Source organism: Elgaria multicarinata, chromosome 5, assembly GCF_023053635.1.
Source record: "Elgaria multicarinata webbii isolate HBS135686 ecotype San Diego chromosome 5, rElgMul1.1.pri, whole genome shotgun sequence".
Lineage (NCBI taxonomy): Eukaryota > Metazoa > Chordata > Lepidosauria > Squamata > Anguidae > Elgaria > Elgaria multicarinata.
The window spans coordinates 137,832,449-137,966,836 of NC_086175.1; the positions used below are offsets into that span (position 1 = coordinate 137,832,449).

General features: G+C 51.0%; 5 protein-coding genes across 5 annotated transcripts; 2 read left to right on the top strand and 3 right to left on the bottom strand.

The window, feature by feature from the left end:
• The first annotated feature begins 8,300 nt into the window (after positions 1 to 8,300).
• Positions 8,301 to 15,903, top strand: CHRNA10 (cholinergic receptor nicotinic alpha 10 subunit). Its single transcript, XM_063127806.1, has 5 exons — positions 8,301 to 8,820; positions 9,821 to 9,966; positions 10,741 to 10,895; positions 13,072 to 13,604; positions 15,211 to 15,903. Exons 1-5 carry the CDS (start codon positions 8,301 to 8,303, stop codon positions 15,831 to 15,833), a joined length of 1,977 nt encoding a protein of 658 aa, XP_062983876.1. The 3' UTR covers positions 15,834 to 15,903.
• Positions 15,904 to 32,307: 16,404 nt separating this feature from the next.
• ART1 (ADP-ribosyltransferase 1) lies at positions 32,308 to 36,623 on the bottom strand. The gene is made up of 4 exons (XM_063127897.1): positions 36,498 to 36,623; positions 34,170 to 34,911; positions 32,609 to 32,647; positions 32,308 to 32,515 (listed from the first exon to the last, which is right to left on the bottom strand). The coding sequence occupies exons 1-4, from the start codon at positions 36,567 to 36,569 to the stop codon at positions 32,415 to 32,417; spliced, it is 954 nt and encodes a 317-aa protein (XP_062983967.1). The 5' UTR covers positions 36,570 to 36,623; the 3' UTR covers positions 32,308 to 32,414.
• A 4,307-nt stretch (positions 36,624 to 40,930) lies between these two features.
• Positions 40,931 to 60,189, bottom strand: LOC134399721 (short transient receptor potential channel 2-like). Its single transcript, XM_063127807.1, has 12 exons — positions 59,458 to 60,189; positions 54,676 to 54,888; positions 54,270 to 54,434; positions 51,509 to 51,683; positions 48,968 to 49,168; positions 47,928 to 48,090; positions 47,120 to 47,212; positions 44,748 to 44,940; positions 44,179 to 44,306; positions 43,686 to 43,755; positions 42,524 to 42,662; positions 40,931 to 41,325 (listed from the first exon to the last, which is right to left on the bottom strand). The coding sequence occupies exons 1-12, from the start codon at positions 60,187 to 60,189 to the stop codon at positions 40,931 to 40,933; spliced, it is 2,667 nt and encodes an 888-aa protein (XP_062983877.1).
• Positions 60,190 to 67,580: 7,391 nt separating this feature from the next.
• Positions 67,581 to 80,966, bottom strand: XNDC1N (XRCC1 N-terminal domain containing 1, N-terminal like). The gene is made up of 9 exons (XM_063127898.1): positions 80,849 to 80,966; positions 79,333 to 79,471; positions 78,344 to 78,499; positions 78,087 to 78,250; positions 77,021 to 77,097; positions 76,549 to 76,778; positions 74,405 to 74,480; positions 71,330 to 71,493; positions 67,581 to 67,975 (listed from the first exon to the last, which is right to left on the bottom strand). The coding sequence occupies exons 1-9, from the start codon at positions 80,891 to 80,893 to the stop codon at positions 67,743 to 67,745; spliced, it is 1,284 nt and encodes a 427-aa protein (XP_062983968.1). The 5' UTR covers positions 80,894 to 80,966; the 3' UTR covers positions 67,581 to 67,742.
• A 1,929-nt stretch (positions 80,967 to 82,895) lies between these two features.
• On the top strand, positions 82,896 to 114,023 carry RNF121 (ring finger protein 121). Its single transcript, XM_063127345.1, has 9 exons — positions 82,896 to 82,976; positions 90,992 to 91,029; positions 95,647 to 95,788; positions 98,587 to 98,741; positions 99,658 to 99,765; positions 104,560 to 104,680; positions 106,852 to 106,985; positions 111,877 to 111,978; positions 113,814 to 114,023. The coding sequence occupies exons 1-9, from the start codon at positions 82,920 to 82,922 to the stop codon at positions 113,932 to 113,934; spliced, it is 978 nt and encodes a 325-aa protein (XP_062983415.1). The 5' UTR covers positions 82,896 to 82,919; the 3' UTR covers positions 113,935 to 114,023.
• Positions 114,024 to 134,388: the final 20,365 nt, after the last annotated feature.

Sequence of the window (134,388 nt, forward strand, 5' to 3'; positions counted from 1 at the left end):
TAAAGAATTCAAGGTCTTTAAAAAACTGTTAGGCCCTGAAACCCAATATTATTTATTATTTATTTATTTATATAGCACCATCAATGTACATGGTGCTGTACAGAGTAAAACAGTAAATAGCGAGACCCTGCCGCATAGGCTTACAATCTAATAAAATCATGGTAAAACAATAAGGAGGGGAAGAGAATGCAAACAGGCACAGGGTAGGGTAAACAGGCACTGGGTAGGGTAACTAACAGTATAAAGTCAGAACAAAATCAAGTTTTAAAAGCTTTAGGAAAAAGAAAAGTTTTTAGCTGAGCTTTAAAAGCTGCGGTTGAACTTGTAGTTCTCAAATGTTCTGGAAGAGTGTTCCAGGCATAATATTGTGTAAGCAGGCAATGCCCACCTGACACTTTTGCCACCTTCATTTTAAGACCATCACCCAAATCCCCCTGCGTGATCTTGCCAGAAAGGCGGCGCCCATCAACTCCCATCTTCCCCACATCAGCAAAGAAAGAGGCTTCTTCCTCCCCTTAATGTCTGCCATATAAAACCACTTTTTTTGCAACATCCATGATCTATCTTAGAAGAAAGACTTGTTTCGTTTTATTTTGATTACTAAATCCTGAGAGAAGAGGGATAAAAACTGCAACCTGAATTCATACAACCTTCAGAAAGGGAGAGAAGGAAAGCAGGCTCCTTCCCTGCTTCCTGCTCAGAAGAGCAGCGTCCCCACCCACATTTCTCCCACCCACCCCCTGCTTTTCCTGAAAAAGGGCTCAGCAGAGTTTCCCATCACTTCCCAAGTCAGCAGATACAAGAAAGGTAAATCTGTGCGTAATCCTCTATTTTCCTTCTATGAGCTCTGTGCTCCAATGGTTGCCATAGAATAGTAGAGTTGGAAGGGGCCGACAAGGCCATCGAGTCCAACCCCCTACTCAATGCAGGAATCCATCCTAAAGCATCCCTGACAGGTGGTAGTCCAGCTGCCTCTTGAAGGCCTCTAGTGTGGGAGAGCCCACAACCTCCCTAGGTCACGGGTTCCATTGTCGTACTGCTCTAACAGTCAGGAAGTTTTTCCTGATGTCCAGCGGATTCTGGCTTCCTGTCACTTGAGTCCCTGATTCCATGTCCTGTGCTCTGGACTTCCTCCTCTTTTCCTATTATTCTATCCTGTTCCGAACTCCAAAGCCCCCTGTGCTTTGGAACTCTGATGCCATTTTACGCCTCTCCATTCACTATCCTCCCAAACCCCTGCATTTGCTCTTAGCCCCTTCCTTCGAAACTCTCTCACAAGCCCCTCCCAAAGGAGTCTGTTTCTCCTCCATTCACATTAACTCAAGCTGAAACTTCTCCCCATCCTTGGCCCCCTTCCTCTGGGATCAGCTCTGCTTCGCACATCTTGCTAAGAGTTCAAACTTCTTGTTTGAGGTGCTGCACTTCTATCAAACCTCTTTTAAACACACACACGCACACACGGTTTTCTATGCATCTAAATGCACCTAGTTTCAGTATTCTTTAAATTATTGTTATCTTTAACCTTCTCAGTGTTAATGTATGATTCTAATTCCATTGATGTGTTTTTTTAAATTCATTTTAAATTCTTTAATAAAACAAAGCATTGCTTTCAAGGACCTTGCTGCGGTCTCTGATTTATTTAACTTTGGGGGATAGCAAGTTTGCCTAAGCACCCAGAGTTCGATGCCAAAAGGTCCCTCATGTATGTTTTTGGTGAATATGAACATCCACGTAAATTAAATCATACTTCATAACATTTGTCAGGCACATAGATGACAGCAGCCAAGACTCAAGCTTTCAGAGGCGTGGAGGAGGCAGTTCAGGACAGGGCTGCCACCAGCATAACACAGAAGAGGGCTGTATTTGTTTATTTGATCTCTCTCTCTCTCTCTCTCTCTCTCACTCACTCACACACACACACTTACAACCCCTATTGGTTTCTTCTATATTTAGGATGCTAGCTTATGACGAAGAGCAGGGATGGGGACCATGTGACGGGCTCAAGTTAAAGGAAGCCAGATTCCAGCTGGACATCACGAAAAACTTCCTGACTGTTAGAGCAGTACGACAAGGGAATCTGTTACCTAGGGAGGTTGTGGGCTCTCCCACACTAGAGGCCTTCAAGAGGCAGCTGGACAACCCTCTGTCAGGGATGCTTTAGGGTGGATTCCTGCATTGAGCAGGGGGTTGGACTCGATGGCCTTGTAGGCCCCTTCCAACTCTGCTATTCTATGATTCTTTGACCCTCCAGATGTTGGACTGCAACTCACCATTGGCTATGCTGGCTTGGGGGTGGTAGGGATTGCAGTCTAGCAACATCTGGATGGCCACCTGTCCCCCACCCCTGTTGTAGAGAGAAATTCCTTTCCAGCCTGGAAAGCAGAGGAGAACTCTCCACCATTCCTGGCATCCAGGCCCGGCCAAGCCAGAGATAAGTTGGGGATGAACCTACTATCTCCCCTGACCCCCCCTCCCTGTATAACACTTGCAAAGTTCCAGAATCTAAGTGTAAAACCTTTATTAGACCAACTTAAAAAGTTACAAAAATGTGCAACCTTTTGAGATTTCATAGAATCATAGAATAGCAGAATTGGAAGGGGCCTACAAGGCCATCGAGTCCAATCCCCTGCTCAATGCAGGAATCCATCCTAAAGCATCCCTGACAGGTGGCTGTCCAGCTGCCTCTTGAAGGCTTCTAGTGTGGGAGAGCCCACGACCTCCCTAGGTAACTGATTCCATTGTCATACTGCTCTAACAGTCAGGAAGTTTTTCCTGATGTCCAGACGGAATCTGGCTTCCTTTATCTTGAGCCCGTTATTCCGTGTCCTGCACTCTGGGAGGATCGAGAAGAGATCCCGGCCCTCCTCTGTGTGACAACCTTTTCAGTATTTGAAGAGTGCTCTCATGTCTCCCCTCCATCTTCTCTTCTCCAGGCTAAACATGCCCAGTTCTTTCAGTCTCTCTTCATAGGGCTTTGTTTCCAGACCCCTGATCATCCTGGTTGCCAGATGTGTTGGTACCTGCCTAGTGGAATGAGACGTAAGCTTAAAATTAAATGGGGGATAGGAAGGTTTGCAGGCATTCAACTAAGGCTTTAGCAGGTGATGTGATGGTTTCAGTTTTCACCTGGAGCTGCCACAGCAGTGGAATAGGGAGAGGGGTGGTTCCCCTCCACTGCGCTCCTCTGGCCTGCCTGCCTGCCTTTGCTGAACTACTCCTTGGCCTGTCATCCAATATGCACATGGTGCTCCTGCTCTAGGAACAAATGATAGTGGTCCACAGTTTTCAGAAGAATGCTGTGTTTAATTTGTTGCCAAAAAAAAAAGGCGGCAAAGAGTCTTATGGCACCCTGAAGACTACTGCTAAAAGTAACCTGTCAGCCTTAAGGTGCCACACAATGTTGTGATTTTAATGGTCCAGTGTCAAATGTATTACCCACCATTGAGCTGCTGTCTAGAGCTGAGATTCCAATCCTTTGTGAACATGCTCCATCTATAAAACACAGTCCCTTATTTTATTTATTTATTATTGCACTTATATCCTGCCTTTTTTCCTCCAAGGAACCCAAGGCGGCATACATAATCCTCCTCCTCCTCTCCATTTTATCATCACAACAACAACCCTGTGAGGTGGGTTGGGCTGAGAGTCCGTGTCCGGCCCAAAGTCACCCAGTGGGTTTCCGTGGCTGAGTGGGGACTAGAACCCGGATCTCCCAACTCCCGGTCCAACACTTTAGCCGCTGCGCCACACTTTGGTTTCCCTTCCTTTGTCGAACAGGACCATCATCTTCACTTCATTGCACCCCCTGCTTTAAACCAATTAGTGCTCCTTGGACTTTGCCTGCTGTCCAAGGTTTGCTACAACCTAAATTAGACTTGATAACTAGCTCCAAACGTATGGCTTTTTATGTGCTCTGTCTCTCCACTCTCTTCAATGAATTATCTCAGCTTCCAGCTGCACTGCGTGGCATGCCTCCTCCTTTTTCTAACGGTTCATTTTAAACCTCTTCATCCCGCCGTTTGATGTCATTTACTTCCAGCTTGCTAGGTGTGCTTTTTTCTTTCTTTCCACTCTAGGCTAGGTAAGGAAAATCCGTCAGTGGCTGTCGAAGAAAAGGCAGGGCTACGTTGCAGAACAGAGTTTGCACACACGCACCGGCCCTGCAGCACCCTCGAGAATCCTGTCTGCATGCGGCAAAGCGAGCCCAGCGCCTTTTCCCACCTCCGAAGCTGTGGTCTGCCTCCTTGGCATCACGCTCGCCTGTCCGGACATCCCTCGCGAACGTCGCCCACAGAGGCAGAATCTGAAATGTCCCCTGGATAGCTTCACATCCTTCTTTCGGAGCGTCATAGAGCCCTCCCCAGACCCAGATTAGCCTTGGCAAGTGTGGAGATGGCTCCAATTGCTGGCCGTGCCCCCTTCCTGCTTCCTGTGGTTTTACTGGGGCTGCTCTGGATACCAGGTAAGTCTTTCCGACACCGTTGCCCGTTCCCCTTTGTTTTGGGGCGCCTGGATTTTGTCTTTGCCTATCAGAAGAGGGAGATCCCTAATGTGCCGTGTCAGCTCAGCTACCGAATTATAGCTGCCCGTCTCCCTGAAGCTGGTTTGAAGGAGCTTTGCTCCTCGCGGGGGGCCGATCCACCCAAGCCTCAGCGCTGCTGCAGATTCTAAGGTTTCTTGTTTGACCTCCCACCTAGAAGAGCAGGCAGCGCTCTCTCCATCAGTGCTTCGCCATTCGCCTCTGTGGTTAGTTTCATACTTCAAAAAAAAAAAAATAGAAGAAGAAGAAGAAGAAGAAGAAGAGAGGGTGTCTTAATAGCTCTGTAGAGACTTGGCTTTTCGAGCCGGCGTTTTGGAGTTGCCATGAACTGCCATCATCTAAATTGCAATTCAATCGTCCCCGCGAGGAATGCAGCCGTCCTTTGGAAATGCACCTGGTTAGTAATTGGAAATGGTGTGTCTTGATCTGTAAGCGAACCTTGCAAGATGTCAATAGAAGCGCCTGCCAGTGAAACGGGACACCCGTCATTAAACTTTCAAGCCCAGGGAAAGGACGTATCTTGCATCACCCGCTTGTCAGTCAGGAGTTTAAACCAAGGAGATGGGACATAAAGGAGAGAGCCAGTGGGGTCCAGATAATGGAAAAGAGAGGCTGGATCTGGGTTCGAATGCCAATTTCCCCATGTATTTGCCAAGGAGCCTCGGAAATGTCAATCCCTCTCAGCCTTAGTTTTCCCATTTGTAAAATGGGCAGAAAAATAACCTTATAGGGTTGCCTTAAAGGCAAAACACATAGAACTAAGTGTGATCCAGTAGCAGTAGTAGTAGTAGTAGTAGTTGCTACCGTAAGGGGCCTCTATGCCCTCAAACCCCAGGGGTGGCACCAGACTGCCTTTGTGCTGGGGCTGATTCAGACTCGCCTGTCGTCCGATGATCCACCGGCTCTTGGCTTGAACACGTGAAGGACTACTGCCAGCCCACCGTGGGCTTGAGGCCACCTCAGGTGAGATGAATGCTTTGTCTGTGGGCACCGATGGTACGATGATGGCTGTTCCTGCATAATAATAATAATAATAATAATAATAATAATAATAATAATAATACATTTATTTATTTCTTACCCGCCTCTCCCTTTGGATCGAGGCGGGGAACAACATTAGTGCAGGAATCAACACATTTTTAAAAAAATTCTTGATTTTATATTAATCTGGGTAGGCCTGCCAGAAAAGGCTAGTCTTCAAAGCTGCCTTAAAATCACAGAGGGGGGTAATATTACGAATCTCCTCTGGCAGGCCGTTCCATAATCCAGGGGCGACAGAAGAAAAGGTCCTCTGGGAAACTGATGGCACGGGGCAAACCTTAGGGCATGGCCACTGCACAAGTAAGTGGGAAAGGGAGGACATGGCTGTGGGCCCCAACTGCCCTTTGGGGTTTCTCAGCTTTACCTCCAAATTAAAAGGGGGGGCAGTAGCCTTGAGCTGCTTCAAGGACTCCTGAACCTTGGGTTGTACAGAAAAAGCCCCAAAGAATGGCTTCTGGACAGGTGAGGATGGGAAGACAGGACAGAGGCTCAGTCATAGAATCATAGAAAAGCAGACTTGGAAGGCGTCTACAAAGCCATCGAGTCCAACCCCCTGCTCAGTGCAGGAATCCACCCTAAAGCATCCCTGACAGATGGCTGTCCAGCTGCCTCTTGAAGGCCTCTAGCGTGGGAGAGCCCACCACCTCCCTAGGTAACTGATTCCACCGTCGCACTGCTCTAACAGTCAGGAATATGGAACCGGAAGCCACCACAGTTTGCTTAAACACATATTTAGAGGGAGGATTTTGCCAACAGGACTTCTCCTTAGAATTCCTAATATAATCCAGAAATAGGGCCTTCACCCATTCACAACGAGTGGCTTCCCAATACTGTAGGCTAGGGGGGCATCACCCGCGTCCCATCTGGGGCCCTCAGGTGTGTGTCGTCTCGTGTCGCCCCCCTGTGCCCCCAAACACAGCGCCACTGAATTCCTCCCCTGCCCCACTGCCCGTTGGCATCACTGCTTCCATGCCGCTGATGGCAGCCTAACAGCAGCAATTCCCACGGGGTGCTCTGGGAGTGGATGGGAGAGATCCCCGCTCCGTTAGCCCCCCCAAAGCACCCCCTCCCCACCACAGCAGTGTGTGTCAGCATGTAGGCCCCCCCGCCCCCCAGCCCTGCTCCCACCCCCGGGCGTATGTGCCTCTGCCCGAGGCTGACTCCTGGAGCCTTGGATTCAACTGTAGCAAGTCACCCACAGGGTTCAGACTCCCCAGATGGCATCACAGATCAAACTGCACATTCCTGCACATTCAGAAACGAGCTTTGGGACTCCAAGAACATTTTACTGGAGTTGGTAGATCTTTTTCTCTGGGCATACAAGGAGTGGGTCTCTCTGGGCAAACACAGTGATGCAGTGGTTCAATTGGAAAGTGAAAAGCGGAACTCTGGCCCTGGAAAATGGAAATGCACTAGAGTACAACAGAGAACCATGCTAAGACAGAGGCATAAGGAACACTGTTAAAGCCATTTGGACCACAGGTTGTTCTCAGAAATGGAGCTTCTTTACACAAGCAATTTATTGCATGTTTGTGATTGGCCACTCACGGAAGTTTGCAGGTCCTTTACATGGCGTTGTCAACCTCCAGGATGTCTGCCGCACTTTCCCTCCTGTATCTTGCTTTTTAAAAGATCGGAGATAATGCAGTAATTAAAATTATCACAGGATATCTGCAGTGAGTAAAGCTGGCATTGCATTATAATATGACCATTACATGGCACTGTTTCATTAAACATGTTGAGCATTGGTGGGAAGGGTAGTTTTCAATTCTAAATCACATGTTCTCTGAGAAAAGGAGCCCGGAGGAAAAAACCCGGTAAGGGTGTGGGGTGGGTGGATGGGTTCTTAGTGTAGAAACACCCATGAATGAAGCAAGAAAGACTATCGAGTGCCCAGACTCCAAGGCAAATGATATGGCTGAAACAAAGGAAACAATGAATTCAATGACTCAGAGGCCAGACCCAGGATGGGTTAGAACAAAGGATCTAGAGTTTGGTTCTGGCTCAGGAGTTTCCTTGACCCTTGATTCATTTTCCATCCAGCTATACCGAGAGCCGGGTGTAATATTTGGAATACAAGATGTCAAGGCTGCTCAGGTGGTGCTTGAACCTGCAGGCCCGTCTGGGAGGTGGGGATGGCTTCAGGGTTGGGTCATTCCTCCCCCTCCCCCGGGCCTGTGGATTGGCTACTTCAAAGCTACCTCAATGAGCTTCTCTGTGGAGTGGTGACACGGCCATCAGCCCTCAAGCAGCAGGCAAGGGTCTGCCATGGCTCTGTCCCGGGCCACTGCACTGGTTCTGGAGCCTTCGTGATGCTCCTGGCAGCTTTGTAGGCTACAAGAACTCAGGTGGATCCTTGAGCCAGTTACGCCCATAGCGTGCCACACGCGTCAGAGCGCCAGCATGGGTGGGTGGCCTAGTCATGACACTTGCCCAAGAGCAGTTGTGGGAAGCAGCCCACGCCGAAGGGGAGGGAGGGGCCCAGGGCTGGCCTCAGGTGAGGGTGAGCTGAGCAGTCTCCCAAGGCGTCAAGCTGAGCTGAGGGTGGTGGTGCCACCCCTAGGCCTGCCCCAGGCCCCATGAACCTTCTGGGTGGCCCTGCAGCAAAGGTGGCCGTAGGGTGGGGAGGGGCGCCTAAGGCACTCCTTGCCCAGGGTGGGGAGGGGCGCATCACCTGCATCCCACCTGGGGCCCTCAGACGACAACACGCCTGGAAATGATGCCGTTCGAGGATCCGGAAAGCCCTCGCCCACCCCCCATCGTTGCAGACCGCCTCCCACCCCGAAACCAAAGAAACTTCACCCCAAAGTGTTGCCTGATGATCCGGAGACGCAACAGAGCTGCCGCCAGATGGGGGACCTTATGCTTCGCTTCCAAAGACCGACAAAGGCCAGTCTACCTGGCGAGAGGACCCCCAGCGCGCCCAGAACCGGCAGGGGGTCAGCCGCTGGCCTCCTTGAGCTTCGATCCGCTATGGCTGTTTGTCTCCTTGATCCTAGATTTCTTCTCGTTCCTCCTGAAGCTGGCGACAGGCTTCCTGAACCACAACCTGGCACTGGCACTGTCTAAGAAAACCGCTGAGGCGATGACTAAGACTAACTGCTGGGTCTGTACCCCTATGCCAGTCCATGCTGATGAGGGCATCCCGACTGCCCCACTACACCTGAATGCCAGTCAGATGAACACCTTGAAGCCCAAAGATGTCAAACCGGACTCAATCTGGGACAAGGAGCGCCCGAGTGCTAATGAATATGTTGTGCAGCTTTAACTGTGGTGATGAAGAGGGAATTTCACCAGGTGCTGCATGCATACAAAGGACACCTGCTGACATTCCCTTTTCCTCCTTTTCATAGGGGTCACCCTAGACGGTTGGCCCATTGTGGCTGCCCAGGCCTTATAGTTGTTTCATTTACAGCTGAGGACCCTTCATCTAAGCCCTGCTTTAGAGGAGACTCTGAAAACTTTGCCCCACAGGGGAAACCTTGGCCTGTGGTTCTGCCCGTCGTCTTGAATTGAACAGCACAGGCGCTTTTTGGTGCAATCTAGATCACAGAGGTCGTGGTATTTTGTGACAAAGTTCAGAGCAGAAGGAAGCAACAAGAGTTCCATCGCAGGCTTCCGCTAGCAAAGGTGACCCCCACCCCTGCCACCGTTGCAAAGTTCTTGCTTTCCCATTCAGTGCATCAAACTTGGTAACGGTGTGCGCCGAAATCCGATGGGCTTATAGAATCATAGAACAGCAGAGTTGGAAGGGGCCTACAAGGCCATCGAGTCCAACCCCCTGCTCAATGCAGGAATCCACCCTAAAGCATCCCTGACAGAGGGTTGTCCAGCTGCCTCTTGAAGGCCTCTAGTGTGGGAGAGCCCACCACCTCCCTAGGGAACTGATTCCATTGTCGTACTGCTCTAACAGTCAGGAAGCTTTTCCTGATGTCCAGCTGGAATCTGGCTTCCTTTAACTTCTGGATCTATGCTTTCGTATTTTACATTTTATGCTGTAGCTTATGGTTTTAACTTTTGTGAACCGCACAGAGAGCTTCGGCTATTGGGCGGTATACAATTGAAATTAATAAATAAATGCTAGCAGTATGATTGATATGAGACTAGTAAACCATGTTTGTATGCAGGCAAGGGATGCAAAGGGCGATGCGCCTCCCCCCATCCTTCCAGCCCCTTGAGCTTTTGCCCCTCGTCCTTCTCCCTCTGCCCCCCCCCACCCCTCGGTCTTCCCTTTTCCAGGCAGCTCGGGGGCTCAGGGCAAGTTTGCCTACAAGCTGCTCAACGACCTGTTTGCCAACTACTCCAACGCTCTGCGGCCAGCGGAAGACACGGACCGAGCCCTCAACGTCACCCTCCAGGTCACCCTCTCCCAAATCATCGACATGGTAAGGCAGGGTTGGGCCAGGCGACTGAGTGGCCGAGGGCTGCAGCTATTTTGCCTGACAAGGACATCAGAAGAGCCCTGAGGCTGGATCAGGCCAAGGGTCCATCTAGTCCAGCACTCTGTTCCCACAGGGGCCAACCAGCCAGGGATGAACAGCCAGGACACGATGCAACAGCACCCTCCCAACCATGTTCCCCAGCAGCTGGTGCACACAGGCTTACTGCCTCGGATACTGGAGATTGCACACAACCATCAGGGCTAGTAGCCCTTGATAGCCTTCGTCTCCAGGAATGTATCCAACCCCCTTTTAAAGCCATCCAGATTGGTGGCCCTCACTGCATCTTGTGATAATGTATGGGTTCCACAGCCCCACACTATCCAAGGCTTGTGCCCCATTGCAGCTCGCTCAGTGGTTCTGGTGGCGGTGGTGGTGGCGGAATGTCTTGGCTTCCTCAAGATGTTGTGATGGCCATCAACTAGGATGGCTTCAAAAAGGGATCAGACAACCTCATGGCGATAGGGTGGGGGAGGGGGAGGAGACTACCAATGGCTACCAGGGATGATACCTCCTATCTGCCACGTCCAGTGTCACGGGCATCGTGTCGCTCAGTCCCAGTCGCCCCGTGTGTGGGGTGGGTGGGTGGGTGTTCACGTCCTGCGTGTGGGCTTCCCATTGGGGCATCTGGTTTCCCAGATGCTGGGCTAGACGGGGCCCCTTGGTCCCGATCCAGCAGTCCTTTTTCCCTCTGCAGTCCTTTTTTCTCTTGTGCTCCAGGATGAGAGGAATCAAATCTTGACAGCTTACCTGTGGATCCGGCAGGTGTGGGTGGATGCCTACCTGAGCTGGGATAAGGAGGCCTACGATGGCATCGACACGATCCGGATCCCCAGCAGCTACGTCTGGAGGCCAGACATTGTCCTTTATAACAAGTGGGTTTCCTTGAGTGGAAAGAGGGAGAGATTCTGGGCGGGAGCCCGTCTTCCTAGGAATGTAAATGGCCTTTTAAAGGGGGGGGGCAGCACAGCAGAGTGGTTATAGTGGCTCTCCACGGAGCCACGGAGCTCGCTAGGGGCATGTGGGCTGGTCCCCATACAGGGGTGTTGTGTGGGTAGAACACGTGGCAAGAGCACCGCCTACAGCACCCTGCGCTCGCTGGAGGGAATAAACACGTCTCAGCTAAAGGACCGTTAACATTCAATCGGACCGTCTGGGCTGGAGGAGGAGGAGGAGGAGGAGGTCTTTGGTGCCCCCAACCCCAGCCACACTGGCTGGAAGGGAGGAAGGGGGCAGGCCAACCAGCCTGAGGAAAGCTGACCCACGCCTCCTCCCAGGCTCAGAGCAAGAGAGCCGCTGCCCCCACCCCCTGCCCTGGGTTTCCCAAGAAGGATCTGGCTGGCTGCTGTTGGACGCAGGGGACTGGGCCACATTGGGCCGTTGGACTGACCCGGCAGGGCTCAGGTTCTCACGGCTCACTGGCAATGGGTCGCTGCCCCAAGGAGCCGCTGGGGTTGCCTGGGTAGCTGGGCAGATCCCCCTCCTGGCAGGGAAGGGCTCTTGGGCTCAGGAAACACAGCGGGGGCATTGGTAGCCCATCAGCACAGCACAGCACTGTCCTGGGCCGGAGGGGAGGGGCTTCAGCGAGACCAGGGTGGGCAACCGGCGTCAGCCTGAGGGCCGGATTCCATTTCAGAGGAGCTCTCGGGGGCCGCATTCCAGGGGTGGGCGGGGCAGAAGGCAGAAGGAGGCGGGGCCAAAATACCCCCGTATCGTAGCTGAAGGCTCTTATGGCCAATGACACGGCCTTAGGAGAGGTGTTGTTGCAACCGTGTAGAAATAACGGGCGGAGAGGAGCCGGGAAACCACCGCGTGGTTGGAGGTGGGGGGGAAAGGGGGTGGGGGCCAAGGGAAGGGGCGTGTCCTTCTGGGGAACCCAGGTGGGCCGGATTTGCCACCATCTTGAGGGCCAGGTGTGGCCCCAGGCTCGAGGGTTGTCCCCACCCCCCCACTGATATAGACTTTGTATGAAAGCTGACTGGTGCAGGACATGATTGACCAGGAAAACGGGCTTCAAAATCTCCCAGAATTCCCAACACGGGGGGTGATTCTGTAATGAAAATTTCAATGACTGCGCATCATTCTACCAAATGGCTTGGTCCAGCCAGTGTCTGTCTTTTTAGGATTTTACAGTCATTTCCTTCCTTAAATTGCAAACATCTGGACAAAAATGCCTTGATTTGGGGCTGGAGGCGAACTCCTGGGGCTCCGTCCATCTTTGCAGCGGCCCCCAAATCCCTGTTCCTCCCCGGCCAGGCCGCGGGCCGCACCAAGCACCCGGTCCGGCGCCTCCCCCTTCTCCCCCGCTCGCCAGGCCCTTCGTGGCCTCACTCTGCCGCTCAGGTGGCTGCCAGGCCGTCTTAGGGTGCCGCCCGTTCACCTGCATGGTACTGTCAGGGCCGGCCCACGAGCAGCCTTCATAGGCCGGAGGGAAGTGGTGCAGCCGGCCGCACAGCCGCCCTTCAGGATGAGGCCCCGACTGGAAAGCGGCTCTCCCAAAGTCACGGCAGTCCGAGGTCGGCTGCGGACAGCCGCCTGCCTGTGGCCACAGAGGGCTCTGCTCATTCCAGAGGTTGTATTTCATTTCCAGATGTGAATTGTTTTCCCGGCCGGCCAGGAGCGCTTCCGAGGGAGGCCCTGGGCTCCAGTCTCCCCACAACTTGATCCCCCAGCTTCTGGGCAAGGGACGTGGCCTCACCAGTTTGCCTTGCTGTGAAATGGGTGTTTGGTGACTGGCCACGCCCAGCGCAGCCGTCAATTTGTGAATGGCCGGCCCCATTTTGTGACGGTGCCCATGACCGTTAAGTACCTAAGAAGAGCCCTGATGCTGGATCAGGCCAAGGGTCCATGTAGTCCAGCACTCTGTTCACCCAGCGGCCACCCAGCTCTGGACCAGGAACTCAAGTGCAACAGCACCCTCCCACCCATGTTCCCCAGCAACTGGCGTCTACAGGCTTCCTGCCTCTGCGGAGCACTGCCCCCAGTCCGAAATGTTTGGCGCCCCCCTTCCCCCTGGCCGTTGCCACTCCTCTGCTGTCCTTGCTCCCGCAGTGCCGACGACCAGTTCACGGGGTCCATGGAGACCAACGTGGTCATCCGCTCCGACGGGCAGATCATGTGGGACTCTCCGGCCATCACCAAGAGCTCCTGCAAGGTGGACGTCTCCTACTTCCCCTTCGACGGGCAGCAGTGCCGGCTGACCTTCGGCTCCTGGACCTACAACGGCAACCAGATCGACATCCTCAACAAGCAGGAGTCGGGCGACCTCACGGACTTCGTGGAGAACGTGGAGTGGCAGATGCTGGGCATGCCGGCCAAGCGGAGCGTGGTCACCTACGGCTGCTGCTCGGAGCCCTACCCGGACATCACCTACACGCTGCTGCTGAAGAGGCGGGCCTCCTTCTACATCTTCAACCTCCTGCTGCCCTGCGTCATGATCTCCTTCCTCGCCCCGCTGGGCTTCTACCTGCCGGCCGACTCCGGAGAGAAGGTCTCCCTGGGCGTGACGGTGCTCCTGGCCCTGACCGTCTTCCAGCTGCTGGTGGCGGAGAGCATGCCCCCCTCGGAGAACGTGCCGCTCATCGGTAAGTCGGCCCGTGGGCAGGCTGGGGGTGGGGGTGGGGCCCTTCTGGGTCTGGATGACCAGGGCCAGCCCTCTCCTCCTCCTCCTCCTGCCCCCCATCCCATGCAGGAAGAGTTCATTAGCAGGGAGGTTTCAGGACGGCCTTGCCCTGTGGTTTGTTGCCAATATCTGGGAAATTGAGGTAGACTGCGCCTGAACGCAGAGGCTCCTCTTTCAGCTGTTGTAGCCAATAGCCTTTGGGAGGCAGATTCATAGAAGGCAGGGATCCGCCATCTGGCTCATACCGTATTTCTTCAATTCTAAGACACACTTTCCCCCCTATATAAACATCTTTAAAAACGGGGTGCGTCTTAGAATCGCGGTTGAGTCTTAGGGGTTTTTTTTTCTGTTGGTAGTACTGAATTTAGTGTGCGTCTTACAATCGAAGAAATACGGTACCTCACCCTCTGACAGTGAGTTCCATGAGTTGGCTGTGGATGATGTGAGTTTGAGTCCCTCACATCTGGAGAGCAGTGGGTCGGGGGAGGCTGCTTTATGGAAAGCCGGGAAAAGTTACAAAGCCCGAGATTCCAAGGGCGAATAGTTGATCCCTGGACGTTTGTAGGGCACCCAGTAAGATTGGACCTTAGATGAATATGTGTTGATTAGCTCAGCCAAGATAGATATAGATACAATACTAGGTTCACTTGAGAGCGTCTGCCTTCCTTCCTTAGTACTGCACATAACAGGGCAAATCTGATACGGATGCAGGGCTGCTACTTTTCAGGTGTCTCCAGTTGCTACTAGCCCGTGCAAGGCCTGGGTGGGTGGGTGGGTGGGTGTCTCACGAATAACCCCCCACCCCTTGCATGTCTGCCTAGCATCAGCCCTGCCTCCAACCGGAGTACCACGGGCTTAGGTTTTAAAAAATCCCTAGACCAATTCAATGTTCACATGTTTTTGCGGCAGAAGTTCAAGGCACCTGCAGGCCGTGAAACCGCACAGACAGCAGGTGGCCTGGCCCCTGGGAGGTCCCCCACGTGGCCCCACCCAGGGATTGTGGGCTGGTGCTCTGGCTAAGGGTGAGACGTCCCCCACCCCTCCTCAGGCTTTGCTGACGGCAGGAAGGGCAATGCAGCTACGGTGTGCTGGCATGTGTGGCTCCACCCCTTTTGCCCCGCCCATTGCGGGAGTGCAGTGTGCTGGGGTGGCTGAAAGAGGTTCCACAGCCCTGGGGGAGGCGCTTCCGCTCGCTCCCTCGGCCCGCTGGCGTGGCTTCTGCTCCAGCTGCCCCACAGCGGGGGGGGGCACTTCCTCCGCTGCCATGCCCACCCACCCCAACCAGAGGTTGCTGGCCAGGCCACCTGTGTCTGCCCAGGGCCCAAAGGAGAGCAGCCCAGATCATAGAGTCATAGAATAGCAGAGTTGGAAGGGGCCTACAAGGCCATCAAGTCCAACCCCCTGCTCAATGCAGGAATCCACCCTAAAGCATCCCTGACAGAGGGTTGTCCAGCTGCCTCTTGAAGGCCTCTAGGGTGGGAGAGAGATGTGCAGCATCAAACTGGCTGGCCAAGACGGTTCTTCTCTTGTCCCCACCCGCCTGCCCGCCCGCCCGCCCCGCTCTCCAGGGAAGTATTACATCGCCACCATGACCATGATCACGGCCTCCACCGCCTTGACCATCTTCATCATGAACATCCACCACTGCGGCCCCGGCGCCAAGCCCGTCCCCAAGTGGGCCAAGACCTTCATCCTGCAGTACATGGCGCGCATCTTCTTCGTCTACGAGGTGGGGGAGAGCTGCAAGAGCCCCCGGCAGGAGCCCGAGCCCCTCCCCAAGGCGGCCAACGGTGGCACCGCCTCCAAGGACGACTCCTCAGGCAAGGCCGCGCCGGCCCGGGGCACCTCGCCTCCAGAGGATGGGCCGCCCCGCCGGTCTCCGTCGCAGGGCCCGGGCAGCCCAGCCGAGCGGCCGGACTGGGGCCAGGCGGGGCGTTTCGTGGACCTGGAGGGGGGCGAGGGCCCGGAGCAGCCTCCCCCGCGCTGTGCCAAGGGCCGGTGCTTGTGCCACCACAGCGGCATCCTCCGGAACGTGGAGTACATCGCCAACTGCTTCCGCGACCAGAAGGCGGCCTCCAAACGGACCGGGGAGTGGAAGAAAGTGGCCAAGGTGATGGACCGCTTCTTCATGTGGGTCTTCTTTGCCATGGTCTTCATCATGAGCCTGCTGATCATGGGCAAGGCCATCTGAGAGGACAGAGGGAGCAGGAGGAGGAGGCCCAGCTGACGGCAGCGGAGGGAGAGTTGCCGGGGCCGCCCCCTCGCTTGCTCGCCAGTCGCCACCACTCAGGCCATTTGCACAAGCCACCGCCTGGGCCGGCATAATTCGGGGCCCCAAGGAAGCAGGCCACGCACGCTCCCAGCGGGGAGCCCCGAGATCCCTTGTGGTGCTGCAGATGTTGGGGTGCAGCACTTGACCGTGGTGGTGGTGGTGGTGGTGGGGCGTTGAGCAGCAAACCCCCTGGGGGCGGCCATCAACCACGTCCTGCTGCTACCGCTGCACACACACGGTCCTTCTAGCCCAGTAGTGGCGTCGACTCTGACATCTGCACCAATCGCTGCCCCCCCTGCCCACCTGTATCTACTTGCCCGCCCATCCCACGTGCTGCTCTTGGGGCACGCGTGGCCACATAAGCGCAGAGTTTACAGCCAGAGTCTGCAGGGAGCTCCGCGCCCCTCCAATCCCACTCGTCCCTCCCCCCTTTCCCTCCAAAACCAGCCACGCAAGCCCCAGCGAGTGTCCAGCTGTCACGGAGACCCCCCGGCTTGGGAGCATCTTGTGATGACGCCACAGAATCGTGTGGGTTTGGGGGCAGAGGAGCCGGCTCCTGCTCCGGGTCCAGGGGTGCCGCTCGGTCGTCTTCGTAGCTTTGTGTCCTTCCTCTGTGACTAATAGAACGGAATAAATTATGCGAAATAAGCAACTGTGCCCAAGCCACATCGGTTGTGAAGTTACTTGCATAATTTATGCAGATTGCAGACGGGGGCTTTTCTCGGGCCCAGCAAAGCCCACGGCGACTCATTCCTCCTGACAGCAACGGCTCAAGGGATCCTTTGGTAGCCAAGATAACGCCGCCACAAAACGGGAGGACGGGGGGGGGGAACCCAAAGATGTGCAGATGTACAAAATAAATTTGAGCTGGGCTACCTGGTGGGGGGGGGGGACAAACAGCCCAACGTGGACTGAGCGTGCTCAGTCAATGCAGAAGGCTGCCTGTCGCGGAGGGGGGGGTGCCGTTTGATGCTGCACGGCCCACCCTGGAAGAGAGCAGCCACGGCTGCCACCAAGGACAAGAGCGCTCCGTGCAAAAACCTTTTGTCGGCCGATTCCATGGCAATGCCAAAGGTGTGTATGTGCTCCTTCACCAATAGGGCTGTACCTTCTCCCTGCAAAAAAAGTCCCTCCACCTAGAAAGCTAGCTGATCAGGGAGAAGACTTGCCCTGACCTCCTGCCAAGCAATTTTTCTTTGTGGAGGGAATTCACCACCACCACCACCACCAGGGAGGAGTCTTGTTCAGTCTCCACCTGTCTGTACTGCCCAGGCACAAGCTGACAAACTCAGTGAGGACTAGCCCCTTGCAGTCCACATCAGGCGTATCCTTGAAGGCCCACCGCTATCCTGATGTGATGGTGAGGTGGCCGGGTGGCTGCCCCACTCCCACTCAATCCACAGGGCCAGGTGCCCCGTTGCTATGCGGTCCCTGCTAGTGCTGCCCATTTGCTACAGGGGTAGCATAGAATCATGGAATAGCAGTGTTGGAAGGGGCCTACAAGGCCATCTAGTCCAACCCCCTGCTCAATGCAGGAATCCACCCTAAAGCATCCCTGACAGAGGGTTGTCCAGCTGCCTCTTGAAGGCCTCTAGTGTGGGAGAGCCCACCACCTCCCTAGGCAACTGATTCCATTGTCGTACTGCTCTAACAGTCAGGAAGTTTTTCCTGATGTCCAGCTGGAATCTGGCTTCCTGTATCTTGAGCCCGTTATTCCGTGTCCTGCACTCTGGGAGGATCGAGAAGAGATCCTGGCCCTCCTCTGTGGGACAACCTTTGAAGTATTTGAAGAGTGCTCTCATGTCTCCCCTCAACTGTGTCTACCCTCAATTACACAAAATTTGTGTAAGCACAATTTTCTGAGCAGCCAAAGCTGCCTGGAGGCCAGGTTCCTTGTAGATGAATCAGCGACTGGGAATCTGAAAAATACCACCCCCACCACCCCTGGTTTCATCCCAGGTGGGAACGCAGCCGAGGACAGGGCGACAAACTGGGTCAGCGCTTAAATTGCCAGAAATGCTTTGTCGGTGCTCCGAGTTGAATAACGAACTGCCGGCAGGAAGGGAGAGGGAGGCAGTTTTTGGAAAACGTCATATCTGCAGACCTCACTGCTCCCTTCCCTGTTCACCACAGATGATGCATCCCACGTGGAACATAGCCACAGCCGTTGTAACAGCAGTGTGGAGAGTGGCTCCCTTGAGAGGCACAGCCTGTGATGTGGCTTGTGATGGAGACCAGGCAAGGTTTTCATTGCCCTGCTTCATTCCTAGAATTTTACAGGGCAGTCCAGACAATGGGCATCTCTACGTTAAGGAAAACCCCCGCCACCTTACCAGGCTTTTCCCCCCTTGGTTCTTTCCACGTTCACTATGGATTTCTTTAGACGGTGACCAAAGCTGATAACATGATTTGTAATGGAAAACTTCCCCTCTGAAGAATGCTCCACGAAGTTAAATAAAACAGCGCCATCTAGTGGCAGAATTTTAAATACTGTATTATTTCCAGGGTTTTTTAAAAAGCAAGGTTATCAGGCGAAAGCACAGGAGGTGTCCTGGAGTTTGACAGCATCATGTAAAGGACCCACAAACCTCCATGAGTAGCCAGTCATGAGACTGCAATAAAACTGTCCTGTAGAGAAGCTCAAAGTTGGCTTCAACTTGTTTACCTCCTATGTTTTTCCTCCTCTTTTTCCTTACTGTAGAAAACCCCATTAAGGAGGGAAAGGCAAAACAGATGCCTCCTTGTTGGTAGTGCTAGGAGCCCCCCCAAAGCACCCCAAAACTTCCTCCCTGCTGCCCTGTTCAGTCACATCCCCTTAATTGCCCAACTATCAAAGGGTTGTGCCATTTTGTGACTGTGGCTTTTCTGCTAATGCTGTTTGGGCCTCGTGCATTGCCCTAATGGGAACTTAATTTTTGAAAGACTTTTTGAAAGCTAAGCTTCCGGGCTTGCACGCTTGAGCATCTTGCCTCCAAGCAGGGCCGGTGCCAGACTATTTTGCGCCCTAGGCAAGGCGAGCTACTTGCACCACCACCCCAAATTGCGTGGAAGTCCGAACGTGTGCGCCGAGTGGAGAGCTGGGATGGGCTCACTTCGATTTGGGACCCAGCCGTCTGGAATTCACTGGGACTTACTTCCGTGCGAACGCAACCCACTATGCAGCCTGGCGTCCCAATCCCCTCCGCAAGTTTATTTGGGGGAATAAGGCTTCCGAGTAAGGAGGCAAAGGCGGATCAGGCCACACGGGTGCTTCCCGGTGCAACACTTTCTTGGATGCAAGTCCCGTTGATCCACGCGCGCAGGATCGGGAAGCAGGAGAGTTTGCCTTGCGAGGAGTCCACAAGTCCCTAGCTTTCCTGGGGGAAGGGAGAGGGAGTCCCGCTTGCCCGAACATCGTGGCCTGTTTGAGGAGAGAGGCAAGGTGACCCAGTGCCCTTTCCTCGGGAGTAAGGCAGAGGCTGGCTTGGGCCAGCGTCAAGCTTGCCAGGTGCTTTTCTTCTGGCGGCGGCGGCCTCCCGGCTCTGGGAGAGCAGCTTCCGGGGAGCTAGAGTGGCTCTGGGAGGGTGGCTTCCAGGCGGAAGTCCGAACGTGGAGCCGTCCCCCCACCCCAGCATCCCTGGCTTTGCTTCGGCTGGGCGGGCGCCGGGCGCCATCTCGCCCGCCCAGGCCCAGCTGAATCCTTGGTTTGGGCTGGGCCGAGTCACAGCCAACGCGCATGAGTGCTGCGCTGCGCCCGGCGCCCCTATTAGCTTGGCGCTCTAGGCGGCCGCCTGAGTGGCCTCTATGGTAGCACCGGCCCTGCCTCCAAGGCAAACCCTTGGACGTGTTTCTGTGGCCCCTTCTGGGCCTGTTCAGACATCACGCTAGTGGCAGCAAGGAAACAGTGGTGGTGGTTGAGATGGAGGGTGGATCCGCTCCCTTTCTGCTTCACTTGGTCCTGGGCCCAGCTGGAGGGGGGGGGGCGCTCCCTAAGGCTCTTCGCCTCCATCTGACACCTTCATGGCTACAAATTCTCACCCTAGATAGAAATGGGGAGCTGGAAATTAATAATAATAATAATAATAATAATAATAATAATAATAATAATAATAATAAAGTCCCTGAAAGCCACCACCAGTTTCTCTGTGTCTCACTGAACTAGCTACAGCCAGCAAGGATTGTCCGGCGGTCACGCTGCCCATCTTGACCACCAGTGGCCTTTGGCTGTGGTTGTGCTACAGTCCTGTCAGCTGCAGGTTAATGGAGCAACGCTGTGGCCCTCTCGAAAAGGCGGCCGACTGGGAAATCCAGCTGGAGAGAAGCAGAAGCTGGAGCCTCTAACAGGAGAGGTCGGCGCTTCCACGTAGGACCACCATGGGGGGAAGGAGCCTGCAGAGCATTGGATGTAGGGTTGCCATACGTCCCGGAAAACCGGGAATGTCACGGTTTCCAAGCATTTCCAAAATATCCCGGCCAGTCAGTCAAGAATCCCAGATTCCTGTTCCAGCCGGCCAGAGAAATTCCAACCTCCAAAATGGTGCCTTGAGCCTGCTCGGTGGAGTGTAAGTCTCCAAACTGAAGTCTCCTCTAGCTTTTGAGAACTAGCAGAGAAATGTAATTTAGTGCCATTTTTTCCTGTTTGTTTGCTTAAACGGTTCTTTTCCTATTATTTATTTGCAGGTGCTTAAGTACTTTAGGCTGCAATCCTATGCGTACTTAACTGGGAATAAGTCCTATTTAACTTAATAGGATTTGTTTCTGAGTAGACACACAAAACTTCCTGACTGTTAGAGCAGTACGACAATGGAATCAGTTGCCTGGTGAGGTTGTGGGCTTTCCCACACTAGAGGCCTTCAAGAGGCAGCTGGACAACCACCTGTCAGGGATGCTTTAGGGTGGATTCCTGCATTGAGCAGGGGGTTGGACTCGATGGCCTTGTAGGCCCCTTCCAACTCTGCTAGTCTATGATTCTATGATTCCAGTGTTAGATAACTAAAGCTTAGACAGCTTTCTTTCTTTCCCTAGACCTTTACATATTGCTCAGGTGTTTTTTTAAAAAAACTAGCCCCCCCCCACAAATTGTCCTGGTTTTGTAGATTCAGAATATGTCAACCCTAATCAGATGAGGAGTGGTGAAGAGCACTGGATTGGGGGGGGATATTTCCTCTCTCTTCCGAAGTATTGGAAGGGCCATCATGCCACCGGTTCTCATGGAATCAGCTCACACGTTCTCTCGCCACAGCCACACAGAGGGCTTAACGTGCGGAGGATCCCGGCTCCCAGGCCTGCCACCCCCACTTAGGGACCGTGCGCATTGGCCAAAAGAGCACCTGTGCAGAACGGGCAAAATGCAGCGGTGGGATCAGGGGGTGACGGGTTGGGCGAAGAAGCCGTTTGGCTCGGGGCTTCCTGTCCCGCCTGCCTGGTTGAGGCTTCCGCTTTTTCTGCCCGGCTGCCTCACCTGTACAGTAATCTCCGGCGACAGGAGAGTTCTCAAGGACCTTGGAACGTGGCGGGCAGAAAGAGCGAAGCTCCCAATGGAGTTGAGAAGAAGGACAAACGGTGCCGGCTGCATCCCGGGCCCTGGTGCCAGCCTGGCTGCTGCTCCTGGGGCTCAGAGGCAGCTCCAGCTATTTTCGTGGGAACTGGTCACGTGACCAGTGCTGCACGATGGGGCAAAGCAGCTGTGCAGGCCGCCACTCAACCGTCTCCCACTTTAGGAAGGTTAGGGGTAACCTCCAGCTTACTGTCTGCTCTGAGGCTGTGAGGAACAGCCCTTGTATGCACCACTTAAAGCACCATCAGACGAGCACGCGTGGATTTTCGTGGGTCCCTCTCACCACGACGATGTCTGCCTCCCGCCCCTTTTGGCCTTCTTCACGCTGCAAACCCCCCCACCCCAGTAAGTCCAACTTATTTTTAAAGACTGAAGTTGCCGCTCTCTCCTGCTGTGTGCAGGAGAAGCAGCACGATCAGAACCACGTGCGCGTGGTTTACTTCCTCTTTTGGAAGAGGAAGTAATGAGGAACGAAAGCGGGAGTGGAGAAGCGACGGTAAGCAAACGCGATTTCCCCTCTGTCTGATGGAGCTCTTACTGTGGGGAAAAGTGGGCGTGTTGTAACCAGAGGGCCAGTTCAGGCGCCCTCCCAGTCTGTGTGTGTGTGCGGGGGGATGGCGGGGATGTTTGCTGCTCAATGTTTAAAACCCACGCACACACATTTGGTGTTGAGTGATTATGGGCAGGTAGAACAGTTCTCCAGAGAAACTCGACTTGATGGGGAGCAAGAATGCCGCCCCCTCAAAAAATAAATAAGATAAGATAAAAAGTCAGTCTGCTTTGGAATCCTGCCCTCACCTGCAGGCTGCGGGGTTAAGGATTCTTAAACTGGATGGGGCTGTTGCAGGTCTGCAGCTTTGCAGGGTCCATTGTGCTAAGAAAGCTCAAGCTGCCCTTGAAGAACATTGAAAGAGATGTCCTGGATCAGGCCAAAAGGTGCTGTGTAAGCTAATCATAGAATAGTAGGGCTGGAAGGGTCCTCTAATGCCATCGAGTCCAACCCCCTGCTCAATGCAGGAATCCACCCTAAAGCATACCTGACAGAGGGTTGTCCAGCTGCCTCTTGAAGGCCTCTAGTGGGGGAGAGCCCACCACCTCCCTAGGTAACTGGTTCCATTGTCGTACTGCTCTAACAGTCAGGAAGCTTTTCCTGATGTCCAGCCGGAATCTGGCTTCCTGGATTCCCAGGAAGTCTAGCATCCTGTTTGCCAGAGTGGCCACCAGAGGTCCACCAGCAGGGCTGATAATAACCTTTTGCTCCATAAACTTGTCTAATCCCTTTTAAGGGGAGGGGAACATGGGTGGGAGGGGGCTGTTGGACTCGTGTCTCGCTTTGTGGGTCCCTGGCTGACGGCTGGCCGGCCCCTGTGTGAACAGAGTGCTGGACTAGGTGGACCCTCGGTCGGATCCAGCCTGAGGGCTCCTCTTGTGTTCTGAAGGAGAATTCAAGATCACGGCCACGGGTGCCTCTAGCCAGCCTCTTTTTGCTCTTCTTTCTGTTCTTTTGCTCCCGCTTCTGCCCCACAAAACATGTCACCTCTTAATCATTTTGGACAGTAACATTCATTATTCAAAGCTGCCAGGAGGGAGGAAGGAGGCTGGGAAGTGCCTTACCGGGTACGATGGAGAACGCAGGGCAGGCCGGAGCAAGGGGGGGGGCGTGTGCATAAGCGGCTGCGGAAAAGTACATTGCCAATGCTCAGAGGTGGCGCCATCATGCTCTGCCTGTCAGTGCGCTGAAGGCCGTGGGTTGGACCCAGGTTCATGCCTTCCTTCCATCCGCATCGTCACTGGATTCCTGGTGCATGTTCTGTTCTCCCTTTGAAAAAAGAGCGAAACTACTCACTGGTACCAAGCCCAAATCATAAACCGTTTATTGCTGCAGAAGAAAACACACCCAAACAGATCTTCTGCCGTCATTGAGCGAAGCTGCAAAGGAGCAAAGGCGTCACATCAAAGCACAAGCCAAGGCCCACCCACTCAGCCACATTTAATTTGGGGGCGAGCGTCTGCAGAACCCTGCAGACAGGGCAAAAGAGAAAACATCTAGAGCAAAACACCTTTGCAAAAATGTGGGTTTTCCAGCAGGGGAACGACGACGTGCTGGTTGTGGAGTAGCAGCAACATAAAGCTCCATCCGACGAGCGTTTTATTGCACACCCGTTCCTGGGCACTCACAGATCACTCACATGACGCCGCCGTCTGCCTCTCACCCGTCTTCCGCCCCTTCTGGCTTTTGTTGTGCCGCAGAAAATGTAACCCGTTTCCACACACCCCAACAGCTATGCTACTTGGTTTACAGCGTTTCATTAGTTAAAAGAAGAGAGAGAGAGAGAGCACAGTCTTGCAGTCTCAGATCGACACCCAAGGGGAAAGAGGACAAGGCCCTGTCTAGACGTCGTACTGAAGGCGCATGCATGCGCCCCAAGTACGACCTGTTAGAAATGCGATTTGAAATAAAGATTCAAGGACAATGGTGAAAGCACTCTGTTCCTTTTATTGATACAGAATTGCAAGTCTGGGTGTCCAGCAAAGTAGGCACACCCTCCAAGCACATGTTAAGACATCTTATACCCTACACCCGGCCGAAGAGGTCCCTCCCCGTCTCGTGATTGGTTAGAGACTTGAGGGGTTACAGCCTATCCCGGCACGCAGCTTTGTCCCGCCTTTGATTACTTGCTTTTTCATTTCATTTAATATTCCACCCACCCCTATTTACTTATGTCCAAATATGGGTTTGATTGGTCTGGGCCTACCCACTTTATTGCTCTTGATCATCCCTCCACCCATCAGGTAACCACAAAATCACAAGTTAAGAAACAACAGATGTATCTTTCAATTTTGTCACCTCTTCTGACCACTAGTCTAACCACAAGTTCCGTATTATTCTCTTTTACTTCAACTGAATAGTCTAACGGCTAAAACACCTGTCTGAGCAGTTTCCTGTCCCTTAACCATCTTTCAGTAAAGATAACAGTACTTTAGGCTGGCTGCTATTCAGCCAAATATTTTTAATTATATTATATTTCTTTATAACATATAGCATTAGCATCCTTATAACACATAGCATTGGCAGCATTATTGGTTATATAGTTTAGCATTAATGAAAAAGTAACATATCTCTTTATTTCTCACAAATCCCTCCTCTTTATTCATCCTGTGTTATCTTTTTCACCACAGTATATAAAGATGTATTCTTGACTGGACCACATGTTCTTAGACCATTTCTTATCTCTATGCACACACTCTCACTGTTAAAGAATGCCATGGCGTTGTCCTAAGTCGTTTTACTTTTCGTTGCGAGGATTATTATGCCTCGTTATCTCAGGAATATCTCTGATCTGAGTTTACAAAGACAGCCATGCCGATTGACCAGATGTCGTTCCATGGAGGGGGCTCTTCAGCAATCTCCTTCCACTGGACACCTGTCTTTAGTGCTCACAGGGGGCTTTCCAACTTCCTCCTGGCAGCTTGCTTCATCTTTTAACCTCTCGATCAGATTTGGACAACTCTCAGTCTCTGGTACAAATGGGTCATCTGGATCACTTCCATGGCATCCAAGGTTCAGCTTTTCACATATGTTGCTTGGACTTTTTAGATTTGGGCTATCAGTCTGTGTAGGCTTAGAACACAACAGATTATTTCTTCCTTGATAGAGACAGTCTTACAGCTATAGATTCTCCAAACATTTCTATATGTGTTGGACAGTCAAATACTTGCCAGTTGTTCAAGTGCTTTGAACAATTACAGTGGTCAGTCAGGAACAAGGGTCCAAACTCTCTTACTTCTAGCTCATAACTTCTGTTGTTTTAATTTGGTATCAGGCAGCAGACCTGTGGCTTCTAGGTCTGGTGCTGTGAAAACCTGTGAAGAAATCTTCTTGCACACTCATTAGTTTGGGATTTCTCATCAAACAATCTTATGGTTCTAATTATAAATCACTCTGTCTTCTATTCAGTCTATTTTAAGACAGGAAAGAATTAAAACTAGTTTCTTAGATTCAAGGTGGTACTAAAAAAAATCACTTTATACAAGGTCTCTCTCCCCCCTTGGCAATGTAAGGGAAAAGACTCAGAACAGTGCTTGTTTAGATCGTCACAACTGATCCTTCTTCCCTGCCCTCCCAACATGCCCAGATGGGTGCATGAACCCATCAACCTTGCAAACTTCACCATTACATGATTCTCCTAGCAATGAATCTTGAGACCTTCTTGTCACATACTCCACCATCCTCAACCAATACCTGTTAACCACTCCCTCCCCGGTTTCCCCTTTTGGCGCTTGACATTCTTTACAATAGGCATGCTTCCTACCTCTTATTTCTCTTCCCGGTTTCCCACTGAGCTGTGGGGAAGGAGAAACAAGAGGTGTGTGTGTGTGTCAAGCGCCTGGTGTTTTAACCAGCAGCTAGGGCCTGTCTTCAACCCTGAGCAACCGACCCCACCCAAATAGGCAAATGGGACCCCTCTCTCCCACCTGGGAGCAGGGGGTCTATTTTATTCATTTTAAATCACTTAGAAATCACCCAAGGGTGGCATTTTGGGAAAGGAAAATGAGGAATCTTGGAAGAAGGACGGGAGAGAAGAGATTGGGCGAAGGGGTAAGGGGAAATCAGTTATTTTACCATAACAAAAGTAGTTAAGGTAACTGAACATTCAAGTCTCTCTACAGCATTAGTAAATTCAATTACTTTTAAAAACTCTATACATATTACATAATTCTTAATTAAGTCTCAGGATGCAATTGGCTTAACACCATAAGATATCCACACACTATTTTTCCATCTTTCTTTGACAACTATATTTTTGAAATTAAGATTCTTTCAAACAATTTCTCAATGAGAGGGCTATTTGGCCCTTGGGCCTCCCACAGCTGTCTTGAAATTCTTAGGTTTACAAATTAGTCTAGCTACGTAGCAAATTGAAAAAGGAACATTGAACGTTAGTGTGGATATTTATAGATAAACCCCTTGCTTTATCAAAAATAATCTATTTTATGCTTCATACCTGGGACAGAACAAACACAACCTCTATTAGGGAGGCTGTGGTCTCTCCCTCATTAGAGGTATTCAAGAGGCAGCTGGACAACCATCTGTCAGAGATGCTTTAGGGTGAATTCCTGCACTGAGCAGGGGGTTGGACTCGATGGCCTTGTAGGCCCCTTCCAACTCTGCTATTCTATGATTCTCTATTACAAGTATCTACTTCCTCTTTTCTGTCAGCTTGACGAAACTACAACATTTCCTGTTTGCAATCTGGTGTTATCAAGGCAACCTCACTCTTGCCTGGGAGTGGTTTTTTAGTTTCAACTTTTCAATCATGTGGATCTCAGATATGTTGCTCTCAACAAAGAAAACAAGATACCTGGATTCAAGGTAATAGATTTATCTGGATTCTCCATGCAATATCTATTCAATCTCTGATTTGATAAAAAAAAACTTTCTACATACAAAGCAGATGCAGTACCTGCTCCCAGACAAGGCGGAAACTTGCCACTGGCTGCTGTTGAACAATCACACCGCAGCCATTTCAATAAATCATTCTCTACAAGTTGGTAAGCTCAATGTAGGGGTTTGGGTTGTTTTATTTCAACTTCAATTTCACTTTAACCCCGTTAAATGCTAACACTCCAAACTGGAGGGTGTAGTTTTTGGGGTTCGGGATTACTCATCTCTAGGCTCTGGGGCTTGTGTCTCAGGACAGTATTTACTTTGACCCCACTTCTCTGCCCCAGCCACCACTGGTTTTGGAAATGGCTTTTCTTTTTAAGGTCCATCTCCTTGGCTTCTTTGAGGCCCCTCTTTCCTCGCATATCTTCCCAGCACCTGGGCAGGATCTACACCACTGCTCCAAAGAGCCTCAAGGTGCCCCCCCCCCCAGTTCTGACAACTGCTGGGGTCCAGAACACGCTGCATATACAGTTTTCAAATGAACGTTTTCAAAGTGCTTCAAAACGCCTTAAAAGCAGCAGTGCAGATTTCTCTAAAATTTCACTGAAAGGCTCATTCAGGAGCAAATCAGTTATTTGCTTGATAACACATTTCATCCAGATCTGTTCTTAGAAGTACTTTCATTTTTAAACCATTTTGTATCTAGTCAGGGCTGGTGCCAGACTAATTTGCGCCTTAGGCAAAGAGAGCTACTGGCACACCCCCCCCCCCCATTGGTAACTTTGATTTTTAAGAACAGATGTTTTATAGAAAAAAAATAAAAAACACAAAATTTAAAACATAAGAACATAAGAAGAGCCATGCTAGATCAGACCAAGGGTCCATCCAGCAGCACTTCTGTTCACACAGTGGCCAACCAGCCATCAGCCAGGGATGAACAAGCAGGACACAGTGCAACAGCACCCTCCTACCCATGTTCCCCAGCAACTGGTGCACACAGGCTTATTGTTTTTAATACTAGAGATAGTACCCAACCATCAGGACTAGTAGCTATTGATATATTATTATTATTATTATTATTATTATTATTATTATTATTATTATTATTATTTTATCATCATCATCATCTTCCAGGAATTTATTCAACCTGCCTTTGAAGCTATCCAACTTGGTGACTATCAATACATCTTGTAGTAGTGAGTTCTATCCTGGATCTCCCACCACTCAGCTTCATGGGATGACTCCACTGGGTTCTAATATTTTTAGAGAGAGAGAGATGTCTCTCTATCCATATTTTCTATACTATGTGTTATTTTATATACCTCTATGTTATCTCTCCTCAGCCTCCCCTTTCCCTTTTCCGTTTTCTAAACTAAACAATCCCAGTTGATGCAAGCTTCCCTCGTAAGGGAGATGCTTCAGACCCTTCATCATTTTAGTTGCCCTTCTTTGCATTTTTGGCAGGAAACATATCAGGGGAGCAGGCATTTCCTTAGTGGTGTCTGCTTCTCCTTGAACACTTTAGAAGGGAAAAAGGGGTGGCTCTACATTTTCCTCCTACTCCATTTCCCTCCTTAAAACAGAAAGAGTCACGGTGACTTTCCCTCACTTCCAAGAAAAGAATCTAACTCCTCAAAGTCTTGCTCTTAGGGAGACCGACAAGGGCAGGGGGTGTCGGGCAGCGCCAGCCCTCTTGCTTTCGATCTGCGAAGGGGATGTCTCCTCGGGAGCTAGTCCCCCAGACCTGGACAGCCCCTATTCCCAAGGAGACCAGCCCAGGCGTAGAGGGCAAGCGTCCCCCGCCATCCTGCTTCTTGCGCACGCACACGCGGTGTTTTACGCGTTTCTCTCCTCTTCCTCTTCTTTCTCCTCAGATCGGGTCTAGTGAGCTCCCCTCCCCTCCCAAGGAGGCAGAGCCGTGCAGCCAGCCAGCCAGCGTCTGCCTTGCGAGCCCCCCCCCCGCTGCATGAGAAGGGGGGCCAGGCTGGCGAGATCTGCCGCTCCAGGTGGTTGCTTTAGATCATTCTATCCTTCAACTTTCTGTATTTTCTTAGCCACGTCTTGCCACTTCTTGGTGACAAAATTAATTTTAAAAAGACCTTGTGTTACCGGATCATCTGGAGACAATCTAGAATATTATCTCATTCTTTATCTCGAATGCTGTAGAAATTTTGGTTTTTAGGTGTGGCTTTTTTATTCCTCTTTTCACAAATCTGACAACTGGAGGTCTGCTTCTGTTAAAACAAGTTCTCCAGTGGGGAAGGGTTTTCTAGCTAGACCGTAAGGCCTAAGTAATCTCTATTCAAAATTCTAATTATCAGCTGAATTCTAAAGCTGGTAAGCTCTGACTGGAGCTTGATTTGGGGCAGCAAAATTTTAGCACAGGAAACAATTTACAGGGAGCATTTAATGCTAGAGTGTAATAAACTTCTCACTTTTTCTATCCTGACTCTTTAGATCTTGACCAAGGACTCCTAAAGGACAAGTCCAAATAGAAAGCTTGCATTTGCTTTTCGAAGTCTTTTCAAGCTCACTGTTCAAGTAGCCCATCACATTTGGTTGGGCCACCTGTCCAGCAAATAACCTAGCACTTTTGTTTCTGGGAGCTGACATGTTGGCTTGAAGTCTTTTTACCTCTGGCCGTCTAACCACAACTGCTGCTAGTACAGGAAAAGGAGAGGGTTTCCCCCCACTCCTTCTAAATAATGTTTCAAGTGCGTGAACCTGTCTGTTTCAAATAAACCTTCGGCAGGCCACGGTAATGTAGGTTACTCTGGTGAAGAGTGGCCATTCTTCTTGACTCAAAGTCACTAATCTTTTTAACTTTAACTTAGATGGCATCTTATAAATTTTACATGTTTTCTTTATAATGTTTTTACTATTTGTGGGCAGTCTGATTTTAACTTGGTGAATCTAACTGCAATGTTCTTATAACTACAATCAAGCCACATACAGGCCTCTTGCATATGGCAATTTCCAGGTTTTGACACAGGCACACCTGGAGTTTCTATTCTATTCTTTCTCTTCTATTTTCTCCCTCCTCTTCTGCCCCCCTTTGTTCATGGTGCATTTGACACTATGTTACTAGCTTGGTTAGGCAGAAATACATAAGGAGGAGGCAGGCAATTCAACGGTTCCTATTTTAAATTCAGGAGTCTTTGGTATTTTGACTTGCTTCTTCTTCCTGTGGATTTTTAGGGGTATCCTTATTATCCCTAGTCATCCAACAAGAGGCATACGTTTTCTTGTGATCCTGGAGTTTTATTGTTAACATAGAAGTTTAAAGTCTGACACCCAGGCTTCATCAGACCCATATTTTGGCCAGAAAACAGGAGGTGGTTTTACACTTTTCTTTAGCCATTCAACACAACAATACTTATTTATTTATTTATTTATTTTTATCTTTCCCTCTTGTACAAGATAAATATTCCTAGGATTTCAACATCCTCCCTAACGGACTATCCGGAGGTATGTCATGGAAGGATTCACTGAAACCAGGTCCTTCCCATTCTTGGCCAATTTATTTCCCATTGTGGAACTGGGGCTAAGTGAGAGCCGCAAAACGTCTACCCAGGAACTACCTGGGGCTAAGCGAGAACCACAAAACGTCTACCCAGTCTGTGGATATTTCTTGGGGCTAAGTGAGAACTGCAAAACGTCTACCCAATACTTGGGGCTAAGCATGAACCACAAAACGTCTACCCAAGATGTGGAAGTGTCATACAACAGTCAAAGTTTCATTCGCTTCGTCTCTCTCCGGCCATACTTCTCGCGAAGAAATGGAACCGCGGATCCGAGACTCCGAACTCGCTTCGTGCCTCTTGGGCACGTCTCAGACATCAGTCACACTCCACTTCACAATCCACCCACCATCCCGACCACCAAGGTAATACTTAATAGTCAATTTTCTTACCTTGGTTCGTGCACGAAGTTGCCTGGTCGATGCAGTGCCTACACTTGAATCCCTAAGTGGTTTCACCAGTCCAAATGTTCCAGGAGTTTGCCAGTCAGACTACTGACCCTCGGTGTTGGCCAGAGGGGCTGCCAAAACTTCAGCAGGACGCGTCTTCCCTGTGTCTGGCACCGATGGCCAGCAGCCACGATGGCTTGATCCCGGACGAGCCCCCAAATTGTTAGAAATGCGATTTGAAATAAAGATTCAAGGACAATGGTGAAAGCACTCTGTTCCTTTTATTGATACAGAATTGCAAGTCTGGGTGTCCAGCAAAGTAGGCACACCCTCTAAGCACATGTCAAGACATCTTATACCCTACACCCGGCCGAAGAGGTCCCTCCCCGTCTCGTGATTGGTTAGAGACTTGAGGGGTTACAGCCTATCCCGGCACGCAGCTTTGTCCCGCCTTTGATTACTTGCTTTTTCATTTCATTTAATATTCCACCCACCCCTATTTACTTATGTCCAAATATGGGTTTGATTGGTCTGGGCCTACCCACTTTATTGCTCTTGATCATCCCTCCACCCATCAGGTAACCACAAAATCACAAGTTAAGAAACAACAGATGTATCTTTCAATTTTGTCACCTCTTCTGACCACTAGTCTAACCACAAGTTCCGTATTATTCTCTTTTACTTCAACTGAATAGTCTAACGGCTAAAACACCTGTCTGAGCAGTTTCCTGTCCCTTAACCATCTTTCAGTAAAGATAACAGTACTTTAGGCTGGCTGCTATTCAGCCAAATATTTTTAATTATATTATATTTCTTTATAACATATAGCATTAGCATCCTTATAACACATAGCATTGGCAGCATTATTGGTTATATAGTTTAGCATTAATGAAAAAGTAACATATCTCTTTATTTCTCACAGACCCCAAAATGATAGTGTAGACTACAGCCAGAAGAGATGGAGGCGGCGGCTGGGGAATCCGGGCGCATCCTTGCTGCCGCAGCTGCCTCCCCACCGGCCTCCTGCTGCCGGGGTAAGAGCGAGGCCGGTGGGGAGGCAGCGGCGGCAGCGGCGGCAGCAAGGACGCGCCTGGATTCCCCAGCCGCCTCCTCCTCCGTCTCTTCTGGTTGTAGTCTACACTATCGTTTTGGGGTCGTACTTGGGGCGCATGCATGCGCCTTCAGTACGACGTCTAGACAGGGCCCAAGGCAGAATGGGACAGATGCAGTGATGCGCACAGGGGGCCACAAGGATTAAGGTCCGAAAGCCAGAGGTTCCCGAACAGCGGGGTGGGTCCATGAGCTCCTATAACGCTCCGTCCCCCCAAATATCCAGGGCAGGAGGAGGGTGGAGCCTTCCTCCGCCCACCAGCCAGGATGTAGGTGGGCGGAATGCCCCGTTTTCTAAAAGTAGTTTTCAGCTGGACTCACATCCACTTAACTGTTGCATCAGTACATTACTTTTGCAACGGCAAATGGCTAATCACAACAGGCAGCCACGTTCCATCCAGCTACGCACTCCAGGCTAGGAAATGTCTTGCTGGGCACTGAGTGTATCTAAAGCAAATTCTGCCATTTCATCTTAACCCCACAGTATTCTCTGATTTTTCTTTTCTAGTAGCAGGTTCTGAAATGTATTCAGAGATGGTGTTTTAGAAGCTGAAGTCAGAGGAGTCCTGGAGATCCGAGAGGACCAGCAATGAGGAGGAAGCCCCAGAGCAGGAAAGGAGTCTGCACGTTAGCAGATAAATGGTTCAGACCGGCACCTGTCAAAATAAACGGAGGGTTGTTTTGTTTGTTTTTAAAAGTTAGCATTGTGGAAATTGGGGAAAAACCAAAAAGACCAGCCACTCTCTCACCTGACCTGAAGTTGCATCTTTGCGTCTTGCACTTTTTCTCTGCAATTGGCAAAAGAAGAATAGTTACAAGCGAGCCGTTTGTGATTCCTCTGTGAAGAAGACCAGTTCTGAGAGACTTGGGCACAGCAGGCGGGGCGTGATTGATGGCAGACACAACCCAGGCAATTGCTGGGGGTGGAAACTACTTTGAGGGTTGCCAGTAGGGTGACCAACTGTCAGGATTTCCCCAGATTTGTCCTGGTTTTTGTTCTTTCCATGGTGTCAGGGGGGATTTTCTTTAATTTTCAATAATGTCCTGGAATGACACACCTTCCTCTTTAAGGCTGCCATTAGCATGGCAGGAGGGAATGACATGCTTTCTTGAGGCACGTCATTCCCCCACCCCGAGCTCCAATTGAGGTCTTAAAGGGGAAAGTGGGTCATTCGTGGACATTATAGAAAAGGCCCCAATTGGAGTGGATGGTGGTGGTGCAGAATGAAATCCTTTCCCCTCCTCCACTCCAATCGGGTTCTTTAAGGTGGCGGGGGAATAATGTACTTTCTGCAGGACTCAGAAAGCTGCTTCCCCACACACACACTAGGTGTCCTCTTTTTTGGTTTCCCAAATATGGTCACCCTAGTTGCCAGTGAACCCACCCGCAGTGCTGCCCAAGAGGTGTGGCCCGGATTCCTTGCCGTGATTGAGCACAATGACGGCGCTGGGCGCAGCGCAGCACTCAGGCGCGTTGGCTGTCAGCCGGGCCAGCCCAGCCCGAGGATTCAGCTGGGCCTGGGCGGGCGAGGTGGCGCCCCATGCCCGCCCAGCCGAGGCAAAGCCAGGGACACTGGAATGGGTGGGGCTCCACGTTCGGACTGCCGCCTGGAAGCCGCCCTCCCAGAGCTGCTCTAGCCATCCGGAAGCCACCCTCCCAGAGCCGGGAGGCCGCCGCCAGACGGAGAAAAAGCACGTGGCAAGCTCGACCCTGGCCCAAGCCAGCCTCTGCCTTACTCCCGAGGAAAGGGCACTGGGTCGCCTCGCCTCTCTCCTCAAACAGGCCGCGATGTCCAGGCAGGCGGGCAAGCGGGACTCCCTCTCCCTTCCCCCAGGACAGCTAGGGACTTGTGGACTCCTCGCAAGGCAAACTCTCCTGCTTCCTGATCCTGCGCGTGTGGATCAACGAGACTTGCATCTGAGAAAGCCTTGCACCGGGAGGCACCGGTGCGGCCCAATCTGCCTATGCCTCCTTACTTGGAAGCCTTATTCCCCCGAGTAAACGTGCGAAGGGGATCGGGACGCCAGGCTGCATAGCGGGTAGTGTTTGCACGGAAGTAAGTCCCGGTGAATTACAGACAGCTGGGTCCCAAATCGAAGTGAGCCCGTCCCAGCTCTCCACTCGGCGCACACGTTCGGACTTCTGCGCAATTTGGTGGGGGGTGCAAGTATTCGCTTTGCCAAGACATCACTGCTCTTGCACTTTTGCGTGTGGCGCTCACCATCACCTGAATTGTGTAGGAGGATTTATAGGGGCTCTTTTTACGCTACTATTCTCCAGCAATGGGAATCCATTTTCCTTGCTGTTACCTTTGACAAACACACAGTTGTAGACGCTGGAATCTTCGAGCGAGAGAAGCTGGATGAAGGTCGTCTCTTGGGTCTTTGTGAAATTTGCCACCTTGAACTTCTCAAAGGGGGGGATGAGAACCTCCTCCTCCCCTGGGAAGAAGGAGAAGTTCTTGATGTTGACCCCGTGGCAGGTCTCAATGGTGAAGAAGGTGTCGGTGCCGAACTGCAGGGCACTCTCGTTTCTCAGCGACGAGGAAGTGAAGTGTCCGAAACGGACAGTCTTGAGGCGTTCCGAGGTGAAGCGGACATTCCTAACCCCACGGTACACCTTGTGGCACCTGGACTGGGCGGTGGTCCCCAGGGCGTGAAGGCCTCTGGTCAGGAGGAAGTGGAAAGCCTTGAAGTGGAAACGGTTGAGGTAATAGTCTCTGGTGCGCCCGGCTTCCCTCACGGCTGCGTTGAATTCCTTGTGCAAGCCCCCTTGGATGGTGTAGGCCATGATAGCAATGGCGTACTCCGGCTTCAGGCCTGAGGGCAATGGGAGAGAGGCCTTCCTCTCGTCCCACTTCAAGGCCGCCTCACCCCAGGCCTCAGCATAGACTCTGTTCCTGGCAAATTCGGTGCGGTTCAGCTCTGCTAGCTCAGCCTCCATCATTTCTGCACAGCCCTTGTACTGGTCATCAAAAGAGGTCAAGGCCATGTCAAGGGAGGACTCTTTGATGAGGATGAGGTCTCTTTTTCGGAGAGGCAAGCAGAAGACCTGAAACAGAAAGGAGCCCCTAGGGAAATGGTCAGGACAGAGTGAGGGGGACGGGGCAGAGACCTTGCTTTCTTCACACAACGCAGAGTTGCATTATGGAATTCACTACCATGAGAGGTGGTGATGACCACCAGTTTGGATGGCTTTCAAAGGGGGTTGGATCAATTCCTGGAGGAGGAGAAGACGACCCATGGCTAGTAGCCCTGATGGTTGTGTGCTGCCTCCAGTATTTGAGGCAGTAAGCCTGGGTGCACCAGTTGCTGGGGAACATGGGCGGGAGGGTGCTGTTGCACCATGGCCTGCTTGTGGGTCCCTGGTCAACAGCTAGTTGGTCACTGTGTGAACGGAGTGCTGGACTGGATGGACCCTCGGACTAGATTCTTTTTCTCCCACCTTTCACCAGGAGACAGAAAAGTCCCTCAGGGCTCTTTGTAGGTTCTTATGATCTGGAATTAGGAGTGAGTAGTGAAGTGGCCAAGTTTGTCAATGACACCAAATTATTTAAGGTGGCTAAAACAAAAATGGATTGTGAGGAGCTCCGATAGGATCTCGCCAGACTAGGAGGGTGGGCGTCCAAACGGCAAATGCGGTTCAATGTAAGCAAGTGTAAGGTGATACATGTTGGGCAAAAAGGCTGTTCATATCACAGAACAAAAAGTCAAAATACAATTTTAACCTGTTTTCTAAGCACCTTTAAGAGTGTTTTTTTTTATTTAAAAAAAAACATTAATGGCCTGCACTAGACTTTCTCATCAACACCTTTATTTTATTCATTTATCTGGAAGATTCTTTTTCTCCCACCTTTCACCAGGAGACGGAAAAGTTGTCCCCAACACGGTCTGCCCCACCCTACTCATAGACAGGATATTCAGGGCTGCGCTGCCTCCGTCCAGGGAGGTTCCATTTTGCTCCAGTGGCTAATAGCCATTGAGATCCCTACGCTCCATGGGGGCTGGCTGCACCGGGTCGAATGAGGGCAGGGCCTCTGCGCAAGCACCCCTGGGTGCTTTGCTCTACCAATCAACCTCTGAAACGTTACTCCCTTCCGTGGCTTTTCAGCCCCTGGATCTGGCCCTCCTGCCTCCCCACCCCGGCACCTGTTGGCTCTGTCCCCATCTCCTGTGTGTAGCAGAGATGGCTTTAAGCAAAGGCTGGACATCGCAATGGAAGGAATGTCGGCCAACAGCTAGTAATCATGACGCCGACATGGAGCGTTCATGTGCTGAGGCGACATGATGCTGAATGCAACTCCTTGGGGGGCAGCCCTATGGCGCCGGCCTGACAGCCCTGCTTGCTTGGCTCCCCATTGGGGCACCTCGCTGGCAGCAGAAGAAGCAGAAGCCTGGACTAGATCGATCTTTGGTCTGACGCAAGCAGGGACACTCTCGGGGTGGTCTTTTAAAATTATTTTTATGATGTCCCCTTCAATCACATATTTATTTATTTATTTATTATTACATTTCTATACCGCCCAATAGCCAGAGCTCTCTGAGCGGTTCACATAAAAGGATCAGGAAGCCTGGGGTGACCTTAATCCCAGCCCCAAAGTTCCTCACTGCCTTTCTTTGCTTGCATCTCGTTCATACCTGAAGGCCTCCAAAGAACGTCCCCATCAGATGCAGCACCAGGACCGCTCGGAAGGCCGGCCGCCTCTTCATGGCCCACTCCTTGCAAAACCAAACAAAGCTCTTGTTTATGTCCAGCCCAGGTGGTGGTGGGGGCAGGCGGCAGTGGCGTTACGGATCTAAGGGGCTTCAGCTCAAGTTAAGATCCTGATGAGCATCAACAAAACAAAAGCAGAACATATTTTTTGCTCTTCCTTAAAACCAAGCTATGGGACTAAGCATGAATTTTGTCCGTCCTGACTGTTGACTAAAGGTATTACAATCTGTATTTTCACCAAGATAGGGAGGGAGAGAGGTGGTCTGAGAGGTGTGAATGGGGTGCACCTGCTGCCAGTGTGAGCAGCCCTGGCTCTGGCCTCCCAATCCCCCCACGGGGAAGAGCTACAGAGGTTCTGCGTCCTGCTCCCACGATGCCGCTGACCCTGGAAGGCAGCCTTGCACATGCATGCGTGCGAGTGCATGTGAATTCCTGCACGTGAAGTCCACGCTGCCTTGACCAGCAATGCGCTCTCACTGCCTTCTGAAATAAAAGGACTATTGGTAGAATGTCTTATCTCTAATAACACACATGTGCAGGGACGGTACGCAACAAAACCATTTGCAAGCTGTGCGGTAAAACTACTATCCAGAACGCCTGTGACTTTTGCTTTCATCCACACCAACTTACAGTTTCAGTGAGTTCAGGGCAGGCAGGAATGCACTTCAGCCGCAAGGATTTGGAAACCAAAGTGTTGCAGGACCAGGGCTCAAGGCAGCTGTAACTGTTACCTCTCTCTGTCTCACCATCGGAAACCGGACAACCAGGCTGATTTGTGGTTTCCTGGTCCAGTTCACTTTCTCCAGCTGCCCCTCCTGCCCCAATGGCGCCTCTCAGCTGTGGGACCCTGTTGTTGACATGACAGGTGACGAGCGGGGTGGGGTGGGGGCCTTGCTTTTTATAGCACCTGCTGGAAACCCCCAGCCTGCTCACGCCTGGGCTATTTCTGACCAAGGCTCGGCACAAGAGCCCTTCCAGGATACTGTTTGCCAACAGATTGTGTGTCGAACCGCGGCGGGATGGGCAGACGACAGCCAGGGATCCCTCCCGAGCCCAGGAAGCAGGTCCTTGCTGGGGCTGAAGCCCTGCACGGACCATTCTGCTAATTCCACACGAGCTGTCAGCTTAGCGGCAAACAGGAAAGCTGTTGCGATGACGTGACGGGATGCCACAAGATAGGACCCCAGGGGAGCCAGGCCCAACCTGGTGCCCTCCTAGCCATCAGCCCTAGCCACTGGCCGTCCCGGCTGCAGCTGATGGCAGCTGTAGGCCAAACCTTTCTGGAGGGCATCAGGCTGGCCAAGGGCCGTACCACCACAGTGGCTCTCAAGCACTCCTGGACCTCAAAGTTGCCAGGCTCCAAACAAGAGTTTCAAAGGGAGAATCCAGAGCAAAGCCACTGGCGGATCGAGTAGTACATTTGGCCCCGTGGGACTTGGGTCTTCACAAACGCTGGGACTGGCTGTCGCACCAACCAAAGTAACTGCCCCCCTTTTTAGGGCCTTATTTACACTGGGTGCTTCCGGAGGAAGCTTTTATGATGCAATTGCCCTGCTGCCCCATTCACAGACTGTGTGGGTATCCCCAGATATACCCGTTTTCAACTTATAGCCCTTCTGTGTTTCCCCAACACTTTTTCCAGGCTACCTATAGGGCGCCGGGTTGCGGGCACCTTAAGCAAAACCCCACACTGTCTGTGCTGTGGGGCAGCGGCAGCTAATGCCTATGCAGAGGGAGGGGGCAGAGGGCCTGGTGGCCATTAGCTAGCTGGGCCAGCCTCCTGCCCGGGCAGACGGCAACCAATCAGGGGTCACCATCCACTCGGGAATGCCGCCGCTGTGACTCCAGAGCACTTCACCGGGGGTGCGTGGGGTGGTGGTGGAAGAAGAGTGAGTCCCCAACTTTTTTAAGCTGCAGCTTCGCAGGAAAACCCCGAGTTGGCTGCTGCGTCGTATAACTGACATGGGGCCACCTCACAGCCACAGCAGACCTTTCAGACCCACTAGGTAGCTGAGCTTTTCTCTTCCTGCAGAAAACCCGTTAAGGAGAAAAAGACAGGACAGCTGCACAACGGCTACCCCAGTTAGTATCCCTCGGACCCCTCCATCCGGAAACGCTCGGTGTCAGGCTTGCTATGACTTTTCAACTCCAGTGGCTGCTATTTGGGAGCGGAGTGGGTGGGGGCCATTATGCCCACACTGACGGATTTTGCAGGCATCTGCAGCTCCTTTAACAACATTTTTGCCCCTCTGAAGATCAGCCCCCTTTTTCGTACCTGGATGAAGATTGCATGACAATGAGGCTCCCCCCCCCACCTTTTTCTATGAAACGCCCGTGTGCCTTCCGCCCCCCCCCTTTCCAATACATTCAGTTAAACACCAAGCCACAGCACTGCATCCTAGCAATAAAATGTTTATTTATTTTAATTAAAGTGAACATCCTTTTACTTGATTATTAAAACTATTTAAGGAAGCAAGATGCACACAATCCAAAGGTTCAGTTCTGTATCTGTTGGAGGGTGGGGGTGGGACTTCCCTTGTTGAGTTCTTGGGAGCATTCAGGCCAGTGTGGCCTAGTGGCTAGAGTGTCGGACTGGGAGTCGGGAGATCCGGGTTCTAGTCCCCACTCGGCCATGGAAACCCACTGGGTGACTTTAGGCCAACCTACCTCACAGGGTTGTTGTTGTGAGGATAACATGGAGAGGAGGGGGGTTATGTATGCCGCCTTGGGTTCCTTGGAGGGAAAAAGGCAGGATATAAATGCAATAATAAAAAATGAACAGGAAAGAACGGGCCCCCCACTACGCCCATCGCCCACGGCACGGTATCTGGCTCCATCCTGTGGACGGTTCCCTCATCGGCGCATTCTGTGCACGTGGGACCCAGATACCCGGGGGCATCGGCTGCTCAGCTCTCTGCAAACTTGGTTGTGCTTTTAGATTGTATTTTATATTATGGTCAGGGCCGGTGCTACCATAGAGGCCACTCAGGCGGCTGCCTAGAGCGCCAAGCAAAGAGGGGCGCCGGGCACAGCACAGCACTCACGTGCGTTGGATTCAGCTGGGCCTGGGCGGGCGAGATGGGCCCCCCCGCCCACCCAGCCGAAGCAAAGCCAGGGACGCTGGGGTGGGGGTGGGGCGGCTCCATGTTTGGACTTCCGGAACGTGAATGGGGTGCAGGGGGTCTTTGAGTGAATGCATGTGTTCATGCGTGTGTTTGTTTGGAGTGAGTGATGCTGAGTGTGCGCGTGTGAGTTGGGGGGATGATTTGGAGGAGATATTCCTATTAAATAATGCATTTTAGACCCATAGACGTTCCTTTCCAATTTGTTTGCTATAATCGGCATGACGTATTTCTTGCACTTTAAAATAAATTTAGTGGTTTCAAGTTTTGTGCTTCTTATTTTTTCCAGGCAGCATCTGTTCTTAAAAATCAAAGTTGGCATTTTTTTGGCTGTGTGTGTGTGTGAAAGTAGCTCACTTTGCCTAGGGCGCAAAATAGTCTGGCACCGGCCCTGATTATGGTTTTATACTATTGTTTTGTTTTGAATTGTCTTAAATTTGTAAACTGCCCAGAGAGCTCCGGCTATTAGGCGGTATAGAAATGCAATAAATAAATAAACTTTAATGATGGAGCCCGTGCCAAACCTTGCCTCTGTCTGTGTGTGTGTGTGTGTGTGAGTGAGTGTGTTTTTGTGTGTGTGTGTGTGTGTGAGAGAGAGAGAGAGAGAGAGAGAGAGAGAGAAGAGAGAGAGAGAGAGAGAGAGAGAGAGAGAGAGAGAGAGAGAAACCAGAACAAGAATCAAAGCAGCTGAAAGGGCTGTTAAACTGCAATTAACATGAGCCTTGTTTCAAATTTGCTTTGCCTTGTTCAGTAGCCCTGGGCTACTGCTGCTGCTGCCACCGTGGCGGAGAATGTAGGGCCCGTCCCATTCTGGGCAAGAGAGGGCTGCTTCCGGGCTCTCTGCTCCCTGCCTTGCCTGGCTGGGCAGGACCTGCCCCCCTGGGCTTCCCCAGAAGGCCCCCCTGCCCCAGGTGTGTGCAGTGCTGAAACACCTCTAAGGACAGGAAGTGTTGGGAGCCGAAACGTGCCGGCATCTGCTGCCTTTGGCCCTGCGCTCTTCTGGACTGTGCCCCCCCCCCGCCCCGAGCGAGTCTCCGCTGGAGGTGACGGAGGCTCTGTAGCCCCGGCCTTCTCAATCCCAAGGAGGGGTGGTGTGTGTGTGGGGGGGGGTGTCAGAAAGGGGGCAGGCGCGATTGGCGTGACTTTCGGCCTGGGCTGCTAAGGAAAAGCCCCCCCCCCCGAGTCCGTAGGCAGGGTCCGGGCCACGTCGCTCTTCTCCTGGGCGAGGGGGCAGATCAGGGCTCCGGCTCTCCCGCCAGCTCTTCCTCGTGCGCCACCTCCGCGTCGGCCTGGGGTGGCATCTGCTCAGCCTCCGGCTCCCCCTCGGGGGGCTGCGGGGGTACCGGAACCCCCACCCCCGCCTCCTCCTCCTCCTCCGCCTCCTGGGGGATGGCGAGCCCGTTCTGGTGCACGACGACCTCGGTGGGGGAGCCCTGGCCGGAGCTGCCGGAGTCGTGGTCGTAGCTCTGGAAGCTGTTGCGCACCTTCATGATGTACTTGCGCAGCACGCTGGCCCCGTCCAGGGGGTTGGCCGCCGTGCTGTTGGCCGTCACGGCATGGCGCAGGTGCTTCATCTCGGCGTGCAGCCGCAGCACCGACTTGTTCAGCTCCGTCAGGCGGTTGCCCAGGTCTGCGGGCGGAAGGACACAGGAAAGGCCACCCCTGGCCGCGCGGCTCCCCCTCTGGCCTCCTGACCGTTTGGACTATACCTCCCATCATCCCTAACCAATGGCTTGGGGTTTGCCCCACTGGGCTGTACTACTTCAGAACACAGGCTCGCAGGACTGGCGGAAAACACTCCCTGCATGCAGAAAGCTAGCGTTCTGGGGAGAAGAATTCTGGCTAGAACCCTTTAAGGTTCTGATTTTCCACGTGCAGGGGCCCTCCTCCGCCTGGAGGAAGGGCCATTCCCTCAAGAGAGCCCCCCCCCAAGCCTAAAGTGGTACAGCCCAGGCGCAGGTTGGTTTTACCACCTTGGTGAGAACTCAGCAAGGCTATAGAGAGTGCCAGCAGATATTTTATTTCTGAATGCATTTTAAGGCATTATTTGCTGTGTTCCAATATAAAAATGCCCAACACAGCTACAGATATTGTTGTGCCGCCAAAAGCATTCATGACCATGCAGCCTTCTCAGGAGTGCTGCAGAGACAGTGTGGTCTAGTAGTCAGAGTTTTGGACTAGGACCGGGGAGACTCGAGTTCTAGTCCTCACTCAGGCATGGAACTCACTGGGGAGAGCAGAGCTATAAACCTCTTTGTCTCCGACACGGTAGTCCCAATCCGAAACACGCGCACACACACACACACACACACACACCACAATTGCATTTGACCTATTATAAAGCTACAGGGAATTTGAGCATTGAGCGCCTTGTGCTGTAAAGCAGAGATGAGGGGTGGACGAACCCACGAGAAAGGTGCGCTTTGAAAACACCTCTCGCGCGGTGGGCCAAATCCTGCCCTCCAGGGGTTCCCAGAAAGCCATGCTGCCCTTCCCTGGGCGCCAACCACTCCCCCACTCTCCAAACGTTGGGTTGTTTCCTGGCTTTTAAAAGGCTGAAAAGCCTCCGCCAAGGCTCAGGTTGAAGCTACAATGACTCGTGTTTTTGCACTCCTTGGTCCATTTTGCCTTCGGCCCCCCTGCCACTGGAATGTGCCCCCCCCACCTGCCTCCGAGAATCATGGCTGGCTGAAGGAAGCGGGAGACAGAATTGCCCAGCAGCCCCCCCAAGGGACGAGGGGCGCAGAAAAAGAGGGGGGGAGGCAAGGAGCAGAGAACAGGAGGAGGCCAGCTGAAGGCGGCTCAGAAGGGGGGGGTCCCTCACTCACCTTTCCGGCGGCTCTCCTCAAACTCCCGCCTGGCAGTGTCGATGTAGCGCTGCACCAATGCCTTGAGTACCTGGCGCCGGTAGGCACCACGGCTGTCCGCCCGCAGGCCGCCACCACCGTCATCCACGGAGGGGTTAGACTGAGCAGAGGGGTGGAAGAGCAAAGTCAGGCGGCTGCCGGTGGGCTACGGCTCCAAGAGGCGCTAGAAAGGTCCACGCCCGCCCCAGGGACTCGGGAAGCCTGAATCCTAGCACTATCTTGCAGGGGAGGCACTCTGCACATGCTCTAATGTCCCCCCCCCCTAATTGTTTCACCTATTCTACCATTGAACTCTGTCACTGCAGACACGTGCTGGGGCCAAGCACTGGTGAAACCTGACTCAAAGGAAGACTGGAGGCTGGGTTCATGGAAGAATGAACCATTGTAAGAACTGGAGCCCATGTTTAATTTTTTCTTCTTCCCTCCTCATCCCTTCTTCCTTTTGTGCCATGTGTGTTTCAGATCATAAGGTAAGCTGCTCTGGGAGACATCTTGGCTGAAGAGTGGGATAAAAATGCTCCCAATAATAAATAAAGAAATAAAGATGTTCCCAGAAGGGTTGGACTTGATGGCCTTAGAGGCCCCTTCCAACTCTACCATTCTAGGATTCTATGAAGCCAAGTCTATTCATTAGTATTTTGTAAGAGTCAAAAAATGGTGCAAGCATGGAACAAAAATGAGTTCATCACTGATTATGTCACACGCAGTATCCACTAGGCGTGACACTTGTGTAACAGCAGTTCACACATCATTCACAACAGGAAAGTGTGAACCGCGTGCCCCCTCCAGCTCTAGGCTAAGTTCTCTTACTCTTCCACTTATTTTTAACATTATTGTTATATTATTATACACTTTTTAAAAATACTCAAGGCAAGAAACGACAGAATCAAAACAGCTCAAACAATTATACACTCAAATGCAACCACCCCATTAAGAACGAAGGTTTCAGTTACAACTGTAAGTATTTCAGATAACGCGCTGAAGAGCTCGTCCTTTTCTAAACTCACCGGTCACACTCAAACACACACTTATCTTGCGGGGGGAAAACAGGCAACCCATTGCAGACCCAGCACTAAACGCAGACGGCAAAAGGCCGTCTAAAAGAGCCAGGAAGTGAACTTACGATGGTAGGAAGAGGGGGGTATTTTTGCTGCCGTTTGGGTTTGTAACAGCACAGCACGCGGAAGAGGCCCCTGAGGGATGTGGAAGAATAAAAGGTTAGCAGAGAAGTCTGTAAACATGACGGATCGCTTGTGCATTTGACCCAGGACTTTGCCTTTCTGGGTCCTTTGGCTGTTCATCTCTCTCCCCGCACCTCTAGACACACCTGTGTTGGTACCTGCCAACTGAGGATAACACCGGGTGGGCCTTCTCCAACCCCGTGCCTTCCAGATGTGCTGACTACAGCTCCCATCATCCCTTGCAGGCCATGTGCGAAAGGAGTTGTAGTCGAACACACCTGGAAGCCACCAGGCTGAAGAAGGTTGATGTACATGGAGATCCCACGTAGCCACCAGATGCTGACGGATTGTGCGCACATCCACGCAGGGAAGGCGCCAGAGTGCATGGAAGGATGCTTGCGGTGCAACTGGGTGCTGCCGCTGTGTCCAAATTACCTGATGACGTAGAAGACGGACTTTGGGGTGGGGATGATGTTGAAGGGAACCGGGAGCGTCAGACCTTCCCTGAAGAAGGACAAGTACAGCTTCGAGCGGGCGAATTTCCACTCCACGTCGGCATCGTTCTGTAGAGCACACAAGGAAGAGCGGGGCGGGGTGGGTGGGGCTCTGCTGCCACCTGGGCCACCGGTCACGCCGCGCAGGCTGAACACCAGCAACGTCCCCCAGTGCCGGCGGCGCTGTCCTGCGACCGGTCGTGCCATGGGGAGGGGACACATTCCCATGAGCTCGGAAGAGCGGAGGTGACCCGCCCAATCACCTGGACGCCCCACGGCAGCCTTCCCCACGGCCCGCCGGCTGGAACGATGGGCGTTCTAGCCCGACACACCTGGTCGGGGGAAGACTGCCCAGGTTGCAAGTCCCCAATAGGCCCACGCTGCGTGTTTGGAAGCGCCCCGCCTCCCTTTCACACCCGTCTCAGTCCGGCAGAGCTGAGACGCCACGTCAAGGAGGACCTCGGGGGCTCTGGCTCCCCGCCTCCCCTGGGTCCTCCCAGAAGCCCTCACCTCTATTTTCTGGAAGGAGCTGGTGATCATGGCAATGAGCATGTTGAGCAGGATGACCACCATGACAATGGTGAAGACCCCGTAGAGCACCCGGCCCATCAACTCCGCCATGTAGAACTGGGGCATGTCCACCACGTTGTGCTCCTCCATCCCAAGCATGGTCCAGAAGAGGAACTGGAACGTCTCGTTGAAGCTGCAGGAGAGGAGAGGAGCGTAAGCAAGGGCCGGCCAGAGTTTTTGGGCGGCCACTGCCCTGTCCCCACCGATCCACGTGGGTTACAGACAATTCATTCACCCGATTCCTCTGGGAAAGAACCTTCCCTAGGCCTGAATGGCCCACTGAGCAGGGATTGCATTTATTTATTTATTTGTTTGTTTATTTATTTGTTTATTACATTTCTATACCGCCCAAGAGCCGGAGCTGTCTAGGCGGTTCACATTGCATTTTGCCCAGGGCCGGTGCTACCTTAGAGGCCACTCAGGCGGCCGCCTAGAGCGCCAAGCTAAGAGGGGCGCTGGGCGCCGTGCAGCACTCACACGCGTTGTTGGCTGTGAGCCGGGCCAGCCCAGCCCAAGGATTCAGCTGGGCCTGGGCGGGCGAGGTGGCGCCCCACGCCCACCCAGCCAAAGCGAAGCCAGGGACGCTGGGGTGGGGGGACGGCTCCATGTTCGGACTTCCGCCTGGAAGCCGCTCTAGCTCCCCGGAAGCTGCTTTCCCAGAGCCGGGAGGCCGCTGCCACCAGAAGAAGAAAAAGCACGTGGCAAGCTCGACCCTGGCCCAAGCCAGCCTCTGCCTTACTCCCGAGGAAAGGGCACCGGGTCGCCTCGCCTCTCTCCTCAAACAGGCCGCGATGTCCAGGCAGGTAGGCAAGCGGGACTCCCTCTCCCTTCCCCCAGGACAGCTAGGGACTTGTGGACTCCTCGCAAGGCAAACTCTCCTGCTTCCCGATCCTGCGCGTGTGGATCAACGGGACTTGCATCTGAGAAAGCGTTGCACCGGGAGGCACCAGTGCGGCCTGATCCGCCTATGCCTCCTTACTCGGAAGCCTTATTCCCCCGAGTAAACGTGCGGAGGGGATTGGGACGCCAGCTGCATAGCATGTTACGTTCGCACGGAAGTAAGTCCCGGTGAATTCCAGCTGGCTCGGTCCCAAATCGAAGTGAGCCCATCCCAGCTCTCCACTCGGCGCACACCTCCGCGCAATTTGGGGGTGGTGGTGCAAGTAGCTCGCCTTGCCTAGGGCGCAAAATAGTCTGGCACCGGCCCTGATTTTGCCATGTGCAAATGACCATTCCGGATTCCACACGGAGACCAAAAACGGCTCTGTGAGAACCTTGGAGCCTCCCTCTTGCCAGCCAAGCAGTGGCTAAGCCTCAGGATTCTCTCCTGGGGGGCAGCCAAGTATCCGTGTGGGAGGCTGCCGTGGCTGGACCAAGAGTGCTGAACCTGAGGTCTCAAGGCCGAATCTGGCCTCCCTGAAGGTCCCCAGAAGGCCCCCAGCCCTTTCCATGGTGACCACCTCTTCCCCTCAATTGCTGGGTGATTTCCAGGCTCTTCTGCACCTCCCCCCATTCTCAAAGGCTAAGATGCCTCCCCGGAGGCTCAGCTACTGGCTGGAAGAGTTCCGCACTACAAGAGGCTGGTATCTTTGGCATGTGGGGACTTCTGCCCCACCACCACCAGGAGATGGCCTCCAAGAGCTGCTCCGAAATTGATTTCACCAGGTGCCAAAGTAGGACTGTGGAGACCCGGGTTCATAAGAACATAAGAAGAGTCACGTTGGATCAGGCCGAGGGTCCATCTAGTCCAGCACAGCACTCTGTTCACACAGGGGCCAAACAGCCGTCGGCCAGGGACAGGTGATCTGAGGCCATTCCCTCGCCCCGCCCCCCTGCAGCCTCTGACAGTTTAGCCTTGGATGCACGGGCTTGTTCTGAGGATAAAGTGGGAGAGAGCAAAGAGAGCCACGCTGGCTTCCCTGAGTACCCTGGAAAAGAAAGGAAACGTGGGAAAGCAATAAAATAAAACTGTCACGGCTTTGCTGCAATGTAGGCGTCCTGGTTTGAACGCAGGAAGATTTTGTTTGGGTTGAGAACAATGCGTTAGACGCATGCCCAGGAAGGGCGGAAGAGCGACGGCAGCCCCCGCTCCCTCTGCTAACCTGCCTTTGCTCCGTGGCGCTCCGTGGCCTTCCGTTTCAGCACTGCTCAGAGACGGATCCTGCTCAGCTTCGGCGAGGTGGCCGTGTCCTGGGCCTTCAGACCCTTCTCTTCCCCTGCCCCATCTCCTAGCCCTGGTTGCCCAGCGCCTCTCAGGCCCGGCCTCGTTAGCCCCGCCATCGCCCCTGACCCCTCCACACGGGCCGCCGTACCTCCCCAGCCGCTCGGACTCCTGGTAGTGGACGTAGATGTTGTTCATCCCACACAAGAACGCCGTCAAGATGATCATCATGATGAACATAAACCTGGGGGTGAAGAAGGGTTAAGCGCCAGCTCTCTCCCCCCCCTACAGACATGGACAGACTCCTACTTGGGGTGGGGGTGGTTCTGCGCGGCCCTCTGGCCTCCTTGTCCAAACACCCCATGTCTATGGGGCAGAAGGTAGATCAGGGTCTGTTGGTACATCAATGTGTGACTTGCAGTAGATCTCCCAAGGGTAGTTTTCTGGGTGATTTGCAAGAGATCTCCCATCCCCGGGTTGAACACGTGCTCAGAGGCACCCTTGTTCCTTAATTCTAAGAGAATGGGTTCACACGTATCGCTAAGCCAGGATGGGTTGCCAGCCGCTGTGCAACGGCCCTCTATGCCCATGCTGCAGAGCGTGGGTTCTCGGAGGGGGCTGTTTGGGCGGATTAACCCATAGTGGGTGGTGGAAACATCCCACCGACGACACGCAAACCCTTCATGGTTTCTGCCAGAAAACCAACCATCATGGCACAGTGGGTTCTCTTGAGCCCAGCCAGAGTCTCTCTCTTGCCAACACCGGCACAATTTTTGGCGCTTGAGGCTCTGGTAAGCAACAATTCCTGCATGCCTGCTGGGTGCCCCACACCTCCCCCTGTGGGGCAAAAAGCCCCCTCCCCCTGGCGAGGACAAGGCTCTCGTTCTGAGGTCGACAAGTGGGTCTGAGTAGCTCAGATTTGGGGTGGGTGGCTGGGGAAGATCCTGGTGCCCCTTTACCTAATCATGTCATCGATCATCTTGCCAATGGAGATCTGCAGCGTCCCCAAGGTTTCATGGGCCGGCAAGATGTAAGCCAGGCGGGTGAAACTCAGCATGCTGGTTACCGCAAAGAGCACCTCGGCCATGAACTGGGGGTCCTCCGTGCGCCACTCCACCCGCTCTGCGTCAGAAAAGGGAAAAGGGGCAGAGAGAATAAAGGGTCTCTAAAGCAACTGGATGAGATGGGAGGTCTTGGTAAGAGCGCAGAGCAGCACACATCTTGCAGGTTCAGTATCAGGGCTTAAAGGTTCTGGTCCTCATTTTACTTCTGCCAGCCACATCCCTTCTTGTGTTTTTGCTCCAATGCCTGTAGCCTTCTGCTTTAAATTCTAGGTTTCTGTGGACAGGAGCATCAGCCGTGTCTCATTCACACTGTGTCTGCATTCATAGAATCATAGAATCATAGAATCGCAGAGTTGGAAGGGGCCTACAAGGCCATCGAGTCCAACCCCCTGCTCAATGCAGGAATCCACCCTAAAGCATCCCTGACAGATGGCTGTCCAGCTGCCTCTTGAAGGCCTCTAGTGTGGGAGAGCCCACAACCTCCCTAGGTCACTGGTTCCACCGTCGCACTGCTCTAACAGTCAGGAAGTTTTTCCTGATGTCCAGCCGGAATCTGGCTTCCTGTAACTTGAGCCCGTTATTCCGTGTCCTGCACTCTGGGAGGATCGAGAAGAGATCCTGGCCCTCCTCTGTGTGACAACCTTTTAAGTATTTGAAGAGTGCTCTCATGTCTCCCCTCCATCTTCTCTTCTCCAGGCTAAACAGGCCCAGTTCTTTCAATCTCTCTTCATAGGGCTTTGTTTCCAGGCCCCTGATCATCCTGAAATTTGAAATTAAAAGGACCCAAATTTTAGATCTAGTGGGGCAAAGAATAAAGAATTTGGAACGTTAGGTGAGCATTTCACTTTGATCTCATGGGCAGGTGGGCCTACGGAGCCGGGCCCCGATTCAGCGTGTGACGAGCAGCATGGGCCCTGCCTGTGGGAGGGGCTCACCCGCTTTGGTATAATAGTAGCATTCGGGGGAGGAGGAGCTGCTATCCGCACAGTAGTTGCCCTTGAGGAAGATCAGGACTCGCAGCACGAAGGAGGCCAGGTACATGCTGAGGATGACGATGTCCAGGAAGTTCCACCAGTCCAGCAGGTAGCTGCGCAAGCCCTCGATCCAGACCTCCTTGCACTCGAACCAGAAGAAACCTGGAGGATCATAGAATCATAGAATAGCAGAGTTGGAAGGGGCCTACAAGGCCATCGAGTCCAACCCCCTGCTCAAGGCAGGAATCCACCCTAAAGCATCCCTGACAGAGGGTTGTCCAGCTGCCTCTTGAAGGCCTCTAGTGTGGGAGAGCCCACAACCTCCCTAGGTAACTGGTTCCATTGTCGTACTGCTCTAACAGTCAGGAAGCTTTTCCTGATGTCCAGCCGGAATCTGGCTTCCTTTAACTTGAGCCCCTTATTCCGTGTCCTGCACTATGGGAGGATCGAGAAGAGATCCTGGCCCTCCTCTGTGTGAAAACCTTTTAAGTCCTTGAAGAGTGCTATTTATTATTTATTTATTTATTACATTTCTATACTGCCCAATAGCCGAAGCTCTCTGGGCGGTTCACAAAAATTAAAACCATAGTAAGACAACCAACAGGTTAAAAGCACAAATACACAATACAATATAAAAAGCACAACCAGAATAAAAAACCATGCATCAAAATTGATATAAAATTAAAATACAAAGTTAAAACTGCAAAATTCAAATTCAAGTTAAAATTAAGTGTTAAAATACTGAGAGAATAAAAAGGTCTTCAGCTGACGACGAAAGGAATACAGTGTAGGCGCCAGGCGGACCTCTCTGGGGAGCTCGTTCCACAACCGGGGTGCCACAGCGGAGAAAGCCCTCCTTCTAGTAGCCACCTGCCTCACTTCCTTTGGCAGGGGCTCACGGAGAAGGGCCCCGTAGATGATTTTAAGGTCTGGGTAGGTACCTATGGGAGGAGGCGTTCCTTCAAATAACCTGGCCCCAAACTGTTTAGGGCTTTAAATGTCAATACCAGCACTTTGAATCGGGCCCGGACCTGGACTGGCGGCCAATGAAGTTGTAAAAAGACTGGCGTAATGTAGTTTCATCAGCCAGTCCCTGTTAGTAAACGGGCTGCCCTGTTTTGTACCAGTTGAAGTTTCCGGACCGTTTTCAAAGGCAGCCCCATGTATAACGCATTGCAGTAATCCAAGTGAGAGGTTATCAGAGCATGGATAACTGTAGCTAGGCTATCTCTGTCCAGATAAGGGAGTAGTTGGTAAATCAACCTAAGCTGATAAAAGGTGCTCTTTGCCACTGAGTTCACCTGTGCCTCAAGTGACAGTTCTGGATCCAAGAGCACCCCCAAACTACGGACCCGATCCTTTAGGGAGAGTGCAACCCCGTCCAGGACAGGGCAAACATGTCTCCCCTCCGTCTTCTCTTCTCCAGGCTAAACATGCCCAGTTCTTTCAGTCTCTCTTCATAGGGCTTTGTTTCCAGACCCCTGATCATCCTGGTTGCCCTCCTCTGAACACGCTCCAGCTTGTCTGCGTCCTTCTTGAATTGTGGAGCCCAGAACTGGACGCAATACTCTAGATGAGGCCTAACCAGGGCCGAATAGAGAGGAACCAGTACCTCACGTGATTTGGAAGCTATACTCCTATTAATGCAGCCCAAAATAGAATTTGCCTTCCTTTGCAGCCATATTGCACTGTTGGCTCATATTCAGCTTGTGATCTACAACGATTCCAAGAACTTCTCGTTTGTAGTATTGCTGAGCCAAGTATCCCCCATCTTCTAACTGTTCCTTTGGTTTCTATTTCCTAGATGTAGAACTTGGCATTTATCCCTATTAAATTTCATTCTGTTGTTTTCAGCCCAGCACTCCAGCCTATAAAGATCACTTTGAAGTTTGTTTCTGTCTTCCAGGGTATTAGCTATCCCACCCAATTTTGTGTCATCTGCAAATTTGATCAGCGTTCCCTGCACCTCCACGTCCAAATCATTAAGAAAAATGTCGAAGAGCACTGGGCCCAGGACTGAGCCCTGCGGTACCCCACTCGTTGCCTCTCCCCAGTTTGAGAAGATTCCATTTATTGTTTTATATTGTATGATTTTATCTGTATGCTGCCCTGAGATCCTGGTGATAGAGGGCGGGATACAAATGTTTTATATAAATGAATAAATAAATTCTTCCTCCTGCAGGATCTCTCTTGACTTGTCAAATGTAGACTCTGCACACTTGAGGGTTAAAGTAGCGCAGGCTTTGGGGGATTCACAAGACCACTTCAACTGACATGGATTCAAATGGGACTCCCAAATCCCTAACTGTTTGTGGAATGTATTAGATTTAGTGGTATATAAATACCACAAATAAATAAATAAAATTAGAGGGCATGAAATGGCCCTGAGAGAAAGAAAGAGAGATGGTGGAGATACCTGGGCTGCTCTCAATCGGACACCCTCCACTGCCGCACCTGCCTCCTTGCCCTCTGGTGCCAGGCTGAGCGCTCTCTGCCACCTACCTGCCACCCAGAACATGTGAAGCGACGTCTCCCACATGCTCTGGTTCCGCCCCGTGAACTTGTCATGGTGATACTCCAGGACTAGCGACTCCACCAGCAGGAAGACCAGGAACCAGAGGTAGGAGGCCGAATGTAACAGGAACTTGATCACGGGGATCTTCAGCATTTTGCCCACCTGACAGGAAATGAGGCAGCCCAAGAATTAGGCACACCGTAGTGTGAGGAGGAGGAACGCACCGAAGGCGCAGAGAACGTCACTAAAGCTGTTTCCATATTGGCAAAATTGTAATGAATCCAGACTGGGTCAATCGTGAGCTAGTCATATGGTAAAGCAGCCACACAACTGGTTCCAGATGTGCAAATCCAGAGAAAGTCTGCATAGTCTCCCTGTCCAGGAAATGTTGATACGACGACTCGCTTTTCCGACCCACATCATGCTCCCTGCAACTGGTGTCAGAAGAACGTAATCTAACCTCCAAGTTAGATTACTGCAATGCACTCTACGTAGGGCTGCCTTTGAAGACAGTTCGGAAGCTGCAGCTTGTGCAAAATGCAGCGGCCAGATTGATTTCGGGAACCAGAAGGTTCGACCGTATAACACCTGCTCTGGTCCGCTTGCACTGGCTGCCTGTATGTTTCCGAGCCCAATTCAAGGTGCTGGTTTTGACCTATAAAGCCTTACACAGCTTGGGACCACAATACCTGACGGAACGCCTCTCCTGACGTGAATATACCCGGTCACTACGTTCAACATCTAAGGTCCTCGGAGAGGCTCGGAGTGTGGCAACGAGGGACAGGGCCTTTTCGGTGGTGGCCCCCAGACTATGGAATGATCTCCCTGATGAGGCTCGCCTGGCGTCAACGCTGCTATCTTTCCGGCGCCAGGTTAAGACTTTCCTCTTTGCCCAGGCATATGGCAGCACATCTTAATCACCCACGTTTAGTTTTTTAATGGTTTTTAATGCCTTATGTGTATATGTTCTGTGTTTTAAAATTTTATACTTGTTTTTATCTCAATTTTAGAATTTCTGTAAACCGCCCAGAGAGCCCTGGCTATGGGAGCGGTATATAAGTGCAATAAATAAATAAATAAATAAATAAATAAAAGAAAGCGTCCTAAGAAAAGCACTCATTGGCCCAGTGTGATAAACAACTTGGCACCAGGCCGCCTAGCAGGCCGCCTTCCCTTATACCTACCCAGGGTAGCTTTAAGATCAGCAGAGGATGTCGCCTTGAAGTACCCAGATGGCGGGCCTTCCCTGGAGCAGCACCCAGCATTTGGAAAGCCCTCCTCTACTAACCCTGATGACTAAAATGATCGAGGGACTGGAGCATCTGCCCAACGAGGGAAGGTTACAACAGCTGGGATTGTTTAGCTGGGGGAAAAGGAGGCTGAGGGGAGACATGATAGAGGTGTGCAAAATTATCCCTTGTGTTGAGAATGTGGAGAGGGAGACCTTTTTCTCCCTCTCTCAAAATACTAGAACCCAACAGGGTCATCCCATGAAACTGATGGGTGGGAGATTCAGGACGGATAAGAGGAAGGACTTCTTCACACAGTGCAGAGTGAAATAATGGAATTCTGTATCACAAGTTGTAGTGATGGCCACCCATTTGGATGGCTTTAAAAGGGGGTTGGATAAATTCCTGGAGAAGAAGGCTATTGATGGCTACTAGCCCTGATGGCTCCAATATCCAAGGCAGTAAGCCAGTTGCTGGGGAACAGGGGTGGGAGGGTGCTGTTGCACCATGTCCTGCTTGCTCATCCCTGGCCAATGGCTGGTTGGCCACTGTGTGAACAGAGTGCTGGACTAGATGGACCCTTGGTCTGATCCAGCATGGAACTTCTGGAAACAAAGCCCTATGTGGAGAGACTGAAAGAACTGGGCCTGTTTAGCCTGGAGAAGAGAAGATGGAGGGGAGACATGATAGCATTCTTCAAATACTTCAAAGGTTGTCCCACAGAGGAGGGCCAGGATCTCTTCTCGATCCTCCCAGAGTGCAGGACACGGAATAACGGGCTCAAGCTAAAGGAAGCCAGATTCCAGCTGGACATCAGGAAAAACTTCCTGACTGTTAGAGCAGTGCGACAATGGAATCAGTTACCTAGGGAGGTTGTGGGCTCTCCCATACTAGAGGCCTTCAAGAGGCAGCTGGACAACCGTCTGTCAGGGATGCTTTAGGGTGGATTCCTGCATTGAGCAGGGGGTTGGACTCGATGGCCTTGTAGGCCCCTTCCAACTCTGCTATTCTATGATTCTATGTTCTTCTCGTGTTGTTAGGGGGTAGAGAATGTGGCATCTTTTAACTGTCTCCTGAAGACCCACTTGTTCACCCTAGCTTTCCCTGGGCCGTAGGTGAATTATTCATGGCACTCTGTTTTACTTCCCCTTTATTGTAGAGTTGGAAGTGTTTTTATGCTGCATTTTAATATTGTATTTTTAATATTGTATTTCATTGTTGTGAACTGAGGGATTCTGCTATATTCAGCATTATATAAATGTTACAGAATAAATAAATAACCAAATGCCATGATTATGTGGATGGGGGACTGTGGGAGTCGTAGACCAGCACATCTGGAAGGCACAGATTGGGGAAGGCTGCCGTAAGGAGTCACTGATCTCAGAAATGTTGGACCCCAGTCACTTGAGGGCTCGTGCCTGTTTAGTCAATAGCCAACCACCACCACCAGCAGCACCTTCCTTCGGCTGGTCTGTCTGTTCTGGAGGCCACGAAAGGAGCCCGCACACAGCTCGCTCACCTTGGACTTGGGGGCGAACCAGTAGACCAGGCACAGGAAGGGCATGGACACGAAGATGGAGCAGGAGATGAAGACCTTCCAGAGGCTGGTGCTGCCCCGCCAGCTCTGCAGGCTTCCACACCAGATGGACGACAGGACTTGCTGGCAGATCGGGTGGGCCACGAACTGGAACAGCCGAAGCAGAGCCCTGCTGAAGCGGACCTCCAGGCCCACCCAGCCCAGCAGCGCGTCTCCAACTGCGGTCAGCCAGATGCCCCAACGGGAAGCACCCAAGCCAGACACAGGAGGACAACTTCAAGCAGGTGAGCTCCTGCCAAGCCCAGCCCTGGGCCTCATAATGAGGTGGTCTGTCACCACATGAGGCCTTCCTCCTGCCCACCCCCCAGGCCTTCTCTGGCCGTCTCACCCGTTTCTGGTTGTAGTTGACGGCCAAGCGGAGCCTTGCCAGGTTAGGAATCCCCTCTTCAAAGGCCTGGTCATCGACCCCATCTTCATCTTCGTCCATCACATCTTCCCCCATGTCGTTGAGCACGGCTGTCACCTCACTCTGGTTGCGGCACATGCCCAGAAGCTCAAAGGCAAACTCCTGGCTCAGCTGCTCCAGGGACAGGTAGTCTGGCTGGGCAGGGCAAGAGAGAGAAGCCAGCATGATGATGATGATGATGATGATGATGAAGAAGAAGAAGAAGAAGAAGAAGAAGAAGAAGAAGAAGAAGAAGAAGAAGAAGAAGAAGAAGAAGAAGAAGAAGAAGAAGAAGAAGAAGGGCGGACAACCTCAAGCCTTGAAAGGTACCCAGAACTGTCACCCCCATTTTTAAGGGAACCCACCCGTCCTTCAACCCTGCTGTGTCACCCATTACCTGCTCATGTTTACAGCTCTCATACTGCCTCATTGTCATAGAATCATAAGAATCATAGAATAGCAGAGTTGGAAGGGGCCTCCAAGGCCATCGAGTCCAACCCCCTGCTCAATGCAGGAATCCACCCTAAAGCATCCCTGACAGAGGGTTGTCCGGCTGCCTCTTGAAGGCCTCTAGTGTGGGAGAGCCCACAACCTCCCTAGGTAACTGGTTCCATTGTCGTACTGCTCTAACACTCAGGAAGTTTTTCCTGATGTCCAGCTGGAATCTGGCTTCCTTTAACTTGAGCCCATTATTCCATGTCCTGCACTCTGGGATTATCAAGAAGAGATCCTGGCCCTCCTCTGTGTGACAACCTTTTAAATATTTGAAGAGTGCTATCATGTCTCCCCTCAATCTTCTCTTCTCCAGGCTAAACAGGCCCAGTTCTTTACCTCAAAGTCTACCTTGATCTTTGAGAGACACTTGGACCACTGAGGTAATATTTGAATTGGGCCTCTTTTCCAAAGAAGAAGGTTCCGGAAGGAGGCAGCCACAGCCACATCAGAATAGACACAGCCACCTTCTTTGGCCAATGGCTGGAAGGGAGATCAGACCAGGGAAGGCAACCCCAAAGACGGCAGAACCTGCTCAAAGCCTTTTCGTGGGTCTTCCACCTTCTGGTAACTTGTGATCTCCCAGCTTGGCCTGATCCGTTCTGCCACCTTCACTGAAATTCCTAAGCAACACCATTGGCAATGGAGCCGTCCAAGGGCCGAACTCACTAAAGCGAAGTGTTTTTCACATTAACAGGACTTTGCTAAAAGGGAGTTTGTAGGTATGTCATCATTACGGGCCACTGTAAGTAGGGATGGCAGAAACAGTGAGGCTGGAGCTCCGTGAGGCTGAGCTACGCCTCAAAACTGGGTTCGCTTCGCAGTACGACAGTGGAACCCATGGGCTCTCCCACCTTAGAGGCCTTCAAGAGGCAGCTGGACAACCCTCTGTCAGGGATGCTTTAGGGTGGATTCCTGCATTGAGCAGGGGGTTGGACTCGATGGCCTTAGAGGCCCCTTCCAGCTCTACTCTTCTACGATTCTATGAAATCGGCCAAAGCAGCAGACAATATGCAAAATTTGGCATTCTAAATCTTTTTCTAGAGCTTCTAGAGCTTTTGCTTGAACGTACTCTAGGGTGCACTGCAAGGTCTTGTTGACCATGTATACAGCCCTGCATTGCTTGGGTCCTGGATACCTGAGCACTCACCTTTCTCCTGTGTCTCACCATTGGCAGACTCTCTCTCAGAAGCAGGGTGCCCTGATGGTCCCCCGCTACAAATCGGAATGTGCCGGGGCCAGGGCTTTTTCAGTGGCTGGCCCCCGGTTATGGAACAATGTGCCGCTGGAGATTCAACAGGCTCCCACTCTCAATTGCTTCAAATGCCTTTGTAAGGCGTTTTTATTTTCACAAGAGTCTGGGGAGGGGGTGGTTTAAATTGGGGTCGAGGGCTTTTAATGGTTTGAGGGTGAATTGTAAATTCACCTTAATTGTTTGAGGGTGAAGGTTTCAATGGAATTGTCTTAATATGGGTTGAGGGTTTTAATGGAATTGTTTTATTGGTTATTGTAAAGCGCCTCGATGCCAGAAATGGTGAGGCGGTGCTATAAAAATGCTTGAAATAAAATAAATAAATACTCAAGGAGAGGGCCGTAGCTCAGGGGCAAAGCGCACAATGCACGCAGAAGGCCAGGTTCCACCTCCGACATCTCCAGAAAAAAACTACTTCAAATAGGAAGGTGGGGAAATGCTCTTTGCCCGAGAGCCCAGAGAGCTACCGCCGGTGGAGTTGACCGTGCTGACTCAGAAAGGTGCGTCAGATCATGGGGCAATGTTCATGGGGCACCGAAGCGCCTACTGAGACCTCAAAAGTCAGGGCAGGTGGCTGAATGAGCTCTCCGGGTGGCACGGGCATCAGGGCTCTTCTGAAGAAGCGCCATGGACTTAAATAATCTGCGTGGCCTCCGAGAGGGCTAGACTGCGTCTGTGTGGGCCAGAGACCTAGTGGCACCGCTGTGTCGGAGGCCTCTTTGAGCAGGAGCTGCTGGGTGGTACCTTTGAATGCGTTCGAGGGGGGGCAGGGTCATCAGGGAAACTCGGTTCTGACTGGTTGGAGGGGGGATCTAACCAGGTGGGAAAGGGGGGTTGGGGACGGACAGTTGACAGTTGACAGTGAGGAGTTCAGTGAGTCGGTCAAGGAGAAGGCTGGCTGGTGGGTGGCTGAGTGATGTGACAGAAGGTCTAGGAGGAAGCTAAGGAGGAAGGGGGGCAGCTGAGCCCTGAATACCGAGCGGTTCCTTGGCTCTCTGGCGGAGAGCCATCCATGGCAAGGGAAAGTCAGGGGTAGGGAGCTGGATGCCAGCTGGACATCAGGAAAAACTTCCTGACTGTTAGAGCAGTATGACAATGGAATCAGTTACCTAGGGAGGTTGTGGGCTCTCCCAAACTGGAGGCCTTCAAGAGGCAGCTGGACAACCCTCTGTCAGGGATGCTTTAGGGTGGATTCCTGCATTGAGCAGGGGGTTGGACTCGATGGCCTGGTAGGCCCCTTCCAACTCTGCTATTCTATGATTCTATGGATGCCAGGAGGCTGCCCTGAGATCCAGCCAAAAGAAGTTTACACAAGTAGGCAATAAGAAGCCAGACAAACGGTCCAAGCAGCCAGAAATACAACAGGAAGAGCTTTGGAAGTCAGGGGAAGGCTCTACCCCAAGAGCTGGACCAGGTTGTGCGTGAATTTGGCTGTGGGAGGTTTGGGGAATTTAGCCTGAGGTAAAAGAAGCCCTGAAGAGGATGGTAGTAGCAACAGCGTCTCTTCAGAGGGGTCAGCAATCTTTCTTTTGAAAGTCCCAAAGGAAATATTAATAATTTCCTTATGTACAAAATAGCATTTTATTAAATTAACTACTTTAATAGTTCATCTTGTCTCTGATGGCGGTGCCCATCTCACACCTAGGACTCTATAGCAAGCTACCAGGAGGTTTTAAAGTATTCTAAGAGAATTGGGGGCAGAGGAAAAGGCCCAGATTGTGGAAATGAGTTAAAGGGTCAGAGAGTTCCTTAGGCCCTGAAATATAAGCATTTGTTAAAAAAAAAGAAAGAAACCCCTTAAGTAGGATTGCCTGAGGAAGGAGCAGTTTCCATAGCCATGGTGGCAACTCTGGAGGGGAAAAAAATCTCTCTATATATATTTTTGCCTAACTCATTCTTCCTTCCTCCAACTTGCAAAAGCAGAAGCTATGCAAAAGAGTAAAAAAAAAAAAAAGAGAGAGAGAGATAAAGCAGAAATTTTGAGAAATTAGAGAAAGTGTGCCTAAATCTGCAGAATTTTGACAGGCTGCAGGATTTTTGTGCAGAATCTCCGTTTGTTTAATGCACACAGCCTTGGTCCATGTGGACGATTCCTCCCCTGCCCCCATCCTCTGCCTCCCCAAAACTGTTACCCTTGGGCTTGCGAGGGGCACACCATTTTAGCCGTTAGCTCAACATCTCACGCCCCTATCTGGACAGAGATAACCTGGCTTCAGTTGTCCATGCTCTGGTAACCTCCAAGTTAGATTACTGCAATGCGCTCTACGTAGGGCTGCCTTTGAAGACGGTTCGGAAGCTGCAGCTCGTGCAAAATGCAGCGGCCAGATTGATTTCGGGAACCAGAAGGTTCGATCATATAGCACCTGCTCTGGTCCGTTTGCACTGGCTGCCTGTATGTTTCCGAGCCCAATTCAAGGTGCTGGTTTTGACCGATAAAGCCTTACACGGCTTGGGACCACAATACCTGATGGAACGCCTCTTCCGACGTGAATATACCCGGTCACTACATTCAACATCTAAGGTCCTCCTCTGGGTGCCTACTCCGAGGGAGGCTCGGAGTGTGGCAACGAGGGACAGGGCCTTTTTGGTGGTGGCCCCCAGACTATGGAACGATCTCCCTGACGAGGCTCACCTGGCACCAACGCTGCTATCTTTCTGGCACCAGGTTAAGACTTTCCTCTTTGCCCAGGCATATGGCAGCACATCTTAATCACCCACATGTTTAGTTTTTTAACGGTTTTTAATGCCTTATGTGTGTATGTTCTGTGTTTTAGAGTTTTAAATTTTGTATACTCGTTTTTATCTTAATTTTAGAATTTCTGTAAACCGCCCAGAGAGCCCTGGCTATGGGAGCGGTATATAGGTGCAATAAATAAATAAATAAATAAATAAATAAATAAATAAATAAATATCTCTCTCTCAAACGTATCACTGCAAATACAGTGAAATTTGAGAGGGGCAGCTGGAGGCCAGGGACGGACCTTAAACTCCGGCTCCTTCTTGGAGAGGCGCTTGAGCTCCCGGCTGAGCTTGAAGGCGGTCAGCATGGCGTCCTCGCTGGCGATGGAGAGGTGTGCCCGGCTGGCGATGCCCTTGTAGGTGTTGATGCGCGAAAGCGAGAACTTGAGCAGGTCAAACTTGCGGCCGTTGGAGCACTCCAGGCAGGAGCAGGAGACCTTGTGGGGCCGCGGAATGGCGTGCCCCTTCTTCATCAGCATGTCCACGATTTCGTAGAGGTCCTTCTCGCAAGCCAAGGTGAGGGGCGTCACGCCAGGGGCAAAGCGCGAGTTGTCGATGGAGTTGTCAAAGAAGGCCATGGAAAAGGACTTGACGTCCATCTTGCTGCCCTTCTCCTGGTCCAGCCGGTCCAGCAGCAGCTTGACCACGTTGGGCTGGTTGGTGTCCACGGCAACCAGCAAGGCCTCGTGGACCTGACGGAAGTCAAACTTGACGAAGCGCAGCAGCGTCTTGGTCATCTCCTCGCTGCCCGAGCGGATGGCCTGGTTGAGGGCCTCTCTCCACGCCCGGTCCTCGGCATCATCCAGCTGCCTCAGGATCCCATCGCTCACCTGCAGCAGCTGCTGGACCTTCCCCAGGTGGCCATCCTGAATGGCGCTGAGGAGGCCATCCGGGAACTTCAACTTTTTGTTTACGATTTCTTTCCAGTTGGCTTGCTGTGAGATCAGGTGGAAAGACAACATACATTTATTCATTTATTACACTTCTATGCCACCCAGTAGCCAGAGCTTTCTGGGCAGTGTAGACAAGAACACGTGAAAGGAATACAACACTCGCCCCCTCCCTAGAGGAGGCCGTTCTGTTCAGGCTCCCCTCCACTTGGCCAAACAGCTCTTTGCTCACTCAATTTGCAACACCCACTCTTCTCCTTGGGATCAAAATGGATTACAGCAGTTCCCCCAAGTGTTAAGCCTTCCTCCCCTAAGAGAAATCACAAGTGAAGGAATTAAATGGGGTTGGACTCGATGGCCTTGTAGGCCCCTTCCAACTCTGCTATTCTATTCCGAGGCTAAAGGAGGCCAAATGTAAGAGGACTTGCCCTTAAAACGTGTGTGCCTCAGCTCTGGGAGGGGCAGCAGGAAAAGGGAACCGGCCCAGAGGAGAAGTGTCGTGGTGGCCAAGAACCGGCCAAACCAGTGGTGGTGTAGCGCAGGGTCCAAGCACTGGGACCTGGGGTTAAGCCGGGACCACATCCTCACCTGCCACCCGCTCAGGCTTCCCTGTTCCCTCCAAGCTTACTTGTGGCTCTCACAGAAGCTGGAGGGGCAGCGGCGGGGGGGCATGTTCAGAGGAGGGCAACCAGGATGATCAGGGGTCTGGAAACAAAGCCCTATGAAGAGAGGCTGAAAGAACTGGGCAGGTTTAGCCTGGAGAAGAGAAGATTGAGGGGAGACATGAGAGCACTCTTCAAATACTTAAAAGGTTGTCACACAGAGGAGGGCCAGGATCTCTCCTTGATCCTCCCAGAGTGCAGGACACGGAATAACGGGCTCAAGTTAAAGGAAGCCAGATTCCAGCTGGACATCAGGAAAAACTTCCTGACGATTAGAGCAGTACAATGGAACCCGTGACCTAGGGAGGTGGTGGGCTCTCCCACCCTAGAGGCCTTCAAGAGGCAGCTGGACAACCATCTGTCCGGGATGCTTTAGGTTGGATTCCTGCATTGAGCAGGGGGTTGGACTCGATGGCCTTGTAGGCCCCTTCCAACTCTGCGATTCTATGATTCTATGAATGAAGACAGCACCTGGCAGGGGAGAGGCCAGTGCAAGAGCCTTGCCAGGCAGCTCTGAGCAGAGTGCACACACAGCTGCGCTCATCCACTTGTCAGGCACCTTCCCTCAAGGCACTCCTTTGGTTGCCAAGGTGCGTTTAAGAACAGCTATTCCGTCTCCTGGCTATACTAGATAGCCAGGAATTGAGGCTAAAAGCCTATTTGGTGGTTGCTGATTTGAAGCTTAAGCAGTGGCACAGTCAGAGAAGTTTCATCAGGAGAACCGTCATACGAGGTGATTTGTGTGAGGTTGCCCCCCCACCCCCCACCCCCCAGGTGAAGCTCCAGAATTCCCAGTAACAGCTCAGCGAGGGATTTGGGGCTTCTTTTGACAACTACAGCAAGGATTCTGAGCTCGCCTGTCCTAAGCTGGCGCACTCCAATGCTTCTTGCCACTAGCCCCACCACGGCCAATGGTAGCCCGTTCTGTCTGGAGGATGTCAAGACTGGGGAAGGCAGTTCCAGGCCACACGGCAGTGGGAAAAACAGATCCAGCAGCCTCTGCAATTTACCGGCCTCCCCTGAGCACGAACTCATTACCTGCTCAGTAATTAAGTCCCTTGCTTTGCTGAAGGCCATCTAAACTCGCTCCCCCGCCCTGCTCTGCCGTGACAGAATTCACAGCGCGGAGTCAGCTTGACTCAGGAGGGCCAAATGAGGAGCAAATGAGCCAACGGGGAAGGATGCCGGTTGGAGAAGAACGCAAAGGGCAGCGGCGGGGGCGCTTACAGCAACTCTGGCCGAAGCATTGAAATGGTGGCTGTATCCGAACTGGCGCATTCCCACAATTATGCCAAGAGGTCTCCAGAGTCCCCACAGGGTACATGAGGACAGGGAGGAAGTGGTTAGTGGTACGTGAGGACTTGCACTGCTGCAAGCCACTGAGCACCCGAGTTTAACCAGCACCCCGTGGTGCTCCGAACTGAAATTCACATTTTTGGGGCTGCAGTATTCATAGAATCATAGAATAGCAGAGTTGGAAGGGGCCTCAAAGGCCATCAAGTCCAACCCCCTGCTCCATGCAGGAATCCACCCTAAAGCATCCCCGACAGATGGTTGTCCAGCTGCCTCTTGAAGGCCTCTAGTGTGGGAGAGCCCACAACCTCACCAGACAACTGATTCCATTGTCGTACTGCTCTAACAGTCAGGAAGTTTTTCCTGATGTCCAGCTGGAATCTGGCCTCCTTTAACTTGAGCCCGTTATTCCGTGTCCTGCACTGTGGGAGGATCGAGAAGAGATCCTGGCCCTCCTCTGTGTGACAACCTTTGAAGTATTTGAAGAGTGCTATCATGTCTCCCCTCCATCTTCTCTTCTCCAGGCTAAACATGCCCAGTTCTTTCAGTCTCTCCTCATAGGGCTTTGTTTCCAGACCCCTGATCATCCTGGTTGCCCTCCTCTGAACACACTCCAGCTTGTCTGCGTCCTTCTTGAACTGTGGAGCCCAGAACTGGACGCAATACTCTAGATGAGGCCTAACCAGGGCTGAATAGAGAGGAACCAGTACCTCACGCGATTTGGAAGCTATATTTCTATGAATGCAGCCCAAAGTAGCATTTGCCTTTCTTGCAGCCCTATCACACTGTTGGCTCAGATTCAGCTTGTGATCTACAACGATTCCAAGATCCTTCTCGTTTGTAGTATTGCTGAGCCAAATATTGCAAGGAACTAGTTGGGTGGACTGGCGCAGGTGCAAAACCAGACAGACACATTACATTTCTACAAGAATGCTCAATACTGACTTATTTAGAGGTGTAAAGGGGACCCTTTCAAGGGCAGCGGATCCTCTGTAAAGTTGGCAAAGGCGAGCATGTAGGGGGGCAAAGGATGACAGTGACACCGCAGAAGTCACTGATCCCTCCCCGCCCGTAGCCCTGGAACAGGAGCAGCCACGTGCAGCAGCAGTAGACAGGTGGGATTTTGAGGGGATGGGGGCAGACAGGCCACGGGAGCTGGGGAGGCAGAGACTCTGGGGCAGGAGGGCATGTGGAAAGAGGCGACAAGGACCAGCCACCTCTTCCGTATACAAACGAGAATTGCTTGGGCAAAACCACTGCAGAATAGCCAGAAGCTGTAGTCCGCCTTGCCACCGGACGGTTCATTTTTCATGTTCCACCGTGCAGTTTAAAAATGGGCCAGTCCTTCGGGCAAAACAGCAGCTCAGCTATTAGCAGTTGAGAAATTGGGCCCCCATAACGAAGCAGCCGACAGCAGAGAGAGGCCATGCCAGGGAAGCCCCCTGCCTTGCCAAGCACTCACCGTGATGCCCCCGAACTCCGATGCCATCTTGCCCACCGGAGGCGCCAGCCGCTCGCTGCCGAACTGCAACCAGCAGCCGGGGCTGGCGACAGGCGCTCCGGGTGCCTTCCCAAGGCCTGCGCTTTCACCAGCTGGGCACACCGAAGCGCAGGCAGCCCTGCCCGGCTATGTTGCCTGCTTCTATTCTGGGCGGCGGTTTTTACTCTCACGCCTTCTGACTCCCTGCGCTGAACTGGGAGATGTCTTGTTTTTCCCTGGCGGGGCACCAACAGGCAGAAGAGCAGCACGGCCCACCTGCCAACCCCCGAGGGGCCGGGTTGCCACATGAACGCCGCGGGCAGCCTCCAGGAAGGTGTCTCCCAACTCCCGCGGGGGGCACCGTTGTTTGCCACGGCAGCTTTGCCCTCGCCTCCCTCCCTCTCTCCTTCCGTGTCCAAACGCCTCTGCAGCCCCTTCCTCATCCTCTACCTGCAGCAGCTCAACACAGAACACGACTGGAGTAACAATAAGAGAAGTACAAAGCCATCGGAGACACTCCTGGAGGTGCCGAGGAGCCTCACGCCGTTTTTTCCTTGTGGATTTTCTTTTCAAGAAACTTACTGAATCGGTTGTGGTCACATGCGACCAGTATGTGACCAATTGCCCAAAGTTAGGGCTTTCCCATCGTCCCCCGCTGTGTGTCCTTTGGCTCACTTTCTTGATCCATCTGAAACTATTGACTCGGACCCTTTTCTCACTCTCTGCATGTAGTACACACTGTAGCCTGATCTACAAGGATCAGGAAGTCAGATTCCAGCTGGACGTCAGGAAAAACAACCTGTTAGAGCGGTACAATGGAACCCATGACCTAGGGAGGTGGTGGGCTCTCCCACACTAGAGGCCTTCAAGAGGCAGCTGGACAACCATCTGTCAGGGATGCTTTGAGGTGGATTCCTGCATTGAGCAGGGGGTTGGACTGGATGGCCTTAGAGGTCCCTTCCAGCTCTACGATTATAGTATCCTCAGAGATGCTCCTCCCATCTATTTCTAATGTGGTCCTTGGGTGTCAGCCAGTAGAGCCAGCTTCCAAAAGGACTTCAGAGGCAGAGCACATCTTTGGCACATCTACCGTCCAGGTTCAGGGCCTTGCAGCTGGAGGCTCGCAGGAAGCAACACTGGAGAAAAACCTTCCTTGACACCTTGAAGAGCTGCTGCTAGGATGGACCAGTGATCCATCTAGTGACTAGCAGCAGTGCGGGAAGTAAGTGGCCCTCCAGATGCCGGTGCGTTGCAACTCCCAGCATGGCCAATGAAGGGTGATGCTGGAGTGCAACATCTGGAGGGCCACACACTCCCCCTCCCTGCTGCAGAAGGCCACCTTCCTGGGTGTCAGGGACCAGTTTCATCACCACAGCGGCCCTTGTTGTTTGTAACTGAGATATAGTTAGAAGTAATCTGGAAGAGTCTGGCCCTACTTCAGCCTGTGGAACGTCAGGATCTCTGCGAGCTCATCTCGGTCGCCATTCTCAGGGCAGAAACAGGGGGAGCCACCCTACTCCCCCTCCACCCGCCAGCTTCAGCTTTGGAAAGAAGCTCCCCGTGAGCATCTGACAAGAATTGGGGCAGGAACTTGCAGAAGGGTCGCCCAGGCTGAAGCATCATCCTGGAGGGCTGAGCAGTGACGCCCTGTTTGGACAGGGGCCTTGCTGGGAGGCCCAGAGTCTGTCAAGTCACGCCTCCCCCTTTAAAGTAATGTAAAGTCAAGGAGCCTTTGCTGGGAACATCCTGTCTGCATCACCTTAAGCCCTGTCTGGATCCATCACCGTCTGAGCATCTGAAGCTCAGCGGTCCAGCAGAGTGGGTTCGCGCTACGATTTCTGACTTCCCTCTGCCTGGAACTCAAGCAGTGTGAAGATGCCAACGTGGATCGCAAGCTGAATAGGAGCCAACAATGTGATATGGCTGCAAGAAAGGCCAATGCTATTTTGGGCTGCATTAATAGAAGTATGGCTTCCAAATCACGTGAGGTCCTGGTTCCTCTCTATTCGGCCCTGGTTAGGCCTCATCTAGAGTATTGCGTCCAGTTCTGGGCTCCACAATTCAAGAAGGACACAGACAAGCTGGGGCGTGTTCAGAGGAGGGCAACCAGGATGATCAGGGGTCTGGAAACAAAGCCCTATGAAGAGAGACTGAAAGAACTGGGCAGGTTTAGCCTGGAGAAGAGAAGATTGAGGGGAGACAGGATAGCACTCTTCAAATACTTCAAAGGTTGTCACACAGAGGAGGGCCAGGATCTCTTCTCAATCCTCCCAGAGTGCAGGACACGGAATAACGGGCTCAAGTTACAGGAAGCCAGATTCCAGCTGGACATCAGGAAAAACTTCCTGACTGTTAGAGCAGTACGACAATGGAATCAGTTGCCTGGTGAGGTTGTGGGCTCTCCCACACTAGAGGCCTTCAAAAGACAGCTGGACAACCCTCTGTCAGGGATGCTTTAGGGTGGATTCCTGCCTTGAGCAGGGGGTTGGACTCGATGGCCTTGTAGGCCCCCTTCCAACACTGCTATTCTATGATTCTATGACTGAGCCTCTGTCCTGTCTTCCCATCCTCACCTGTCCAGAAGTCCACAGGCTTACTGCCCCGGATACTGGAGTACCCTGACTCCTGCCCAAACACTAATGATAGCAGCAGCTTACGTGAACTTTGCAGAGCCTTGAAATAACAGACGTGGTCTTTGGCCCAGTGGGCATACAACCGGAGTGGGCAACTCCTCGCCCTCTTTCCAGATTCCTGCCACTCTGCAAGAGAAAGGACATCTTGCCTACAGGAAACACACCCAGACCAACCCTGCCAGTAAAGCGCTGCCCATCTTTACCCTCCAACTATGAGTGGGGAAGTCTCTCCCCGCATCTGACTGGAGTCTGAACAGGCTAAAAGCCCAGCTACATTTCCCTCAAACACACCCTATCCCAACCTCATCCCTGCTCAAATAGCAGTCAAAATAGACCAACACCAAGCATATGGAGAAATCAAAAATGCCATTCAGTACTTTAGCATAAAGGCTTGATCATATGGGGACTATTTTTAAAAACATCGTTCGCACAGACTACGACAACTTGTATCATTCCACTGTTGCAGAAGTTTCTACAACAAAAACACGCCCAGTGCCCGGTTGCATGATCAGTGGGGGAAACTCACACGCCCAGAATTCCCTTAATTACTCATTGCCATATCACAGGTTTTCATGCCGTCCAAACCTGGCGCGCGGCACAGCCAATGCAGCTACGAACCCACGCCACAGCCCCTACTACAAACCATGGGGAGTGGGGTGGGTTAGAAACTATCTGCACCATGTGTGGGTTACGGACGACATGGCAACCCATGGTGCAGCTAATTCAGCAAGTGGGGGGCATGCCCGGGGTGGGTGTGTGAGAAGCCACCCACGCTGCGTAGTTTCCTCCAAAGACTCATAGAATCATAGAATAGCAGAGTTGGAAGGGACCTACAAGGCCATCGAGTCCAACCCCCTGCTCAATGCAGGAACTCCGATGCAGCCTCACCAGAAGGAAAGGAGCAAGAGGCTTCTGATGATACATTTCTGGTGCACGGCCCGTGACAAAATTTATTTATTTATTTATTTATTACATTTTATACCGCCCAATAGCCGAAGCTCTCTGGGCGGTTCACAAAATACAAAACAAGGCTCAGTTCTTGATTTTCAAACAGAACGCAAGACGGAAAGTTCCTTGATTCTTAACAACAAAGATCACTCAGCTCACAGTCTGGCCGCACAGCTCTAGCTTGGCGCGCCAGGAGCACTTCTTTTAAGCCCTTCGGATATTCCAGCTGAGAACTGCAAATGCTTCCTTTGGCCTTGGGGCCCATGCCACCAGTCCACATGGAGAACAGGGTTGTGCGCAGTTCCTGCGCTTGGCTTCTTTGCTCTTTGGGTAAGGGCGAAGGTGGTGAGAAAAGACGAGGAGAATGGAGGTAGAAATGCCACCCCAAGGAACCAGGGCCAGCCCCCGCCCACCCCCCACCCCCACCCCCTGCGACGCCCACTGTCTCTCCACATTGCCTCCTTGGCTCGCAGGCTCCAACAAGGCCTCAGATGCTGACGGAGACCCCCGCACGGTGCGTCTTTTGTGGGCTCCCGCTGGCTCAGCAACACATCAAGCACGTGAAGGAATGGCTGAAGTCGTGGCCAACGGATGTTGCTGGCAACGGAGGTGCCGCTCCCTCTATTCCACCCACAGCCAGGAGGGCTCCTCCTGCTCCCCGCAGCCGCTAGCATGACTTTCCACGTCCGCAGCAGGGAAACGGAGCTGGCAGATGGGGCAGCCGACCCAGGCCTCAGCGGGCTCTTCCCACGACGAGGGAGAGGAGGAGGAGGAGGCGGAGGTGGTGCTGGCTTCAAGGTCCTCTTCTCCGCAACCGGAGGCGTGAGCTGGTAAGAGAGCGGTGGGGAAACGGCCTGTGGAAAGAGACAGCGGGGGATGACCAGGGCCGGCCTTCCTCTGCCCGTCCATCTGCTCCTAGCCCACCTGAGAGGTGAAAATGCTGCTGCTGCCGCTGCTGCTGCCACATTGACCCACAGCAGGAACAGCAGCGTTTGCCAACCTCTCGTGCCCTTAGATGTATCAGCACCCCCACCTTTCCATCAAGTGTCCAGTGTAGCCAACATCTAAAACCATTGAAAGTTGGTAATATCAGAGAAATAACAGCAGAGTGGGAAAGGAAGCAGCAGCAGCCAGGCGCCTCTCCACCGTGCCTGGGTCCAGGTCCAGCTGAGAGCCCCCCTCCCTCCTGCTACCAACCGCCGCTGCTGAGGGCATCAGAGGGAAAAGGAAGCAGCAGCCAGGCACCTCTCCATCGTGCCTTGATCTGTATGAGGCTATTAGAGGGAGAGGAAGCAGCTGCGGAACTTTGCAAGTAAGAATCTAGTGTTTGAATTCGCTTCTTCTTTTCTTTTTCCTCCTCCCTCCCAATCCCCTTTCCTTTCGTGTCATGTTTTTCAGACTGTAAGCCTGTGAGCAGGGACTATCTTGAGAAGTCCCTGCTCACAGGCGGCGGTGCGCGTGAGAATTTCCTATCGTAATCCAATTCCATCCTTCCTGCGGAAGGCCTTAGCGCAGCCGGTAGCAGTTTTAAGCCACGGCCAAGTCCAAGAACCACACTACGCACAACCAGTCCCGCAAGTGGCACAGAAATGGCATCAAAAATACTAGATCAAATAGATACAAATCTCTGAAGGGGGTTGATCCCAAGTTCCTTAGGAACATGCGCTTTGCAAAGAAACACAACAAGACAGGGCTGAAGAAAATGAGGGCCAACAGTGCTAAAAATGCCAAATCATAGAATCATAGAATAGCAGAGTTGGAAGGGGCCTACAAGGCCATCGAGTCCAAACCCCTGCTCAATGCAGGAATCCACCCTAAAGCATCCCTGACAGGTGGTTGTCCAGCTGCCTCTTGAAGGCCTCTAGTGTGGGAGACCCCACAACCTCCCTAGGTCACTGATTCCATTGTCGTACTGCTCTAACAGTCAGGAAGTTTTTCCTGATGTCCAGCTGGAATCTGGCCTCCTTTAACTTGAGCCCGTTATTCCGTGTCCTGCACTGTGGGAGCATCGAGAAGAGATCCTGGCCCTCCTCTGTGTGACAACCTTTCAAGTATTTGAAGAGTGCTCTCATGTCTCCCCTCAGCCTTCTCTTCTCCAGGCTAAACAGGCCCAGTTCTTTCAGTCTCTCTTCATAGGGCTTTGTTTCCAGACCCCTGATCATCCTGGTTGCCCTCCTCTGAACACGCTCCAGGTTGTCTGCGTCCTTCTTGAATTGTGGAGCCCAGAACTGGACGCAATACTCTAGATGAGGCCTAACCAGGGCCGAATAGAGAGGAACCAGGACCTCACGTGATTTGGAAGCTCTACTTCTATTAATGCAGCAGCCCAAAATAGCATTTGCCTTTCTTGCAGCCAATAACGGGCTTGCCTTTCGATGGCAAAAGGGAGTAGCTCGCTTGGCACCTGATCAGCAGTTTTTCCTTTCATTGTTCGTTTTCACTCAAGGCGTTTTGTCTGAATAAAATTGAGTGTAATCTGCAATACTAAAGATAAAAAATTGTGAACCGCCCAGAGAGCGTCGGCTATTGGGCGGCATAAAAATGTAATAAATAAATAAATAAATAAAAATAAATAAATGTTTTTGCAAGCCGTCTTGAGAGCCTTTTTTGGCTAAAGGGTGGAATAAAATGCAATAATAATAATAATAATAATAATAATAATAATAATAATAATAATAATTTATTTCTTGCCCGCCTCTCCATTTGGATCGAGGCAGGGAACAACAATAAACGATAAAATAATAATAAACCAATAAATAGATAAATCCAGAGCCATGAAGCTAACCACTAAAACAGGGGCGCAGAACCACATCTGGCCCACCTGGGGACCAAATCCGGCCCTCCAGGCGGCCTCCTTCGCCTCAACCACGGACCTTCTGGTGGCTTCCTGGCTTCTGAACACCTCCCCGCCCCCCTATTCTAAACAGTTGAAATGCCTCTCCTAAGTCCCTGGCAGGAAGAGCAACAAGCAAAACTATGCCGGTGCTTCCAGTGTTTTGGCTGCCCCCGCCTTGGCCTTCAGACCCCCACCCCCACCTCCACTCCCAGACCACCCTCACAATGGAATTTGGCCCTTGGGCTAAGAAAGCTTCAACACCCAGCCCTAAAACATCTCAAAAATAAGTAAACAAAACACCTGACCAGCAAACGTCAGCGAGCAATGTCAGACAGAACAGATTACAAAACTGAACGTGTGAGGAGCAACTGCATAGGGGCCCCATGGCCCTTGCAGCTCCCACAATCATATGTGAACCGCCCAGAGAGCTTCGGCTATTGGGCGGCATAAAAATGTAATAAATAAATAAATAAATAAATAAAACTACGCCCGTTCCTGGACAGGGAGAGCATTGCCGCGGTCATTCGTGCACTGGTAACCCCACAATTAAACTACTGCAATGCACTCTATGTGGGGCTGCCCTTGTGCGTGGTTCAGAAGCTGCAGCTAGTGCAGAACGCAGCAGCTAGGATGCTCACAGGGACGCCCAGCTCTGCTCACATAAAACCTGTGCTAAAAGAACTTTATTGGCTGCCTGTTAGCTATTGAGCCGCGTACAAGGTTGTGTTATCCTATAAAGCCCTAAACAAACTGGGACCAGGATACCTAGCAGACCGCCTTCCAGACGCTCGCTACAATCTTCAGAGGAGGTCCTGCTGGCCATGCAGAAATGAAGGGAACGTGGCCATGAAGAACCTCAGCAGCGGGGTCTTCTCTGTAGCGGCCCCCACCCTCTGAAAAAACCTCCCTCGTGCAGTTTGGGAGGCGGAAAATGTAACATCCTTTAAGCACCTCCTGAAACAAACTTTTTCACACAGGCTTTCCCTGGACGGTAATTTATCTGACTTTATATAGCACTTTTTAACTTTAAAAGTTTTAAATTTATTTGGATACTTGTTGTATTTTTATGGTTTTAATTGTGCACTGCCCAGAGTCTCAGCTATTGGCTAGTATAAAAATGAAATAAACAAATGAATTCCTGACCTTTGCTCATCCATGGGGCTCCTGGTCATCCACGGGCTGAGAAACCTCCCCGAGGAGCCCAGCCTGACCGGGGTCCTCAATTATGGGGGAGGTTTCCAAGACCGTTCAGTGTAATGTGCTTAGAATCTGCTTTCAGACCTTGGCAGGGAGCGTGTGAAGGTTGGGAGCAGAGGGGGCTGAAGCCCGTGGGGGTCTTGGGGGGGGGCGCAAAAGAACATCTCTTACTCACCGGCACAGATGGGGCACGCGCCCAGCCCCACATCTCTCTCTGCAGGCCACCTCTCTTGCTCCTCCTCCTCTTCCTCCAGGGTCCTCAGCCTTCCCGTCTGGCTTGGGGCTTTTCCCTCCCTTTGAGGACGGTTCCTCGGCCTGACAGAAGAAACCGCCACAGACCTGTGGAGATTATTATTTTATTTTTAATTTTGAAGGCTTTTCAGGTCTTCCTATTCACAATGAACTAAAGGCTGTTTGTCGCATGTTATTTACGTAAAACGGCTCTCCTATATCTTTTATCCCAATGGCTCACAAGGTGGCTTATATCTGCACTGGTTTTAAATGTCTGAATTAGTTTTATGTACTTTATGCTGTTTTTAATTGTGTTGTACCCCACCTGAATCCAGAGGGAGAGGCAGGTAACAAATAAATAAAATTATTATTATTATTATTATTATTATTATTATTATTATTAATTATTATTATTATGTAAAGCAACAATACAACACAACAACAAAATTAGAAGAGCTTGCTAAATAGAATTCAACAAAAGTGTGGGTGGGTGGGTTGCCGAACCCTTTTTCAGCCCAGGAACTGAATTCAATTCTGGAGAAGCTCTCAGGGGCCTGCATTCCAGGGGTGGGCAGAGCTGAAGAGGGGAGACATGAGAGCACTCTTCAAATACTTAAAAGGTTGTCACACAGAGGAGGGCCAGGATCTCTCCTCAATCTTCCCAGAGTGCAGGACACAGAATAACGGGCTCAAGTTACAGGAGGCCAGATTCCAGCTGGAAGGAAAGGAAAGGAACCTCTCCTGCAAGCACTGAGTCATTACTGACTCTTGGAGGGAAGCCAGCTTTCGCTGATGTTTTCTTGACAGGCCTTATAGCGGGGTGGTTTGCCGTTGCCTTCCCCGGCCGTTATTACCTTTCCCCCAGCTAACTGGGTACTCATTTTACCGACCTCAGGAGGATGGAATCAGGCTGAGTCAACCTGAGCTGGCTGCCTGAAACCAGCTTCCGCTGGGATCGAACTCAGGCCATGGGGAGAGTTTCAGCTGCAGAAACTGCTGCATCAGGAAAAACTTCCTGACTGTTAGAGCAGTACGACAATGGAATCAGTTACCTAGGGAGGTGGTGGGCTCTCCCCCACTAGAGGCCTTCAAGAGGCAGCTGGACAACCATCTGTCAGGGATGCTTTAGGGTGGATTCCTGCATTGAGCAGGGGGTTGGACTTGATGGCCTTGTAGGCCCCTTCCAACTCTGCTATTCTATGATTCTGTGATTCTAAGGTAAAAGGGGGAGGGGCCAAAATACCAAAGGTACCAGCCTAGTTCAGCTTAAAGCTTTTTACCGCCAGTAACCAAGACTTGGGAGAAGCATTTCAACCTTTTCAAATGGGTAGAGGGCTTTTGGTGGATGATGCACAGAAGCCAGGAAACTACCAGGTTGGGGGGAGGGGGAGGGGTGGGGTGGGGAGGAACCCCATAGGGCTGGATTTCGCCCCTGGGCCTGAGCCTCCCTATCCCTCAACTGAGGCAATCTGTAGCAGCATCCTGAGAAGCACCAGCATTTTAAAACCTGACATGCTTCCCTCTATATTAGCCAAATTAAAGCTGTCAGGTAATGCAATCACAATGTTTCCATTTAGTGTGTAGTTGGGCTTTGCAGAAATCTACGATTTTTGATTTCTGCAAGCTTCTTTGCCTTGTGCGAAACAATAAAATGCAGAATTACTAAACCTCCTCAATTAAAACATATCAAATAAAATGCAAATGGAACTTCTGATAGCGGTGGAGAGAAGGTCTTAAAACCTGGGCAGGCTAATATGGAAGGATGTGGTATTTAATATCATCTGGCCCAAAGCTGTAAAGGGCACTTTGAATTGTGCCCAGAAACAGACTGGGAAAGCCAGTGAAGCTGTCGTGACAAGGGAGTCATGTGCTCCCTGTAACGGGCCCCGGACAATAGTCTAGCCTCGGTATTCTAGGCCAGCTGAAGTTTCCAAACATTTTCAAAGGCAGACCCACGGACTGCACGTAACAGTAGCACAAACAGGATGAAACTAAGCCGTGCCTGTGTCCAGATCTGACACCTCCAGGAAAAGGTGCAGTTGATGCACTGGCCTCAGCTGTGCAAACACACGCCTGAACACCGTTAAGACCACTCCTTACCACTGGTAAGATTCCAGGAGTTGTTGTTGTTATTAATTATTATTAACAACAACGATAATGACAACAAACGGATTTCTTAGTCACCTTTCTCTTAAAAAGGTGACTGATGGGACGCCTCTCCCGACGTGAATATACCCGGTCACCACGTTCAACATCTAAGGTCCTCCTCCGGGTGCCTACTCCGAGAAAGACTCGGAGTGTGGCAACGAGGGACGGGGCCTTTTCGGTGGTGGCCCCCAGACTACGGAATGATCTCCCTGACGAGGCTCGCCTGGCACCAACGCTGCTATCTTTCCGGTGCCAGGTTAAGACTTTCCTCTTTGCCCAGGCATATGGCAGCACATCTTAATCACCCACATGTTTAGTTTTTAATGGTTTTTAATGCTTTATGTGTGTATGTTCTGTGTTTTAGAATTTTAAATTTTGTATACTCGTTTTTATCTTAATTTTAGAATTTCTGTAAATCGCCCAGAGAGCCCCGGCTATGGGAGCGGTATATAAGTGAAATAAAATAAATAAATAAATAAATAAATGGTTCAAGGCAGCTTACAAGAAGATCCAAACGTGCAAAATTGAAAAGAGCTAAGAACAATTTCAAATAAAATGCCAGGACCCCATGAAGAACTGAAACATCATTGACAGCCAAACAATTTAGTTGGAGCATTTGCGAACATCCAAACGGTGAGCCTGAGACTTCAAGAGGAGTGTAACCCCCTCCTGGAATGAGTCCCTATTCCCTGATCTGTGTTTTTAAGGGAACTTGTAAAGAGGAGACATGACCAGGAATTTACTCTGCAAGTCAACAAAACCTTCCCCACATCTTCCTAAGTTTAACATCCACCTCTAGAACCACGAGGTGCACCCTAAGAGGGACTTCCTGGAACCAGGCTGGGAGGAAGTAAACTCCGGGCACAATTACCTCCCCACGTTGCTGCAGGACCCCCGTCTACTTGTCTTCATTCGATTTCTTCCTACAGGTAATTCTTGCTTGGATCCTGCAGGATAAACCCAACCAGAAACGTTAGTCACGCAGGACCGGCACGTCCGTGAAGATTGACCTCTGCGGGTGGAAGTGTGGGCTTAAATGTCAGGACGGAGGAGATCCCACAGGGAGAGAAACAGAGAATGGAGGGGGCAGCGAGAAGAATCACCAAGGGACCAAAAAGTCTGTGGGTCCCCAAACACACGGACCAAGCTCCTTAATCCAGAGCAGCATGCTGCTGCCCCAAGCAGACATCAGGCGGGGCGTGTAGTGGACAGAGAGTTCAGGCCTGAAAGTGAGGGGCCCTGGGTTCAAATAGCCAGGCTCATAAGCTCACTGAGTAACTTTGGGCAGTTTTTACTGTTTATGAGAACCAAAGGAGATGAGCTGCAGGAGATTCAGGAAGGGGATCTCAAGGAAGTTCTTGGATTTTGCTAAAAGAAGCCAGGGGGAGGGGGGGAAGATTCAGCTCAGGGCGTGGTGCTAGGATGTTACTCTTCTTTAAAAAAAATCCAGCTACGCCGTTACTGCAATTTAGCATCCCCCCTCTGGCCCCCTCACCAGTTGCCCTACAGCAGCCTTCCTCAACCTGGGGCGCTCCAGATGTGTTGGACTGCAACTCCCAGAATGCCCCAGCCAGCAGTCCAACACATCTGGAGCACCCCAGGTTGAGGAAGGCTGCCCTACAGGGATGGCAGCTTCAGGAGTGGGGAGTGATTTAAACCAAGAAAATGGTACGGAGGAAAGATTTAATACCTCCCTCCAAGGATGCATTTAACGAAAGATGCTATTCACTAGTCTCTTGCAATGCATCTAGTTTTGCTCAAGGCTTATAATCAGCCTTACAAAGTTCTTGTAAGGGTCAAAACTAAACCACCTCACGTCTGTAGGGTGCTATCGGGCCTCTCTGTTGCGCCTCCCAAATCTATTCTTCCTTTCTAAGCTAAAGAGTCTGAATGCTTTTCATCTTTCCTGTTCCTGTAAGTCAGTGGTTCCCAAACTTTTTCAGGTCACCGCCCTCCTAGTTCCACAAACTCATGCCCAGCGCCCCCTAGTCTACACTATAAAAATCATTATTCAGAAAAGCGGTTTTCAACGACCCACTAAGGAAGAGAATAACAATAAAATCCAAAACAGTAACAATTAATTGAATATTTATTCAATATCCAATTACATTTTTTTAGTTTATTCAATTAAACATAATTGATGAACGTGATCCAGTGATGATTTTATTAGAATGTAAGCCTGTGCGGCAGGGTCTTGCTATTTACTGTTTTACTCTGAACAGCACCATGTACAGTGATGGTGCTATATAAATAAATAAATAAATAATAATAATAATAATAAATAATATCATCTTTTCAAAGTCTGATAGTCATTTAGCAAGAACATAAGATATCCCATTTAGTAAACAGGGTAGACACAGAACCTCACTATTCTGTAAATTCTTAATGGGATGGGTGGGCTTGATGAAGTGATACCAGTTTCCCAATGTCTGCTTTAAAGTCACTTAACAGGAGTCTTAAATCACCACGTTTCGTAATCTGGAGTCAATTTCTTTCCTTGGAGAGAAGTAGGCAGACCACACTAAAACCACATTCCACCAAATAGGATGTTGGAAATGCAGCCAGGAGCTTCTGAACCCCTCTCCATCATGCAGGATAGCGATCAGAAATTTCCTTCTGTAACCAAAACTCCTGGTACGGAAAAGACCACCTCCAGCGCCCCCCTGCTGCCCCTTTGCCTCTTAATGCCCCCCTATGCAATCCCCCCCCCAAGGGGGCAGTACCACCCACTTTGGGAACCACTGCTGTAAGTGTTGCAGGCGGCCTTCTTTGCAGCCAGACGAAAGCACGGCAAAGAGCTGGCAGGACTGAGATGCTGCAGTGTGATTCCCCCCTCTAGTGGCTGTTAACAGGCTGCGCAGAGGCTGGGCGTCTGCTGTTCGTAAACAACACAGGGCTGGCCGGGCGATTCAGGTATGGTCAGGTGCATTCTGGAAATCCAGAGGTTTGGCAGGCAAGCAAGCACCCTCTGCTTCCTCCCCCACGCCTCCCAAGAGGTGCCTCCCGAATACTCACGCAACGCCACAGGGCCGGGAGATGCAGAGTGGGCCTGACCCTCCTCGAGGCTCTTTGCAGCCAGAGGGGAGGAATCAGCCACCAGGGGGAAGGTTCTCTTGCGGGCACAGGCTGCCTTCAGCACCATTCTGGCCGGGCGGCTCATGCAGGCGGAGTGCTGCGTCCCAGGACTGGAAGCAGGATCCAGTTGCTGCAGCCGGGTTTTTAGCGCCGCTTCCTCCTCAGTGCTCCTGCAGAGAGGGATTGATTAGCTTCACGGAACACGATTTGAGCAGGGGGTTGGACTCGATGGCCTTGTGGGCCCCTTCCAACTCTGCTATTCTATGATTCTATGATTTGGCCTCCTGTCCAAACACAGTGGACGCTTCACGCTAGTCTCTTGGTAAGTCTAACATGCCAGACAAAGTACCACCTTTCCTGGATCGCTGACAAACCGGCCACTGGCCCGCCTACTACAGGCGAAGGTACTTACGACGGCGCCTCTGAGAAGTATGTCCGACAGATGGCTGCATTGGAGAGCCAGGGGTTACTCGTGAGCTCAGGAGGAGCCTGCGGGAGACAGAGGAAGAAGAGGGATGCCATTTGAGAGAAGCCATTTAAATAATAAGTTATCAAATAGTGAAGGCAGTGTAAGATGCAAGTCCTAAATCCCAGGGGGCCTTGCTTCTCCAGCTCAGCTCAACTCAAATGCCTAAGAGATTGGGCCCAACTTCTGTTCGCCACATTTAAGAATCGCTGTGCTAGAACTGTGGCTCATCTCACTCAGCCTCCTGCCCACAAGCAGCTGGAAATGATGGGACTTCCACTCTAATGCGCCTGGAGGGCACCAGGCTGATGAAGGCTGATCTATATGCTGGTTTCTGCCCTCACGCTTCCATGAAGTTCCAGAACTACCCCTGACCCAACAGGTTTTGACCTATAAAGCCTTACACCAGCCTTCCTCAACCTGGGGCACTCCAGATGTGTTGGACTGCATCTCCCAGAATGCCCCAGCCAGCTGGCTGGGGCATTCTGGGAGTTGTAGTCCAACACATCTGGAGCTCCCCAGGTTGAGGAAGGCTGCCTTACACGGCTTGGGACCACAATACCTGACGGAACGCCTCTCCTGACGTGAATATACCCGGTCACTACGTTCAACATCTAAGGTCCTCCTCCGGGTGCCTACTCCGAGAGAGGCTCAGAGTGTGGCAACGAGGGACAAGGCCTTTTTGGTGGTGGCGCCCAGACTGTGGAACAATCTCCCTGACGAGGCTCGCCTGGCGCCAACGTTGCTATCTTTCCGGCGCCAGGTTAAGACTTTCCTCTTTGCCCAGGCATATGGTGGCACATCTTAATCACCCACATGTTTAGTTTTTAATGGTTTTTAATGCTTTATGTGTGTATGTTCTGTATTTTAGAATTTTACATTTTGTATACTCATTTTTATCTTAATTTTAGAATTTCTGTAAACCGCCCAGAGAGCCCCGGCTATGGGAGCGGTATGTAAGTGCAATAAATAAATAAATAAACAAACAAACAGGTCTCTGAGAGGTCTGTACCTGATTGGGAGAAGAGGCCGGATCTGCTTTGCTGCCTTCTGTGTCCAGCGGAGTGCGGATTCGGATGAAGGAGAGGCCAAACTGGGTGTGCTTGTTAAAGGGCTGGCGGCAAGTGAGCCTGACGCGATCCCACTTCTCACCCACAGCCAAGGCCAGGAAGTCCCCTGCAGGCAAGGAGATACTGAGCAAGAACAGCCCCAGCCATGTGTGGCTTTTGGAGGCTCCACAGGGGTGAATCGCAACCACCCTCACTTTACCTTCTTTAAACATGCGGACCCCAGAACGATTCTTGTCCAGCTTAGCCTCAGCTGGCGTCATCAAGGTGGTGGTGGGCAACAGCGTATGGTAACTCTGATCTAGTGGCCAAGAAGACCGCCCCACATCTATCTGAAGGAAGGCACAGCCACAGTTCCCTGCAGAACACAAAGATTTACACCCACGGCTGTAATTTGACTCTCAACTAAAAGTTGCCTCCTGCTGGCAGCCTCCCCCCTCAATTTGGCTCAGCTGCTGCAAAATCACAGAATGTTCACAAACATTCTAAGAGCCACAGGGTTTTACTCCTGTATTTTATCGTTTTGATGGTACAATACTGTATGTTCAGCATTTTGAAAAAATGGAACAATGGACTCAAGTGGCAGGAAGCCAGATTCCAGCTGGACATCAGGAAAAACTTCCTGACTGTTAGAGCAGTACGACAATGGAAACAGTGACCTAGGGAGGTGGTGGGCTCTCCCACACTAGAGGCATTCAAGAGGCAGCTGGACAACCCTCTGTCAGGGATGCTTTAGGGTGGATTCCTGCATTGAGCAGGGGGTTGGACTCGATGGCCTTATAGACCCCTTCCAACTCTACTATTCTATGATTCTATGAAAAGCAGTATATAAACCTGATAGACTACATTGCCCTTCAGCCTGGGCATAAGGCTGCATTATTATACTTTTGCCTACCCCAGCTTTCCTCAATATGGTCCCCTCCAGATGTGTTGGACTATGGCTCCTATCAGCCCCACCAGCCTGAACAATGGTTAGGGATGATGGGAATTGTGGTCTAAAACATACCGAGGGCACTAGTTTGGAAAGGCAGGCTGGCCTCCCCCTTACTGATGAACAAGCAGTCTGACATATTCCAAATTACTGTTTGAGCCCCATGAAAAGCACTCTGTCACTTGAGCTATACTTGTGAACGAAACTCTTTTGCTCCGAACGAAGAGCAATTCCCTCGCAATTCTCTCCCATGGGCTTACCTACGTCAACATATCCAATGTGACTTGCTTGCTCCAGCTGCAGCTCTGCTTTCAGCTGCCGGCTCCGATCCCGTGGACAGCAGAGCCAGGGCTGAAGGTCTTCTTCAAGGAGCAGGTTCTCCACCGGATACTTAGGGTCCTGCCACAGGATTAAAAAGGAGGGGAGCAGGAAAGATGGAAGAACATTTGGCTTAACCTTCATATAGATGACTTTATGTGCCTCCCTTGTGAGTTATTTTAGTTCTGGATATGCTCATGACAGTATTCCTTCTCCACGCGCATTGAGTGATGCACACTGACACATTCTACCATCTGGCCTTGAAGTCAGCATCTCACAATGCTCAAATTCCTTCTCCCATATTTTAAAAAAGCAAGCTTAAGAACATAAGAACTGCCCTGATGCTGGATCAGACCGGGGGTCCATCTAGGCCAGCACTCTGTTCACACAGTGGCCAACCAGCCATTGGCCAGGGATGAACAAGCAGGACATGGTGCGACAGCACCCTCCCACCCATGTTCCCCAGCAACTGGTGCACACAGGCTTACTGCCTCGGATACTGGAGGTCGCACACAACCATCAGGGCTAGTAGCCATGGATAGCTTTCTCCTCCTCCAGGAATTGATCCAACCACCTTTTAAAGCTATCCAGATTGGTGGCCATCACTACAGCCTGTGGTAGTGAGTTCCATAATTTAACTATGCGCTGTGTGAAGAAGTCCTTCCTCTTATTTGTCCTGGATCTCCCACCAATCAGTTTCATGGGATGACCCTGGGTTCTAGTATTTTGAGAGACCGAGAAAAATGCCTTCTAGTCCCAATGGCTATAGAGATTAACTTGGAAACGTGTGGCCATGCTTGGTGAGATCTCGGGAGTCAGAGAAGGCTGAGCGCTAATATGGCCAAGAATCTACACAAGAACATAAAAAGAGCCCTGAGGCTGGATCAGACCAAGGGTCCATCTAGTCCAGCATTCTGTTCACACAGTGGCCAACCAGCTGTCAACCAGGACACAGGTGCAACAGTATCCACCCACCCATATCCCCCAGCAACTGGTGTACACAGGCTTACTGCCTCTGATCAACATCTGAATTCCACTTTCTTTTGCTCATGCGTTTAAAAGAACATTTACTGTATTTCTTCGATTGTAAGACGCCATCGATTGTAAAACGCACACTAATTTCAGTACCACCACCAACAACAAAAAAAAAACCCCTAAGACACACCCGCGATTCTAAGACGCACCCCGTTTTTAGAGATGTTTATATGGGGGGAAAAGTGCGTATTAGAATTGAAGAAATACAAGAAAGCAATTAAAAACAGTACAATATCTATTTATAGTTCAGAACACATCAGATATGCCGTTTCAACTGGTTTTAACACCTGCAAGTATTTTTATTATTATTATTATTAAATCACTATAAATGTACTAATTTACTGGATACATCAAACTCAACTCATTTCATAACAGAAAACACATTCTTTTCTTAAAATAAAGCTGGAAAACTACTGATATTACCTGAGACGTGAAGGACACAACATATTTAATCTTAACAGGAGCCATTTTCTCTTTTTCCACTCAGAAATAAGCAGCACTCGAATTTTCATTTGTGTTAATGGGAGACCCTCATCACAGGTTCCACCTGGGAAAAGAGATGGAGTTTAACAGATGCCAGAAAGCATGATCCCATGAACATTGGCTCAGAAATAAGTAGCAGTGGGAGGTACTCCCTCCTAAGTGCACTCAGGATTCCAGGCTAAGCCTGGCTTCCTATGGACACATACCTAAGAACTGCATAAGAACATCAGAAGTGCCCTGATGCTGGATCAGACCAAGGGTCCATCTAGTCCAGCGCTCTGCTCACACAGTGGCCAAGCAGCCGTCGGCCAGGGATGAACAAGCAGGACATGGTGAAACAGCACTCTCACCCATGTTCCCCAGCAACTGGGGCACACAGGCTTACTGCCTCAAATATTGGAGACAGCGCACAACCATCAGGGCTAGTAGCCACTGATAGCCTCCTCCTCCAGGAATCTATCCAACCCCCCTTTTAAAGCCATCCAAATTGGTGGCCATCACCATGTCTTACGGTAGTGAGTTCCATAATTTAACTCTGCGCTGTGTGAAAAAGCACTTCTTCTTATTTGTCCTGGATCTCCCACCCATCAGCTTCAGGGGATAATGACCCCTTTGGGTTCTAGTGTTTTGAGAGGGAGGAAAATGTCTCCATAGCTATACTCTCCACACCAAGTCTGATTTTGGGAGACCCCCCCCCCCCCCACTGAACACAGTGCAACCTGCTCTGATTAAACATGTGTAGGACTGGGCAGTGCAAGTGACTGCAGTTTCTTCCACCGACACCACTTGCTGCTTCTTCCACCTCTGCCTCCGTTGTTTGCCATAGCCAAATTTGGATCAAGTGTTCTTTGGAGCAGGGGCCTTTGTGGGCTTCTGATGCTCTCATGCCCTATAAATGCCTCGCCACAGCTAATGCTGCAGGAGCCCTGCCCCCTTTTGTACCTGGTCACTGGAGGGCAGGGCTCCTGCAGCTTTAGCTTTGACGATGAAGAGGGGATTCTACCAGGTGCTGCAGGCATACAAACGACACCTGCCGAAGTTCCCCTTTCAATACAACTGTTAAAGACACAGGAGACTGGTCCTCCTTTCCACAGGGTCACCCTACCCCCCCCCCCCCCCCCAAAAAAACACACGCACATGTGTGCATGTGGGGCTACGACTCCCATCAGCCCCCAGGCAGCATGGCCAAGGGCTGACTGGGGATGATGGGACTTGTAGTCCGACTCACCTGGAGGGCGCCAGGTGTGGGTGTGCGTCAGGCTGGGGGGAAGCCAACACCGAGCGCCCCCTCCCCCCACCTCGAGACCCGGCCTCACTTTCCTTCCCCGGCGGCGGCTTCAGCCACGTCTCAATCTCCCGCCAAAACCACCTCTCGACCTTTGACCCCCTCCCCTGATAGGCCGCCCCTGCTGCGGCCTCCTCCCCCATGACGTCATGCGTTGCTTCGTCTGAGCGCTTCTGGTTTGTGGCAGAGAGCGGCGTAGTCGCGCCCAGTGATGACGAGATCCCTCCGACAAGGGGTCGCTGCAGTGCATACTGGGAGTTGTAGTTCTCCGTGCCTCGTTTTAACGTAAAGGGCGACGGGAGGCGAGGCGAGCCCCTTCCAGGGAGCGTCTCTCAATTCCTCGCCCACTTCGAAAGCGCAAAAAGCAGGTGGCGTCCCTCCGAAACCGGTCTCCGCCGAGCCACACACACGTCTTTCAGAGGCTGCTTGCGCAGGCTCCATCTCGTAGCGCTCCTTGCGTTGGGGGGGCTTTTTTGCGTCTCACAGCAGCCCCGGCACATGCGAGACGCTCCCTGGCGAGTGCTGACAGGCCTTTTCCTCTTTTCTTCCTTGTGGAGCGCTTGGCCCCGCCCCCTGCCTCCGCCACCAATTGGGACCTTCCGAGAGGACTCCGCCGCCGTTGATTGGCGGAGCGGGAGCCGGCAGTGGGCGGCGATTGGCGGGCGTCGGCGGAAGCGAGTTGGCCAGCTGGCGGGAGGGGGCGGCGGCTGGCGGTGAGGGGCCAAGATGGCGGCGGTGGTGGAGGTGGAAGTGGGGGCCCCGATGGAGCACGACCTGGACGAGGTGAGGGGGCGGCGCCGGGGGCCGCGGGGGCGGAGGAGGCCTCGGCGCCAGCGGGAACCGCGGCGGGCTCGTGACGGGTTTCCTCGCCCCACCTGGCGCCCCTCCAGAGGTGCTGGACTACAAACCCCATCATCCACCCCAGCCAGCCGTGAGGGGAGTTGTAGTCCAGCACGTCTGGAGGGGCGCCAGGTTGAGGGAGGGAGAAAGGCCCTCCCCGCGCCAGCCGCTGCTTACACGTGTACTTTGCGCGTCCTCACGGAGTTAAAACGCGCCCCTCAATTCCCGAGTCAGGCGGGGCGGGCAGCCGGGGCCCCCTCTCCGCTACTGACGTGTTTCGCCCTCTCCCCTTTTTCTCTCGTGTTTTATCCTCACAACAACCCTGTGAGGTGGAATTGGAGAGGGGGCACACGTGGGGACCGGTGGCCCGACGCGTGTCACGGGTTTGAGCCGGGGTCCAGCTGGCCCTCGTGTGATCCTGGCTTGCGACCGTGACGGTTTATTTATTATTTATTCATTTATTTATTTATTACATTTCTATACCACCCAATAGCCTGAGCTCTCTGGGCGGTTCACAAAAATTAAAACTATTCAAAGTATAAAACAACAGTATAAAATACAATATAAAAGCTCAACCAGTTGTTACTACTAGGCGCTCTTTAGTGCCATCCTGGTGCAAAGAGACAGGTCCCTGCCCCGAGGAGCTCACAATCTTAAACAAATGCTGCAGAGGGAGGAGAGGAAAATGTGAGCTGAGAGTAATTGGGTGAAGGGGGACAGAATGTGTTCAGTTATGTATTCTTTGGCTTGGTTTCAAAGGCCACTAAGGTTGAGAGAGGGAGGTAGAGGTGGCATCTGTTAATTAAAAAAACAAGAACCCCACAGCCGCCTGTGAGCAGAGGATCCAGGCTCTGCACAAGGAATGCAGGACGCGGAATAACGGGCTCAAGTTAAAGGAGGCCAGATTCCAGCTGGACAGCAGGAAAAACTTCCTGACTGTTAGAGCAGTACGACAATGGAACCAGTTACCTACGGAGGTTGTGGGCTATCCCACCCTAGAGTCATTCAAGAGGCAGCTGGACAGCCACCTGTCAGGGATGCTTTAGGGGGGATTCCTGCATCGAGCAATGGGTTGGACTGGATGGCCTTGTAGGCCCCTTCCAACTCTGCTATTCTGTGATTCTATGAATGAGAGAACGGGAGCAGGTGCACCTTGAACTGGGCTGAGGCTGCCCTTGTATGGACGCGCTCGTTCTGTTCCCCATGGCTTAGCCCCGCTCCTGATTGTTCTGCTTGATGTAAGCTGTAAGGCATCTGAATGGCAATCCCGGCTGTGCCAAGGTTTGGCTCTTGGTTTCTTCAGTAGCCTAAGAGTTGGTCTTTGAGGATAAGAGGTGGAGGCTGAATTCAGAAGCATCTACAAATCAGTTTGGCTCTCAGTCTTGGCCCTCAGAGTGTCCACCCTGCTTGCAGCTTGTATGCACTCCGGCACACAAAGTTATTATTTATTATTTATTTATCATATTTATACCCCGCTCCTCAGCCAAAAAAGGCTCTCGGAGTGGCTTACACTTAGCAAAAAAGACAGTCCCTGCCCTCAGGCTTACAGTCTAATAAAGACATCACACATGAGGAAATGGAGTCCAGGAGGGAAGAGGGAGAGAGAGAGAGAGAGAGAGAGAAATTAAGTGGACCGGGAACAGGACTGATGGGATTGTCGTGCTCCTAAAGGTGGGGAGTCCAGCTGGAGTGGGCCACGACATTTCCTCTGCCTGCTCCTGCCCCCTTGGTCTTTCCAAGTTATGTCATTCAATGCAAACTACAACTTGGAAATCAAGTATTTCAGAAAGAATAACAAATATTGCGTTCATGGAAAGAACACACATATATATATATATATGGCTCCCTAAATTGCCGAGCTTCTGATGGCGGTTTGAGACTGTTTTGGCTTGTGTGAGTTGTTGGCAGGAACCTATAACCTGCAGCGTTTCCTTTCCTTCTGCACAGAAAAGCTTGTAGCTGCCTAGCTTGGTAGGCAAAGGCCACGTTCAGACGATTGCCGTATGCGTAACCGCAGTTTATTTATTCATTACATTTATATACTGCCCCACAGCCGAAGCTCTCTGGGCGGTTCACAAAAGTTAAGACAGTAAACATTAAAAGTATACAAAATTTAAAAACCATCAGAAACATAAAAACAACCGTATCCATTTAAAAAACAACAGTTCTGGGGGCCGTTAGAAAACAAACTTAGCATATGTTGTTAAATGCCTGGGAGAGGAGAAAAGTCTTGACCTGGCGCCTGAAAGGTAACAGTGTTGGTGCCAGGCGAGCCTCGTCGGGGAGATCATTCCACAGTTGGGGAGAATTTACATCATTATTCCCGTGTCATCCAAACCAAGTGTGTGGTAGGGGTGGCTTTTCACCCCCTAGTCCCTTCTGCAAGCGCGTTCTGCAAGATTGTGGGGTGAATAAGAAGCCCCACACACACTGCGTGCCGGGTTTGGACAACACAAGAACCTTCTCTGCGTCGCGGGTAATTCCGCAAATCGCATTCACGCGTGCAGCAGAAGAACCCACAATGGCTTCTTTGCCCCTGTGATGGTTCGACCCCGACCAAAGACAATCCTGCTGAAAGCTCGGCCTTCTTCATTTGCTGGAGTTGAGAAAGTTGGCCTACTTTCTCCTCGCGTAAACATGAGGCCTGAAGCAAGAAGCGCTCTGCCTGCCCTATCATGTTGCAGGAGCAGCAGCTGTCTTGGACTTGACTTCTCACCATTGCCGTACGCTCCGTCCTTGTTGCTTGTCCTTTTGCCCTCTGAAAGGTAAGCTCCTGCAGTGCTACCTGTTGCCACGTACAGCCAGGGCGGGGCTCGCTTCAGTCTTGTGCATTCTACGGTTTGCTACTAGAAACCCACCACTTGTGTCTTAAATTTACGAAGTTACACCCACATGAAGGGTCTCCTGGCATTTAAAGCATGACTCATCTGTGTTCAGTGACCCTGATTATGCTCTAGATTAAAGTTCCCCAGTCCTGTATGCAGACGGTGCCTTGTCGCCTTCTCCTCCTCCTCCTCCTCCTCCTCCTTCTTCTTCTTCTTCTTCTAAATTTGCTGATCTTCAGAGACCTGATTTGTGATTCTGCAGGATAGCTGAGGCTCATCATTGCAGCCCTCCTGGTTGCAGGCAACCACAAAAGAGGCTTCGTGCACAGCCTTTGCTCCAAGCTGTTGTTAGCTCTCCAGAATAATTAGGAGGATTACTTGGGCATATTTACCTGGGATTAAGTCCCACTGAGTTTACTTCTGAATAGGTATGGATAAGGTTGCACTATGGGGCGGGGCATTTGATCTCCCCTCTCCCTGAGAAACCCCTGGATTTCTAGTAGGAAGCACTGGGCCCCATTCTTATCTTCTGAGCATAATTGTTTATTTGCTTACTACATTTATATCCTGCCATTTCCCCCTCCTTAAGGAACCCAGGGTGGCATACATAATCCTCCTCTCCGTTTTATCCTCACAACAACAACCCTGTGAGGTAGGTTGGGCTGAGAGTCTGTGACTGGACCAAAGTCACCCAGTGAGCTTCCATGGCTGAGTGAGGACCAGAACCCGGATCGCCTGACTTGCTGTCCAACACTCTAGCCGCTACACCACACTGGCTTTCTCCAGAATTTGTCCTCATTTTGAATGATTGAGTCCTAGACAGCCTTTCTCCTGTGTCCCAAAGTGACGGCTTCCTCCCTTCTTCCAAGAGCATCTTCTTTCTTTCTTTCTTTATTACATTTTTATACTGCCCATCAGCCAAAGCTCTCTGCCAGTTCTGCACAGAAATTTCTGATGTAGTGAACATCAGAAATCTTGGGGGAGGTGGTGCCAGCATCTGTAAGTGATTACGGCCCTACTATTGCTATTTTGGGCTGCATAAATAGAAGTATAGCTTTCAAATCGCATGAGGTACTGGTTCCTCTCTATTCAGCCCTGGTTAGGCCTCATCTAGAGTATTGCGTCCAGTTCTGGGCTCCACAATTCAAGAAGGACGCAGACAAGCTGGAGCGTGTTCAGAGGAGGGCAACCAAGATGATCAGGGGTCTGGAAACAAAGCCCTATGAAGAGAGACTGAAAGAACTGGGCATGTTTAGCCTGGAGAAGAGAAGATGGAGGGGAGACATGAGAGCACTCTTCAAATACTCAAAAGGTTGCCACACAGAGGAGGACAGGATCTCTTCTCGATCCTCCCAGAGTTCAGGACACAGAATAACAGGCTCAAGTTAAAGGAAGCCAGATTCCAGCTGGACATCAGGAAAAACTTCCTGTTAGAGCAGTACGACAGTGGAATCAGTTACCTAGGGAGATCGTGGGTTCTCCCACACTAGAGGCATTCAAGAAGCAACTGGACAACCACCTGTCAGGGATGCTTTAGGGTGGATTCCTGCATTGAGCAGGGCGTTGGACTAGATGGCCTTGTAGGCCCCTTCCTTGTAGGCCCCTTCTATGATTCTATATTCAAAGAGGGCACAGCAGCAGGGGCATAAATTCTGCCAAGTTCATTTTTTGCAATGCACAATTGTTTGTACAAACACTGTTCACTTCTCCTCTATGGTAGTGATATAGGCCATAGCTAGACCTAAGGTTTATCCCTGGATCGTCCAGGGGTCAAACCTGTTCATCTAGGTGACAGAGGGGATCCAGTGCTCAGGCAGGGCCGAACCCTGGATGATCCCAGGATAAACCTTAGGTCTAGCTGCAGCCCAAGTCTCACAGAAATAGAAAGAGGCTGAAGGACATGTAGGACTGTCCCCCTGCTGTGAGCCAAGTCTCCCTACCTACCTGCCCAGCCTCCCCTCCTGGCCATCCCAGGTAAGCGTGCAACCTGGGCCAGAGTCAATCACAGCAAGGTGCCAGAAAAGTGATCATCCAGATGCCTCTAGCCGGAGAGCCAAGCTATGTGCTGTGGGGGAAAGTCACAATTAAGCCTGTATTATGGACCGGGAGGAAGAGAGCGAGCATTTGTTGCCTGTGGCTGATCTGGGATTTGATGCCAAGGGGCAACACACTGGTCAGATTAAACCACATGACAGTTGGGCATATACCTAAGAGACCCCACTTGATTCTCTTTAGAGAGCATGATGAGTGTTAGTGAAGAAGGGCGTCTTCAGAGGTTACTGTTGGAGCTTGAACTTCCTTAGCAATTTGGAGCCAAGGTTCCTGAAGGGCCGTTCGCTTCCTTAGGAGTCGATGGCCTCTTAGGCCCCTTCCAACTCTGCTATTCTATGAGTCCCCAACAATTCAGAGCGGTCGGGGTGTGTGGGTGGGTGTGGGTGTCTGTCCGTCCTACATTGGAGGCAAGGCTGGCGAATGGTATATAAATAAAACTAATACTTCATAAGCAAAATTTTTGTCTTCGGCATATTTATATTGCAATACTGTGTAGTTTAGAATTGCAACAAGCCTTTCAGCCCAAGATGGGTTGATTTTAATTTGAAATAAATTATTTATTTATTATTTATTTTATTTGAAGCATTTTTATAGCGCCGCCTCACCATTTCTGTCATCGAGGCGCTTTACAATAACATACAAAACAATTCCATTAAAACCCTCAACCCACATTAAGACAATTCCATTGAAACCCTCACCCTCAAACCATTAAAACCCTTCAACCCCAATTTAAACCACCCCCTCCCCAGACTCTTATGAAAATAAAAACGCCTTACAAAGGCGTTTGAAGCAATTGAAAATGGGAGCCTGTCTAATCTCCAGCGGCACATTGTTCCATAACCGGGGGCCAGCCACTGAAAAAGCCCTGGCCCCGGCACATTCTAGTTTGTAGCGGGGGACCATCAGGGCTTTGCATAAATAGGCTTTGCATCTTATAGGACCATGACACATTCAGGACTGTTATCCTTGTTGTGGGGGGGGGACATTTTAGGGGCACGAGCTGTGTGGCAGAGCCCATGGGCTGTGTGCAGAATGTCCCCCGTTCAAGCCCTGGTTGCTCCGGTTAAAGGAGAGGACCCCTGCTCAGCCCGGGAGCCATTATGGGTCAGAATGGAAGCCCCTGCTTTGGAAGGAGGGAGGGTCTGGCTCATCAGAGCCTGGGAAGTCACCCCTCTGGTCCCTCCAGCCCCATATTGCCCACCCTGAGTGGCAGCCAGGGCTCTCCACGGTTTCAGGTGGGCTCCCTTCCTAGGCCTACCTGGAGAAGCCCGGCATTCCCATCCGGGACCTCCTGCGTGCAGCGCATGTGCTCTTTTGCCACTGAGCTGTGGCTCTTCCCCAGCGCAAGGCAGCTCCCCACATCGCTCTGCCCGCTCTTCGTGCTCCCCTGCTTCAGCTCCTGCTGGTGCAGTGGCCTTTATTCTCTCCCCACCCACCCCAGTCGCGTTGTCTTGCCCTCTCTCAGAGGTAGTTCCTAGTCTCTCCGGGGATGGGGCACGGGGCAGAGACCTCTCTGCTTGGCTTCACTTGCTCTGTCAAGTGCTGTGTGCTGAGGTGGCACTAGACCAGCCCTCCCCCAACCTGGTGCCCTCCAGACGTGTCGGACTGTGACCCCACGGCCAACCAGAGTGATGGGAACGATGGGAGTCGCAGTCCAACTCACCTGGAGGGCTTGGGGAGGGCTGCCCTATATCAACAGCTGTCCACGTGACACTTAGAAAGGGGCCAGTGCGGCGTTCTCAGAGTGCTGCAGAATGTCTCCTGCCCCCCTCCTCGGCGATGATCTCACAACAGGGGTGGAATGTGTGGGGCTGCGGAAGTTCTGCAGACTCCTCTGGAATGCCTGGCATTGACGATGGATCAGCCTTCCACCGAGGTGGCCTTTGCAGGGGTGGGAAGCTTGACCATGCTTGTCTGCCTTGAAGGTTGCCTAGATGGCTGTTCTAAAGGTGAATTTGGTTCTCGATAGTCGACAGCGATTCATAACCTGCACTAAAACAACGGGAGTCTTTAAGATGCCACAAGGCTCTTGGCGCTTCCTGCTGCTGTAGCAGACTAACTCAGCGACCCCTCAGTAACTTATATGCAGGGGTGGGCTGAGGGGCTTCCGTGTCTGGGTCCCCTGTGAAAACGCCACGGATTGGTGCTATACGTGTCTGCCTGTTTTCTTGATCAGTGTGTGCCGGCCGTTGTCTGCCTGTTTTCTTGATCAGTGTGTGCCGGCCGTTGTCTGCCTGTTTTCTTGATCAGTGTGTGCCGGCCGTTGTTTGCCTCCGCTATTCCACGCTGGCACAAGGTGGCCAGTGCATTGGCCCTTAATTTGGGTGGCAGGGGCGTCGGGGGTGGGTGGGGTGGAGATGATTCAGAACTACCATCCTCCTGGGAAAGTGGTAATCCCTTCTTGAATTTCACTTAGGGTTTCAGCTACTGGCTCAGCTTTGTGACAAAATTGCAGCGGGACGGTGTTCATTTATTTAACAGGATTCTGATTTTATAATGACTAGATGCAGGATGTGTACCAACCTGCATGTAAAATTAGACTACTGAATAACTCCACTCTTTCGTTAACAAAGCTATTTTAAAGAAAACCATTTGGTACGCTAGAACTGCCTCAAGTCTCAGTTAAATATGATGTCGTCTTCCAGCGGGTTTTAAAGGCCAAAATCAGATGTGCTTGTTTGACTATAAACTGGGAATGGGTGTGGGTGGGGTGGCCTTGGGTGTCTGCTGCTTATATCAAAATAGCTGAAAGCACTAAGAGGTCAGTGACATAAGATGGTGGAGGGTGGGCTTTACTCCCCCTCCTCCACATTTTCTGTTTGAGAGAAGCAGTCGGTCCCCCCTACCCCCCTCTCAGCCAAATGGGCCCGTGCATGTCTGTTGAAAATCAGAACGTCTAGTTTGCCTCTAAAATGGCGGGTGGAGGGACACCCTTGAGCAGTCTCCCGAGTCCTGTTCCGTAGTACCTGTAGACGTCCAGGAACTGTTTGGCTAAATGAGCTAGTTTTGGTTCTCGCCCAAGTCAGGATCGTGTTGCTCTTCCAGGCTTATGCTGCAGCTGGTTGTTCTTGTCTCCTATAGGTTGATCTATCCCAGTTGGGTCCAGAGGAGAGATGGAGGTGAGTGGAGGGCCGGCCGGCCGGCCTTTGAGGCTGTCAAATAATATACCTGTTTCCTCTTGGGTCTGTGAGGCCGAGTTGCCTGTGGCAGACTCCCTCGTGGCTGTCGCAGAATGCATTTGTAGAAACCTAAAATTACTCATCGTGTCAATATTCCTGAAGATAATTTCCTGTCTCTTCTCCCCCACCCCACCCCCCATGCATCCTGCTTTATGAAGGCAGTCTTTGCAGGAGCTGTAGGCCAGCCTTGCGTTTTAAGCATGTGGCTGATAAATCGCTGGCAAACAGGAGCTCCTTGCGGGCCAGTGCGTGGGCTGGGGGAGCACAGGGGGGCGGGGAGCACTCCGTACTGCCTCTGACTGCAGCATAGAAACTAAGGGGGCTGCCGGGGAAGGAAAGCCCCCTCCTCCTCCTGTGCACCCAATGCTACAGGCTGTTGGAGGAGGAGCAGCGTCCTCTGTCCTTCCTCTGCCAATCCCTGGCAGGCTAATAACTTCTGCAAGCTTATTTGCAAGGCTCTTTGTGGTCACCTTAATACCGGCCACTCCAGTGGGCCAGCTCTGTGCTACAGTGTGCCGTCCGCTACTCCAGCCTCTAGTACACTTGCACCACCAGACACCTCCGGACACTTCAGGCTGCATCAGCTCAAGAACAACCTAACTCTGCAACCTCAATACATGAGGGGGTGTGGCGGGGTACGTTGCTTCTGCTTCTAATTTAATCTCACCTGTATTCGTTAGAAACTACCTCACCTCCCGCCACCCCCTTCTGTTGGTATCGGTGAGGCTGGACCTAAGAACAGGCCTGCTGCTGGATCAGGCCAAAGGCCTGTGGGGTCCAGCTTCTGAAAGTGGCCAGTAAAAAATAAACCAAAAGTTAAGGGCGGAACGAAGGGATCTTCTACAATAATATTATTAGTAAATGGCACTTTAATAAACCTTTTACTACTAATAATATTATAGTAGACCGGCCTTCCTCAACCTGGGGCGCTCCAGATGTGTTGGACTGCATCTCCCAGAATGCCCCAGCCAGCTGGCTGGGGCATTCTGGGAGTTGTAGTCCAACACATCTGGAGCGCCCCAGGTTGAGGAAGGCTGTTGTAGACGATTCCTTCGTTCCGCCCTTAACTTTTGGCTTATTTTTTACTGGCCACTTTCAGAAGCTGGACCCCACAGGCCTTTGGCCTGATCCAGCAGCAGGCCTGTTCTTAGGTTTCCCTTCTGAAAGTGGCCAGCCAGAGGCTTCCAGGAAAATCACAACCACCCCGCCTTCCCCTATTTAAAGAACGCCATGAACAGTGTTTATTTTTAATCCATCCAGCAACGAATGTTCTCTGGACAGATTACCAGTAGTTAAAAGACGAAAATGCAACACAAACAATGCAAAGTGCAAATATTTAAAGGAATAGAATGCAGTACAAAACAACAAACAGCACAGGAATAGAGAAAAATATGTAAGAACTGCCATTAAAAAATTATAACTGGGTCTCAATGTTTATATATATACCGAGGGCCTGCTGCTGGTGGTTCCACCTAGATCCATCCTCCCATTGGAATCCACCAGGGGAAGAGCCTTCAGCGTGGTGGCCCCCCTCCTGTGGAACTCCCTGCCTCTGGAGGTCAGCCAGGCGCCAACCTTGTACTCCTTTCGGCGCCTCTTGAAAACATCTTTATTCCAAGAAGCCTTTCTTTAACATGCAGCCTTGGATTTCTGATTTTTGCTTCTTTTTAAATTTTGTTTTAACTGTTTTATTCTGTTTTTATTTTCATTTTATCTTGTACACCACTCCGAAATTTTTCAATGGGGAGCGGTATATAAATATTCTAAATAAATAAATAAATATATAATGCAGTTTGTGCCACTTTACACCTATTCCCCCCACCCCCGTCTCTCTATAAAATAAAACAGCCTGATAATACAATGCTATGCATGTCTGCTCAGAAGTAAGCAAGACTGATGTAAGCCTAAAGCTGCAATCGTGAATTCATGCATTTGGGAGAAACTCCCATTAAATTCGCTGGGGCTCACTTCTGAGCACTTAGAATAGAGCTGCATCTGTTGGAGCAGTGGTTCCCAAACTTTTTCAGGTCACCGCCCCCTTGGTTCCACAAACTCGTGCCCAGCGCCCCGACCCTACACTATAAAAATCATTATTCAGAATAGCGGTTTTCGACGACCCACTAAGGAAGATAATTTATTGCATGCATTTCTATACCACCCAATAGCCGAAGCTCTCTGGGCGGGTTACAAAATTATAAAAATAATAATAAAAATTATAAATAACAATAAAAATTATAAAAATAATAACAATAAAATTCAGAACAGTAACAATTGAATATTTATTCAAAATCCAATTGGCATTTTTTTAGTTTATTCAATTAAACATAACAGATGAACTTGATCCAGTGATAGCATCTTTTCAAAGTCTGATAGTCACTTAGCAAGAATATTAGATATCACATTTAGTAACTAGGGAAGAGTACCTCACTATTCTGTAAATTCTTAATGTGATGGGTGGGCTTCTTAAACGGTATTAATACATGTGTGGATTCTTCCCCTATATGGCTTGGGACCTTCTCCCATAAAAATGTCCCTGGGTTTTAAGACCTTTTGAAGAGGCGCTTCTCGGAAAAGACCACCTCGAGCGCCCCCCTGCTGCCCCCTTGCCTCTTAACGCCCCCTATGCAATCCCACCCCCACCCCCAAGGGGGCACTACTGCCCACTTTGGGAACCACTGTGTTAGATGCTGGAGCTTCTCCCCTAGGAGGGAAGGTTGCAACAGCTGGGATTGTTTAGCTTGGAAAAAAGGAGGCTGAAGGAAGACATGATATTAGAATATAAGCCTATGCGGCAGGGTTTTGCTATTTTATTGTTTTACTCTGTACAGCACCATGTACACTGATGGTGCTATATAAATAAATAAATAAATAAATAAATAATAAGAGGTGTGTTAAATTAGGCACGGTGTGGAGAATGTGACCTTTTTCTCCCTCTCAAAACACTAGAACCCAAAGGGGTCATCCCATAAAGCTGACTGAGGGGAGATTCTGGACAGATAAAAACCCCTCTTAAAGCCATCACCACATCTTGTGGTGGTGAATTCCAGAGTTTAAGTCTGTGCTGTGTGAAGAAGTCCTTGCTTTTATCTGTCCTGAATCTCCCATCAATCAGGACAGGTAAAAGGGAGTCCTTCTTCACACAGCGCAGAGTTAAATTATAGAACTCACTGCCACAAGAGGTTGTGACGGCCACCCATTTGGATGGCTTTAAAAGGGAGTTGGATCAATTCCTGGAGGAGAAGGCTGTCCATGGCTACTAGCCCTGATGGTTGTGTGCTGTCTCCAGTATTCGAGGCAATAAGCCTGTGTGCACTAGTTTCTGGGGAACATGGGTGGGAGGGTGCTGTTGCACCAGGTCCTGCTTTGTTGGTCCCTGGTTGACAGCTGCTTGGCCCCTGTGTGAGCAGAGTGCTGGAGTAGATGGACCCTCAGTCTGATCCAGCCTCAGGGCTCTTTTAGTGTTGCTTAAGAACCTCAGGACTATAAAACACAGCGGACGTGCCCCCCCCCCCCCCGGCTGTGGAATGCCCTCCCCCTGGGGGCGCAACTGGCACCGGCACTGGCTTCATTTCAGCGTCAAGTTAAGAGATGGCTTTTTAACAAAGCCTTTGATGGCTAAATTCACCAAGCTCGCACATTGTTTTAACTGTTTTTATTGGTTTTACTGCTTTCAAATTCTCTCCTGGTTTTAGCTTGATTAATGGTTTATTATTATTATTATTATTTATTTATTTATTTATATAGCACCATCAATGTACATGGTGCTGTACAGAGTAAAACAGTAAATAGCAAGACCCTGCCGCATAGGCTTACAATCTAATAAAATCCTAGTAAAACGATAAGGAGGGGAAGAGAAGGCAAACAGGCACAGGGTAGGGAAAAACTAACAGTATAAAGTCCGAACAACATCAAGTTTTAAAAGCTTTAGGAAAAAGAAAAGTTTTTAGCTGAGCTTTAAAAGCTGCGATTGAACTTGTAGTTCTCAAATGTTCTGGAAGAGCGTTCCAGGCATGAGGGGCAGCAGAGGAAAATGGACGAAGCCGAGCAAGGGAAGGAGAGACCCTTGGGCAGGCGAGAAACATGACATCAGAGGAGCGAAGAGCACGAGCGGGGCAATAGTGTGAGATGAGAGAGGAGAGATAGGAAGGAGCTAGACCGTGAAAAGCTTTGAAGGTCAACAGGAGAAGTTTATATTGGATTCTGAAGTGAATTGGAAGCCAATGGAGAGATTTCAGAAGTGGAGTAACACCATTAATTAACACCGTTAATTTGCTTTTAGCTGTGTATATTTATTGTTTTACATTGGTTGTATGATTTTATCTGCACGCCGCCCTGAGTTCCTAGTGATAGAGGGCGGGATACACATGTTTAAATAAATAAATAATGCTTGTATAAATAGCCAGGGGTTCCAGGCTTGCTGCTGCTTTGTGACCTTAGTGAGCCCAGGGCCCCTCACGGGGGTGGGGAGGGGGGGCAGGGCTGGAAGGGCGCTGGGGTCCCAGGTGCCTGGGGAGCCCGGAGCCGGCTTGAGGCTCACCTGCCCCCTTCTTCTTCCAGGGTCGAGCACGCTCGGATGCACGCCAAGCACCGTGGCCACGAGGCCATGCACGCCGAGATGGTCCTGATCCTGATCGCCACGCTGGTGGTGGCCCAGCTCCTCCTGGTACAGTGGAAGCAGAGGCACCCCCGCTCCTACAACGTACGTGAGGCGCCCCTTCGGCCCGGGTTGTCGCTGCCCTTCTGGGAGCCTCTCCAAATTCTCCCCGGGTTCCGTCCACCAGGCCCAGCTGTGTACACACCCTGCTCCTTCCTGCGGGGGCTTCTCTGGCCTTTGGCAGCCCCACAGCGTAGCAAGGGGGTGGAACCACACACCGTGGGCGGGGTGGGTTGAGGGATGGGGCGGAGCTTTGTGGCGAAAGCCCTCCCCCGCTTTGGGCGGAGCCTGCCCACGTTTATCTCACACTGAGTGGTGGCTGTGGCTCTTTTCTTCCTACGTTGGGGTTAGCAACGGAGCATAGCAAAAATGCAAAGGATAGTACACAACCAGGCAGGCCGTTCACACTGTGAAGCCTCGGCAACTCAGGGGAGCCCACCTGGGGCAGCACCGTCGTTTCGGTAGCATCTTGCAGCCACTAGATCCGCATTGCTTGCTTTCAGAGCCTCCTCCTGTTTGTACTCTTTGCAGGTCACTCTTTCGTCCCCGTCCTGCTGCCAGTTAACCCAGGAGGCCTCCTCCTCAGAGTCTTGTCGGTTTCTCCTGCCCGTGCATGGGCTGGGCAGCTCCACGGGCTTGACCGTGCCGAGAGAGGCTGCCTTGCTCACCACTGCTCCGGACATCCAGTCGGTGCCAACCAGCGCCTTTGTACAGAGATGGAGATCCGGTTTAGATGGGCGGGGATGTGGCCTGGTCAGGTGGGGCAGCCCTGTTGGTGCTTCCGCTGCCACCTCTGGCCCTGCCTGGATGGGGGGCAGGGGTGGGGGTGCCAGGAGGCGTGCATGAGCTGCTCCGGAGCTCCTCAGAAGAGTGACACTGTTGTGCCTCAGCTTGGGATAGAGCAGGAAGGAGGAACAGCTGAGCCTGGGAGTGTTTGGGACAGTTTCCCGTCAGATGGTGGGAAACCGTGGCCTGCGAGTCCTGGGCCCCCTTGAAGGTGATGGAGCCCAGAGGGCGGGAAGGGCTCTTGAGGGAGATATTGGATGTGCTGGCTGATGTGGACAGACCTACGGCATTGCAGCAAACGATTGGAGTCCAGGCGGGGCCACGCTAGCTCAGGCCCTGAGGTTCCTGCCCCATAACCACCGATTCCAGGAGCTCCTAGTACAGACTGCACAACAACCCCTGGGGAACCCATGCAGTTCGCCTGTCACCAGGAGAAAAGCAGCGGCGGAGGCAGCTTGGCCTCTGTTTATACCGTGGGCAGAGGGGACATTTTGCTAGTCTGCGTCCAACCAAGATGCCCGTCCGCGCTGGTTCAGGGAACGGCCACACCTCGTCCCCTGTAGGCTCCAGGGTCGAGGTGAGATCACCTTCAAGGGGGCCCAGGACTCGCAGGCCACGGTTTCCCGCCATCTGACGGGGCCTGTCTCCCAAACACTCCCAGGCTCAGCCGTTCCTCCTTCCTGCTCTGTCCCAAGCTGAGGCCCGACAGATACCTGGCGAAAACACTTGGCATCTTAGGCAGAGAGAGGGAGCGATCAGTGGTGCATTTGTGTCCCGTCTTTCCGCAGAAGAGCTCAGAGCCGTGCGCAAGGGTCGCGCCACGTCTGCTCTCAAAGCAGCCCTGTCAGGCAGAGCCACTGACCCAAGGCCACCCACCGAAGCTTCATGCCTGTGCCGGGATTTGGACCCGAGTCTCCACAGCCCTGGTCCAGCCCCCCAGTCGAGAGCCAGTGTGGCGTGGTGGCTAAAGCGTTGGACCGGGAGTCGGGAGATCCGGGTTCTAGTCCCCACTCGGCCACGGAAACCCACTGGGGTGACTTTGGACCAGTCACAGACTCTCAGCCCAGCCTACCTCACAGGGTGGTTGTTGTGAGGATAAAATGGAGAGGAGGAGGAGGATTAGGTATGCCGCCTTGGGTTCCTTGGAGGAAAAAAGGCGGCATATAAATGCAATAATAATAATAATAATAATAATAATAATAATAATAATAATAATAATAATACCACCACCACCACCACCACCCCACATTAGCTTTATGGCAGCTGTGGCACTTGCCGGGGGCAAGGCAGGAGAAGTCCACTTGCACCTTCCACAGCAGGATGGCGGGGGGCTGTGGCTCCCTCTCCGCCCCTCCCTGTCCGTGCTCTGTGGCCTGCTTGGCAGGCGCCCTCGAGTGCACTTTAGATGGGCCAAGGAAGGGAGCCATGGGGCCTCCACCCCATCCCCCACCCACTGAGTTGTGGGAAGGAGTGTGTGTCTCTGTCCCTGGGTATGGGGAACGGAGGGGTGTGAGAGAAGGGGGGAGGGGGCAGGGTCTGTCGGTGTGAGAATGAGGGGACACGTGTGACACTGGCCCTGGACGGACCGTCTTTGGCTGCACCTGCCACTGGGGTAGCCCCCCCCCCCCCCGTTGACTGCTGAACGCCTTGGCTGGGCTGGGGAAGATTGCCGCCCCCCCTGGTGCAGCTGGCAAAGCCTTCGTTGTCTTGTTTTTAATCCTAAATCTAGTACAAAGAGGCTTTGAACATTGTCTTGGAGATTCGTATGAGATCTGGAAGATGTTTGGCATTTCTTATATTTCGGAGCACGTGCTTGTGGTTGCGTAACTCCCCTGGTTATTTACCCTTGAGATCCCAAAAGCCACCCTATCATGCCTGCAATAAAGGGCTGGAGGGGTGGGCAATGTTTAAGGGGCAGAACGCCCCCCTCCCACGCCCCCTGGAATCTGTGCCAGTGGCTGCCAGCACGGGGCCAGGGCTCCGTGGGAGGAGGGCCTGCGGGTTCCTCAGCCGCCCCTCGTCCCCACGGCCGAACCGCGTCTCTTGCCTTGTTGCAGATGGTGACCCTTTTCCAGATGTGGGTCGTCCCCCTCTACTTCACGGTCAAGCTGCACTGGTGGAGATTCCTGGTGATCTGGGTTTTCTTCTCAGCCGTGACGGCTTTTGTCACGTTCAGAGCCACACGCAAACCGCTTGTCCAGACAACCCCCAGGTGAGCAGCAGCCCCCCAGTTCCGGAGCGGAAGCGGGCCGAGGCATTGCCGTTGCTTTGCCTACACAGATGCACTTAAACGCTGACGGGGCTCCGGTTTTCTGTGTATAACGAACGGCTGATAAACCCCGCCAAATAGTTTGATTAAAAGCAATCTAATTCACTCTCTGGCTATTCAAAATGGGTTAACATGAAATAAACTTTTTAAAAAAACCTTCAAGTAGGTTTTGTAATACATTTATTAAAACATAGTATTAATATTAATATTATTAACATCTATTTTTTAATAAAATGTTTGTACTGCTGGTGTTTTTTTTAAAAAAGCTTTGATAGTACTTTCTGCGTTTGGTTCCAGTATTTGAGAAGCCTTTTAGGCTGCCGTTTAACCATGATGAATTCACATCAGACAAAAGCCAGAGGGATAAGTCTGCTGCAGCAGAAATAACAGGATTTACTGTGGTGTAAGCGCTTGTGGGCCACGAACCCTTATGCCATAATAAAACTGTTAGTCTTTACGGTGCCACAGTGTATTTCGTAGCTTTCAAACCAAGGGTTCACCAAGGACTGTTCAGGTGGGTGCAATTCTGGTTTTGTACTGACAAGAATCAGTAAAGCAAAAAACGTTGGAATCCGTTTTTCGCTCTTATTATAAACATTTCTTTGTAGGGTGTTGTTGATTCCGGTGCCTTACTTCTATGGCTTTTGGGGGGTACATTTTGACCCCCAAACTGGAGGGATACAGTCCATTTTTTTTAAAATTGATGGTAGGTTACGCTATGATCTTAAACGGTTAAAATTCTCAGCACTAGACCTTTAGGCACTGGACAGTATTTTAGAAAATCCCTTCTTGGACCCTGTTGTGTCTGCTTCTAAGAGCCATGTGTGTGTCTGCTTTTCTCTCCCACGCCCACCCCTAGGTTGGTTTACAAGTGGTTTCTGCTAATATACAAGATCAGCTATGCCACAGGAATCGTTGGGTACATGGCCGTCATGTTCACACTCTTTGGACTTAACTTATTGTTCAGGTGAGAAAATCCGTCGGTTACGGATGTTTCAAGAAGTCACATTTTCTGTGAGCGCCAGCTGGATTTGAAGTGTGTTGCAAAATACACGTGCTCTCTCTTCGTGCGTGGTGTGCTGTAGCAGGCGTAAGAGCTGAGCAGATAAAACGAGTTGTTTGGAGAAGGGGACAGACAGCATGACACAGCAGGGGGCGTTCAGACCATCACGGGGGTGTGAAAAAACGCCATGGAGGCGGCTTCTTCTCGATGGGTGCTGTGAGCATGCGCGATCGCGATGTGTGTAATTACCCAGTGTGGGTTGCCTCGTTGTCCGATCCCGTCACGGCGCAGGGCTGGGGGTAGCTTCTGACCCACACCGCAGCCCATATGCCTTGTAGCGGGGTCTGTGGCGTCGGTAAGGAGTCGCTCCTGCCGTGCGCCACGCCGGGTTTGGGCAACACGGTAACCCACACTGCATCAGGGTCAGTATGCAAATCACATGCAGCATGCATGGGGGCAGAGGTGTGGCTTTTCACTGTCTAGCTCCTTCCTATCTCTCCTCTCTCATCTCACACTATTGCCCCGCTCGTGCTCTCTGCTCCTCTGATGCCATGCTTCTCGCCTGCCCAAGGTCTCTACTTCCCCTGCTCGGCTTCGTCCATTTTCTTCTGCTGCCCCTTACACCTGGAACGCTCTCCCAGAACATTTGAGAACTACAAGTTCAATTGCAGCTTTTAAAGCTCAGCTAAAAACTTTTCTTTTTCCTAAAGCTTTTAAAACTTGATGTTGCTCGGACTTTATACTGTTAGTTTTACCCTACCCTGTGCCTGTTTGCATTCTTTTCCCCTCCTTATTGTTTCATTATGATTTTATTAGAATGTAAGCCTATGCGGCAGGGTCTTGCTATTTTACTGTTTTACTCTGTACAGCACCATGTACACTGATGGTGCTATATAAATAAATAAATAAATAAATAAATAAATAATAATAATAATAATAATAATAATAATAGGGAGAAGCCACGATGGTTGTCTGAACCCAGTCATAGGGGATTGGATTCGATGGCTTTATAGGCCCCTTCCATTTCTACCATTCTGTGATTCCATGATAATGGCAGGAAGAGCAAGATATGGGGTGTGTGTGCAAGTGGTTTGCTTTCACTGCAGAGTGTCCATAGAATCATAGAATAGCAGAGTTGGAAGGGGCCTACAAGGCCATCGAGTCCAACCCCCTGCTCAATGCAGGAATCCACCCTAAAGCATCCCTGACAGGTGGCTGTCCAGCTGCCTCTTAAAGGCCTCTAGTGTGGGAGAGCCCACCACCTCCCTAGGTCATGGGTTCCATTGCCCAGCCAAGATGTTTCCCTGTCCCGAAAGGCTGCACCGCATAATCACAGGGGTGCCCCAGGATCTGCGTGTGATCTGAGAGGTTCCACATTAGCATCCCCCGACATGGCAAGAAATAGCAGTGTGGCCCTTCACGAATCCGGTGGGGGCTGCTTCGTTGCTGCTTCCAAGCACATGATCACCCCAAATAAACTGTCTGTATAAGAAAGTGCTGAACAAGTGAGGTGGGGAGGGTGTATTATTATTGTTGTTATTATTATTTATTTATTTATTTATTTATTTATATAGGGCCATCAGTGTACATGGTGCTGTACAGAGTAAAACAATAAAATAGCAAGACCCTGCCGCATAGGCTTACATTCTAATAAAATCATAATAAAACAATAAGAAGGGGAAGAGAATGCACCAAACAGGCACAGGGTAGGGTAAAACTAACAGTATAAAAGTCAGAACAAAATCAAGTTTTAAAAGCTTTAGGAAAAAGAAAAGTTTTTAGCTGAGCTTTAAAAGCTGCGATTGAACTTGTAGTTCTCAAATGTTCTGAAAGAGCGTTCCAGACGTAAGGGGCAGCGGAAGGAAATGGACGAAGCCGAGCAAGGGAAGTAGAGACCCTTGGGCAGGTGAGAAACACGGCATCAGAGGAGCGAAGAGCACGAGCGGGGCAATAGTGTGAGATGAGAGAGGAAAGATAGGAAGGAGCTAGACAGTGAAAAGCTTTGTAGGTCAACAGGAGAAGTTTATATTGGATTCTGAGGTGAATTGGAAGCCAATGAAGAGGTTTCAGAAGTGGAGTAACATGGTCAGAGCGGCGAGCCAAGAAGATGATCTTAGCAGCAGAGTGGGGAACAGAAACCAACGGACTGATGTGAGAAGAAGGAAGGCCAGTGAGAAGAAGGTTGCAGTAGTCCAACCGAGAGATAACCAATGCATGAACAAGCGTCTTGGCAGAAGAGACAGACAAAAACGATCGAATCCTGGCAATATTATGCGTTGCTTCCCTTTTCGTCCTTACCTGCTTCCTGATGCATTTGGGGGTTCTTAAGGTGATTTACCCCACTTTTCTGCCTAGAAAATGGCACTCAAGGCAGCTTACGATCACAGGGTGGGGGGACCTTGATTAAAACAGCAATAAAGCAAATCCATCACAAACACCATTAAAAATACTACAGTGGCAGAATAAAAACAGCGTCCAACGCAACAGACCAGCTGACATGCGAAAGGCTGGCTTACAAAACTTCTTTGCTTGGCCACAGAAGGAGGGCTGACCCGGCCTCCCTCGACAGGGAGCGACGGAAGGCCCTCTCTCGCGTTGTCACCAAACGTGACCCTGAAGGCCGCGTCCCAAAAGAAGGGCCTCTCCCTCCCTCCCTCCCTCCCTCCCGTTGAAGCGTATCTCAGCAAAGCTCCGTCATCCCTGCGCCCGGTACCTTTCATAGCCGAGCCCACCCCACCCAGGTGACAATCAGAGCTGAGCATAATCGTGCCAAAGAGAGATCCAAATTCTACAGCAAGAAAAGCTTTGGTGAATGAAGCACAACGAAAGGGGAGAGAAAGTGAAGAGGGCAGCCAGGAGGGGGCGCTACGGAGCTGGGGCTGAGAGCTGGGACCACCTTCCCTGCAGGTGACTGGAAATATTTGCTGCACTCTTTTATTTATTTGTTTACAACATTTGTCTACCCCTGAACAAGTTAAAGGAAGGTTAACGGGCTCAAGTTAAAGGAGGCCAGATTCCGGCTGGACATCAGGAAAAACTTCCTGACTGTTAGAGCAGTGCGACAGTGGAATCAGCTACCTAGGGAGGCTGTGGGCTCTCCCACACTAGAGGCCTTCAAGAGGCAGCTGGACAAGCATCTGTCAGGGATGCTTTAGGGTGGATTCCTGCATTGAGCAGGGGGTTGGACTCAATGGCCTTGCAGGCCCCTTCCAACTCTGCTATTCTATGATTCTATGAACAGATCCTAAAACAGATTCTGGAACTGTGAACATAAGAGGTAAAATTGTAAAAAGATAAAACACCATATTAAAACCAGAATGCCGATAGGTATCGTGGCTGCCAGGGAAGGACTGATTCTTGGAACGGTGCTCTTTTCAGAAGGCGCCAGAAGCAGCACAGTGTTGGTGCCTGCCTGGCTGCCAGGGGCAGGGAGTTCGAAAGACAGGGGGCCACCACGCTGAAGGCTCTCCTCTGGGTGGGCTCCAGATGGGCCACATGGAACCACCCGGAGCATGCCCTCCGACGGACTCAGTGATAAGGGAGAAGGCGCTCTCTCGGATGTCCTGCTCCCAAGTTGTTTAGGGCTCTGGATAGTAGTACCAAAGCCTTAAACCGCCCCGGTAGCAAACAGGCAGCCAGTGCAGCTCCCTCAGCAAAGGAGTTGCAGGCTGAAAGGGGGCAGCTTCCGACAACAGCTGAGCTGCTGCATTCTCCACTAGCTCCAACTTCCGGAGCAGCCTAAAGGCCAGCCATGTCTTGAGATTCCTAGTGCCTGGACCATTGTCACCAAGCTGTCCCTTGTCCAGGAGAGGCTGTAGCTGGAGAACCAGCCAAAGCTGGTAACAGGGACAAATAAGAGAGATCCAGGACAAAGAAGAGGAAGGACAGCACATAGTTAAACTATGGAACTCACTACCACAGGATGTGGTGATGGCCACCCATTTGGATGGCTTTAAAAGGGGGTTGGATCAATTCCTGGAGGCGAAGGCTATCAATGGCTACTAGCCCTGATGGCTCCAGTATCCAAGGCAGTAAGTCAGTTGCTGGGGAACATGGGTGGGAGGGTGCTGTTGCACCATGACCTGCTCTGTTGGTCCTTCTGGCTTTCTGGTTTCTAAAAAGTCTGCGTAGACACACTTTTTACACATTTTAAAGGGATAGAAACCGGCTTTGTTAGCAAGAGAGAAGTGAAACGTTCAGGTTGCCAATTCTGTGCCAGAGCCTTGATTCCACATTTATATTGTGAAACATACTTGTGTTGGGAATTGTGCAGAAGACACTCAAGCCTAATTAGAGTGTCTAGCTTGGAAAACAAAAATAGGCGGTGTGAAGGGCAGCCTGGCCCCACGGGCACCTGCAAAATACCTTGAGGCAGCCTTCCTCAACCTGCTGCCCTCAGGTCTGTCGGACTGCAGCATCCATCGTTCCAGGCCACTGTCGTGATGCTCGACCTCACCGCTGAAAAGTCCGGGGGGGGGGGGGCAGGAGGGGCCCAGGTTCAGGGAGTTTGCCTGCAGCTTGGGAGTTTGTCCAGTCTGAAATATGCATGTTATGCTGGCATTTAGGACCGTTTGTCCAAAGGGGAGGGATTTTTCTGGGGCAGACGGCTGACTCCGATCAGAGGTTGGCATGAAAGAAATCACACTTTTGGATGGTTTGTTCCGTGACGTCTGTAGTCGTTGCCTTGAGCTGTTTGTGAATGCGTCGCTTACGAAAGGCTGTGTGTGTCCCTCTCCCCTGTCCCCCCACCCCCTGTAGAATCAAGCCAGAAGACGGAATGGATTTTGGGATTTCTCTCCTGTTCTACGGCCTCTATTACGGAGTCCTGGAGCGTGACTTTGCTGAGATGTGTGCCGATTACATGGCTTCTACGATAGGGGTAAGAGCTGCGATGGGCTTCTAATTCCGTGCCGAAGGTCGCTAAGCAAAGGACTCTCTGCCCTCTGGCTTTTTCCACACCCAAAGAGAGCAAAAGCTGGGCGCTGGGGCTTGGATGGAGGGCCCTGCTTGCTCCTGGATGTGTCTAGTATCTGTAAGTCAGCCCAGGATGGTAGCTGTAGGCAAGTTTTGATCAGTCCTGGTCAATTCTGCAAAAGCAATTCATTCCAGCCCTCTCCCCTGGAGCTCGCTTGTCCTTTCTCTCTCTCTCTCTCTCTGTCGTGTTTCTCTGAAAACTGCTTTCGATGGGAGGCAAATGACGAAGCCTGCTAAGTAATCCATAAAGCTTTTATTAAGTGACAAATGTCTCTTCTACCTGAAGGGAGCCTAACCTCTTGGAAACGTCCCCCTAGGCAAAACTATGCAAACAAAGCGAGACAATTGTCCGCTCAAGAAGAATAGGAAACCACTTCCCAAACGCCCCTAACTTCAGAGAGCCTGGTGCGGAGGCAGGTTCTGGTGTAATTGAACTGACTTTCTCACACCTTCCTTCCGCCCTGTGTGTTTGAGCTTCTGGCGGACCCTCACATCAGCTAGCTTGTCGGGACGCTCTCCTCTGGAAGAAGGCTCACTTCCTGCTGAGTGTGTAGGATTTGGCCTTGAGGAGATGAGCTCTGGAGAGGGCTGACTCCCAGCTGGGGAATCGCCCGTGAGAGCTTCCTCCCCCACTGGTCCAGGCTGGCTGGTGTCTGGCGCTGCGGCTTCTAGTTCTGAATCTGATTCTGATTGATCACCTGAAATACCTTCTCCCAAAACAGGAGAAGTAAGGTTAGCCATGACTCTCTCTCTCTCTCTCTCTCTCTCTCTCTCTCTCTCTCTCTCTCTCTCTCTCTCTCTCTCACACACACACACACACACACACACACTTCCTCACACCTTCCATTTTACATCCTACCGGGGAGTTTCCCCACTTCTATTCCTCCAGTGTTAATATTTAAGACTAGAGAGACTTGAGGGGATGGCTCTATCGGCGTCTGTTTACTGGGATAGTAATTAAGCCTCCATGTTCAAGGGCAGTGTACCTCTGATTCCTCGATGCCAGAGGCAAGCCACCACCTCTGGCTTTCACGTCCATGAGCTGACTCAGGGAGTCCACCTGGCCTCTTTTGCGGCTGCAGCGCTGGGCTGTTTGGACCTCTTCCTGACCCAGTGTGGCAACGCTGATGCTGACCCTTCCCTCTCAGTCTCAGTGTCCCAACCTGCACGCATTTGTTTAATGTACATCGTTCCATTTTACCTACTTTTTAAAAGAATTGTAGCGTTTCTGCCCGGAGTACTTGGAGGTTGCCGCCATGGCCGGCTTTGTTCCTTGGGGTAGTTGGCGGTGGGATTTCGTCAGTCGATGCTGCAGTTCTGCCTTGCGCTGAGCCGGGCGAGCATCGGGTCTTGGGCTAGTTCTGCTCAGGGCAACTTCCCTGGAGCGAGGAAACCCCTGAAGCCTCAGCTGAAGTCTGCAGCTAAGAGGCTGGGCTGGCTGTGTGCCTGTTCACCCTATAGGCCCAGAGACCCCTTGGCCACCAGCCATCGCTCTAGCTCTTCCTTGAACAGCTTCCGGGTAGGCTTGGTCCCATCAGGGATGCAAAGTCCAGCCGTGTGGGGCGAATCCTGCGCTGGGTTTCCAGAGCTGTGGGGCGCTGAGAGATGTCTGTGCGACCTCCACGCTTGTGCTGTGGGCAACATCTTGCCTCGTACAGCACATGCCTGTGCCAGGAGGACATGGATGTGCACGTGCAGGGCAAATGCACAGCCCCTTAGGAAGGATTCCCGGGGGGGGGGGGCGCCCCTCGGAATCCTTTCCAGCCCATCCCAGCTGCCCGCAAGGGCTTTCTGTCTGTTGTCAGACAGTTGGAGCCTGCATTGCTGGTGGTCCCACTGCGGCCTGGTTTCACGTGTGGCTGCCCCAGGGGTGGTGTGCCGTGGAGAACGCCGTTGCTCTGGAGAAGGTTCCCCTGCCCCTGGTCTTGGGCAGATGAGTGTGATAAGCGCCACAAGAGAATCTGAACTTGAGAGGCCTTAAAATCACGCTGGTTCTCTGGGTCTTTTCTGTCCGCCTCTTCTCTCCTCTCCTCTCCTCTCCTCCCCCCACCCCACCCTGACCGTCCCCTTGTACAGTTTTACAGCGCCTCAGGAATGCCAACGAAGCACCTGTCGGACAGCGTCTGCGCAGTGTGTGGCCAGCAGATCTTTGTGGATGTCAATGAAGAAGGCATCATAGAGAACACCTACAGGCTGTCCTGCAATCATGTGTATCCTTTGGGGACTCTTGGAAGCACCAGCTGCTCCCCTGGCCTTGGCCCGTTCCCTGCTGCTGGGAGGGAGGGAGGGAGGGCCTCTACGTGTGTGTGTGCGCGCGCACGCGTTGGTTTTAGGACAAAACGAGCATACGGTGGCAAGAAAAAGTCTGTGAACCCTTGAGGATTGTCACATATTTCCAACCTAAACTGGGTATTAGATCTCGATCTATCCCCATAATCCTAGATAAAGAACCATAGGCACACCAACATGAGGCTTTTTCAACATTTATTTATCCACAGCTGATTCAGCATTTGATATCCATGTGTGAAAAAGACTGTGAACCTTTTGATTGAGCACCTGCCGGCTCCCCCGTGAACAGCAATGACGTCACGTCAGCGTTTCCTGTAACTGTTGGTCAGTCTCTCCCGTGGGCTTTGAGGAATATCGGCCCGTTCCTCCTCCGAGAACCGCTTGAGCTCCGTGATGTTTTAGGGCTTCCTTGCATGAACAGCTTGCTTCAGGTCCTGCCAGAGCACATTTCTGAGGGTTTTCGGTCCAGACTTCCACTAGGGCTCCACAATTCAAGAAGGACGCAGACAAGCTGGAGCGTGTTCAGAGGAGGACAACCAGGACAATCAGAGGTCTAGAAACAAAGCCCTATGAAGAGAGACTGAAAGAACTGGGCATGTTTAGCCTGGAGAAGAGAAGATGGAGGGGAGACATGAGAGCACTCTTCAAATACTTAAAAGGTTGTCACACAGAGGAGGGCCAGGATCTCTTCTCGATCCTCCCAGAGTGCAGGACACGGAATAACGGGCTCAAGTTACAGGAAGCCAGATTCCGGCTGGACATCAGGAAAAACTTCCTGACTGTTAGAACAGTACGACAATGGAATCAGTTACCAAGGGAGGTTGTGGGCTCTCCCACCCTAGAGGCCTTCTCGAGGCAGCTGGACAACCCTCTGTCAGGGATGCTTTAGGGTGGATCCCTGCACTGAGCAGGGGTTGGACTCGATGGCCTTGTAGGCCCCTTCCAACTCTGCTATTCTGTGATTCTATGATTCTAGGGGCCATTCTAAAACACAGAATTTCTTTTTCCATTTAGCATCATAGTCTTGTTGCACGACCCACTTTCTGAACAGCTTCGTCTCATGGATGGGTGGCCTGACATTCTCCTCTGGAATCTTCTAACACACTGCAGAATTCATGGTTGTGTCCAGGATGGCTGCCCGCCCAAGGGCCAAGGCAGCAACGCTGGCCCAAACCATCGCATCCCCGCCACCGTGCTTGACGTTTAGGACGAGGGTCTTCCGTTGGGTATTTAGAAAAGGGCTGGTTCTGGTTCTCGAAAGGTATCGTGGTAAAACTATGGACTCTCCGTGGTTCTCATTGGCATTCACAAACTTTTTCTCACCACTCTACATAGAATCATAGAATAGCAGAGTTGGAAGGGGCCTACAAGGCCATTGAGTCCAACCCCCTGCTCAATGCAGGAATCCGCCCTAAAGCATCCCTGACAGAGGGTTGTCCAGCTGCCTCTTGAAGGCCTCTAGTGTGGGAGAGCCCACAACCTCACCAGGCAACTGATTCCATTGTCGTACTGCTCTAACAGTCAGGAAGTTTTTCCTGATGTCCAGCTGGAATCTGGCTTCCTTTAACTTGAGCCCGTTATTCCGTGTCCTGCACTCCGAGAGGATCGAGAACAGATCCTGGCCCTCCTCTGTGTGACAACCTTTTAAGTATTTGAAGAGTGCTCTCATGTCTCCCCTCCATCCTCTCTTTTCCAGGCTAAACATGCCCAGTTCTTTCAGTCTCTCTTCATAGGGCTTTGTTTCCAGACCCCTGATCTTCCTGGTTGCCCTCCTCTGAACACGCTCCAGCTTGTCTGCGTCCTTCTTGAATTGTGGAGCCCAGAACTGGACGCAATACTCTAGGTGAGGCCTAACCAGGGCCGAATAGGAAGGTGCCTTTTGTACAGATTCAGGCCTGTTGTCCCATGTAGTCCAGGGTGTTGCCCATGGGCTTCTGGGAAGGAGGGAGGTCGCGGCCGGCCGGCTGGTGAAGCAATAGAACACCTATTTCGGGGCTCCTTTAAGCTTGGCTTCGCCTGAGCCATCCAGGTGTCTCTTGCCTAGGGCTGCTCTTTGCCCAAAGTGCCTTTTTCATTCAGTCATCATTCCTGCCTTGCCAGCAGTTGAGCGAGCGAGTTCCGCAGATGGCCAGATTCTCCTAGCTTCTCGTGTTCGTTTGTGCTCCTTTTTTTGTTTCGCTCAGATGGGAAACAGGAAAATGTCCACGTATTTTGTTGTTGTTGTTTATTCGTTCATTCACTTCCGACTCTTCGTGACTTCATGAACCAGACCATGCCAGAGCTTTCTACACCACCCGTAGCTCCCCCAAGGTCAAGTCTGTCCCCTCCAGAATATCATCCATCCATCTTGCCCTTGGTCGGCCCCTCTTCCTTTTGCCTTCCGCTTTCCCTAGCATCAGCCTCTTCTCCAGGGTGTCCTGTCTTCTCATTATGTGGCCAAAGTACTTCAGTTTTGCCTTTAATACCATTCCCTCAAGCGAGCAGTCTGGCTTTATTTCCTGGAGTACGGACTGGTTTGATCTTCTTGCAGACCACGGCGCTCTCAGAATTTTCCTCCAACACCACAGTTCAAAAGCATCTATCTTCCTTCGCTCAGCTTTCCTTATGGTCCAGCTCTCGCAGCCATAGGTTACTACGGGGAATACCATTGCTTTAACTATGCGGACCTTTGTTGTCAGTGTGGAGTCTCTGCTCTTAACTATTTTATCAAGATTTGTCATTGCTCTCCTCCCAAGAAAATGTCCACGTATTAAACACCTTGAAAATGTGCACAGTTCCCCCCATAGAGTAAACTGTGAAAATGTGCATTTGTTCAAACATCAACAGAAGTGCAGGAATGTATGAGCGCTCTTCTGTTGGCTTGCGCTCAGGTTTGTGAACGGGAGACGTGTGCATGATTTGTGACCGTGAATGAAATTCTCGTCCATCCCTACTTGAAAAGGTGCCCCCCCCCCCCAATATGTCCCACCTGAGCTGGTATTCATTGCAGGTCACGCCCTGTGGCTGGCTGACTGCAGTGCCACATGTGATCCTTCTTGAAAGGACCCGCCCGGTTTCCCTTCCACATAAAAGTCAGCAGAGGTGCTGTCCTCAGCGTGTAAGCACCCAGCCACGTGTGTGTCCACGCCCACGCCCTGAAGGGGCAGCCTAGTTTGGGGAGAGGGTGTCTGGGGGGCGCTGCACCTGCCGTCATTGCTGTGTCAAGCCTGCTGTGCAAAGCGATACTCACTCACCCTTCTTCGCTCTGGCCTTGTGCAGTAGAATGACTTTAAGCAGAGAGACCAAACTTCTTTTTTTAAAAAAAAAATAATGAAGCATTTTTAAGTGGAAACTCTGAGCACCTGACTGTATAGAGTCATTTTCAGCCAAGGCTGGGATTTCCTGGCCCCGTTTCTATGACAGAGGGTGTTGTGGTTTCCCGCAAGCCAGCGATGAGCGACTCCGCACTTGACCACAGACCGAAATGCCACGACTCGTGGCTGGCTTCACCAGTCTCAGCCAGGCGCTCATTTATGTGTCTGACGGCACACCTGAACTTTACGGGCTCGGAACCCGTGGCCAGGCTTTTCTTCCAAGTTGGAAGGAGCAGCTTCGGGCGTTAGAGCAGTGACGTATTGAATGTGCTTCTCCTAGGGGTTGTTTTGTACTCTGGCGTTACAGTGCCTGGGAGGAAGGGGGGTACTTCCCCCCCCTCCCCGGCAGGAGAAACCAGCAGGGAAACTGATGCAGGATCTGAACGGGCACAGCAGGGAGGTGCAGAACCCGCTGCCTGCCAGAGTAGGTGGTCGTCAGTGAGATGGGCCGGTGCTTTGAGGCAGCTCCTGCCATCTGGATCAGGGGGACGGAGGACACTGAAACAGGAAAGTCGCCTGACTCCAGCGGGTCGCTCTGGAGCCAGGAGAGCGATCCGGGGCTGAGATCGTAAGACTGGCCCTGAGATTGTGCAGAGAAGCGGGGCGCACGTCCGAGGGCCCCCCTCTTCTCCAGGCACGCTGTGTTTTTAAAAATGCATCGCTGGAAGCAGCAGGGCAAAGCCAGGGTAGAAGGCGCCGTTGAACCCTTACCTCTGGTATCTCATCGAACAGCTGGGTGGGGAAGCCGGGCAGAGGTGCCGGGGAAAGGCCGCCTCCGGGCGTCGTAACCGAGGCCGGCTTGGTGATGCAGCGGAGCGAGTGGGCGCCTCCGAGGTTTCTTAGTGGAACATAGAAGGGTGGGAAAGAGGAAGCAGAAGTGACACACAGGCAGCGCGTGGTCACCTCGAAAGCAAGGGCCAGGCAGCCACGGAGTCGAGAAGTGATCCACCCCAAGTGGTGGGGTGTGAGCAGGGGTGTCCCTGGCGTTCGCACGCTTATGTGGCAGAGACGGGCTCCCCAGCCGCGCCTGCTGCCTGGGGGAGCGGTGCCCCCGGTGTGGGGTTCTGCACGCCGACAGGGGCCGGAGGGCTGACTCGGGGGGGGGGGAGTTCCCCAGCGGGGCAGGGCCAGCACAAGTCGCTCCTGGCTTCCACTGGCCCTGGGATGGGATGGGATGTTTCTCCCTCCTCCTTCTCAGGGGTAAGTTGTGAATGAGCCCCAGGGTAGCCGGTGGCAGACCAGGGCCCACACCTCCCCATGCCTCAACTCCTTGGGAGGGAGGTTTATCATTGTAGGCCAGCGGTCCCTGGCTCCTGATCCGTGCGCAGGCCCTCTGCACGAGCCTTGGTGCGATGCTTCCCTCACGCAGAGGCTTCTGCTGGGTTTGTGTGTTCTTGTCGGCCCCTCCTGCCACCTCCGGGGGCCCCTCCGTGTTTTCCTTAACGTGTCGCCTCCCCAGCTTCCACGAGTTCTGCATCCGGGGCTGGTGCATCGTCGGGAAGAAGCAGACCTGCCCCTATTGCAAGGAGAAGGTGGACCTGAAGCGGATGTTCAGCAACCCGTATCCTTTCCTGGCTGCCTGAGGAGGGAAGGGGGGCTCTTTGGGGAGGGGGCGCATTTCCGGGGTGGGCCGATGCCAGCCGGGAGGCTGCAGGGGTTTTAGAGGCAGGACGAGGGCCGGTAGCAGCTCCTGGCTTTGAAAGGCACTCAGGGCCCAGACTGCGCTCCGACATCCCTGCGAGGCGGAGCACAGAGCATCTTCTCCGCCCCCCCCCCCGCCCCAACTCTCTCAAAGGCTGGCGCTCTCTTCCCTGTCTGCTGGGGAAGGGGGAGCCCCAGCAGCTGGCAAGTTGATCCACTCAGACGTACGTTTGGTCTAAAGACTTGACCACTTTTTAGAGTTGAGCAATGGCTGTGAGAAAGGGAGGAGGCGACTCCGGACTGCCTGCCTCTTGGCCTCCGTGAGCTGCGTGTCCGGGCCCTGCAGCTGTGAACTGGAAGGACAGGGGCGGCCCTGAACTTGACTTGGGGGAAGGCCCCCGTGTGTGCGCCCCACATGCCCTGGCTGCACTCCCGTCTCCACCTCGCCACTCCGAGGCGGCTCACCCTATGGGCTCACCCAATTCCTCCCGAATTCCTTCGACTGCGTTCATGTTTCTGCAGCCTCCTTTCGTGTGAAGGTGTCAAGTCCAAGGTTGCCTGTGTCAGCCAGGGTTAGCGACGAAAGAGAGTTTGTTACTGGAGCTGTGCCTGACCTTGGCCTTGAATTCAAAGATGCCTTGATACTGCCCTGTCATGTAAAAACCTGGCCGGGCCACGTCCTGGCCGGTAGCCAGCTCCGTTCCGTTCCCAGAGCGGCCTGCTTGGCTGCCGCCTCTTCTCCTCCCTCCACCCCCTCCTTGAAGTGGGGCCGAAGAGGGTCACGCGCAGGCAAAAGGGCCACGGACGTCCCGGTTCCCCCGGCCTCATGTTTCCGTTTCCTGGTGCCTCACAGTGGTTTCGTAATTTTATTTATTTATTTATTTATTGCATTTCTATACCGCCCAATAGCCGAAGCGCTCTGGGCGGTTCACAAAAGTTAAAACCATCATAAAACAACCAACAGGTTAAAAGCACAATTACAAAATACAATATAAAAAGCACAACCAGGATAAAACCACGCAGCAAAATTGATATAAGATTAAAATACAGAGTTAAAACAGTAAAATTTAAATTTAAGTTAAAATTAAGTGTTAAAATACTGAGAAAATAAAAAGGTCTTCAGCTGGCGACGAAAGGAGTACAGTGTAGGCGCCAGGCGGACCTCTCTGGGGAGCTCATTCCACAACCGGGGTGCCACAGTGGAGAAGGCCCTGCTCCTAGTAGCCACCTGCCTCACTTCCTTTGGCAGGGGCTCACGGAGAAGGGCCCCTGTGGATGATCTTGAGGTCCGGGCAGGTACATAGTAACGTAGGTTTTACTTCCGTGCAGCGCAGAAAGCACGTTCACGTGACCCCTGCCTCTTTTTGTGTGTGGGGGGGTTCCTTCCGCATGGACCGTGCAGATGTTGACACAGGCACAGCTGGGTGGGGGGAGGGGGCTCTTCAGCCTTTCCGTCCGGGGGGGGGGCTGCGTTGCCTCCAAGCCGCTCTGGTTGGGCCACTTGGTGGACCTTGGCTCTGAACCGGCAAGGCTGCTCTGGAGGAGCGCTCCTCAGCGGGTGGGAGACGGCCCTGGGGTTACCTGTTCTCCTCAAGTGCTGGCGGTCCAGAGCCCCATAGCAGGAGACGCAGTGGGGCGAGAGAGAGAGAAGCGGATTCCCCCCACCAGCTAGATGGTTTACGTCCTCCTCCCCCCCCCCCCGGCTCCCTCCCTGTCTTCTGCCTCTGGTGCTTCCTTTAACCCTTCCTGCCCCAGCTGGGAGCGGCCCCACGTCATGTACGGGCAGCTGCTGGACTGGCTGCGCTACCTCGTGGCCTGGCAGCCGGTCATCATCGGGCTGGTTCAAGGCATCAACTACATCCTGGGACTGGAGTAAGCCCGATTCCTCCCACCTCCACCCGCGCGCGCCTGGGGAGCTGCGCCCACCGAGCTGCGTGGCAGAGGACGGCACGGAGGCCCAGAGGAGACGCGTTTTGGATCCCTCGCCTCTCAGGATCGTGGCCTCTTGCCCAAGACTGCTCCAGCAGCTGGAACGGAAAGGACTTTGCACAAGGGAAAGGCCGCCGAGGCCTGCTTGTGCCGCCTCTGGGTTGGGAGGGAGCGAGTCTTTTTTTAAAAAAGAAAAAAGGCAAAAAGAAAAGAATTATTTTAATGAGCATATTTAAAATCTTTTTATTGCTGATGTAAAAGGAAGTAGATTTCCCCCTCATCCCTCGTTCCCTCGCTGCCATCCAGCACACTGTTCCGTAGTGACCGTTGCTCTAGAACAAAGAAATACACAAAGAGGAGTCCTGCAGCAGCAGCAGCAACGAGGCCCCCGGCTGAAGTCCAGCCAGCCCCTGGCCCCCCCCCGGCCCGATCGTCCTATGTGGCTAAGCGGACCCCCCCTCCCCCTAGTCCGCCCAGCCCTTCCTTCCAAGAAGCAAAAAGAGTGCATCCCTTGCTCCTTCTGCAGAACTCGGCTGCCGAGATCCAGCACAGGGCATGTTGGGCCCCGGCCAGCCTCCTGTCCCCACGGCACAGACAAGACGCTGGCAAGTGAGGCCGGAGGTCAAAGGCCGGCCCGGAGGGGGGAGCAGCGCCGTGCTTGAAGGGAGAAGCCCTCCTCCAGTCGCCTCGGAGGTAAAGCAGCAACGGGGAACGGATCTGCCCTCCCTGCGGCTTCAGCGAGGAGAAGTGGCGTCCTGGTTTGGCTTCTGAGCCTGGTCTTGTTGGAAAAGAAACCTTCCTCTCTCTCTCTCTGCGTTTTTGCACTATTCTCTTGTTGGCCAGCTTTTGTACAGCTTGGGACTGTTCTATGAGAGCCTGCTGGGTGAGGCAGCCCTGGGAAAGCCGTGGCCGTGGATTTTGTGTGGTTCACCCACTTCCCCCCTCCCCGAAGAATAAGTGAAGACACGTGTATGACTCCTGGGGGGTGAAGGGAGCTGGCGTCTCCGGGCCTGGAAGGAAATGGGACGTTACGAAGCCCCACGTGGGCAGCTGATGGTTCCTAACAAAGCAAACACTGAACCTTTTGCTCAGTGCACCCAGACCCACGCAGGCGCCTTTTTTGCCCACGAGGTTTGGACGTGACTCTGGAAGCCCCTTCGTTTCACCCAGAAAAGGGCGCTGTCCTCTCCAGGATTGCATGTTCTCGGCTACTGCTGCTGGCACTCTTCAGCCCAGGAAGCCCCCTAGAAATGGGCAAGACTGTTTGCGCAATAGGATGCTAATTGGCCCTGAGAAACGGTGTCTGGATCTTGATTTGGTCAGAGAGCCCGTGTGCATGTACAAAGTTCCACCTGGGTGCCCCTCCCTCCCTCCCTCCCTCCCTCCCTGATGACCGTTGAGTGAGCAAATGGCAGGTCCTGATGGAAAGCAGGCGGGTTTTAGTCCAGAACTTGCGTCTCCCAGGGCAGGATGGCGAGTCCTCATGAGCTATTGCTCAACCGGTTAACCCCCCTATGGAACAAAAACCTCTAGGATCCCAGCTTTTTCTGGTGATGACCTACCACCCTCCATCCTGTTCAAGTGTGTCTGGGGGATACGTCCGGCTAGAAGAAATGGCAGAACCCGAGGCCGCCCCCAGGACCAAGGCTCTGAAAGGAGGGCCGGTTCGGTATGTTGACGTGTCATCACAGATGAACGAGCTAGTTCTCCGCCGTTCAGTTTCCCCTGTCCGCCTCCCCCCACAACGGCTGAAGAGGGTTCTGCTCAGATAGTCCTCCCATCTCTACTATTTCCCTTCATCTCTGACCCGAACTAGAAGTGAGACGTGAACCTTGCTTTGACTCTCGGGCCAGCTGAAGGCCAGGCTCTAAGAAAGGCCTTCGCCCCACTACAGGGATGGCCCACTGTGTAAACGCGACCCTTTCCCAGCAAGAAATGCCGCCTCTTTCTATCCTTGACTCATGTCAGTATTTTGAGCTGGAAGAGCGCAAAATTGTTCCTCTGGATTCTTTGCTCCGTGGGGCCTCTTGGCTGAGAGCCGGCAGTGGGTGGGATGAAAGGCCGAAATGTGTTGCTAGATCATTTGTGGGGGACCTTTGAGAATCTAGAACGGCAAGATTGTTCCATTTGGGCTGGGGGAAATGTTGTGAGGAAATGTCTTCTGAGAGTTGGGTTCGCCAGTGTCGGTTGAGCCCATTTACTGCCACGGATTAGTCCCCCAAAATGTGTATCGTTGCACACGCCTGCACTGTTGAATCCACCAAACGGATTTTTCAAAAGTCAAAAGTACGGCTTAATTTTCTTTTCTAAAAAAGCGTAATAAATTCTAGCAAGCTGCTTGCTCTTCTGTTTGGAAAGTTCCCTGGATGGCTGGGAGCACCTTGCATGTCAGATAGTGTTTGAAGTGCATTTTATAGAAAAGAAAGCGGGCAGAGTGGGGAATTGCTTTTGGAACCTTTGTCAGAAGGCAACGTTACCTGACCACATCCAGGCCCAAGGGAGAAATCTGAGGTCTTTAGAGACCTATCCAGAGAAGGGGGACTCTTATTTATTTATTCATTTATTTTGTCTTCCGTTGGCATCCTAGCAAATAGCTTGCTGCCTTAAGTAGGCGCAGCTGAATGACAGCTTATGTAGGAAATGTTCTCCATCAGTTGTGCTTATTTCTCAGCCTCTAAACACGGAGCCCGTTGCATTTCTCTTCCTGTTCAGGAAAGGTGCCCCCCCCCCCCGCGTGCCCTCTGTTACCATCCCTTGTGTAGCCTAAACGGTGCCACTCAGACCCCAAGAGCAGGCTTGAGGGAACCCCAAAGTTTCTAAAAGTACAAAACACTAGGAGAGAGAAAAAAGCACTTAACGGAACAAAATAAACGTAGGCAGCTCAGTGAGGGACCGTGCATGCTCGGTGAACATGGAATAGCGGGAATGGAAAACCAGAAGGGTGACGGGATGGAATGGAGTCTGCTGGGGAAAGGGGCCGGCTGGAACACTGCCCAAGAGGAACCCTCTGCACTGTATCATTGGGCCTTTTTTTTTTTAAATGACATTTCCTTTTGTGCCAAAAAATAAAAATTTGAACGGTCTGAACCTGAACACTTCCAGGTTTGTTTAGATGCCTGACCCGGCTGTCTTTGGGTTCTCTCGGAAGTGTCTGAACATCTGTATGTTGGAGACGACGAAACAGCACTTTGGGAGTGGGGAGGCGGGTGGAATATTACTTTCAAAGGGTACTCTTGCTTCTGAAAATATGTCAGGGTGCGTTGGAAGAAAAATAACAAAAAGCAAAATAATTCAGGCAACTTCTGCTGTGATTTGAAAAGTTTGGAAATAACTTCAAAATGCTGCCATGGCAATTGGCTTTGTGTCTCCTTCCAGCGCTGAGGAGGGTGCTGCTGCACCCTTGTCCTCCTCGTGGGGCTTCCAATTAGGGGAGCTGGTTGGCCCCTAACGCCGGGCTAGACGGACCTTTGGTCTGACTCAGCTTCAGGGGTGCTCTTACCTTTTGGGGGGCAGGCATCCAGCTGTATCCACTAGCGGAAACTAGGTTCCGAACTACGCGCAAGAGAAGGATCCGACGAAAGTTCCGTTTGTGCAAGCACGGCGGTGCAAGCGGTTGTGCGTTATGCTGGGGCAGCCAGTCGTGCACCTGCTTACAGAGCCCAGTTGTGCAAGTGTGATGGGCAGCCGCAGAGCTCCGCTGGCGCAATTTGAGTTTGCCGAAGGACCCCGCTGGATGCAGCCCACGACGTCTCATTTGCCCTCCTCCATTCCTGGGGCCAAGTTGTCTCTAACAAAGGTGGCCTTTTCCCACTATGGATCCCCCCCCCCTTTGTAATTTTCAGTCTTCTGTGGCTGTGGGTAAAGGCTCCATTCTCTCCCCAGGATTTGCTTTCCACCAGATTGTTCTATCAAATATGTATCTCCTTGCAGGAATTAGGAGTTGGCCTCCTGGCCCTTTTCAGTCCCTGAATCTAATGCCTCCTGGACAACACCCTAACATTTGTTTTTTTTAACTTAGTGAGCTGAGATGTTGTCATTGTCATCCAATTTCATCAATGCCTGAATCACTCTCCTCCTTCAGCCTTCAATACCATAGAATCATAGAATAGCAGAGTTGGAAGGGGCCTACAAGGCCATCGAGTCCAACCCCCTGCTCGATGCAGGGATCCACCGTAAAGCATCCCTGACAGACGCTTGTCCAGCTGCCTCTTGAAGGCCTCTAGGGTGGGACAGCCCACCACCTCCCTAGTTAACCCTTGGAGCCCCGTCCGCAACGCCATTTAACGTAATGGCCAGGCTTATTGACTTGAATTGGTGGCCGTGCACGACAGAAGCTCCGTGCCCTTGGCTGTGTGTCAAAACAGTTGCCCACGCCAGCTGCCATGTTGAAAGTCAGTCCCAGTTGCCTTTGCCATGTAGAAGACGGTAGATGTGGACTGGCCCTTACATGCCGCCACGTGGACCCAGCGGATTGCGAGCGGTCGTAGCACACCCGGTGGAACTGCTTTGGCCATTTTGCTAGTGCAAACCTGGTGGTATTTTTGCCCTATTTCTACTAGAGCCCTGTTTGTTTGCGTTTATGGGCTCCTCTTTCCTGAAGAGCCACCTTCGCAACCCGTTCTGAATAGTGGCCGAAAAGCAGATGCCCCGTGAGCGCACGAAGCGCAGCCCTTCTCTCTGTAGCCTTTGCTGTTCACATCAATAGAGAAAACGCCTCTGCACAGTCATAGCCTTTTGTGGGTGCAGAGTAGTTCTTTCCGTTGAAGTGAACGGAGGTCTCCTTGAGAGCAGCGGTGTTCCATCGGTGTTCTGACCACCGCGTTTGCAACCTGTTGCTAAGCCTACCTCAGCCTCTCCTGCTAGGCCAGACGCAGGCTGCCAACTCCTCTTTTGTAGAGGGGGGCAGGGTACCAACCTCTGCCCAGCACTTGCATTCTTTCACCTCGGGAGTCGAGAACCTCTTTCACAGGCTGGCGGCCAAAGTCAGTTTTGGGGAACCTCTAGGGCCACGTCCAACCCCCCTGCTCAATGCAGGAATCCACCCTAAAGCATCCCTGACAGAAGGCCTCTAATGTGGGAGAGCCCACAACCTCACCAGGCAACTGATTCCATTGTCGTACTGCTCTAACAGTCAGGAAGTTTTTCCTGATGTCCAGCTGGAATCTGGCTTCCTTTAACTTGAGCCCATTATTCCGTGTCCTGCACTCTGGAAGGATCGAGAAGAGATCTTGGCCCTCCTCTGTGTGACAACCTTTTAAGTATTTGAAGAGTGCTCTCATGTCTCCCCTCCATCTTCTCTTCTCCAGGCTAAACATGCCCAGTTGTTTCAGTCTGTCTACATAGGGCTTTGTTTCCAGACCCCTGATCATCCTGGATGCCTTCCTCTGAACATGTTCCAGCTTGTCTGCGTCCTTCTTGAAGTGTGGAGCCCAGAACTGGACGCAATACTCTAGATGAGGCCTAACCAGGGCCGAATAGAGAGGAACCAGTACCTCACGTGATTTGGAAGCTATACTTCTATTAATGCAGCCCCAAATAGCATTTGCCTTCCTTGCAGCCATATCGCACTGTTGGCTCCTATTCAGCTTGTGATCTGCAACAATTCCAAGATCCTTCTCGTTTGTAGTATTGCTGAGCCAAGTATCCCCCATCTTGTAACTCTGCATTTGGTTCTGTTGCTTTCAGCCCAGCGCTCCAGCCTAGCAAGATCACTTTGAAGTTTGTTTCTGTCTTCCAGGGTATTCGCTATCCCCCTCATTTCTGTTCAACCTGTGTTGACTTCTTCAGCCTGCTCAAAGTACACTTAATGCAGAATGTGGCCGGTAGGCTTTGAGCTAGGACAGGCTTAAAAGCTGAACCAACAACCACGATTGGGTCTCCAGGCTCAGTGCCAGGTGTTGTTTTAGCCTTAGAACCCCTAAGTCATGGGGAGGCAACCTGGTGCCCTCCGGATATTTTGGACTACAGCTCCCATCAGCTCTAGACAGCATCAGCTATAGGCAGGAATGATGGGGTTTGGCATTCAAAAATCTGGAGGGCATCTGTTCCCTACCCCAGCTGTGAGTGGTTGAGGGCCAGGTTTTCTCCTCCTCCCCAAGTGTGTGAAGAGCCTCATAGGAGCTCCTGTTGGAAGCCGCGGTGGGTGCCTCTGTGATCCAGGGCTTTCTCCATCGTGGTGCTCCTCGTGTGCAACTCCCTTGCCCAGCCAGCTCTTCTCATTGCAAGATTGGCAGAACCAGGCCTGTGCTGCTGGCCATTGGCTCTTCTGGAATGAAATGTCAGCTAAATATTGCTGCCGTGGACTGAGCTGCTAGTGGCCTGGATGGAAGGCTTTGGCCATGGGTTTCATACTGACTTCGTAAACTGTCATCTTGAGGTGTGTGTTTTTATCACATTTTTAATTTGGAACTTTTAACTGTTGACTCCAGAAGCAGGTAATAAACTTTGAGAAATTAAATAAAACCTGGTTTTCCCCCCCCTGGGTGACGGGATCGTGTGTGGATTGTGTGAGGCAGCTGAACGTGAGCTTTGTTTGATGCCTGGGTTCGAGGGGGCGTTGGAGGGCACAACTTCTGTAAACATGGGCAGTGGGCATTCCCACCAGGGCTGGCCAAAGGCCCCCCTCTCTCTTCCTGAGCCCGAGGAGAGCCTCTGCCAGTCACATTCGTCAGCATGGGGCTGGACGGAGAAACTGTCTGACTCCATGTCACATGCATTGAATATTTTCTCTAAGCAGTTTCAAAATGGGGCCTACCTGGGAGGGTGTCCGGGAAAGCAGCCAGTAGACCAGCTAATTAGACAGAGATACAGACGTGGGCAGCGTGCCCAGTCAAGTCCGTGAATTCGGCCAAAACCCCAGCAAACAAACAGTGGAGTTCGTCTTTAGCTGTGCTATGAAGCAACACCGTTAACTCTTTAATATCAGAGTACAACGACTGTGAAACATGAGGCAGAGTCCAGTTCCGTTCCGAGAGTCAAAGGCTTACGAGAGGCAGAGAGAGTCCAAGAAAACAGTCCAGAAGTCCAGGGGTACGAGCAGGTCACCAATTCCAAGGCAGTCCGATGTCCAACCAGGATACAAGGTCACGAAGATCTGAAACAGGAACCAAGAGCTTTCGCCAGGATGCTCAGTTATAGAATCACAGAATCAGAGAATAGCAGAGTTGGAAGGGGCCTACAAGGCCATCGAGTCCAACCCCCTGCTCAATGCAGGAATCCACCCTAAAGCATCCCTGACAGATGGCTGTCCAGCTGCCTCTTGAATGGCAAAGTTCCTGTTGCTTCCCTGCTCTCTAAATATCCCTCCCTGGCAGCTACAGGTGTTCTCTATTGACCTGGCGTCTAGCATAAATACGCAAAGACCTGCGCCGGGCTTCCTTTTCCACCCTATGCTGCCTAAACAACTGTGCAGGTAAGTTTGTTGCTTCTCCCTCTGCGTCTTCTGAATTGTCCAAACTCCCTGCTGGTTTAATTACCGGCACACGGTTACTCGACTCTGCCTCCACTTCATTCTCTGAGTTGGCCCTGCTCCCAGCGGGCACCAGCTCAGCAGCCGTGACACTAGCCTCTGTCTGCACCAGTTCTGCTTCCTCCTCCTCTGAGTCCATCCCCACAAACTCTTCAGAGGGCCTAACAGAGGGAGGCCCCACAAGGAAACGGTGCGCCCGCAAAGGCCCGGCTCCTTGTAAGGTAGATAAGAATTTCGCCTCCAAATGAGAGACCTGCAGTTTGTATGCAACAAATGCTCCATCTCTGGGTTATTTAGAGTTGCATCAGAAGTGGGATCCTAGCTTGTCCCTCCCTCTACAGCCCATAGAAACAACCCTAGCACAAATCGTGGGTTCTTTCTCTGGCTTCTTGGAGGGGAAAGACAAGTGAGAGGGCGAGGTTCAAATGCAATGCTGAATGACCTAAGTGAGGGCTCCTGGGTTGTTCAGCTGCTCCTGCCCTCAGTGGGAGCGATCGGGCAGTGGGTACCTAACCCGGTGGTGACAAGCCAAGGGTTGGACAAACCTTGGGTGGTGGTTGCTGGCAAACCGGGCCAATATGTGGCAAATCCTTTCCTCATAACTGCAGCACATACTCCTACCTTTGGGGCAAGGTGTCACCAGTATGCTGACGACACCCAGTTCTATTTCTCTGCGACATCTGAAGCAGGAGAGGCCGTGCGCACTCTGAACCAGTGCCTGGGTGCAGTTAGCTTCGGCTATTGGGCGGTATAAAAATGAAATAATAAATAAATAAATAAATAAATAAATAAAATTATGGCTTGGATGAAGGCCACTAAACTGAAGCTGAATCCTGATAAGGCAGAGACCCTGTGGGTTGGCAGTTCCCAGGTCCGGGAATTGGGGTGTTTGCCTGTTCTGGATGGGGTTACGCTCCCTCTGAAGGAGCAGGTCCATGGCTTGGGGGTGTTCCTGCACCCCTCGTTGTCACTGGAGACCTGGGTGGCCTCGATGGCCAAGAGCACCCATTACCAACTTAGGCAGTCTAAAAATGTAATAAATCTTGGGTAGGGTGACCAACTGTCAGGATTTCCCCGGATTTGTCCTGGTTTTTGTTCTTTCCATGGTGTCGGGGGATTTTCTATAATTTTCAATAATGTCCTGGAATGACACACCTTCGTCTTTAAGGCTGCCATTAGCATGGCAGGAGGGAATGACATGCTTTCTTGAGGCACATCATTCCCCCACCCCGCGCTCCAATTGAGGTCTTAAAGGGGAAAGTGGGTCATTCGTGGACATTATAGAAAAGGCCCCCATTGGAGTGGATGGTGGTGCAGAATGAAATCCTTTCCCTTCCTCCACTCCAATCGGGTTCTTTAAGGTGGCGGGGGAATAACGTACTTTCTGCAGGACTCAGAAAGCTGCTTCCCCCCCCACACACACTAGGTGTCCTCTTTTTTGGTTTCCCAAATATGGTCACCCTAATCTTGGGCAGTAATAAAAATGTAATATATGTAATAAAACAAATAAAATGTAATAAAAATGTAATAAAACAAATAAATACAAGACAGTGACACAAATATTTTGATGACCTTCTTGTTGTTTATGGGAACTGCTTGTATTCCCAGAAATCACAGCTGTTGCTGACCAAGAAAGTAGCATTTTCCTGTTACGAGGCCCTAATTAATTCAGTTTTATGTATTTTATCGTTTATTGTTCCCCGCCTTGATCAAAATGGAGAGGCGGGTAAGAAATAAAATTATTATTATTATTATTATTATTATTATTATTATTATTATTATTATTATTAGAGGAGTCAAGATCAACAGTCCACGGCATTTGCCCTTAATCCTCTGTATCGTGAGAGCAACCCATTGTCGGGCTGCATTCTCAAACCGAATGGGCAGCCTGTGTTTTCATTTTAGGCATGGCTCTTGCTGACCTTTTTGTGGCTTTATGAGTACTCATTCAGCTTCATCGTATTTTGGAGAAATAGGAAGCAGGAGGTGTTTCATTATAGTTGTGGAGTAATTGTAAGGAAGTTAGATCGCTGTATCACTATGCTTTGAGGGTTGTGGGTGAGTCAGTGACTAAATTAAACCCCTCTTCCTAAAATATTTTAATGTCATGTAAGTCATAAAACCAACCTATTCAGTCATCTGTTGAGCCAGAGGATTCCAACAAAGATAAAACGTAGCACTGCAGTGTAAGACGACATTTGTATTGGTTGTGTCACATTGTCGAAGCAACTATTGGTGCTAAGCCAGGAGGCCTGAACCTCGTCCAAAATTGAATAAACAAAGTCTCGTTATGTTGATATTTCTTGACTGAATTATATCTTCCTCCCCATAAATGCACCACCAAGGAAGATGGAGGGTCTTCTTCATGGGGCTTTTTATCTCTTCTCAGGCCCCCAAGTCCCATGACCCTTGTTAAGCAACCGATGCCCTTCCTGGGCTTCCAACGTCCCCACCCCACAGGGACGGGACCCACCTTCTTTTCTCACAGCTGAAGCGAGTTGGCTTCTCAACCACCCTGATAACCTCCAGGAGTGGTGGTGGGAGTTACACAGGCTTCGGGCAGAAACGACCTTGGCCAAAAGCCACCAGCTCCCTTCCTCCCACCCGAGCCTGGCACAGCAGATTTGGAACACCATAGAGCATACCTGAAAGGCAGACATCAAAATCATATCTCAACAACTCAGAGGTTTGCACCCCTGTCCTTCACACTGCCCAATAGCCAGAGTTCCCTGGGTGGTTCACACAAAAAATGTAATTACTATTTATATTCGTATTAGTTTAAACTGGTTCCAAGCTGGGCTTGGAAGTCATTGAATAAAGCTCTCTAAGAATTAATTTTATACAAAACATTTTATACAAATCAGTGGCTGCAAGTGAGCGTTGTGAAGGGGCTGAGAACCCTCCAGTATGGACGGCTGGACCCATCGTAGAATCATAGAATAGCAGAGTTGGAAGGGGCCTACAAGGCCATCGAGTTCAACCCCCTGCTCAATGCAGGAATCCACCCTAAAGCATCCCTGACAGATGCTTGTCCAGCTGCCTCTTGAAGGCCTCTAGTGTGGGAGAGCCCACAACCTCCCTAGGTAACTGGTTCCATTGTCGTACTACTCTAACAGTCAGGAAGCTTTTCCTGATGTCCAGCTGGAGTCTGGCTTCCTTTAACTTGGGCCCGTTATTCCGTGTCCTGCACTCTGGGAGGATCGAGAAGAGATCCTGGCCCTCCTCTGTGTGACAACCTTTTAAGTATTTGAAGAGTGCTCTCATGTCTCCCCTCAATCTTCTCTTCTCCAAGCTAAACATGCCCAGTTCTTTCAGTCTCTCTTCATAGGGCTTTGTTTCCAGACCCCTGATCATCCTGGTTGCCCTCCTCTGAACATGCTCCAGCTTGTCTGCGTCCTTCTTGAAGTGTGGAGCCCAGAACTGGACGCAATACTCTAGATGAGGCCTAACCAGGGCCGAATAGAGGGGAACCAGCACCTCATGTGATTCAGAAGCTATACTTCTATTAATGCAGCCCAAAATAGCATTTGCCTTTCTTGCAGCCCTATCGCACTGTTGGCTCCTATTCAGCTTGTGATCTGCAACAATTCCAAGATCCTTCTCGTTTGTAGTATTGCTGAGCCAAGTATCCCCCATCACAGGACCACGATCCCCCTTCACAGGACCACGATTTGTGCAGTCCTGGGTTGGGAGCTGTGTGCACATTAAAGGCTGTTGTTTTAACTGCAGAAAGTTACGTTATGACAGTTGGGCTACACAAGTATTTTCAAAGCAGTTTATAGGAGGGGGGAGGTTAAAACCATTAATACCAACCATAAAAAGTTAAAAAGCAGCAGCAAATTGTCAGCAACCTGAGAGCCCAGCCCCCAGGGCAAAATGACTCCAAATAGAGGCTCTTCACTGCTGGGCGAAGCTGCTGCTGCTCCACGATTCTGGGGCTACCAAAAAGGAGACTCTGCTCCTAGTTGGTGATCAAGGGCAGGGGTGGGGTGGGGCGGGGTGGGGCGCCATAAAGGATTAGTCCCTCCTTGAAAGATTCAGGACCATTGAGAGGCTTTCACCCCGAGGGCCAGATTCAATTTGAGAGAAGCTCTCAGGACCTGCATTGGTGGTGGATCTGCATAGACCCATGGCCCAATTGGAAAAAGAAAGGAAAAAACCCCGTAGTAGAGCCTTCAGTGTGGTGGCCCCTTTTCTATGGAGCTCCTTGCCTCTGGAGGTCAGTCAGGAACCAACAACATTGTGTGTTTGGTTTCTTCGGCACCTGTTGAAGACACATGTATTTCAAGGACTCTTTCTTGACTGGCCAGCTACAGTTTTTACTGATATTCTTTCTTATTTATTTATTTATTTATTTATTACATTTTTATACCGCCCAATAGCCAAAGCTCTCTGGGTGGTTCACAAAAATTAAAACCATAATAAAACAACCAACAGGTTAAAAGCACAAATACAAAATACAGTATAAAAAGCACAACCAGGATAAAACCACGCAGCAAAATTGATATAAGATTAAAATACAGAGTTGGAACAGTTAAATTTAAATTTAAGTTAAAATTAAGTATTAAAATACTGAGAGAATAAAAAGGTCTTCAGCTGGCTATGAAAAGAGTACAGTGTAGGCGCCAGGCGGACCTCTCTGGGGAGCTCTTTCCACAACCAGGGTGCCACAGCAGAGAAAGCCCTCCTCCTAGTAGCCACCTGCCTCACTTCCTTGGCAGGGGCTCACGGAGAAGGACCCCGAGGATGACTTTAGGGTCTGGGCAGGCACATACGGGAGGAGGCTTTCCTTCAAATAACCTGGCCCCAAACCGTTTAGGGCTTTGAATGTCAATACCAGCACTTTGCATCGGGCCCGGACCTGGACTGGCAGCCAATGAAGTTGTAAAAGGACTGGCGTGATGTGATCTTGCTGTAATTTAATTTTTTTAATATTAATATTAATATTAAATATTAATAATAAATTTTAATATTAAAATTAAACATAATTAAAATATTCTGTTTTAATAATAATAATAATAATAATATATGATGCTTTATTATTTTTATCTTTTATTGTTCAGTGGTCTGGAATCTGTTTAGATGTGGAGTGATAAATTAATGATGTAAATGCATAAATAAACACACACACAAAAACAAGTATTCCAGTGGTGGGTAGAATCATAGAGTTGGAAGGGGCCTCCAAGGCCATCCAGTCCAACCCCCTGCTCAATGCAGGAATCCACCCTAAAGCATCCCTGACCTTCAGTAGGCTGAAGGCAGAGTTGATGAGCCCCAAGGCAAACAGGGTGAGGCCCAGTACTGAAAAATAGCACGTTGTAGCTTAAAGCTCCTACTGGCAGCCACCAAAGCAAAGGCTTTAGGAGAGGCGTTTTAACATTTTAGAATTGGGTTGGGGTGAGGGCTTAGGAAAAAGCCAGGAAAACACTAAGAGGGCAAAAGGGTCCCGGGGGAAGGGGCGCTCGCGGCCTTCTGGCGTGCCCCGGAGGGCTTTGGTCCACAGGCCTGAGGTTTGACCCACCAGCTTTAAAGGTCAGAAACAGCACCTTGAGTTGGGTCTGGAAGCAAATGATGCCACCTCACAATAGGCCATAGTATGTCCACAACAGCTTAGGTCTAGCAGCAGCCAGGCAGCTGCATTCTGCACCAGTTGAAGTTTCTGGACTGTTTTCAAGGGCAGCCCCTCATAGAGCACATTGCAGGAGTCTAATCTGGAGTTGAAGTCTGACATGACGGAAACGTCCTCATAACGGCAGAAGACCTCCCCTCTCTGCACAAGGAGGTTCTGTTTTCCAATTAGGTTAGGCAAATCAGTAAGAGGCAGGCCGGTAGGGACTTTAGAAACCCACCCAATTTGCATGCTAGATTGAGCATATTGTCCGTTTGGGAAGAACCGGTTTTGATTTCTTCTTCATGAAGACTGTCAAGAGTTTGAGATGAGTAATGAAAGCAAAATGCTGTCGAGGCACTGACTAATGAAAAAATATATAGCAATGCCACTTCTTGTATTGGTTAAACTTAGAACTAGAACTGCTGATGAAATCTCTAATTAATTTTTTGGGATTGAAAGTTTGTATCAAAGCCCTCTGCGGAGAGACTGAAAGAACTGGGCATGTTTAGCCTGGAGAAGAGAAGAATGAGGGGAGACATGAGAGCACTCTTCAAATACTTCAAAGGTTGTCACACAGAGGAGGGCCAGGATCTCTTCTCGATCCTCCCAGAGTGCAGGACACGGAATAACGGGCTCAAGTGACAGGAAGCCAGATTCCAGCTGGACATCAGGAAAAACTTCCTGACTGTTAGAGCAGTGCGACAATGGAACCAGTTCCCTAGGGAGGTTGTGAGCTCTCCCACACTAGAGGCCTTCAAGAGGCAGCTGGACAACCATCTGTCAGGGAAGCTTTAGGGTGGATTCCTGCATTGAGCAGGGGGTTGGACTCGATGGCCTTGTTATTCCGTGGTTGAGGGGAGACATGAGAGCATGGAGGCACATCACCTAAGCCCCCCTAAATGGCATTGGAAGTGGGTGGAGACACTTTCCTATGGACCTCAAGAGGGTTGTTTTTTTAATCAAAGTACAAAGAGTTACATACACTGGTCATAGTTGCCACAATATAGGGCATTGTTTTAAGTAGAATAGTTTCGTTTATGGAACATGTAGAAAACTTGTAATCAATAAGGGATGGAAGGAGGGAATCTTATGATTTCATGTAGAGGGTCCTGGAATGTTATAAAAGTATGCAGATGTGGATGATGGGTAGAGAGTTCATCCTTCGGCTTGCTGGAAGTGAGCTTTTCTCCTACGGACTTAGTAACATCTGGACCGGTCTGGAGTCGTTCCTTCCCTACTGGGTTCGGGGAGATTTCCCTAACAATGGTTCTAGGATAAACCCCAAGCTATGAACCTGCTCCTTCCAGGGGGAATGTGCAGCCCCATCCAGAACAGGTTGAGCACCCTCCATCGGGTCAGAAGAACCACCCACTATCAGCACCTCAGTCTTGTCTGGATTGAGCTTCAATTTATTAGCCCTCATCCAGTCTATTGTCGCAGCCAAGCACATCCAAAGCCTCACCTGATGAAGATGAGAAGGAGAAATAATAATAATAATAATAATAATAATAATAATAATAATAACAACAACAACAACAACAACAACTAATCCGCCTCTCCATTCTGATCAAGGCGGGGAACAACATAAAGGGTAAAATACATAAAATAGAATCATAGAATAGTAGAGTTGGAAGGGGCTACAAGGCCATTGAGTCCAACCCCCTGCTCAATGCAGGAATCCCCTCAAGACACAGTATACATTATTAAAACTTCCTAAAAACATATTAAAAGCATCCTAAAATTCCACTGGATAGGCCTGCCGGAAGAGATCAGTCTTTATAGCTTTCTTAAATGCTAAAAGACTGTTAAGTTGACGATGACAACGTCACTGATGACAACGCACTCCAAAACTCCGGATAACCGCACTCAACTGTGTCATGTAGATGTTGAACAGCACGGGGGACAGGGCTGACCCCTGTGGAACCCCGTACTGGAGAAGCTGTGGGGCAGAGCAATATTCCCCAATATTGCAGATAGAGGATTTAATAGAGGCAGGGAAATGTTGTTGTTTTTTGCTGCCCTCACTGCCCGTGTATAGACTTACCATAGACACATGCCAGTGTTTGATTGCATCCGCTAGGAGTTCTTCTCCATCTGCACTCAAACCGTCTCCCATTTTGTTTCATCTCTCCCAGCTCCAGGGTGCGATGAAACTCTAGTCTGGAGAGGTGCTCAGGAGCATTGGCCTTTCTTGCAGTCACATCACACTGTTGGCTCATATTCAGCTTGTGATCTACAACAATTCCAAGATCCTTCTAACAGTATCGTTTCTAACAATACTGCTCTGTTGCACTACTATCTTCTGAGGGGGGCACGCGCCACGCTCCGAGACCTAAGGAGGAACCAAATCTTTAAGGCTGTCAAAACGTATCTTCTTCCTCGGCAACATTCAGCATGATCCCTTTCACTTTAATAACTGATGTTTAAAGGGCAGAAACCTTAAATGCATATGATTTTGGTCCACTTGCCATGTACTCTGTAATATGATTTGTGTTGGGATTTTGCTCATGAAATCCCCTAAGTTTTTGCCTAAAGGTGGATCCAATTCACCTTCCCAACTCACAAATATTACGGCGTCTGTGTCTTGGTACAAGCCATGTTCTTGCAGCTTACCTAAGAACTTCAGTCATTGTGAAACTAGCTATGAAGGTGTTGGTATTAGAGGGAGGAATGAAAAGTTCTTTAGCGTGCTTCGAAACCACAGAAGCTGCCTTTTCATCACTAAAACCAAATGAAGATACCTTAAATTCATCAGAAAATACCAACTGAAAGAGCTGTTTAGACTCTTTCACAACGGTGCTATTAGGCATGTTCGATCTCTGAGCAAATTTGCCCTACAGCAGATTTAGAAATGATTGAGCCATCTGGCGCTTTGCAGGGTTTGCATGAATCTGCTTGGGGTGTTTCCATGGGGGGGGGGAGGGGTCGGCTATGGCCTTAAGAGCTAAGAACCTCGAGGCAAAACGCAGAGCATTGTTCTCATCATTGAACTCTACCATGAAACACCTTTTCACATAAGAACAACATAAGAACGGCCCTGATGCTGGACCAGACCTGAAGGGTTGCCTTTACGTTCTGAAAACCCCGTGGTGGGTGCAGCCATCATGGAGCTTTTCCACAAATCTGCGACTTCAAAAACTCGGGGACCTACCCCCACCTTTCATCTTTGGAATGAGGTTAGTACGGCGCACATCCGCTGTCTGTCCTCACTCCGGAGTCACAGTGGAGGCGTTCCTGGGCAGATGGCGACCCCTGATTGGTCGCCGTCCACCTGGGCAGAGGGCAGGCCTGCCAGGCCCATGGCTATGGGAAACCCCACACCCTTCCTCTGCATTGGGATGAACCACTGCCACCCCACTGCAAAGGAAGTGCGGGGTTTTGCGTAAGGCAGCGACAACCCGGAGCCATATAGACAGACCCCAGGGTCCATCTAGTCCAGCTGTTGACCAGGAACCCACAACCAGGACACAGGTGCAACGGCACCATCCCACCCACATTCCCCAGCAACTATCAGGCATCACTTTAGGTGCATAATGCCCTGATACTTAAGTTAACGTATTCACATCTAGGACATCACTACAACAGATAGATTTTAACAGCCGCCAAGTTCCACCTCCTCTTGGAGATTTCAGGGCTGGAACCACCAAATCTAAAGTGCTATTGGAGAAAATCTCCATTTCACTTTTCATGAGACTTTCAACAGAGGTTAGAAAACCTTCAGCATTAAATTCATCCCAGGCTGTTCTTTTTTTATTATTTATTTTAAATTTCATATAGAAATAAAAGAAGTCAAACTAAACGTAAACATAAATACCCTTCGCCTCCCCCCTCACAGGAAATCAGTGATGCTATTACTATATATTTTATCTATCTATAAGTATATCCTTCCTTCCTCGTGTGGTGCAGAGTGGTAAAGCAGCAGTTTCTGCAGCCGAAACTCCCCCCACGGTCTGAGTTCGAGCCCAGCGGAAGCTGGTTTCAGGCAGCCGGCTCGGGTCGACTCAGCCTTCCATCCTCCCGAGGTCGGTAAAATGAGTACCCAGCTAGCTGGGGGAAAGGTAACCGCGACTGGGAAAGGCAATGGCAAACCACCCCGCTATAAAGCCTGCCAAGAAAACGCCAGTGGCGTCCCTCCCAGAGTCAATAATGGCTCAGTGCTTGCACGAGAGGTTCCTTCCCTTCCTTCCTTTGTAGGTCAGGAAAAAAAATAGCATAAGTTAACCCACCGCAGGAGAGATAGCACGTTGTAGCTTAAAGCTCATCATAGCTGATTCAGTATCATTTGCATTAACAATATTCCTTCTGTATTTCACAGCTTCTATCATATTACTATTTCTCCAACTTTGGCCCTGCAAGCTGCCAGTGAACACACAAATGATACGAAGTGCACGTTCCCAAACACAATATGCTACAGAGGTCTAAAACAGCATTTGTTAAATCATTGTCTCAGGAAAGACATGGGGGAATCGCTGATTAGGGTCCTTCAATATGCATCCTTGATTTTTCTGAAACACGTATTCTTTATGCACACACTCTAGAACAGTGAACATGATGACCCTGACAGTAGAATTCATAGCTGAGCGTATTTTTCTGGGCGGAACATAATTCTTTTCTTTTATCTTTTATCCCACACTAGAGGCCTTCAAGAGGCAGCTGGACAGCCATCTGTCAGGGATGCTTTAGGGTGGATTGCTGCATTGAGCAGGGGGGTGGACTCGATGGCCTTAGGGGCCCCTTCCAATTCTACTATTCTATGATTCTATGATCTCTTCTCTGACAGAGTACGCGCTTCCCTTCTTGCAGTCCAAAGAAAGACACAGAGTCTGCTGGTCCAATTAATCATAAATATATTTTCTAGTAACCATCCACCACCGACTACATCAACTACCCAACCACAACATGAACATTACCTACAGAATATATACACAGGGTTTTCAACCTGACCAGCAACATCCCAGGTGCTGCTAATCAGCACACCCTGGCTGATGCAATTAGCTCTCTTCATTTCAGGAGCTTGGTTAACCCTTACCATTCAGGTCTGTAAAATCCTTTTTACTTACAGTGAATACACTGACACCCCTCCATTTTACTGACCTGAATGAACATACACAAAACAATTTACATATTGTGATTTACCATATTCAGTTTCTCAATTAACTCTTGATGCCTTTTTGCACATAATGGTTTAGTCATCAGATCTGCTACATTGTTTTCTGATTCACAGTATTCCAGATCTATCAGTCCATTATTTACAGATTGTCTAACATTACAATATTTTATATCCACATGTTTACTCCTGGCATGCATTCTTTCAGTTTTAGCCATCTGGATACACGTTTGGCTGTCTTCATTTACTTTTATTGGTTTATCAATTGGCACATTTACATCTATCAACAGTTGTTTGAACCACACTATTTCGTTACACAGTTCAGATAGTGCTGCAAATTCTGCCTCAGCAGTAGTAGAAACAGAAATTGCATTTTGTTTCCTTGCTTTCCAGCCAATTATGGAATCAGCAAATGTTACCACAATGCCAGTGGTAGATTTTCTATCACTTCTGTCTCCAGCATAATCACTATCCACGTAACACTCCAGATTTGGTGTTCCTGATGAACTTAATTTTAAGCATTTGTCCTGAGTGCCTTTTAAATACCTCATTATTCTTTTTACAGCTTGCCATGCATTTGTTGTGGGTTTTGCCACCAATCTACTCAAAATGCTTACTGCATTGGATATGTCTGGTCTTGACCATTGTGCCAGGTACAACAGACTTCCAATGATAGATTGATAAAGGTCTGGGTCTTGAAAATATGTTTCACCTATATTCTTTTGAAAATCTACTACCATTGGAGTTTGGACACTTTTGCAATTGTCCATGTTATATTCTTTTAATAATTGCTCAATTTTCTGTTTTTGGTTTAGCAGAAAACTGCCATCTTGTGCCCTTTCAATTTCAACTCCAAGATAGTTTTTAATATTTCCCAAATCTTTCAATTGAAATTCTTTACCAATTTCCTTTTCAAAGTCTTGAATTTGTTCCTTTTTACTTGCCATCAAACAAAGATCATCCACAAAAGCTAACAAAATCATTTGTTTTTCTCCTGTTCCCTTGGTATACACACATGGATCTGCCAAGCTTCTTTTAAAACCTTGAGATTGTAAAACTTCATCTAAACATTGATTCCAGTTTCTGGCTGACTGTTTTAGACCATAAATGGCTTTGTTCAATTTATACACCATTCCTGTTTTTCCACTTTCATACCCAGGAGCCTCCATCATGAAAATATTTTCCTTTAGTTCTGCATTTAGGTAAGCAGTTGTGATGTCAAAATGATTGACTTCAAATTTCTTTAATGCTGCCAATTTCAAAGCTAATCTTACGCTCTCTGACCTAACAGTAGGTGCATAGGTCTCATCAAAGTTCAAGTGCTTTCTTTGTGTAAATCCCTGTGCTACTAAACGTGCCTTGTATTTTACTTTACCAGACACTAGAACTTTCTTTTTGTATACCCATCTGCAGCCAACTGCTTTCTGATCTTTAGGCAACTGTGTTGGTGTAAAGACCTTGTATTTTGCCATTGAATGCATTTCCTCATCCATTGCCTCAAACCATTTTTTAGATTCAGCTTTTGGCAATTCCAACACATCCTCTAAACATTGAGGTTCATAACTTACATGACACACTCTCACTTCCCCCACAGTGAATCGCTCTGGAGGTATGCCTTTTGTTGCCCTTTCAGAACGCCTGGGTACAAAGATTTCAGTTTCCCCCTCCTCTCTCTCTACTTTAGGACTTAGAATGTCTGCTTTCTTTTCTGGACTCTTTGCTGATTCTTGTGATGGCTGCAAACTGTGTTCTGTCTCCTCACTATCACTTAGTGGCATGATTATCTCTGTGTTTGCATGTATTCTCTCCCAACCATCCTGTTCTGCAAACTCTGCTGACCTGGAAATTACAACTTTCCCATTGTTAAGTGCAAATCTATATGCCTTAGAACCAGGTTGGTATCCAACAAATCTCAGTTTCCTTGCCTTAGGCTGACCCTTTCTTCTTTGTCCCTTTGGTATATGCACCCATGCGTAACAACCAAATACTCTTAAATGAGACAACACTGGTTTCTTTCCAAACAGCAGATAATATGGAGTGTTGTTCATGACAGAACTCCATAATCTATTCAGTATATAATTCGCTGTTAAGATAGCCTCCCCCCAGAAATGCTTTGACAATCCTGAATCCTGTAACAGTGAGTCCTTCATGGTTTGTAACACACCATTCCTCCGTTCTGCCACACCATTCTCACTGGGGGAGTATGGGTTTGTTT

Coding starts and splice junctions, on each gene's coding strand:
- CHRNA10 (XM_063127806.1), top strand. CDS start 8,301: ATGCCGTTCGAGGATCCGGAAAGCCCTCGCCCACCCCCCATCGTTGCA. Junction 8,821..9,820: donor CTGGGACAAGGAGCGCCCGA/GTGCTAATGAAT, acceptor TCCCTTTTCCAG/GCAGCTCGGGGGCTCAGGGC. Junction 9,967..10,740: donor TCTCCCAAATCATCGACATG/GTAAGGCAGGGT, acceptor CTTGTGCTCCAG/GATGAGAGGAATCAAATCTT.
- ART1 (XM_063127897.1), bottom strand. CDS start 36,569: ATGAAGAGGCGGCCGGCCTTCCGAGCGGTCCTGGTGCTGCATCTGATG. Junction 32,648..34,169: donor CAACTGTGTGTTTGTCAAAG/GTAACAGCAAGG, acceptor TGCCAATTGCAG/AGAAAAAGTGCAAGACGCAA. Junction 32,516..32,608: donor AAGATGCAACTTCAGGTCAG/GTGAGAGAGTGG, acceptor TTATTTTGACAG/GTGCCGGTCTGAACCATTTA.
- LOC134399721 (XM_063127807.1), bottom strand. CDS start 60,189: ATGAATAAATGTATGTTGTCTTTCCACCTGATCTCACAGCAAGCCAAC. Junction 51,684..54,269: donor GGTTCGCCCCCAAGTCCAAG/GTGAGCGAGCTG, acceptor ATTTCCTGTCAG/GTGGGCAAAATGCTGAAGAT. Junction 48,091..48,967: donor CTACTATTATACCAAAGCGG/GTGAGCCCCTCC, acceptor TTTCTGACGCAG/AGCGGGTGGAGTGGCGCACG.
- XNDC1N (XM_063127898.1), bottom strand. CDS start 80,893: ATGGCTCCTGTTAAGATTAAATATGTTGTGTCCTTCACGTCTCAG. Junction 79,472..80,848: donor TTGTGTCCTTCACGTCTCAG/GTAATATCAGTA, acceptor ATCCTGTGGCAG/GACCCTAAGTATCCGGTGGA. Junction 77,098..78,086: donor CGGCCTCTTCTCCCAATCAG/GTACAGACCTCT, acceptor TGTCTCCCGCAG/GCTCCTCCTGAGCTCACGAG.
- RNF121 (XM_063127345.1), top strand. CDS start 82,920: ATGGCGGCGGTGGTGGAGGTGGAAGTGGGGGCCCCGATGGAGCACGAC. Junction 98,742..99,657: donor CTTGTCCAGACAACCCCCAG/GTGAGCAGCAGC, acceptor GCCCACCCCTAG/GTTGGTTTACAAGTGGTTTC. Junction 99,766..104,559: donor GGACTTAACTTATTGTTCAG/GTGAGAAAATCC, acceptor CACCCCCTGTAG/AATCAAGCCAGAAGACGGAA.